General features: G+C 43.4%; 2 protein-coding genes and 1 pseudogene across 2 annotated transcripts; 2 read left to right on the top strand and 1 right to left on the bottom strand.

Annotated features, from left to right (window-relative positions):
* Positions 1-24,343: 24,343 nt before the first annotated feature.
* LOC115845682 (centrin-2 pseudogene) lies at positions 24,344-24,916 on the top strand (annotated as a pseudogene).
* Positions 24,917-36,952: 12,036 nt separating this feature from the next.
* LOC132594477 (centrosomal protein of 78 kDa-like) lies at positions 36,953-41,565 on the bottom strand. Its single transcript, XM_060292075.1, is given in 5 exon segments — positions 36,953-37,100; positions 37,102-37,218; positions 37,304-37,608; positions 37,866-38,074; positions 41,520-41,565. Coding segments are annotated over 5 exon segments (825 nt in total).
* Positions 41,566-41,572: 7 nt separating this feature from the next.
* Positions 41,573-92,793, top strand: SMS (spermine synthase). Its single transcript, XM_030843821.3, has 11 exons — positions 41,573-41,903; positions 59,059-59,179; positions 61,194-61,284; positions 61,837-61,901; positions 67,471-67,646; positions 69,188-69,342; positions 70,013-70,102; positions 83,235-83,349; positions 84,189-84,268; positions 90,712-90,827; positions 92,280-92,793. The coding sequence occupies exons 1-11, from the start codon at positions 41,855-41,857 to the stop codon at positions 92,317-92,319; spliced, it is 1,098 nt and encodes a 365-aa protein (XP_030699681.1). The 5' UTR covers positions 41,573-41,854; the 3' UTR covers positions 92,320-92,793.
* The last annotated feature ends 23,849 nt before the right edge of the window (positions 92,794-116,642 follow it).

The following is a 116,642-nucleotide window of genomic DNA, read 5'->3' as shown; positions in this document are numbered from 1 at the left end:
TGTTTGGCTGTGTTTTTTTATTTTTGTTTGTTTGTTTTCCTGCAAGGAAGCAAAAACAAGCATTTGAGAAAGAAGTATGACCAAAACTAAGAAATTTAAGTAACTGTCACAGAAACATGGGAACATAGATTCTGCTGGCTAACCCAAACAGATAATCAATCATGTTCCTGACAGTGTGGAATGCAGATTCGCCTGCTGTTTGCAGAGACTTTAGCATTCAGGCTGAGAGCTTTCTTGAATACTGGAGCCTGGAGTGGTTTGAGAAATTCTAAGTCAGTGATTCCAAAATCTACAGATTTCTTAGACCAGTAAACTTTCAAAATAATATTGAAAGCTAACATGGTGTTAACTTCTTATTTTGCCAAATAATAATACTGGGAGAAAAAACCTTACTATTTATCATTGCCATCATTTCATAAAAGATGGGGCTTCACAGACAATTTTTTTTTCACAGACTTTTTTTTTTTAACATCTTTATTGGGGTATAATTGCTTTACAATGGTGTGTTAGTTTCTGCTTTATAACAAAGTGAATCAGTTATACATATACATATGTTCCCATATGTCTTCCTTCTTGCGTCTCCCTCCCTCCCACCCTCCCTATCCCACCCCTCCAGGCTGTCACAAAGCACCTAGCCAATATCCCTGCGCCATGCGGCTGCTTCCCACTAGCTGTCTACCTTACTACGTTTGTTAGTGTGTATATGTCCATGACTCTCTCTCGCCCTGTCACAGCTCACCCTTCCCCCTCCCCATATCCTCAAGTCCGTTCTCCAGTAGGTCTGCATCTTTATTCCTTTCACAGACTTTTTTTGAAGCTAGTTCATAATTGGATTTACCAGTGGATTTGGGGTCAAGATATCTTTAGGTAAATTCTTTCTCATACCTTTCATTAGTGACTAAGAGACACATTGAAGTACCTGTCATCCATGAATGATCAAAATGAATCCTACTCAAAATGATCAAAATGAGACAGGTGAATGTGACAGGATTAGACTTTAGCTCCAGATAGGGGCTTGGTTCTTGAGAATTTTTCTTTAGGATCCTCTTGTCTTAAGGAGGATTTTTTCAAAAGGTGAGTAGATAGGAGATTTGAACATTGACCAAATTCTGACTGGGACATGTATTCAGCTTTCTTCTGCCTTACCTGACATTCATTCATTTGTTCATTTAAGAAATGGGAAATTTTATTCGAGCCAAATTTGTTTGATGATTATAACCTAGGAAGAGCATCTCAGAAAGCTCTGAGAACTGTTCTCCCTAACTGACCTTTAAACAAGAATCAAATCAATTCATTGAATGCCTATTACTAAGTGTTGGGCTAAGCTCTGGGGCAAAACTTCTTAAACTTAAGTCTTCATAATTATAGCCTGAGAACCTATCAAAAGAGCAGATATCTAGGTTTTTGTGTCATAGGTTCTGAATGACGTCAGAGATGGCAGCGTTGGAATCTCAGTTTTTAACAAACACAATGTAATTCTGATGCACATAGTCCATGGACCCCCATCTTGAGAAACATTGTTCTAGGAGCTGTAGAGAAGCAACACATCCAGTTTCAGTAATGGCACACTAGCTAATTCAGATCAGCCTTCTTGCTGAACATAATTTATTAAACATATTTTTTTAAGCATCAGAAAGCTAAGAAAATACTGATAAATTACTGGGATGAGATCCAGAAGGGAATAGAAATTCAGAGGGATGAGGCTGCCTAATTTTAAACTTCTTTCCCTTAGGGTCATGAACTGATTTTGAAGAGACAATTGAGAGGGTGAGCTGTCTTTGTAACAATCTCATGGGACTAGGGGGACAAAAGTTGGATCAGGACCTGCCAAGGTGGAGATCTGGTAAAACGTTCCCCATCATACACACACACCCCTAGAAGTAAGGGTGAATTGGAAGTGGCTTGCTTACAGAATCTCAAATCTTGAATTAAGGCAAACCTGGAAAAAGCAAATGAACATCCTCTCTAGAGGAAGACACATCAACCTGGGTATCAAATTATTTCTACAACTAATTTGTACACAATCAAAGATAACTAAGCCTTAATAGGAGACAGAAAACCATGAGCAAGAACCACTAGGAAAAATAAACAACAAAACAGACACAAAGGGATTACACTGGGTAAATCGAAATGAACATTGACTATGTGGAACAATTATTATAATGTCCTGTGGGGATAGATAGATGGATACATATTTAAAATGCTTGACAATAATACCATAAAGGTTTGGGAGGGGGTTAAGTGGAGGTAAATGTTCTAAATTTCTTACATTTAGAGGAGAGGAAAGATACCAATTAACATTAGATAAGTAAAGGTACATGCTGCAATTCTAGGATAACTACCAAAAGAATAGAAGAAGAGTACATGATTTCTAAACTAAAAGATTTTTTGAAATGAATGATAAAAATGATTAATCCAAAAGAAGGCAAGGGAAAAATGAAAAAGGAACACAGAGCAGAAGGGAAAAGAGACGTATGTAATAAGACAGTAGATTTAAACAAAAATATATCAGTAATTACATTGAATATAAGTGAACTCAACTTTCTTTTTTTTTTTTTTACTTATATCTATTCATTTTCAGATTCCTTTCCCGTATCAGTTATTACAGAGTATTGAGTAGAGTTCCCTGTGCTATACAGCAGGTCCTTGTTGATTATGTATCTTATGTATAGTAATGTGTATATGTTAATCCCAACCCCCTAATTTATCCCTCTCCCCACCTTTCCCCCTTGTTAGTCATAAGTTTGTTTTCTAAGTTTGTGAGTCTGATTCTGTTTTGTAAATAAGTTCATTTGTATCACTTTTTTAGATTCCACATATAAGTGATATCATATGATATTTGTCTGTGTCTGATTTATTCAATTTTCCAGTGAAAAAACAAAGATCATGAGATGGAAAACAAACAAAACCCAACTATCTGTTGTTTAAAGAGATACATTTAAAACATAAGAGTAGGACTTCCCTGGTGGTCCAGTGGTTAAGAATCCGCCTTCCAAGGCAGGGGATGCAGGTTCGATTCCTGGTTGGGGAACTAAGAGAGCCTCTAGTAGAGAGCCCACGTGCTGCAACTACTGAGCCTGCACGCTCTGGAGCCTGCGCACCACAAGGAAGAGCCCGCTATGCCGCAACGAAGATCCCGCGTGCTGCAACTAAGACCTGACACAGCCAAATAAATAAATAAATACATGAGAATTAAAAAAGATAGAAAGAAAAGAAATGACATTTACCCCACAATTGTTAACTAAAAGAAAGCTGATATAGCTATATTAATCTCTCTACATCCCATTTCAGGTATGATCATGGAGAATAATGGACAAAGACAAAGTCCAGAGAGGACCAGGTACAGAGCATTCCTCCCAGAGAGCAGATCCAAGTCCTGACACGAGAACTTCCTTCACTCTGGGGGAGGGAATCTGCACTTCTTGTCCAACATGGTTCATTTTTGCTATGCACCAGTGACTGCTAAGTGCTTTCCTTTCTTCTCTTTTCCAAATGGGAGTTTTCACTGTAGATATCCTGTTTCTGCTTCACATTACATACTGAAAGTTGAGTAGTGTAGTGGTGGGGGAGTAACGTTCTGTTATTATACAGATAGCTGGAGCTAGACTTGATGGAGAGGATTGCCCATTACCCAGAGATATTAGACTTTATTTTGTACTCAGTAAATGGATCGTACTGTGGATTATCTCCTGAGGGGAGGGATGAATGTAGTTTAGTCTTGGAAATAAGGGTGCGCGTGGATATTTAGACAGCCAGGGGTTTAGAAATGTCAGTTTGCTAATTGTTCCTGGTGTCCATTTTCCCTTTCTGCACTTCAGTAAAGGAGCCTCTCTGAGTGTGAGCTTACCACACAACTGCCCAGCAAGATGCTACATTTCCGATCTCCCTCAAAGGTAGGTGTGGTTGTGTGACCAAGTTTGGGCCAATGCAATATGAGCAGAAGCTATGTGTATTACCTCCATAAAGATGAAGCTGCTTGCCATGAATTTTTTTCCCCACCAATTGGGAAATGGCGATGATTGGAACAATCGTTTCAGTGCTAAGAGGGATGCTGAGAGTGGCAGAGCTGCCCACCAGCTTAGATTCCTGTATGTCATGGAACAGAGCTGCCCTGCAGGCCCTGGACTGGTATATAAGAAAGAAACTCCTATCATATATAAGCTATTGCACTTTGGGGTTTCTTTGCTACAGCAACTTTGCCTGTACTCTAACTAATACAGAGATGTGTTATAGAGTAAGAAAGGTGAGTTGGAAAGGTAGGAGTGAGGAGGAAGCAATTGTTTTAAGCCTTAATAGCAAGCTCAGGGGCTTCCCTGGTGGCGCAGTAGTTAAGAGTCCGCCTGCCGATGCAGGGGACATGGGTTCGTGTCCCGGTCCGGGAAGATCCCACATGCCGTGGAGCAGCTGGGCCCGTGAGCCATGGCCGCTGAGCCTGCGCGTCCAGAGCCTGTGCTCCGCAACGGGAGAGGCCACAACGGTGAGAGGCCCGCTTACCACAAAAAAAAAATTAGCAAGCTCAGGCGTCAGGATTGGAGGGGCTTGGAAAGGTCTCTCTCCCTGCAGAAAGACCAGGCAGATGGTGGTGCTGCTGCTGGTGATGGGGAAGCTGAAGAAAGGACTTCAGCTACCTCATGTGATGTTTATAATTCTATATCTCCAGGTGGACCTTTCCCAAGAATTCCATGCCCATGCTTCCAAGGGCTGGCCAGAATTTCTCTCTGGAGGTCAAACAGCCTCCTCAAACTCAACATTTCAAAGCTAAGCCTTCTTCCCCAGAGAGCCTTTTCTTCCTCTTGTGTTTCCTATTCTAGTTAAGAACTGCACCTTTTGTGGGGGAGGAATAAAGTGGGAGATTGAGATTGACATATACACACTACTATATATAAAATAGATAACTAATAAAGACTTACTGTATAGCACAGGGAACTCTACTCAATACTCTGTAATGGCCTATATGGGAAAAGAATCTAAAAAAGAGTGGATATATGTATATGTGTAACAGATTCACTTTGCCGTACACCTGAAACTAACACAACATTTTAAATCAACTATACTCCAATAAAAATTTTTAAAAATACATCCTGTGATAAACCATAATGGAAAAGAATATGAAGAAGAATGTACATATATGTATAATTGAATCACTTTGCTGTACAGCAGAAATTAACACAAAATTGTAAATCAACTATACTTAAATCAAATAAATTTTAAAAAAAAGAACTGCACCTTTCAACATCACCCTTCACATGGCTGTCCTCACTAGAAACTAGGGTTACCCTTGATTCTTTCGTCACCACACCCAGTTTCTCATAAAGATCTGCTACTTCCTTCTTTGCATTCGTTTCTCTGTGCCAGTGCCTTGTTTCGGGTCTCCATGATCTCTTACCTCAAATGTTGCAGTATCCTTTCTAACTGACCGCTGTGATTTCAATTTCTCCCACGCTTCACATTCCTCTCAGGGCTGTTTTCCAAAACACATACCTGGCCATGTCACTTCACCTAATGTTTATATACTTTCTTCCCATTTCTTATAAGGCAAGGAGCCCAGACTCAGTACAAATCTGGTCTCCTTTGGGCTTCCCTGGTGGCGCAGTGGTTGGGAGTCCGCCTGCTGACGCAGGGGACATGGGTTCGTGCACCGGTCCGGGAAGATCCCACATGCCATGGAGCGGCTGGGCCCGTGAGCCATGGCCGCTGAGCCTGCGTGTCCGGAGCCTGTGCTCCGCAACGGGAGAGGCCACAACAGTGAGAGGCCCGCGTACCGCAAAACAAACAAACAAAAAAAATCTGGTCTCCTTTGAACTCCTATCAAGCCCCTCCGTGTGCTCTGTGCCCTGAGCACACTGGGCATTAGCAATGTCCTCTGTGCCTGGAATGTCCTAGTCCTCTCTTCACAGACTCCTACTCAGCCTTTGAAGCCCAGCTTAAATATGACTTATTAGAAAATTTTCCCAGAATTCTCTAGCTTAGTTGCTTAGTTATTCCCACCTCAATATTTGATAAGTGAATGAACTAATTAAAGATAGAATACTAAGAACTAAATCCCAAAGAACACACCCAGCAAAAAGGCAGAAAATTTCAGAAGTATAGAATTTTACTAATTCTATACATATAGTAAAGGGAACTTATAGATTTTATTTTATTTTTTTAATTAATTTTTATTGTAGTATACTTGATTTACAATGTTGTGTTAGTTTCTGATGTACAGCAAAGTGAATCAGTTATACATATACATATATCCACTCTTTTTTTAGATTCTTTTCCCATATGGGTCATTACAGTGTATTGAGAAGAGTTCCCTGTGCTATACAGTAGGTTCTTATTAGTTATCTATTTTATATATAGTAGTGTATATATGTCAGTTCCAATCTCCCAATTCATCCCTCCACCCCTCCCCACCCCCCGCTGGGAACTTACAGATTTTAAAGCTCATCTAAATGTGTTTATAGATGAGGTTCAGAGAAGTTAAATGACTTTCTCAGGATCAGATAGCAGAAGTGGGAGTAAGACGTGTGTTTTCTGGTTCAGTTTCTGGTGCTGTTTTCCTACATTTTGCCGTGAAAATCCTAGAGAATAATTTTAATAGAAGGGTTTGTCTGGAAGGTTAAGTTTAAAAGTTTCAGCCTGCAGATGTTTCGGCCTGAGGTTGTACTTCAAGTCATATATGGAATGATCAAAATATCACTGTAACCTTGTCACAGAGCTGATTATCTAAGTTGTGAGTCACTTTCCAAGAGGAACAGGTAGAGATATTGGGTATGTACCAATGTGCCCGTTGAAAGCCAGAGAGCATTCAGTCCAGGGGCTCTACATGGTTTTTTTGATCCAGGGGCCCTTTCAATCTGCCTTCTCAGAATAATGTTTCTGAATGCATAAAACTTCATACATAGGAATACAAAGGAAGCCAACTACATTGAAAATGTGATTATCAAAGTATTAAATATTATAAATGTGTGATAGATGTACTTCTTTATTTAATCTATTAAATAACGAGATCTAGCAGCAGTCTAATAACTACCCATGATTTTGAAGTGGCAATGAGTGTAAATGATATTTCAAGGCATCTGGGACAACTGTCATGTGATAGGAAAATATTTGTGATTTCCATCGGTGACAAGTCACAGGTCCTTCTAACACAACTGTGCTTTGATACTTATATTTGCAGTTGAAGGAAACATTTAACTTTTGTTAGAGATCACTGAAAGTGAAAAGGAAATGTTTTTTTCTTTGAAGTTCACTGATCTACTAAACCCCAGGTTGAGAATGCCTAGGTTAATACACTCTCTTCATTTTAAAGGTGAGGAATCTTTTATGTGAAATATGTATGATGAGTTCAAATAAAGTTAATTAAAAAAAAACATTGATGGAGTCTATGCAGTTGGCCTCTCTCTACTCAGCACATATCCCTCAGGGAGCTTGGGCTTTTAAAAGCAGACTTGGAAAAGGAAGGTTGCTTTTAAACCATCTCTGCCTTCTGCTGGGTGTTCCTGGCATCTTAGTTCCCCGATCAGGGCCCTCAGCAGTGAAAGCGCAGAGTCCTAACCACTGGACCGCCAGGGAATCCCCTAATTTGACTTTTAAAATAATAGGCATTCTGGAGTAAGGCTCTAAAATATTTTTAAACCTAATAATTAACTAAATATGGCAAAAATTTTACTGAATTCATGTCTCTACCATTGATTTATGGTGCCTCCTTTATCATGTATTAGATTATCAAATGTATTGTACTAGTATCTACTTTTGTTTTTTTAATAAATGTATTTATTTTATTTTACTTATTTTTGGCTGCGTTGGGTCTTCGTTTCTGAGCGCCGGCTTTCTCTAGTTGCGGTGAGCAGGGGCTACTCTTCGTTGCGGTGCGCGGGTTTCTCATTGCGGTGGCTTCTCTTGTTGCGGAGCACGGGCTTTAGGCGCGCGGGCTTCAGTAGTTGTGGCTCGCGGGCTCTAGAGCGCAGGTTCAGTAATTGTGGCGCACGGGCTTAGTTGCTCCGCGGCATGTGGGATCTTCCCGGACCAGGGCTCGAACCCGTGTCCCCTGCACTGGCAGGCGGATTCTTAACCACTGCGCCACCAGGGAAGCCCTCAATGACTTGTTTTTATAGCAAAAAACAGAAAAACAAAAAACCCCAGAAAATTCCAAGATAACATGTTGTTTTCACTTATCATGTCTGTTTAGTCTCCTTTAATCTGGAAGATTTCGTGAGTCTTCTCTTTATTTCGTAACACTGAGATTTTTAAAAGAGTGCAGGTCAGTTGTTTTGTAGATTGTCCCTCACTTGCAGTTTGTCTGCTGTTCCTCATGATTAGGTTCAGATCATGCATTTGGGGCAAGAATCCCGCAGAAGTGATGCTGAGTTCTTCTCAGGGCATCCTACCAAGAGGCACTTCCTGTCAATTAGACCTGTTACTGAGAATGTTAATTTTGATTGTTGGGTTAAGCTAGCATCTGCCAGTAACTATAAAGTTACTGCTTTCCTCTTTGTAGTTAACAAATTTCTTCTGGAGAGATGCTTTGAAACTGTAACTATCCTGTTACTACTTCAAATTTCACCTACTGGCTTTAGCACACATTGATGATTCTTGTCTGAAGCGACTATTATTACTATAGTGGCCAAATGGTGATTTTTATATTGATATTTCCATCATTCCTTCTACATTTATTATTTGACTTTCTACTGTAAGAAAAATCTTTCTCTTCTTATTTATTTACTTGTTTGTTTGTTCATTCAGTTAAGTGTGGACTCATGGATTCTTACTTTATTCAATAAATTATAACCCTTAATGTTATTATTTACTTTTATGCTCAAATTTTTCCGGAGTTAGCCAGAAGGAGTTCTTCAAGCTGGCTTCTGTGAACTTTTAACATGCCCCCATCATTTCTTGAGCTCTTCTTTATTTTTTAGCACAAGATAATCTAGGTTCAGTTTGTATTTTCCTTGCTCCACTCATTTCTCCAAGGATCCCTGGTTCCTTTTAGTGGAGAATGTTATTTGGGAACTATCATCTGGGTCCTGGGTATGTTCATTGTTCCTGGGGTGTCATTACTTCTAGACCCTCTCATCAGACAGAGCTGGGAAATAGATGTATATATGTAGTGAATACATATACATAGTCACACATATCTATATCCATTTCCATATCAAGCTATCTATGTATCTATCTATGTACCTATCTATCTATCCATCTGACTGATACCTCTAGTTCCATTCCAACACAGCCGTGTTCAATCTACTCCTTCCTTTTTCCATAATTGTGACTACCTTCTCCAAAACAGGAAAACCTGGATCCCATTATACAGAATATATTTACTTATTGGCCTAATCCTAGAATGTGTAGAAAGTAGTTTCAGAATTGTGAACTTTTGCCTATCCAAAAAAAAGCTTTCTTACTAGAGAGTTCAATATTTGTTTAGAGTTCTTTTTCTCTTTAGCCTGAGGGCATGTGGTACAAATTTTGTGTATCAAAGTTACTTGGATTAATACTCCCTCCCCAATGTTATGTTATTTATTTGAAAAAAGCCGTAGTTCATTTGTTTCTGTTTGTATTCAATTTTTTATATAAATTTATTTATTTATTTAATTTATTTTTGGCTGCATTGGGTCTTCCTTGCTGTGTGCCGGCTTTCTCTAGTTGCAGCGAGCCGGGACTACTCTTCGTTGTGGTGCGCAGGCTTCTCATTGCGGTGGCTTCTCTTGTTGCAGAGCATGGGCTCTAGGCATGCGGGCTTCAGTAGCTGTGGCTCATGGGCTTAGTTGCTCAGCGGCACATGGGATCTTCCCGGACCAGGGCTTGAACCCGTGTCCCCTGCATTGACAGGCGGATTCTTAACCACTGCGCAACCAGGGAAGTCCCCTGTATTCAATTTTAAGGTGCCCTTCAATTGTTACTTTAAGCAACTAACTTCTGAGGTAGTTTATCAGACAGCAATGGATAGCCCAGACACCATGGCATTATATCACAAGGCACATGATGTCAGTTTGTCCCATTAACAGTGATGAAAAGTTGTATCATTTGGTTAAAGTCTTGTCTACCAGATTGTTTCATTAATAAGTAATCTGTGGGGTGTCTCATCTTCTTTCTTTAGTAACTGTTGCTACATGGATTTAAGACCACCGTAACAATAGCAGTCAAGGGACCCTACTTCAGAGTTACATTTTTCTCTGTGGAAATACCTGCCTTAATGCCATTGGAATACAGACAGAAGGTGAGCTCCAGTGACTGATTACCCAGCGAGTGGGCGCCACAGCTGGCATAAAAAGGTGGAAATCCAGCTGTGATGAAAACATTCAATTCTATTTGTAGTTCAACAGAGTCTGTGCTTAAAACAGAATGCTACAAACTGTGTGTAGGTTTGCCAACTGGTGATTCTGATCCCAAATTATGAGATTTGGAGAAAGAAAAAAAGCAAAGAGCAGTCTTTTTATTTTAAGCTTTTCACATGGAGTTAGGATCGGGTGTCTGCTGAGAAAGAAGTCTATTAAGGACACTGCTTCTCTCTTTGACAGCAATGCAATTGTTTCCTAGTTAGGATGAACATCCCACTATATAAAACTAGTCAGGTCTATGTTGCCTTCTTGGTTCCATATCTCTTAATTTCTGCTTTTAAATATACTATTTAATCATATTCAAGCAATTAAGTCATGGTCCTCTTATATTCCAAACTTACAGATGTTCATGGCTATATCCCTCATGCCTAGGTTAGCAAATAGGGCCTGAGTGTGTACACACATGAATAGATGAATACATGAGGATTCCCATTCTTTCATTCATTCCTCACAGATTTATATCATACCCACTCTCCTGTTATGTGCCAGGAATTCTCCTAGGCATTGAGCCACTGAGATTAATAAACCACAGCCCCTGCTTCAAGGGCTCACAGGCTAGATGGAAAGAGAGAAACATAAACAACGAATTATAAATCCTGGGGGGAGAGGCAGGCACTGATATAAATGTGCACTGGGTTTGTTGTTGTTGTTGTATTTATAAGGCAGTGTCAAATTATTCACAATTTAGGCACATCAGAATAGTATTCATAGGGAAGGGCAAAAAAAGCACAGCATCTCAGTTAGCAGCCGAAAGAACCTAGCATAGTTAGAACTGTACAGTCTCAGTGTCATCACCATCATCATGTTTTTTTTTTTTTTTTTTTTTTTGTGGTACGCGGGCCTCTCACTGTTGTGGCCTCTCCCACTGCGGAGCGCAGGCTCCAGACGCACAGGCTCAGCGGCCATGGCTCACGGGCCCAGCCGCTTCGCGGCATGTGGGATCTTCCCGGACCGGTGCATGAACCCGCGTCCCCTGCTTCAGCAGGCGGACTCTCAACCACTGCGCCACCAGGGAAGCCCCATCATCATTTTTTAAAAGTAGTACTTGAATTAGCTGACAAGTACCTAGGATTACCAGTGTTGCTAAACTGGGGTGAAAAAAAGCCTCCTGCAGTTAACCTGAGTTAAAATTATAAAATACTTTAATGAGATTTTTGTTAGTATAAACTGTAGTTTTAACAATGAAGACAATCAAAGAAAGAAAAATATTTTTATTATTATTATTTTGGCCACACCACGTGGCATGTGAGATCTTAGTTCCCTACCAGGGATCCAACCGCACCCCCTGCAGTGGAAGTGCACAGTCTTAACCACTGGACCGCCAGGGGAGTCCAAGAAAAATATTTTTAAATCATGTATAATTCCACCCATAGGTAAGCATCTTTGTTTATATCCTTCCTATTTTTCTAGAACATATATACTTAAAAATATATGAAAATAGGACTGATCTATATTTTCTTTTGTGACCTACTTTTTTCTCATTTAACAATACTTTGTGATTATCTTTCTACATCATCAAATATTCTCCTAGGATATCAAATTAAAGGGTAGCACTATATGGAAAGAGAGAATGTTGAAATAAAATTACTGACTAAGCTACAAAGCTAGGTACAGATGCAACCGTTAGTATTATCATTTTTACCAGGCAATTCTACTGGACCAAAAATATATATAATTCATTCCCAACTTATCCATCTCTTCTGCAAGTTAACATTGTAAATATGTAACTTCATAGAGTCTGGACCCTAATCAATAGTAATTAATAAGTTAAAGTTTCATTTCTCTAGAGCTACACTATCCAATACGGTAGCCACTAACCACACATGTCTACTGAGCACCTGACAGGCTAGTGTGATAGACTAAGGAACTGAAGTTTTAGTTTTTTTAAATTTTACTCAATTTTAATTTAAATGTAAAACTGAAGCAGTGTAAAATATTTTTCCATTAAATTCAACTTTATTGTTTCCATAGGACTACATTTCACTTTAACTGTTGCATCTCATGGATATTGCTGTACTGTATTTCAAGAGTTGTCTCCAGTATTACACGTAAACTCATCTCTCTAGTAAGTGTCAATGGGTTGAATCAATTCAAATTATTTTTTATATGCATTAATATAACACTGAAATGTGTTTATTTGAACATCTTATGCAATCAGCACCGTTTACAGTGATACCTTTGTCAATCATAATTGGTAACTAAATTGAAATACTTCTTATGCTTTAAATGATAATATAATTAATCTATTTTTTTAATAAAAAATAAGTATGGGCTAATTTTTAAACTTAAAACAAAGGCATAGGGCTTCCCTGGTGGTGCAGTGGTTGAGAGTCCGCCTGCCTATGCAGGGGACACGGGTTCGTGCCCCGGTCCGGGAAGATCCCACATGCCGCGGAGCGGCTAGGCCCGTGAGCTATGGCCGCTGAGTCTGCGCGTCTGGAGCCTGTGCTCTGCAACGGGAGAGGCCCGCGTACTGCTAAAAAACAAAAACAAACAAACAAAAACAAAGGCATACTACTGAGGCAGAATTGAGTGGAGATGTGGATATTAGCACTATATCAGAAGAGGCAAAAAAACAGGTTGGAAGAAAGCATGTTGTAAATTTCATGTAATTTGAAAAATTTAAAAGCTGTTGTGTAAAAATTGTTTAAAGATAGTAAAGTGGATAATATTAAGGGACATTTTCAGTAAGTACAGAGTGAGTTTAATTAAAACAGTCCAAAAAAAGAAGTCAATATAATTAGTTGCCAGCATTCAAAATGAATGTCCAGTGAAAATTGCTTAAAAAAATGATAACAGCCTCTGAACTTGTAACTTTGGTCAGCTTTTTTTGTTTTTAATGTTGGCCATCTTTATAATGAGTTACATTCTTGCACATAATAGAAAACTGTTTTAGATGGTGATAGTAAAAGAAATTATTTCTGTTATGGAAATTCTGTTTTAAAAATGTAAAAGAGCAAGAGGGAGGAGATATGGGGATATATGTATATGTATAACTGATTCACTTTGTTATAAAGCAGAAACTAACACACCATTGTAAAGCAATTATACTCCAATAAAGATGTAAAAATAAATAAATAAATAAAAAATAAAAAAAATAAAAATGTAAAGGAAAGACTAAAAATGATATTTTAGAAAAAAAAAGATCTTCAATTAAACTGCAAAATAATTGCCTGTAGATTACAAGACCTTTCTAACAGTAACCAAGATTAATTGATTCAAAAATTGGAAAAATTGCAAGTACTTTTCTTTAGTTGTAGATGATTCATGTGATACAAGACACTGTCTAATTAATACTTTTGGTATGTTTTGTCTCAAAGTACTCCCATATTTGCAAAAAAAAAAAAAAAGCCAATTCATAGCCTAAAAAACTATGGCATAGATATTTTTGAATCTTTTATATCTGTCAAAGAAGAAATTCAGTTAGATATGAAAAAAATATATCATAACGGATGGTGCTCCAGCTGTTAGGTCAAAATTCTGGATCTGTTGGAATTTTAAAAACAAGAGACTGATGTTTTTCTGGTGACTTCATATCACTGTATGATACACACTGAAAATATTTGTGCCCAGTTCTCTGAAACAGACTCTATGAAAAGCGTCACGGATACAGTTGTTAAAACTGTTCAGCATATACATGCAAATGCTATGACTCATCACCAGTTTATGGAAATGTTGAAAGAAGTAGAAAATAAAGTTAATGATCTTGTATTCATTGCCAATGCTCCTTGGTTGAGCCACAAAGAGTTTTACTGTGCTGTTAACTCCAAATCAAGATTTTCTTGAAACAGAAGTAATGCTTGGGCTTACCTGGTGGCGCAGTGGTTGAGAGTCTGCCTGCCGATGCAGGGGACACTGGTTCGTGCCCCGGTCCGGGAAGATCCCACATGCTGCAGAGCGGCTGGGCCCGTGAGCCATGGCCGCTGGGCCTGCGTGTCCGGAGTCTGTGCTCCGCAACGGGCGAGGCCACAACAGTGAGAGGCCCGCGTATCGCAAAAAAAAAACCAAAAAACAAAACAAAACAAAACAAAAAAGTAATGCTTGCCAAATATTCACTAATTAAAAAAAAAAGTCAATGCGTCTTACATGTTTTCTCACGGATTTCACACTACATATGAACAAGATAAATTTGAAAGTCCAAGAAGAAGCTTGTGATTTAGCTAGACAGGTCTAAGAATTTATGTTAAAGTTGAAATTTTTCAGTGATTCAAAGCAATAATAGTGATTTTATACATTTTTCTATCATGAATCAATGTATAGAAGATTTTAATTTTAATAGTATTATGTAAATTGACTGTAAATACTGGAAGAAAAATTTGAAGAATGCCTCATTTACATTTTGAAGTACATTTCTACATTGAGAAGTAGAATTGCTTCTCAAATCGCACAGTACCCCTGTGGATTTAACGTCAAGAATACTAAGTTGACACAAATAAGTGCATTTGCTTAACTTGGACAGATGTGGTTTTGAAATTGACATGCTTTAACTTTAAGGTCAAATCAATTCTTCGAAAAAAATAAACTAGTTTTATCAGTGTGGATGCAAATATTAAAGGAAAATGATTTTTGGTACTCTTTTTTCTTACATATTGAAAGGATAATATTTTAGATATACTGAGTAAAATAATATGCATTATTAACATCAATTTCTCTAGTTTCTTTTTAACTTCTTTTTTTAATATGGCTACTAGAAAATTTAAAACTGCATATGTGGCTCCGTTGGACAGCACTGCTTTGCATCAGGTAACATAGTCATACTTATTTGACATCCTCCAGTACGACGCTGAAAGAGTACAGAATAGTCTTTTTATTATTTGATAAGTAAATTTATTCCCAAATTTTGGATAATTTTTCTTAATATTATTGGCTCATGAAAGACCATGATATGTCTGAGACTTGTAGTAACTCAGCAGGTTTTGAGCCTGTGTCTTTGGAAGAATAATAGCAGTTGAGTCAGAAAAGGAAGTCTAAGGCCAAGCTATGAGAAGTCTTTAAGCATTTGATCTTTATTCTGCTGGCAATTGACAGCCATTGAAGAGTTTTAGAAAGGGTTTTTTTTTCATCATTAGATTCATATTCTGGAAAGGTAACTATTGAAGCCTGTGGGACATGAATCGCAGGAAGCCAGTTATTACTATACAGAAGAGAAAGAATAAAGACCCAAGTTTAGGTAATTGGAAATAAGGGGTGGGGGAAATGATGAGATGGATTTAAGAAAGATTTGGAGATTGGTGGAGTGTGGGAAGTGAAGGTAAAGAGTAAAGGATGAGTCCGAAGTTTTTGATGTGGTCAGCTCAGTGAACAGTGATGCTACAGACTATCACTATGTACTAACATGTAAATATCTCAAGATTGAGATTACTTGAGAAAGATCAAGCTGGGGAGGAAGGTCAAGTGTTCAGTTTGGTCATTTGACTTTGACTCTCTAGGGGGTGAACATAACCAATAGACAGGTCCAAAGCTCAGGGGAAAAGGTGGGAGCTAGGAGTGGAGATTTAGGAATCTTCTGCATATAGGTGGCTAGAATTGTGGGAGTAGAGAAGATCACCTGGATGAAGAAATTCTCTACCTTGGCTGCACCTTATGATCACTTGGAGGGATTGAAAAACCCCAATGCCCAGGCCATCCTACCAACAAATCAAATCAGGGGTGGGACCCAGGCATGATGTTTTTTTAAAGTTCCCAGGTGATTCTGTTCCCAGTGAAAGGTTGTTGTCTCATCACAGAAAGAATTCAGAAACGAGACAGGGAGGTCAGTAAAATAAGTAAAGTGAGGATTCATTTAAGCGACTGTATGCTCCGGAGATGAGAGCGGGCAGTTTCAGGTGAATAGCTGCCTTGAGTTTCTTTGGCAAGCTGGTTATGTGGGGTGTACAAATGAAGGGGCAGAATATTCATTGGGGAGGGAGGGGTTGGAAGTCGTATTCTCTGATTTTCACCCCACCACCACCTTCCCGAGAGGAGGAGGGATTTTGTCCTTATTTAGCTTTTTTTTTTTTTTAAACAAGAGGTTCATAGGGTGTTTTATTTTTGTGTTTCAATTTTTTTTTAACATCTTTATTAGGGTATAATTGCTTTACAATGATGTGTTAGTTTCTGCTTTATAACAAAGTGAATCAGTTATACATATACATATGTTCCCATATCTCTTCCCTCTTGCGTCTCCCTCCCTCCCACCCTCCCTATCCCACCCCTCCAGGCGGTCACAAAGCACCCAGCCGATATCCCTATCGGCTCGGTGCTTATTTAGCTTTGATTGGAAGTGTCATGGCTTTGGTGCATGATGGGTACTTATCTGCAAGGCTAATTTTTTTTTTTTTTTTTTTTTTTTGTGGTACGCGGGCCTCTCACTGCTGTGGCCTCTCCCGTTGCGGAGCACAGGCTCCAGATGCGCAGGCTCACTGGCCATGGCTCACGGGCCCAGCCGCTCCGTGGTATGTGGGATCCTCCCGGACCGGGGCTCGAACCCGTGCCCTCTGTATTGGCAGGCAGACTCCCAACCACTGCGCCACCAGGGAAGCCCTGCAAGGCTAATTTTATTGTAATGAGAGCATAATGAGCAAAAGGTTACATCCAGATACTGGAGGTTCCCGCCTTTTCCCACCTTTCTTTCTCTGCCTTCAGAACAATTATCACCCCAAAATGTGTGGTTTCCTGTCAGTCTGGAGGTCCTGCTTTTCTTTGTCTGTCCATGGGCCACCCGCTATTTACAAGATGCGTGGTTTCCTGCCATCTGGCCATGCCCCCCTTTTTCTGCTCATATCTAGCTACCTGCCTGCTGTAACAATTCTAATATGCAGCCAGGTTTGAGAACCACTGGTACAGGGTAAGAAAAAAAGACATGCCAATGATAGAATCCTGCAGAAACTCAACATTTAGAGAGATAACAGAGAGCAGGGCAAAGAAGCAGTGGGAACCCAAAGATAGTGATGTCATGGAAGCCACGGGAAAAGGAGGTTTCAACCATATGAAATAAGTTCAAAGAATAAAAGAACCGAGAAAAGGTGAAAAAAGATTGCCAAGGGCTTCCCTGGTGGTGCAGTGGTTGAGAGTCCGCCTGTCGATGCAGGGGACGCAGGTTCGTGCCCCGGTCCGGGAAGATCCCACATGCTGCGGAGCGGTTGGGCCCGTGAGCCATGGCCGCTGAGCCTGTGCGTCCGGAGCCTGAGCGTCTGGAGCCTGTGCTCCGCAGCGGGAGAGGAGGCCCGTGTACCGCAAAAAAAAAAAAAAAAAAAAAAAAATTGCCAAATAAGGTGAAAGCCCAATCATGTTGGGGGAAACACACACATACATACACACGTGTGTGTGTGTGTGTGTGTACATGCACATACCAGTCAGCACCAACATGAGGTTTTTCCCATTATCCTGAACAACAAGTGGGCAGGACCAGAAGAGGCAAAAGGCTGGATTGATCCAGGGTTGGGAGTTTGCAGGGACAAAGGACAGGGGCTTGAGAGGTTGAGGATGCGATGATTAACCATGGGGAGAGAATGGAAACAAGGTGAGGGATAATGTGAAGGGAAATAAGGTGGTTTGGGACTGAAGGTCTTGATATGATCAAGGAATGGGCACAGCATACATATTCTGAGTGGCCTATGGCCTTTACATGAAACTGCTTCCTCCTCCCGCTCTGCCCCAAGTATCCAGAAGTACTGGAGTTGAGGAGATTAAGGAACTGAGACAGGGCCTTGGCTGAATCTTCCACAGAGAAGCAGAAACTCCACCCAGAATGAGGCAGGCATTGAATTGAGGTCACACAGGTGTCAAAGTTGTCAGTGGGGCTTCCCTGGTGGCACAGTGGTTAAGAATCCACCTGCCAATGCAGGGGACACGGGTTCGAGCCCTGGTCCGGGAAGATCCCACATGCCACGGAGCAACTAAGCCCGTGACACAAGTACTGAGCCTGCGCTCTAGAGCCCATGCTCCGCAACAAGAGAAGCCACTGCAGTGAGAAGCCCGCGCACCGCAACGAAGAGTAGCCCCCACTTGACGCAACTAAAGAAAGCCCGCGTGCAGCAACAGAGACCCAATGCAGCCATAAATAAATAAGTAAATTTGTTTAAAAAAAAAAGTTGTCAGTGAAAGTGAGCTGAGACCTGGAGGCCTGGTAGAGAGTGACTGGGCTGGATGAGGCATGTACCTCCTGGGGTTATTTTATTAACTCTGTGAACAATGGGCTGAAAGTATCAAAAAGGCCACCTTCCTGTTTTCTTCAACCCTGCACTTTAAAAGGCAGACCGTTTGTTTCCCTTAAGTCAAGCTTGCCTGTTATCGAGAGCTTTAAACATGTCTTAGATGGTGCTGTGTCATATATAATTCAGGAGCATTGTTTTTCTTTTTTTCCTTTTTCTTATATTCTTACATTTTCTATACATTCACTGTTTTCGATAACTTTTCATTTTGATATAATTTTAAATGCATGCACAGAAAAGCTGTAAAAAGAGTACAAGGAATTCTTTTATACTCTTTATCCAGATACAACTAGTGTTGATATTTTGCTCCGTTTATTTATCAGTCTCTCTCTCTTTATGTTTACATGCATTTTTTTCCCCCCAAACCACTAGTTAGTTGGAGATGTTATAGTCCTTTACCCAAAATGCTTCAGGCTGTAATTCCTAAGAACAAGGACTTTATCTTATGCAACCCCAGTACACTGATCAAAGTCAGGAAATTTAACATTATGATAAAGCTATTGTTCGATCCACGGTTCTTGTTCTACTTTTGTCAATTGTCCCAGTAATGTCTCCTATGGCTATTTTTCTTTCCTGGTCTAGGATCCAGTCCAGACTCACAAATTGTGATTTAGTTGTCTTGTCTTCTTAGTTTCTTTTCATGTGGAACTGTTCCTCAACTTTACTTTGTATTTCTTGATCTTGACATTTTTTGAAGAATATAGGTCATTCATCTTGTGGAAGGTCCTTTAGTTTGAGTTTATCTGATGTTTCTTCATGATTAGATTCAGGTTGTGCATTTTTGGCAAAAAGACCACAGAAGGGATGTTTGTTCCTTCTCAGTACATCCCAGCAGGAGGCACATGATGTCAGTTTGGCCCAATTGGAGATCTTACCATTGCTTTATAACAGCAATAGAACGTTCTTTGAGCTTTATTTTTCCCATTTGGCAGGCATCTTGCATTGCAGTATAACTTTCTTTTTTGCACAACCATGATAATGTGAAGTTTCTAAATTAGTTTTGATTACTTGCAAATAACCAAAGTACAATAACCTGGTGTTTTTTAAGGAAGCAAGTTAGAAATAATATCCATTTTTTTTCTGGCCATGTCTCACGGCTTGTGGGATTTTTATAATTCCTAGACCAGGGTTTGGCAGTGAGAGTGCAGAGTCCTAACCACTGGACCACCATGGAATTCCCTATCCATTCATTTTTACTTGTGGAGTTTTAACGTCAACAGGTATACTTAGATTTTTTTTTTAATTAATTAATTAATTTATTTATTTATTTATGGCTGTGTTGGGTCTTCGTTGCTGTGCGCAGGCCTTCTCTAGTTGTGACGAGCGGGGGCTACTCTTCGTTGCGGTGCGTGGGCTTCTCATTGTGGTGGCTTCTCTTGTTGTGGAGCACAGGCTCTAGGCGCACAGGCTTCAGTCGTTGTGGCTCGTGGGCTCTAGAGCGCAGGCTCAGTAGTTGTGGCTCTCAGGCTTAGTTGCTCCGCAGCATGTGGGATCTTCCCGGACCAGGGCTCGAACCCGTGTCCCCTGCATTGGCAGGCAGATTCTTAACCCCTGCACCACCAGGCAAGTCTCGGTATACTTAGGTTAAAGCAAAATGTACTTAGACTTGGCAGGCATGGGCAGGGGTGGGGGCAGGGGCAAAAAAATGTACTATTTCAGACAAAAATGAGAAAACTATATACTTGTAAATAAGAATGAACCTATTTTTTAAATATTAATATTAAAGTATACTGAAAGTGCAAGACCTTTATGATTAACATGGCACCATGCCAGGTAATATACTCTAAAACCAGAAGAAGTGGAGAGAAGTGAATTATTTTTGCAGAGTGGATCTTAACAGTAACTGCTGCATAATGATTTTAGGCAGATTCTCAGAGCCCGACAGAGGGGAGTCATGGGACTGGTTGAAAGAAGAAGCTGAAAACTGAGCCAAAGAAGATTTTAAAATAAGAGCTGTGTCAACATGCATACAATCACTTGCTTTGAAGAAGCTGCAGTAGGATCCAGGAACAGGAAAAAAGAATATTTACTGTTTTGCGTTTGCATGCCAAAATGTAATCTCTTCTTTTCTTCTACCCTTCCCTTAAAGCAACAACTGTCTGCATGTAGAATGAATGTGTTTTAAATGAACCATTCAGTGCTCTTTTCTGCTCTCATTTCCAGTACTGAGCGACAACATGATAGACTAGAAGTCTCCTGACTTTGGAGTCAGACTGACGCCCGCAATTGGCCTCAGTGTCTATGTCTTTATACAAGGAATGAACCTTGCTGGATTGGGAGGATTAGAAAGGACATATGTAAAGAACTCACAGTACTTTACAAATACTGTGGCCCATAGTGGACATTCAATAATGGAAGCTGCACATAAGGACGATGTAGTTTAAAGAAAAGAGCCCTGGCCTGGGAACTGGGGTACCAGGGTTCTGTTACCCAAACACTGGGTTCATCTCTTGGTGGGTGTCAAGTCAAAAGACACAACCAAGCCAAAGATCTATTAGGGGAACCACTGACTGAAGCCACCCGCCCTAGCCAGGCCCGATAGTAACCACTTGCATGAGTTCTCTTACAACAAGATGTCCTGGTAAGGAATGTGGAACTGACAAGCTACCAGCAACCGGGAGAATTTGGGAAAGGTCAAAAGGAGAGAGGAGAAACCAGTCCATATGTCCTACCAACCTCCCAGAATCCTTCTCGCTGGAATCCATCTTGGCTGAGTGATGCACACGCCACCAGGAAGGACCCTGAGTCAGAGTGATTGGCCAGAGACAATCAGGAAACTAACGCCATTACCATAAAACCGGAGACTGCGAGCCACGAAGCAGAGCAGTTCTCCTGGGTTCCCTTACCCTGTTGCTCTCTGCCCCGGCGCCCCTTCCCAATAAAGTCTCTTGCTTTGTCAGCACGTATGTCTCCTTGGACAATTCATTTCCAAGTGTTAGACAAGAGCCCACTCTCGGGCCCTGGAAGGGGGTCCCCCTTCCTGCAACAAATGGTGACTCTGGTGGGCCTCTTCTTTGCTACGACTGACATCCTGGCCACTCGGGGTACTCAGGGACCAGCTCGCCTGCCGACAGACCAGACCCAGAGGCCACAACCGGGACCCTTTTGTCCCTCATGTCCTTCTGACACACATGACTGGCCAGAGTGCCCTGACCAGGTAAGGAACAAGAGACTTAATTGATCTCTTTCCCCTTCCCTCTTCCCTTCCTCTTTTCAACCCCTCCTATCCTACCCTTTTTTCTTCTGTCCTGGTCGTGGATGCAGGAGTATAGTTGAAGGGCCTCAGCCTAATCTGAGGGTCGGAGCCTGATCACCTCCAGTGGGCAGATAACTCAAATTCTGGTCTGGTATGTGGTATGTGGTATCTGGTTTCTGGTTTCTGGTAGGGCCAAGTTCCCATCCTCCCTTCCTGGAAGCCCAAGGGAAAAGTCCCGTAACACCTGGGCATCTGCAGGTGGCAGGAGATATCTGTAAGGCCATCCCTTTTATCCCCCTCCTTCCCCTCTTCTTTCAACCTCTTTTCCTCCCTTTGAAATCTCTGAAGACACGAGATATTTCCGTTTACTCTGTCAGTACTCAGATCTGAAGTTCTGTGTCTCTGCAGGAAGTTTTCTGAGAGACTGCAATCTTGTATTTAAGGGAGTGACTGATTAGGATGGCCGAGCCTGTGTGTGTTTTATGCTTTGTGTTCTGTGTTGTGATTTGTGATGGCCATTCTGCCTTGTGAAATGGGAAATTCTAGTTTTGTTCCACTGTGAAGCCCTCTTGGGCAAATTCTGTCTGACTGGAAAGATTTTAGCTATGAACCTATAACTAAGAAAAAGATATTTTACTACAACATTGTGTGGCCACCATATTATTTAGACTCCAGAGAAAGTTGGTCTAGGTAAAACTCTTGAAAATTCCAAAACTGGTTCTTTTTGCATATACAGTTAGGAAAAGCAAGCTTGATAAAATGTCTTTTCAGAATTCTGACCCTGAGGGAACAAGTCCTACTAGGAGAACTTGACTTTCTCTCCCTGTGCCTTGAGACCAGCGCTCTCAGGATCACTTATCTTATCTAGACCATCTCTAATTCCTGAGACTGAGGGGAAAAAAAAGGTAAGAAGACTTAAATTTTACCTATTCCAACTGTTACTTATAAGCTAGTGAGTTTTATATTGTAATACCTGATTCATGACTAAGTTTAGAAATGAGGCTATGAGACCTCTGGTTGTATCTGTCTATATGTTTATGTGTGCATTATCTTTGTTTTTACCTTTGGATGGTATTAACAAAATTAATTTGTAAGTGGGCTCTACTTAATTGGATTAAAGGAAATTAAGCACTTATATAAATTCTCAAAAACACACAGAAGGTAACTGGCCAGAATTAATTTTAGGTTCACGTGAACTGGGAAATATTCAGTATTAAATTAATACCTGGTATTAATGTTTAAGTTTGTTGATCTAATTAATATAGACATGTCTTTAGAGTCATCAACATCAAATATAATACCTTTATTGTACTTGGGTTTAATAGAAGTCAAATAAGACCTTATTATATCTGCTGCAAATTTTTCAGCAAGAAAAATAACTTGGTATGATGAAATTTTTATAAGTGTATTAAATGCAAGTGAGATAAGAGCTTTTGGATGAACTTTTTAGGAATAATTATGTTTTAGAAATGTCTACTTGAGGATGATCTCTCCAGATATTTGGTAATGTGAAATTTTACAGTTGTGTTAAGTTAAATGATGGAAGTTTGTTGAATAGCTGGGTCATTCCCAAATAAAATAAGATGCTGAGACATCAGTTACTAAACAGAGAAACTAAAGATATTTAGGACTATTAATGAATAGGTTTAGTGCCACCCTGAGATGTTCTCTATTTGAAAGCAAATGTGGTACTTCCATGGTGGCACAGTGGTTAAGAATCTGCCTGCCAGTGCAGGGGACACAGGTTCGATCCCTGGTCTGGGAAGATCCTACATGCCACAGAGCAACCGAGCCTGTGTGCCACAACTACTGAGCCTGCACTCTAGAGCCCATGAGCCACAACTACTGAGGCCTGTGTGCCTAGATCCCATGCTCTGCAACAAGAGAAGCCACTGCAATGAGACACCCATGAACTGCAATGAAGAGTAGCCCCCGCTTGCTGCAACTAAAGAAAGCCTGCACACAGCAATGAAGACCCAACACAACCAAAAATAAATAAATAAAATAAAATAAAATAAAACTCCCTCTGCTTAAAAAAAAAAAAAGAAGCTATGAGGAATAGAATTGCATTTTATTAGTGAAAAGAAAGTAAGTCTGACTGAGAGCTGGTTGTTTCTAGATAGAAGAAAAAGTGATGGATACAGAAAGTGATGGAAGATTTGTGGGGAGTGGACCCTGAAGAAAGAGTTTTGTGCATGGTCAGGACTGGCTAAGTTTAGAATAAATTTAATTGATTAAATGAATTTTAAAAGTAAGCTGGTACAAAACTTGAATTTGGCTTTTCTCTCTGTTAAGAGAACAAGTTTTCTTAAAATGTTGAACTGCCTTTGATAACAGATTTTAAGTTTCTTTACCTTTTAAGCGATATATTCTGTATTTGCCTTTGAAATCTTTTATTGTTACTTTGGCTAAGTGAATAACTATTGTTTCACAGTGACCTGTGATCCTATCTGACTGAGTGTTCTAAACGCTTTTGATATTTTTCTGACAAACTTTCCAAATATCAAATTTTAATTACAGTTCTTTTGACCTCCAGCTAAGTTCGAGATGCTTTAGAAGACCCATGAAGCATCTCACAGAGAAATATTTCATCAGTATGTTAAATTACAGTACATGGAGAGCATTATTACATGAGTGATAAACTTTTTAAAAAATATACTGTATGGAACGGGAAGTGGAGTCCATCTGCGATGACCTCTAACTTTAAGAAGGCAAACATGGCATCAACTGCTCAGTGAAAAAGGATGAGTCCTAAACCAGAGCTTACTGAAGAGCAGAAACAGGAAATTCGAGAAGCTTTTGATCTCTTTGATGCTGACGGAACTGGGACAACTGATGTTAAGGAACTTAAGGTGGCAGTGAGGGCACTGGGCTTTGAACCCAAGAAAGAAGAGATAAGAAAATGATAAGCGAAATTGATAAGGAAGGGACTGGAAAAATGAACTGTAGCTACTTTTTTATGGTGATGAGTCAGGAAATGTCTGAGAAAGATACCAAAGAAGAAATCCTGAAAGCTTTGAAGCTCTTCAATGATGATGAAACGGGGAAGATATCGTTCAAAAATCTAAAATATGTGGCCAAGGAGTTGGGTGAAAACCTCACCGATGAGGAGGGGCAGGAAATGATTGATGAATATAAATGGAGATTGAGAAGTCAATGAGCAAGAGTTCCTGTGTATCATGAAGAAGACCAGCCTTTATTAAGATCAGTGTCATCTTTTTTTTTTAATTAATTAATTTTTATTTTTGGTTGTGTTGGGTCTTCGTTGCTGTGCGCAGGCTTTCTCTAGTTGTGGTGAGCGGGGGCTACTATTTGTTGCGGCTTCTCACTGTTGTGGCTTCTCTTGTTGCAGATCATGGGCTCTAGGTGTGCAGGCTTCAGTAGTTGTGGCACATGGGCTCAGTAGTTGTGGCTTGCGGGCTCTAGAGCTCAGGCTCAGTAGTTGTGGCCCACGGGCTTAGTTGCTCCACGGCACGCGGGATCCTCCCAGACCAGGGCACAAACCTGTGTCCCCTGCATCGGCAAGCGGACTCTCAACCACTGCGCCACCAAGGAAGCCCGAAATTGAGGTTCTTTGTAAGGTGACCTGCTGAGTGCTTTAATTCCCCAGGGCAGAACGAGAGCACGTTAGAGTGGAGAAAAGGGTCTTCAAGCTTTTGCCCACCTGCTGCTCTGCCTTGTATCGCTTTGTCCTGCATTCCCACATTTATGCTACGGCAGAACAACTTCTTCACAAGCACATGTTGTACCTGTGTCACCACAAGCAGGGGGCATCTCTTCAATGGTTCCAATGTTAATTGGCGCCTGAGTGCAGCTTTCTCTTCTATAAAACCCAGTGAACTCTCTTACTTGCATTTGGATGTGTGTGTGTGTGTGTGCTATTGTTTTGTCTTCAAATAACCCTTTCTTATTTTGAAAAAAAAAAATATATATATATATACCGTATGGATGTTATTATTCTAGAAATTACATGGAATTCCTAAAAACCTAGTATGTCCTGGTAAAATGTTGCCAGTCATAATTCTAGTTATTTTAAAATGTTGCATGTCACAGCAGTAAGTTTCTTTTGTCAGTTACATTGTGATCAGATGGTTAACTGTGACTTTTTAAGTCTTTCTGTCATTTATAGACAGTTGTACTCTGATAAATCTCCAATTATCCTGGGGAACTGGGTAAGAAAGTAAAGAATCTTAAGGAAACCTGATGCTTCATCAAAAGTTTAACAAGAGGATTAGTTACTGAATGGGCTGGTGAATATAGTTGTAATGTTTATGTTTCTATCTGAAACATTACAAGCTGTTAATTTGTGTTTTCCAGATACAAAGAAACCCTTCCCCTCAAGCTAATTATGACTTACAGCAATTTGGTAAATTACACCTTTGTAAGCAGAATTGAAAGATTTCTCTTTTCTCTCTACCTGACCCCTCCAGAGATTGGAAACTCTTGGGTTCCCAGCAGCTTTATCAGATAAATTAGAAAGGCCACCTCCTAATAGGTGCAGGAATCTGAAGGTATTTTTGTGGACCTTAAAAAGGGAGGAATTCACCTAAATCTGAGGCAGAATCTGTGACAAGCCCTTGGCTTTGCTTTCCTGGTCTGGGGAAGCCTTTAATCAATTAATCAGACTTAATGTGCAGACAAATTAATCTTGCTTTGACTATATTGGTAAAAATGAGGGTAACTTTAGACAGAAAGTGATGCTTCAATGGACATCAAAATCTAATTCTGTTTATTGAGGTCTATATTCACTAAGACTCACTTCTTAGATAGTTTTTGCTGTTATGTTATATTGTTGTAAAGTTTTAATTGAATTATTAAAAGGACACTTTAAATTTGTTTCTGAAGCTTAACTCAGTAATCTGTCTTTGGACGAAGCTCAGATGCTCCATGATCTGCAACTGGGAGGTTAACACCAGGTTATGGTCATTTAAATTTAAAGGCAACTTTATTTGGGGACAATTAAACCATACTAGAGATAACCAGCCTAGTAACAATAGGAAACTGGGCTGGGTGCCTTATGGATAGTGCCAATATATTATTTCCCTTAAAGATAAAGATTGGTACAGAACAGACTAAGAAAACCTGGGATATACTGGGCTGCACCTAATGGAAATTCTTGACTTAAATTCTTACTTGTGAGCTTACTAATACTGCTAGCTATATTATTTTTTTAATAAATAAATTTATTTATTTATGTCTGCATTGGGTCTTCGTTGCTGCACACGGGCTTTCTCCAGTTGCAGCAAGCGGGGGCTACTCTTCGTTGTGGTGCACTGGCTTCTCATTGCGGTGGCTTCTCTTGTTGTGGAGCATGGGCTCTGAGCTCACAGGCTGCAGTAGTTGTGGCATGCAGGCTCAGTAGTTGTGGCTCTAGAGTGCAGGCTCATTAGTTGTGGTGCACGGGCTTAGCTGCTCCACGGTATGTGGGATCTTCCTGGACCAGGGCTCAAACCCGTGTCCCCTGCATTGGCAGGCAGATTCTTAACTACTGCACTGCCATGGAAGTCCCTATATTATTTTTTATATTGAGTGTTTTACAGAATTGTTGTTCTTTGTATTCCAAATGTGTGATTGAGCCTCTGATAAAATGATGACATATAGTTCCATATAAGATCAGTGATGGTAATAGTAACTCTAGATATGGGAAGAAGCAACAAGAGGGAATATTTTCGTGGACCATAAAAGACTAGTAAGACAGGTGGTCCAGAGATTTTTGGCTACTGTGAATAAGGCCTAGTCTAGTAATAGCACATTGAGTGGCCTATCAGTGAAATCTTTGCCCGACCTGGGAATGATCATTCCTAGCACCATGGGACGAAGTGGTCATGAAGTGCCCCCGAAACCATGGTTGAATTTATGACTCTGAAGGGGCCCTGCCAAATGAAGACTGTCACTTGCCGTATGCTTATGCAAGGATTAGGTCAATGGCCACTGCAGCCACTGACCTTAACATACCCTGAAAGGAGTTCAGGGTGGAGATCAGGAATGAGGCACTCTGTGCTCTGGGAAAAACTGGTAGAACAGGCCTGCAGATCGTTAGATACTTTCAAGAGAAGACTTTATGAGCCCAAATTCTTCCATCTTCTCATATCTAGAAAAGCTCTAAAATCATTAACAGTGACATCTGCTTTGGCCATTAAAGAGAGAAGTGCAACTGAAAGTCAAAATGGAGTAGCTGTGATTCAGACATCCAGGGTAATACTAGGTGGCATTATGGGCATGATTTCAGACAAGTCCTTGTATTGCTAAGAACTTGAGTTTTCTGAGCTGTGTCAGACTTGGGATGCCACCAGCCATTCGCAAAAAAATGTCTGCTGGCAGCTGGTAGCTGCAACCTTATGGTTTCAAGGTATCCTCTTGTAACTACTAAATTTTTAGAAAATGAAATTGTTTTAGATCAGATAGTAGTAGAAAAAAGAGATGTGTAGTGGCCAATAGCTCCTGTTATGTACATATTAATACCATATCTGAAGTTAAAACCTACTTAGATTAGATAAGAATAAACAACTGGCTACCTGGTTACAAGTCTCTCCAAAGTGCGAGGTCCAGACTGGGTTTCCGGCTTACTCTTCTGAATTCCTCAGGGAATGAGATTTATTTTGTCTCTTAAAATTCCAGTTGTCACTCGTCCAAATACTTCTTTTTTTAATTAATTAATTAATTAACTTATTTATTTTTGGCTGCGTTGGGTCTTGGTTGCTGCGTGCGGGCTTTCTCTAGTTGCAGCGAGTGGGAGCTACTCTTTGTTGTGGCGTGCAGGCTTCTCATTGCAGTGGCTTCTCTTGTTGTGGAGCACAGGCTCTAGGTGCATGGGCTTCAATAGTTGTGGCACGTGGGCTCAGTAGTTGTGGCTCATGGGCTCTAGAGCACAGGCTCATTAGTTGTGACGCACGGGCTTAGTTGCTCTGCGGCATGTGGGACCTTCCTGAACCAGGGCTTGAACCCACATCCCCTGCGTTGGCAGGCAGATTCTTAACCACTGCACCACCAGGGAAGTCCCCAACTACTTCTAATTGGGTCTATTACACCAAAATGGCGGACCAAGGGATTGAGATTTTAATTTTTTTTTAAATTTATTTTTGGCTGTTTTGGGTCTTTGTTGCTGCGCGTGGGCTTTCTCTAGTTGTGACGAGCAGGGGCTACTTTTCGTTGCGGTGCGCAGGCTTCTTAGTGCGGTGGCTTCTCTTGTTGCGGAGCACGGGCTCTAGGTGCGTGGGCTTCAGTAGTTGCAGCACTCAGGCTCAGTAGTTGTGGCATGCAGGCCCCAGGGGATTGAGATTTTAATCATACAAGACTCAGATCCAGGACTTGGAACTCAGGAATATTTCCAACTCGGTGTCTATTTTCCAAATTGAGGCGGGACTAGTCCCCCTTTTAGCAGGGAGTGGCCAGAGTTGTTGTACCCCAGTTCCCTGAATTGAAACTGAGCAGGACTCTGTTGGCTCTGGAGTACAAATCCTTTCTGTGTCCCCTATTTCTTGTTTGTAGGAATAGGCTTCATTCAGCCTCCTTGATCTTCCCTGAGTTCCAAAGAGCAGATTCAAACAGTTGCTAATCAGGGAATGGTGGGGATATATAGAAACAGGGGAGGAAGAGTCAGTGATGGTATGGCCTTGGGGTGGAGTCCTGGTTCCTCCTCATGGAGTATGCATAACAATCTCTCTGAGTTCTTCTGCAGGAACTAAGGCCCCCACCCAGGTGAAGCATGGTAACTTCAGGCTGAGCACAAGACTCTTGGAGCACCGCCCTGTTACCTCACTACCAACTGATCAGAAAAAAGTCACAGACACTGCAGCTCTCACCCCAAATTTTGCCTTCCTTTTCTGGGCCCAGCAATGACCATCCTGTTCAGCCTCCTGTTTGGCCCTTGTCTATTTCAGCTGCTAACAAGGTTCATCTCTGATAGGGTCCAACAGTTTCAGGCTAAACTGTTGTTACTATGAGGGTGAATGCTGATTTGGGGCACAGAATACCTCGATTTAAATCAGGTGGAGAGAGTGGGACTTCCCTGGTGGCACAGTGCTTAAGAATCCACCTGCCAATGCAGGAGACACGGGTTTGATCCCTGGTCCAGGAAGATCCCACATGCCGTGGATCAGCTAAGCCTGTGTGCCACAACTACTGAGCCTGTGCTCTAGAGCCTGCGAGCCACAACTACTGAAGTATGTGCACCCTAGAGCCTGCACGCCATAACTACTGAGCCTGTGTCCTGAAACTACTGAAGCCCATACATCTAGAGCCCGTGTTCTACAACAAGAGAAGCCACGGCAATGAGAAACCTGTGCACCGCAACAAACAGTAGCCCCCACTTGCCGCAACTAGAGAAAGCCCGCATGCAGCAACGAAGACCCAATGCGGATCAATCAATCAATCAATCAATCAGGTGGAGAAAGACTTCTATTCCACTAGGCAGGACTACACCCACTCTCATCAGGAAGTAGTTACAGAAGAAAGAGACCTCTGCCCCAATTCCCAAGAAGTATCTTGAGTATGAAGTCTCTCTGGGGGAGTTGTTAGGGGAACCACTGACTGAAACCACCCGCCCTAGCCAGGCACCATAGTAACCACTTACATGAGTTCTTTTACAACAGGAGGTCCTGGTAAGGAATGCGGAACTAACAAGCTACCACCAACCAGAAGAATTTGGGAAAGGTCAAAAGGAGAGAGGAGACACCAGTCCATATGTCCTACCAACCTCCCAGAATCCTTCTCGCTGGAATCCATCCTGGCTGAGTGATGCACACGCCACCAGGAAGGACCCTGAGTCAGAGTGATTGGCCAGAGACAACCAGGAAACTAACCCTATTACCATAAAACCCGAGGCTGCGAGCCACATAGCAGAGCAGTTCTCCTGGGTTCCCTTACCCTGCTGCTCTCCGCCCGGGCGCCCCTTCCCAATAAAGTCTCTTGCTTTGTCAGCACATGTGTCTCCTTGGACAGTTCATTTCCAAGTGTTAGACAAGAGCCTACTCTCAGACCCTGGAAGGGACCCCTTTCCTACAACAGGTTGATTGGGAGAAGGAAGGATTAACTACTTGCATCAAGTAAGGAGAACACTGAGGATCTTTCCCAAAGCAGTGTCTCCCCAAACACCAAAACTGGGTAAGTTTTAAGCTAAGGGTACATGCATATATTTGAAGGGGTTTGGGCAGAGGAGACTATAGCATAGAATTGGGGTAAAGGTTGACAGAGTCCAAGCTGTAGTTGATCGAAGTCTTAAGGGTCAGAAAAGGTCAACATCCTCATTCCATTCTCCATCTGGGTGGGGGGTCTTAGTTCCCACAGAACTCAAAGATATGTATCAGATTGTTATGTATATCCCTTAAGGAGGAACTAGGACTGTTTTATCTCTGAACTATTGTTTCTTGACTGTTTTTCCTTTGTTCCTGCATTCCCTCACTTCCCTTAAAATCATTAATTACTGAGACCTGTTCAAGGGCAAGCACTGTGGCCAGGCTTAGATCACAAAATGGCTTAGGCCAAAGATGGTTTCTCTTATGTCAAGAAAGCTGTGCCTGGTTCTCTTTCTCTGGGGACTCCCTATCCTACCTGCTTACAGTCCTGGTCCCTGAGCCTTCATTTCACTAAGAAGCATGTAAACTTGAGCTGGTTCCTCAAACTTTCTGGATTTTTGTCCCATTAGGGAAGAAGTGTTGGCTGGAGAGAAACTAGGTCCAGTTGGAGGGGCGCTAGCATGCTGCCACTAATGCGAGGTGGAAAGTTCCTCACTGGGGAGCTGACTGCTGTGCTGTGGAAACACAGGTGAGCAAGGAAACGAGCAATCAGCTCTGGCTGGATCAGGTGTGGCACCTGAGCTGGACCTTCAGTGCTCATGCGTGGGCTTTTCCACTGGAGAAAGGAGGTGTTTCAGGTGAGGACAAAGACCCAAGTGTCCGGCAGGTGAAAGAGCATGGTGCTGTCCAATGGCGGCTCATATCCAACCCAACTGCAATCAGCTTCTGGGACTACCTCTGACTGTTGAGTTGTATCAAATACATTTAAAACAAGTGGACCCTCTGTGGGCTTTGGAAATCTTTTAGCTCTACTCTAGGGAAATGTTAACTGAAATGGGAGTTGCCCTGTAAACCCCAGGTACTCACCATTTGGACTGGGGCAAAGGAAACTACCAGTTAAACATAAGTCTTAACTCACTAATAATAATAACTAATCGTTCCATGGTGTGTTCTATGAGCCAGGCACTGTTGAAGTGCTATACTTCTATTAATTTATTTAATTCTCAGAACAATCGTGTGAAAGACGTGCTGTTGTGTTACTTCCTTCACAGATAAAGAAAGTTAGAAAAATTAGATCATTTGCCAAAGGTCACCTGCAAGGAAATGGGAGAATTAGAATTAGGATCCAGGCCCCCCGATCCTAACCATTCTGCAGGCTGCCTCTCTAGAGACTGAGGAAGTAAAGAATCAATGTTACAGAAAAAAAATAAAATAAAAAACATATATATTTATATATATATCATAATTTTTTAATCGAAGTATAGTTGTTTTACAACAGAAAAGTATATATTTAACTAGCACTAACAGTTGAGAATTTAGTCACATCTTTGCGTATAGCTGTAGGAAATGCTGCCTTCAGATGAGAAGCCAGGGCATTACTTTTGGGACCAAAACATGCTCTATTATTTGCTTTGGTAACAATTTTGATTGTGTCATTATTTGAACATAGGCGGTTAAGTAATGCCTTACAACACTTCAGTCTCCCCTCCCCCTAATGCGCCATTCTTTGTTGGAAATGAGAGGAAAGAAGGAAGTGGAATGGGTTGGACAGCATTTTACTTGGAGCAATGTGGGCTTTGTAAAGAGTGTCAAGTGGAGATTCTCTTAAGAAAGCCTGGACCAGTGTGTCTTCTCTGGGCTGAGTGATGGAGCCTCAGGCTGCCAATCTTCCCTCTAAGTCAGGCTTTCTCAAACTGGAGGAACCCTTTGGTGGGGCGGGCGGTGTGTGGACATATCTCAGGGCACTGCGATTCTGCAAGGGTGAGGAAAGTGGCTGCAGGTAATAATAGGAATCTGCTTCTCATCCTTTTGTGTTCTACATGCTAATTCTAAAAGGGTCAGCGGGGACACAAATGAGGATTATGACTGGCACTCGGGGTGCTGGCTTGAAATGTCTTGCAGAAAACCTATTTTGTCATTTATTTTTCTTAAATAATCATCCAGAGGGTTCTACCAACAAACTCTTAAGGAGGTTCTGAATGGGCTGTGAACTGCCTGGCACCCTGGGGGTCAGGAATACAGTTTGCCCCGGTATCTGTAGAGGATTGGTTCCAGGACCCCCCCCCCTCAGCAAAATCTGAGGATGCTCAATTCCCTCGTATAAAATGGCCTAGTGTTTCCATTTAACCAACCTGGGCATACCCTCTAGTATACTTAAAACCGTCTCTCGGTTACTTTTTGTTTTTTGGGGGGGGCGTGCCCCAAGGCTTGTAGGATCTTATTTCCCCAACTAGGGATCGAACCTGGGCCATTGGCAGTGAAAGTGCGGAGTCTTAACCACCAGGGAATTCCCTCGGTTATTACTTGGTTACTTATAATACCTAATATAATGTAAATACTATGTAAATAATTATAAATACAATGTATATGCTATGTAAATAGTTGCCAGACAGAGGGAAATTTGAGTTTTGTTTTTAGGGACTTTATGGATTTTTTTTTTTTTTTCGGTATGCGGGCCTCTCACTGTTGTGGCCTCTCCTGTTGCGGAGCACAGGCTCCGGACGCGCAGGCTCAGCGGCCATGGCTCACGAACCCAGCCGCTCCGCGGCATGTGGGTTTCCCCTGGACCGGGGCACGAACCCATGTCCCCCGCATCGGCAGGCGGACTCTCAACCACTGCGCCACCAGGGAAGCCCTGGAATTTGTTTTTTTAATATTTTCAATCTGAGGTTGGTTGAATCTACAGATGCGGAACGCACGGATTTGGAGGGCCAACTGTAGAGTTGAATGACTGGGAAGAGAGTGGGGAAGTCCAGAGTGGGGAACAGAGTGGGTTGGCTGTCACCATCATCTTCCTTTCCCGACATAGGACTCCTGAGAACTGGGTCTCTGCTTGGGGTCCTTTGGGGTGTTGAGCATGATGCTCTATTCCTCAGTTCATTTCAAAGGACACAGATATGGAGCACCTGCTGTGTGCCAGGCACAGTGCTAAGAACTGGGAACCCAAGGATGAAAAGTCAAGAGTCCTGAAGGAGCTCAGTGCCCAGAGTAGGGTGTGCCTTAGTAATAATATCAAACATCCTCATCAGCATAGCCATTTATTGAATACTTGTCAGGTGTCAGATACTGCCCTCTACGCTTGTCATATAGTTATTCATTTAATCCTCACAACAGCTCTACTGTTATTAGCTCCATTTTACAGAGAGGGGAAACAGGCACAGAGAGGTTGGTGAACCTATTCACTGTCACACAGCTAGTAAGAGATTGGGTAGGGGTTCAGCCCAGAAATTGGTGGAGATAGGCAATGGCTCCAGAGAGGAGGGGAGCAGGACACCCTCTCCAATCACACACTCCGTGACGGGGAGGGGGCGCCTGCTGGTGGGAAGCGGGCAGACTCACACACCTCCGGTTTGGGGAGTTATAAGAAAAGTGGGGGGGCTTCCCTGGTGGCGCAGTGGTTGAGAGTCCGCCTGCCGATGCAGGGGACACGGGTTCGTGCCTCGGTCCGGGAAGATCCCATATGCCGCGGAGCGGCTGGGCCCGTGAGCCATGGCCGCTGAGCCTGCGCGTCCGGAGCCTATGCTCCGCAGCGGGAGAGGCCACGGCAGTGAGAGGCCCGCGTACTGCAAAAAAAAAAAGAAAGAAAGAAAAGTGGGGACACTTTGAGACAACAGGCAGGGCAATCAGAGGCAGCACCATGAAGGGTTGACTAGCCAGACACTGGAACCACCTGCCTGGGTTTGAGTCCTGGCTCCAGCACTTTATAGCTACCTAACCTCTTTGTGCCTCAGTTAATCCATTTGTAAAATGGGGATAATTGCACCTACCTCTTAGGGCTATTGTAAGGATTAAATAAGTTAGCATTCGAGGCTGAGAGGCTGAAGAATGCTTCTCTCTGGGAAAACCACAACCATGAGGCTGGTTTCGCAGCTGCCTTCAATTTGCTCCTTTTTGCAAACATCTCACTTCAAGTCCACCCCATCAGGCATTTACTTGGAATTTGCTATAGGTGATGAAGTTCACTTAATAAAAATTTCTATACAGCTTTACCTTACAAACTTGGTTTGGCTACATGTCTTTTTTTTTTTAATTGAGGTAAGATGTACATAACATGGAAGTAGCCATTTTACAGTGAAAAATTCACCGGCATTTAGTACATTTACAATTTGGGGTAACTGTATGTAATTCCAAGACATTTTCATCCCCCCCAATAGGAAACCCTATACCCATTAAGCAGTCACTTCACTTCCTTCCTTCTCCCAGCCCCTGGCAAGCACTAACCCAATTTCTGTCTCTATGGATTTACCTATTCTGGACATTTCTAGTGGAATCATACAGTATTTGTCCTTTTGTGACTAGCTTCTTCCACTTAGCATGTTTTTGAGGTTCACCTATGTTGTGCCATGTATCAGTACTTCATTCCTTTTTGTGGCTGAAAATAGTTTGTTTATCCATTCATCTGTTGATGGAAATTTGGTTGTTTCCACCTTTTTGCCATTGTAAATAGTGCTGCCATAAACATTTGTGTACAAGTTTTTGTTTGAACACCTGTTTTCCATTCTCTTGGGTATACACCCAAGAGGGGAATTGCTGGGTTGCATGGTAACTGTTTAACGTTTTGAGGAACTACCAAACTGTTTTCCACAGTGGCTGTGCTATTTGACATTCCCACCAGAAATTCCTCCACATCCTCCCCAACACTTGTTATTTTCTCGCTTTTATTTTATTTTATTTTATTTTATTATTATTATTTTTTTTTGCAGTACGCGGGCCTCTCACTGTTGCGACCTCTCCCGTTGCGAAGCACAGGCTCCGGATGCACAGGTTCAGCGGCCATGGCTCACGGGCCCAGCCGCTGTGCGGTATGTGGGATCTTCCAGGACCGGGGCATGAACCCGTGTCCCCTGCATCGGCAGGCAGACTCTCAACCACTGTGCCACCAGGGAAGCCCTTTCTTGCTTTTAAAATGTATTTATTTACTTGTATCAGAGCCAGCCTCATGGCTTTATCTATTGGGGTTCACACTGCTTTGGGGTTTGGCAGAGGCACTCTTCACTTTGCACTGGAATCTCCCGGGTTTTTTTTTTTTGTTTTTGTTTTTTTCTTTAAGATGTTTTAGGACTTTAATGTCCTTCACACGGTCAACATAAAACACTGACAATGGATGAACAATAGGGGAAAAGACTCTTCAGCAAAAATCTTCCCGAACTCACGGCATCACTGGTCAAACACCAGAAAGAGAACAGTCACGTGAAGAAACAGTAAGGGAATTTAACACAGATTTTTAGTTTAACAGCATAACTGAAAAACAAAACCAACCAACCAACCAACCAACCAACCGTTCTTCTACCCACTGAAAGGAAAGTAAAAGTGAATCAGGGAGCTTCCAAATCTTGTGAAGCAGCTTAAAAAGGGAGAGGGGAGGGGGAAGGGGAGGCACACAACTGTTGAGAACATAACACTCTAATGCACAAGGTCAAGGATCCTAACAAATTCTCAAAGTCTCAACATATACCAACAAGAACCGTATTATTAGAAATATAAAGGCACAGAGATATAAATGCATAGAGATATAAACTATTTGGTATTAAAAACAGACCTTGCTATATAAACATATAGTAAGTCACTTTTATCGCTTTATGAGAATAACCGTATAAAGAAAGTCCAGAAGACCCCACTGCTGTCATCTTGCAAAGGATCAAAATTCAGCACCTAGAGGGCCCCACCCACCCTCCATGCTGTGTGTCTGTGTGTCTCTAAAAACAACAACCTGCAATTTGCATATAATTAAACCCATAGGCAGCTTTGAATATGAGATCTAGGCAGAAAAAGTAGCAGCAAAGACAACAGTAGCTGGAATTTGGTAGAAAAGCAAGAGAAGACTTTTTAAAAGCTTCCAGTTCAAGTCAGAATTAAGGTTAAGTTTCAACAGCTTGGGATAGCTGTGGATGTTTTGCTGTTCTCTATGCCCTTTCAGGGAGATCATATTGAGTTCAAGAGCTTTGTCGACAAATCTTTTTTCTAAAGCATCATCTCCTTTGGTGTTGCCAATGTGAAATGGAATATTCATCTTGCTTCTATTCTGGGGCTCCACTGGACATCAATTCTAATAGTAGCTTTTCCTTTTCGACCACTTTCCAAAATTAGAGTTCTCTTCTTCTGTCTAGCAGCTTTGGATGGTTCCTTCACCGATGGAGAAGTTATCCACTGGTACAACAAGTGGATTTTTTCTTACATCCAGAACGAGCAGAGTTCCATTGGTTTCAAGGGCCTTTAGTAAAGCCTTTGCTCCTTCACTGGTGAGGCCACACTGCTGCAGGTCCAGTGCTTTTGATGAAAGACAAAAGGTCACTTGCTAACTCTACAGATTTAACATATAGACAACTCTCATTTTCTCACGTGTGGAAGAGTCCTCCAAGCCACAAATCCTCACTAAGAGATTCTGCAGAAGCACTTGCACCCAGGTCACCCATGAGCATGTCGCAGTTCGGAGCGATGCGCCTCAAACCAGCCATACAGTCAAGATCAGGTCTCCTGGAATGGAGATTCTCAGCCCAGGTTTCTTCATGCCTTCTGGTAGTCAGATACTTTAAGGTCTTGGCCATGTGATCTGCTCCCTGCCATGTCAGATTACACCCCGTGAAGTTTACTGTCTTAAAAGTGATAGAGTTCTTTACACCTTGACAAATAACTGTCTCGCCCAGCCGTGGCTGGAAGAAGCTCTGGATACAGATCAGGGGCAGAGGGTGCTCAGGAGCGGCGCCCAGTCTACCCCGCGGAGGCGGTCGCCGTTAACTCCAGCAGGCCCTCCCGCAGAGAAGCTCGCAAGGCGGGCAGAGGCACTGAGTCCTGTAGCACGCACAGGTCCTCACAGCGCGGGAAGAAGTCGGCCGCGGTGTCGCAGCGCAGCTTCACCGAGTGATCATGGCCCGAGCGCGGCTTCGGGGACGCTGGCTGTGGACACGATGCCCACACCCACCTGGGGTCCCCGGATCGCCTCCCGGCCCCTTGGGTGCTCACCGCCCGGGGGCTGCAGCCCCGCAGCGTGCGCAGGACCCGCGTCGCAGCCAGATGACGCAGGGCCACGAGCCCCAGCTAGGCCAGGCCCTCCATGCCGCGCTCCCGCGCCGTCTCCCACGGCGAATCGCCGGCCCTTGGCGCCAGCCTCATCGACCTCCGCGTGCGGGGCTGCGGTTCAAACCGGCAGGCCTCCCGGGTTTTTATATATTTATTTTAACAATCCAATGCCTGAGCTGCACCTGAGTCCGGGCCCAGGTAGCAGCAATAGCTTTTAAAGCTCCCTAGGTGATTCCAGTCTGCAGCCAAAGTTGAGAATCGTTGTATCAAAGATTCCAGGCCCCTCTTGGTTATACGCTCTTTTTAATCAGAAATTTAAACCGTGTTTAACTAGCTAGGCCAGGCCCACATTCATCTGAGAAATGGTGGGGGAGTGATCCAGATATCTGTCAGACATTGTAACCCTAACAAACAGCTAAGGCCAGTTCTTTTTTTTTTTTTTTTTTAAGAGAGGAAGTGATTTCACCACAGCTGCACACAGGGGGCAGGGAGGCAGAATGTCTCCTAGGGTCCCAAGTGAACTGGTGAAAAAGCAAAAAACAAAACAGTAGAACAAACGGCTACTGGGTAGCGCTCGCCCCTGCCTCCCCCCCACCTCTCTTCACAAGAGAGGTTTGGACTGCAGCCCCATAGAATGGCCTGTGCATTCTTTCAGCTGGGGAAGTTTCCAGATAGCACCCCAACTTCCCTGCCATGGCCACTGTCTTCTCCTTTTTAACAGAAATCTCTTCTGTTTTCCATTCTCTTCTTACCAGGAGGTAGTTATTGTTGCTAACTGTGCAGGACAGTGTGGCTCTTTATCTGAGGTTTTTGTTTGTTTTTTGCGATATGCAGGCCTCTCACTGTTGTGGCCTCTCCCGTTGCGGAGCACAGGCTCCGGAAGCGCAGGCTCAGCGGCCATGGCTCACGGCCCCAGCCGCTCTGCAGCATGTGGGATCTTCCCGGACCGGGGCACGAACCCGTGTCCCCTGCATCGGCAGGCGGACTCTCAACCACTGTGCCACCAGGGAAGCCCCTCTCTGAGTTTTTAAAAACTGTTGCAGACGTGCAAGTTGGCCTGACTGCCAATAAGCAGATGGGTCCATGTGAATGTGAGTTTTGGATAAGTGTAATATCTAACATCAAGTAGGATTTTGCTAAGAGGTCACTTTTCCGCTCTAAGTATTGACTTCAGCTTATTTTCACCACCCTCCAGCCACTCCCCCCGTCCTCAGGAGCACCTGCAATGGAACAGCCGTATGCCACGGGGACCCGCGGGGCATCACAGCGAGAGGGGGTCACGAAGGACCACACGTAGCAGTGGGGCCTGTGTCTGGTGATTTGGGGAGCGTTTAAGGAAGCCGGGTGTCGCTCTGGATTGGATGTTGTCAGGAAGCGGGGGTGAGTCCTGATCAGGCGTCTTAGTCTTCTTGCCCGAGAAGCGGGGAAGACCAGACAAAGGCTGGGATTGGTGAAGAAGCAGCAGTCTCTTCTAGGAGCCAGGACCCAGGGACGTTGGGGTGACTTTGGTGGTTTGGACAAGTTCCTGCTTTGTCCGTGTTTTGACATGATTATGGAGTGGTCTTGTTTTTGTTCCGTCCTATCCTGGTCACAGAGTGGCCTTGTCTGATGTCAGGGTTGTGGGGAATTGTTTATGTTCAACAGGAGGGCACCTGGCCAGCTCCTGCTGTATGCCAGGTACTGCTTTTCTCTGTCTCAGGCCTCCTTTGGGCCAAGAGCAGACGAGGGCAGGTAAGAGGACATTAATCCATGATATCTACATTTTCACCATTGCCAAGATTTTGTTGATGAGGAAATGCAGGCTGGCGTTGGGTAAGTCTCTTCTGCTTTTTTGTTGCAGGATAAGTTACTGAATTCTCTGATGTGATAACAGTTGCAGAGGATACACTGGTCAACTGTAACACAAGCAATTCCCACAAACAAAGTGATTATTTGTCTTCTAAGAGGCCTTGAAGCCAGGGGCCTAGATTATAAAACCCAGGCAAAGAGAACACGTTCCAGAATCCAAATAGGTACTCACAGCCCAGTTGGAGGTATTTACAAAGGCCTCAAGCCCTTGATTCCTGTCCATGTCCTACCTGTAACAGTCTCACCAGGATTGTGTCATTGATAGGTAATACAGGCACTGTGAACATGCTTAAAATTACCCAACAATGCTGGCTCCATTTCAAGGCCCATTTATCTCTGATGCTGTGCTAACATTATGAAGCGTTAGAGTTTTGTTGTGGCTTTCTGATTAGTTAATGGCAGAGTATCTCAGGGACTTTTATCTCTGTCTATTTTGCACCTGCAGAAGCAAGGCGGGGCACTATCGCTGGCCACTGCCACCTGCCCTGGAGGACACAAGCTGTTGAGCAGGACCGGCTACATAATTTGCAGGCCCAGTACAAAATGGAAACACGGGGCCCCTTGTTCAAAAATCATTCACAATTTCAAGACAGCGAGAGCAGAAAGTTAAAGCAAGTGCAGGGCTGTTCTGAGCCTGAGGAGGCCTGTGGAGCCTTGCCGCTCCTGCAGTGTGGCAGACAAGGACAACTGGGTTCCCGGGGACCTGACTCCGGAGGAATGACAAGAACTGGAGAGCATCCCAGGAAGCAAGCAAGAGCTGCAGTCTGAAGAATAGAGACTGAAGGCTGAGATAGCAGAAGAGCTATGGAAATTGAGGACCCTGGGATCCACAGAAGAAAGGAAAACATGCAGGGCAACAAACAGGTGGCCTGGGCTGGAGAAAATTAATGTGGGGGCTGAAAGGGGGCCCCGGTTCTTAACAGGATGGTCTATTAAAGGACACTTGTGAAGACACTGCCCAGTTCCTGTGGAAAGGTGAAGGACTCAGCAAAACAGCCACTAGGGACTGTTTGCAGGAGAGATTAAGCTTCATATCTAGGTTCCTCCTGCGCTTGTGGAGGTACAAGAGTTCACTGATCTAGACTTTGTCCAGCCATTACAGCAATTCCTGAGGAGCCTGGGAGCGCCTATAGAGGCACAGAGGACTGATGGGATGATGGAGGCATTTGCCCAGTGATACTGTCAGTGTCATAAAGAGGGCTTTAGTGGCCAGACACTGATGTTCTCTCCTTTGTCGCATCTTGTTGATCACTAGCTACAACCCCGAAGTCAAAGACAAGCTCACAGCGAAAAGGTTCACTGCCACGAATGTAGACATCAGTGGTGGACGAGCAACTCTAGAAGCTGTAATTTCTCAAGTCAACATTAACAACGTTTTCCTCTCACTTCTTCCCCATTCCCATTTTTCGCAAAAACGTAGGCAACTAAGTTGAATACCCAAGAGCTTTCTGTTCTGTGCGGAAACGCAGAGCCGGCCCTGGCTATAGATAATGTAAATGACAATTCTAATAGATTAAATTGTAGCATTTGAAGAGTTAAGGAAAAGGCGGCAGTACTTTTAGACTCCAGGGTGGTTCCCAGCATTTTATTTTCTTGGCTTGGCCAGGAAATCAGAGGGGCCTGGGCTCGGGGGGCCGGTCTGGGGGAAGCGCAGGGGGTGGGCCCCCCGGAAGTCGTGCTGCGTGGTTTAAACCTAAGGTGACCTAACGGATGGCGGGAGCGCCCGCCAGATCCTCGGCGCGGGGCGCGGCCATTGGTGACGCACGCCGGGGAGCACGGCGCCCACGTTTCCACAGTTGCCTTAGCGCGGCCTCACACGCTGCGCTCGGAGTTCGGGGCTGCGAGCGTCCTCGCTTCCTCCCTCCCGGAGGCGGGCCCGACCCCGCCCCCGCTCCCCGGGTGGCTCCCCGCGGTCCCTCCTACCTCCTACCCTCAGCCTCCCCGGCGCGGCGCACTCCCCGCCGGCCGCAGCCTGACACGCCGCGCGGCCCCCCAGTCTCCCCGGCCGCCTCCCCCAGGCATGGCCCAGGGCCTCGCCTCACTATGGCAGCAGCACGGCACAGCACCCTTGACTTCATGCTCGGCACCAAAGGTGAGGGCGCGCGCCCGCCACCTGCCCCGTCGCTCCCGCCGCCGGGCGGGTTGGGGCCGGCGGGGCCGGGCGGGGCGCGCGCCGCGGGCCGAACAATGCGGACGGTCGCGCGGCCCCAGCCCCGGCGCTGTCGTCTCCCGGGCTGTCGCTTGCACCGGCGCCCGCGTGGAGGCCGCGCTCTTGCTCCCGCCGCACTCTGTCCCGGCGGCAGCGCGGGGCCCGGGGGGGGGCCGCGCTGGCTCCCTCTTCGACCCCGACCGGGCCGCCCTCCGGGGCCCGGGTCGCCCACCCGCGCCCTTCGCGGGCTCGGCCGCCCCCGCCGGGGGTCCCCTCGCGCCCTGGGCGCGGGAGGAAGAGTCCGGGTGGGGCGGGGGGCGTGCGAGGGGCCCGCCCGCGGGACCTTTCCCCGTTCCCCGAGGCGGGTAAATTCCCCCGGGGGTGGGGGCTCCCCTCGTGTGAGCCGGGCCTGGGGCAGGACCGCGCCGCGCTCGCAGAATTCTCAGGCGACCGCGTAGGAGAGATTCCCCCGGAAAGGGACTGGGCACGGGAAAAGGAAACGATGATTATATTATTATTGGGTGGGGGGTGAAGTCCCAGCGCGGGAACTATAAGTCTCCGAATCGGGGAGGCTCGGAAGACTGCGAGCCGGCCAGAACAGGGGGCTGGGAAAGTCCGGACTGACTGCGGAAATTGTGGAGAGGAAGGGTATTTTGCATCCTTTTTTCCTGGGTGCGTCTAAGGGGGGGGGAGGGGTAGGGGGAGGGGTAGGACTGCTGGTCTTTTTTCTGGTGGATTTTTTTTTTTTTTTGCCGGGCCCAGCGGCATGCGGGATCTTAGTTTCCCGACCAGGGATCGAACCCGTGCCCCCTGCATTGGGAGTGCGGAGTCTTAACCCCTGGACCGCCAGGGAAGTCCCTCTGGTGGCTTTTAAACCTGTGAGTGCCGCAGACTTGAATCTGCGCTTCCGGTTTGTCCCACTTGGAGCGTCTCACCCAGGTCTTGCTTTTTCACCGTCTTCCTCCAATTGACTGGAGCCACCTTTTCTGTTACCATTGAAAACATTACTTTTACACTTTCTTTCTCCCCTGCCCCTTTTTTTAAACTTCTAAGTACTCACTTTGCATGTTCTTCCCCAGTTTAAAGGATTTCCGAAGGCATAAGATGAGGGGGAAAAAAAAGACCTTAGGGATTTGGACAAGACCTAGTTTTCTGTCCTGTGTTGATTGGCTCTGCTTGTGACTTTGGCTTTATTTCTCAACCTGTCTGAGCTGCTTCTTCCCTGTGGTAAAAAGGGGGAAGGATAGGGCGCACTTCGTTGGGCACCCCCATCCCCCAGGGCTTTTAATGTTAATGGAGTTGCTGGAAAACGTTACAGGGTTGTGAAGTAATATCAGCGTATTTGGGTGGTGGGGAAGTGACTAGGAGAAAAAGCATTTCTTAGTTCCCTCCTTTCTTAGGTGAGGCTGGAGGGAAGGGAGGCGGCTGGGGAGAATCAGGAGATGAAATGGTGATTGGAGCTGTAAAAGGTTTTCTTGAGTAATTAGCCTGCCAGTTTCACTGGGAGGGTGAGGCTTGAGGAAGAAATAGGGGTTCAAAGCCACTAAGCTGCTGAGTTGAGTTTCTGGTGGCAGTCTTGTGTGAGCGCTCACCTGTACTTATTGAGTGTGAGTTTTCCAGGCTCTAAGCAGGGTAACGATGAGGCCGGAAGATTCCTGCCCTTCCCTCAGCCTGAGTGTCCTTGCCTGAAGCCTTAAACAGCTTGCAGCTAAATTCAGGTGTTGTCTGTTGAAATGGGTGCTCCCAATGGACTTCTGTGTTCTATTGTAGAAGTGGGGAAAACCTTCCCTTAATTGTATGAAGAAAAAATGAGAGAACTTGAACATTTTGGGCAGGCACCGTCTAGAGAGGGAGAGAGAACCATGGACGTGCAGTTTTGGAAGGGAGCGGGAGAAGCTGGCGGGTTCGAAGTTGCCGAGGTATGGAAGTGGCATCCAAATAATTTAGTCGTGTGAAGAGAAAGTAAAAAATAATTGAGAATTCCCAGTCACTCTTTTTTTTTGTCTGCGTTGGGTTTTCGTTGCTGCGCGCAGGCTTTCTCTAGTTGCGGTGAGCGGACTTCTCATTGCGGTGGCTTCTCTTGTTGCGGAGCACGGGCTCTAGGCGCGCGGGCTTCAGTAGTTGTGGCGCACGGTGGCATGTGGGATCCTCCCGGACCAGGGATCGAACGCATGTCCCCTGCATTGGCAGGCGGATCCTTTTTTTTCTTTTTAAATAAATTTATTTATTTTATTTTTGGCTGTGTTGGGTCTTCATTGCTGCGAGCAGGCTTTCTCTCGTTGCGGTGCGCGGGCTTCTCATTGCGGTGGCTTCTCGTGTTGCGGAGCACGGGCTCTAGGCGTGCAGGCTTCAGATGTGGGTCACAGGCTCTAGAGCGCAGGCTCAGCAGTTGTAGCGCACCGGCTCTGTTGCTCTGCAGCATGTGGGATCTTCCCAGACCCGGGCTCGAACCCGTGTCCCCTGAATTGGTAGGCGGATTCTTAACCACTGCACCACCAGGGAAGCCTTTTTTTTTTTTTTTTTTTTGGCGGTACGCGGGCCTCTCACTGTTGAGGCCTCTCCCGTTGCGGAGCACAGGCTCCGGACGCGCAGGCTCACCGGCCATGGCTCACGGGCCCAGCCGCTCCGCGGCATGTGGGATCTTCCCAGACCGGGGCACAAACCCGTGTCCCCTGCATCGGCAGGCGGACTCTCAACCACTGCGCCACCAGGGAAGCCCATTGGCAGGCGGATTCTTAACCACTGCGCCACCAGGGATGTCCCCCAGCCAGTTACTCTTAATTCCCAGATTGTTTGATCTTCAAGATGAGAAAGTTTTTTGTTTTCAAAGATGAGAAAGTTTTGATGACAAGGTGAATATTCTAGAAAGAGATCCTAAGGGGACATGTATGTATGCATCTGTGTTAGATCTTGAGTCCCTACAAAACTGTTTTGGGAGTAAGAGGACCCTGATTCTTATTGTATTCCCCCCATCACTTGATTTTGGGGGGAGGCATGTCGCCCTTGCTGTCTGTAGGTATCCACCCTTGTAGAATAAGGGGATCGGCTAAACTAGGATCTGTTTTCGGTTTTCATTAAGGGGCACTTGATGAGAAGTCTACCACCTGTGAGGTCTTCAAAAACATTTATTTTAATTGATAATAATGAGTCAAAAGGCATTAATCTTGGCGTGTGAGTATTGGATGTGACTCAAGGGTGAGTCAAATGCCTGTGGAGCCTGGAATCATGTTCTTTTTCTCATTTGTCAGTAATCCTTCCTCATGCCCCAGTTCCACGATGTGATTTTAATGGAATTAAACTTGAACCACTTAGTTATGTTATGTTACGATTCTGTATAACTTGGTTACCAGTGCAAGCCAGCTAGTACCCAGCAGCCACTGGGCCACTGAGGGCAATTATAGGTTGGGCCTGGCGGTGCCTGTTTAGTTCTGGCTGATGAGGTAACTCAGGAAATTTTAACTTCTGCTGAAAAAAAATCTCACCTTTGATCCTCTCGTAAGTGAAGTATTGGACTGTGAAGACTCTTGAGCCCAGAAAACATTTTGTGACTTCTTAGCCTGAGGCTAACAAGAATAAACATGTCCCACACTAGTATAGCTTAAGCATCTTTGGGCAGGTGGAGGACACGTGGTTTGTTTATGCTAGGCAGCCAGCAAGTGTTCTGCGTAGACCGAGTGAGGTACGCACGACCTCTGCCCGCCCTGGAAGGGTAGGGTTGCAGTCTTCCTTTCCATGTCCATTTCTTCCCGGGCTGGGAGTGTCTTTGAAGGGTGACCTCCAGAGTTTTTATCCTGGACACAGTTCTGATACATCATAGATGTTTGAGAAGTACTGGTTAGATGGACCTGACTGATGTTATGGTAAAGGTGGAAAGCTAGTTCAAGTCCACTAGGGGAAAACGAGGCACACATTTACTGTTAGAATTAAGAGGATGGGTCCTGAGTGAGGAAATGTGACTGATGCTGTTGTGTCTGTCCTTTGGATCACTATAGTTTATGTAGGGAAACAAAGTGACTTACGTCATTCAAATTAACAAATTAGTTTTATAACAGAAGTTTATTTAGTAAATTAAGGACATGGGAGTTCCCTGGTGGCCTAGTGGTTAGGATTCTGGGCTTTCACTGCCATGGCCCAGGTTCAGTCCCTGGTCGGGGAACTGAGATCCCACAAGTGCGCAGCGCGGCCCAAAAAAAAAAACAAACAAACCCAAAACAAAACAACAACAAGAAAAACCATAAGCCTGCTTGGGAATTATGGGCTTAGCCGAAAAATGTTGAGGGTAGGGATTCTTAAGTTGTGTGCCTTTGGCCCTCATTGGGGAAGCCTGTGGAGCGCTTCTCAGAATAAGAATTTTAAATGCATAAAATAACCCATCTATTTAAAATAACATTCTCAAAATAAAACCCCTAATATGTGACATAGTAAATAGTAATATGTGCTTCTTTCATAACACAAAATACAGTCTAGCTGCAGGCCTCATAATTTCCAAATTTCCATAATTTCGGAGTAGAGCCAAGGAAATCCGTATTTCAGCTGTCATTTGATCAGGAAAAGCTGTGCTTCTGTTGTGACAATGGCCAGGTAGTTGATAATGTGTGGTTTTACAAGCATAATTGAAAAAAATGCTAAGTTTCAATTAGTGAAAATAAGGATGTATGCTTTTTGCCATCCATGTTCACAGAGCCCCTGAATTGTGTCCCCTGGCCCTTGGGAGTCCATAGACCCCAGGTTCAGGGCCCCCAGGAGCTGGAGAGAGAACTGAGACTGTCATTTCTCTATATTGTTCCTTTTGGGAGGAGGTTTCCACTCAGGCCAAAGCTGTAAGCAAGTGTCCCCGCTTCTTCAAAACATCTTTTTGAAAACAAAAAAGCCAGTGTTTACTAATTGCCTCCTGGGCTAGGCATTGCCCTAAGTGCATAACACATTATTTTATGTAATCTTCTCAACAGCCATATGGTGGGTTTTATCCCCATTTTAAAGATGAGTAAATAGGCCCATTGAAGTTTTTCTCCTTTTAAGTGGGCTACCTGTGATTCAAAACCCTGTATATTTGATTCCAAGTCCTTTGTTAATTTCCACAACCAGGAAGCCTCTAAGTTAAGGCAATGGCTGCGTGTTCCCCCCCTCCCCCCCAATTTATCACTATATGGAGACTTTTTTTGTCTCTTCACCTTGGGAGGTGCTACCAGCATCTAGTAGGCCAGGGGTGATTTTAAACATCCTACAGTGCACAGCATTGACAAGCCAACATATCTGTGGTGCTGGAGTAGAGAATCCCCGGTGTAAATTCTAACCAGGTTGTTGCAGTGATCTGGATGACAAATCATCAGCAAAATTTCCCTGGTTCTTTTTGCAAGTGTCCGTGGTGCAGGGAAGGAGGATGGGCCTTACCTTCCCCTGAGGTTTGCACTGGGGTCAGTTAGCACTTCCTACCGAGCAAAGCCTGTGGCTTCAGGTGACCCCCCACCCCCCATTTCCTGAACCATCTTGGACCCTCTCCACCAAGCTCCCGCTCTTCCATGTATTTATTGAGCTCCTTTCTGGCGGAAGCAGATCATCTTCATGTACTTACTTAATTAATTTAACATCTTTATTGGAGTATAATTGCTTTACAATGGTGTGTTAGTTTCTGCTGTATAACAAAGTGAATCAGCTGTATGTATACATATATTCCCATATCCCCTCCCTCTTCTGTCTCCCTCCCACTGTCTTCATGTATTTTAAGTTTATTTAATTTATTTATTTTGGCTGTGTTAGGTCTTCGTTGCTGCGCGCAGGCCCTTTCCAGCCGTGGCGAGCAGGGGCCACTCTTCGTTGAGGTGCGCAGGCCTCTCATTGAGGTGGCCTATTTTGCTGTGGAGCATGGGCTCCAGGCATGCCGGCTTCAGTAGTTGTGGCTTGTGGGCTCAGTAGTTGTGGCTTGTGGGCTCCAGAGCGCAGGCTCAGTAGTTGTGGCGCACAGGCCCAGCTGCTCCGCGGGATGTGGGATCTTCCTGGACCAGGGTTTGAACCTGTGTCCCCTGCATTGGCAGGCAGATTCCCAACCACTGAGCCACCAGGGAAGCCCATCTTCATGTATTTTAAATAGCTATAAGCATAAAACCTAAACCAGTTTTGATTGCATCTAGCTTTTTGGTTCTTTTGTTCAAGAGTAGAAAAAGCTTTCTCCCTACCCCCTCAGCATTATCATTGTCCCATCACACTTTATCCACCACTGTGATAGAGAACATCCACACCCGCTTTAACGATGAAACCTTGGGCGGCTGATGAATGGGAAAATGCATGCGTGGGCCCCACTCTAGACTGACGTGAATCACAGTCTTTGACGGGAGGGTAGTACCTGGAATTTACATTTTTAACCAGCTTTCCTCCTAGCAATTCTGATGCTGATTATATGAGAACCACTATAATAGGATCCTCATTAAAAACAAAAAAACCCCGTGTATCAGAAACCTTCGAGGTACCCATCCACGTCAGTAAGTCCTATGGATTCTACCTGCTACCCTCTCAGATTCCTTGCTCACCCTTTTCCTGGCTACAGTCCTTGGCCACAGTCTCCCTACTTGTCTCCCTCCCTTGTTTGGGAAGGGCTCAGTCAACAGGAACGCAACAGATCCCTGTCCCCTTTCCCATTTAAAAGCCCTCCTGTGAGTCCTCATTACTCTACAGATGAAGTTGAAACTCCTTATCAGCACTTCCAAGGTACATGAAGGTCCATTTCTACCCGATTCTCCATCCTCACCCAACACACACTTGAGTCTCACACTCCTTGTGCTTCCAGGTAGAACCTGGACTCAGAATTTTCTAACAGCTCTGGGGAAGGTATATTTTTGTGTGACATAGGTATTCTCTCATACCTTCATTGTCTTTGAAAATGTTTTCTGGACTGCTTGGGGGGAGGTTCCTTGTTAGAGTCTGACTACGTTTGGCATGCTCCTTTGCTTTGTTGGGATTTAAAAAAAAAAACCTCCCCTTTCCCCAACTTTGCAAGATTCTTAATTGCACTGATCATGCTGTATTTGACCCCAGGCTGAATAATTGCACACTGCTGGGAATTCATTTTGTGAGCTTGCCATTAAAAAATTGTGTAAACCTTAATGGTTTTTTAGAGTATAGTTCCGCAGTTATACCTATGTCTTTAAACCTGTAGAGGTGGTATAGGGTAAAGTTAGTTTGTGCTTTGAATCAAAAAGCCTCATCTATTTCCTACTTGATAGTTCTCTATTGTTTTAAATGCTTTGGAAGGGATAACAGCTGTTTAAGAAATTGATTCCATAATCCAGGCATTTAGGAACAATCACCCCAGCTAACAAGTGAGGTATTTTTTCAAGTAACCTGAAGCTTTGCAGGTGATGTTTCTTAAAAAGAGTGTTTTCCAATTTAATAAGCAACTGGTGGATGATTTGTGGATTTTTTGTCTGTTTTGTTTTTGTGGGGCAAAGCTAGTTTTGTCTTGCAGTGGAGGAGTTACCAATTTGGAATCTTTGTATCCTCCTTTTTTTTTTTTTTTTTTTTTTTGCGGTATGCGGGCCTCTCACTGTTGTGGCCTCTCCCGTTGCGGAGCACAGGCTCCGGATGCGCAGGCTCAGCGGCCATGGCTCACGGGCCCAGCCGCCCTGCGGTACGTGGGATCCTCCCGGACCGGGGCACGAACCCGTGTCCCCTGCATCGGCAGGCAGACTCTCAACCACTGTGCCACCAGGGAAGCCCCTCTTCTTTTTTTCTTTTTTAGGCCTCCCTGCCCGGTATGTGGGATCTTAGTTTCCCCACCAGGGAATCAAACCTGTGCCCCCTGCAGTGGAAGCGCTGAGTCTTAACCACTGGACCAACAGGGAAGTCCTGGATTCTTTGAATCCTCTTAATTGTATAATGAAATTGGCCGTATTTGAATCAGCATTCACAGACCTTCCCTACCTTCTTGGGAGGTAGACTGAAGTGCTGTGGTCTCTCATAGCTTTGAAAAGTTAGAGCTTTTGGTGTTGGATTTGGGACCCTGGGTAAGATTTGGAATTACGGGCTTTATAATTTGAATTGAGACCACCGTGGTTATACTAACCCTTGGCACGTAAGGATTAGCTCAAAAGTTACTGGATTGTGGTTGGGCCTCTGTTTAAAAACGTGTTCAAGAAAGCTATTATGAGTTTAGTTTTTGGAGTCACGCATGCTCTGCGCATTTTAATCCACCATTTCACTGCAGTTGTAACCTAAGCCTGCTGGTGTGTGCTGCGGCTCCAACCACCATTTCATGGTAGTTTAAATACAGGCTCAGTTCTTTTGAAAAGTCAGGAAACCTCCTCAGTTGAATTCTGCCAGCCAAGTATGTAAACCATTGCACAAATGCTCTTTTAAACCTTTACGACTGGGCATTTTTCCAGACCCCAGGAAAAAGGCAACTCTGGAGCCCAAAGTTGTGGTGGGCCTGCAGTTCGTTAAACTGATGATGTCACCTGTGTTCTGGAGTGAGCTCCTGAGCTAGTGGCCGCACTTGTGATCAAAGGCATTCATGGCTAAGCGGCAAAGTCAAAAGGAACTGGTAAGAGCCAGGAGCGTGTTCTGGGTTCCTGAGCTGACTTGACCCTCTGGGTAGTTTCTCATGTACCTTAATTTCGCCCTTTGCGTGAAGGCACCAGTGATACCAATATCCCACACACTGTGTTGTTGGGTGGGATGTCCAATAAAATGTTTGGAAGAGTGTCAAATGATACATAAAACACTTAACACTAATTGCAGTACTTAGCGCTGAGTACTTTGAAATTGTGCCAGTGGGTAAAGATGATCTGTTATAAAGAGGTGTGAATTTCACTTACTGAAAGATAAGGAAAGTACTGCTGGCAAAAGAAGAGGCAGAAAATAAAGGGTTGGCATGTGATTTGAAGGTTGGTCTACTTTACTTGACCTCTCTAAGTTACTAAAGCAGAATTTTATGAAGACGTTTTGATTTTTAAGATAACACTTCCATGGGTTTGTGTGGCATGACTGTTTTCTCTGGAATGGAAATTTCTCCTGTGAGAATCCTGAGCAATTTCTAGGATACTGTTACATTTAGCACCAAATTGTCTCTTCTGAAGGACTGCAGATCACAGTGGTCAAGCAAGACCGATAGGATAATGGGCATTCTGAATTTCTAGAAAATATTAGAAGATTTCTCAAACTGGGTTCAACATGGGGTCCTTTCTCTTTTTTTTATTGAGGTGTTACTGACACATAACATTGTATTAGCTGCAGGTTACAACTAATTACAACATCGTAATTTGATACTTGTATATGTTGTGAAATGATCACAATAAGTCTAGTTAACATCTGTCACCATACATAGGTTGAAAATTATTTTTTCCTGTGATGAGAACTTTTAACACCTACTCTTAGTAACTTTCACATATGCAGTACGGTATTAACTATAGTCACCCATGCTGTACATTACATCCTATGACTTACTTATGGGACCCTTTTTCTTAGAACCGGTGCCATGGATCACACTTGGGGAAACAGTAGTGGTGTAGGTTTTATAAATGGTTTAACACTGAATTTTTGAACTGTTTAATGTTGCAGCTAAGTGGCCCAGTTGGTCTGGGGTTGTGAGGAAGGGGATCATGGGCCTGTCAGTCCAAGTGTTCCTAAGTGGGGTTTGTCTAGGTTGGAGAGAAAAAGAGCTTACTATCACTTTATTCCCTTTGGAATATGATAGGTCTTAAAAAAAACATTTTGTGAATGTTTTTTGTTTGTTAAGAGTTCCCATGCATATTTTTTTCTTTTAGTGAAGGATATGGCTTTGCTTGAAGAAACTCCAGAAGCTGTTCAAATAATGGTTTATGCATTTGTCTTTTTACATATTTTTGTTTAAGTTATGTGCTCATTTTAGACTACCTGCAGGGTGTAGGGAAATAGAAAGGGGGAAACCCAGATCTCTCACCTTATCACAAGTAGATAACCTGTTGATGTTTTGGTGTCTGGGACAAATGGCTTATTGTCCCGTATTTAACTAAGCAGGGGGCAACACAGTGTCATGATTAAAAGCACTGGATCTTTGGAGCCCGGCTGCTTGAGTTTGGATCCTAGCTCTTAGCTCTACCACTTACAAGCCTTAAATGTGTAACCTTGGGCACATCTTGACCTCTAGGCCTTATTGAGACATCCTTGCCTCCTTACTGATAGCATTCAGTCTATTACCATTAAGTAGGATGCTGGTTGTACATTTTTTTTTCACATATTTATTTATTTATTTATTTTGGGCTGTGTTGGGTCTTTGTTGCTGTGCGCAGGCTTTCTCTAGTTGCAGAGAGTGGGGGCTACTCTTTGTTGCGGTGCGCAGGATTCTCATTGCGGTGGCTTTCCCTGTTGCGGAGCACAGGCTCTAGGTGAGCGTGCTTCAGTAGTTGTGGCTTGCGGGCTCTAGAGCGCAGGCTCAGTAGTTGTGGCGCACGGGCTTGGTTGCTCTGAGGCATGTGGGATCTTCCCGGACCAGGGCTCGAACCCGTGTCCCCTGCACTGGCAGGCGGATTCTTAACCACTGCGCCACCAGGGAAGTGCCTAGTGTACAGTTGTGAGCTTTGACCAATGCATACTGTCCTGTGAATACACCACTGTGAAGATGAGAATATCTGAGAGGATTTTTAAAGCAGATACTTGAATGATTTCAAACTGTATTTGGAGTCCATTTTCCTTATCTTCCTCTTTTAGGTTTAGGGGTCTGTCGAGAAGACCAGAAAGCTGGTAAACTGTACAAACCCAAGCCTGGCTCATAGGTTCTCTGACATGAGAGTCTGGGGTTTTGGGGAAAGGATACCTGCATTTATGTTTCCCCTTGCAGGGAGCTGCAAACGGATCTGCCAACAGCTTCGAGCCATCTTCCCACTGAGAGAGTGCAGATCTCTGAGAGGGGGAGGTGGGAGGGGGGGTGGGGCGTCTGACCTTGATGGTAAATGGGAAGTGTGCATGGAGGAGGCACATCAGGGGGCTCTGGAAATTCCAGGGTCTGGGGAGTGGGAGGTGGGATGGAAGGAGGCTGGGTTTTGGGCCTCACTACTTGGGCATGGTGCAACCACGGGAATAATTAACCACCTGTTGGAGCTTAAATTGCCCGAGCTTTGTGGGAGAGAGAGACCTTGGGAGAGAGAGACCTAGGAGACAGTAAAATTCGGGGGGGGGGGGTGGTCCTTGATGGTGAAGTGTGGCATTTCCAGCGCATATAAAGATACGTTTAGCAAGAATAGAAATTCATCTTCTAATTTTATAAGCCAGGTGCTGCTTAAATGTGAGAGCAGAGAGGAATGCAGCCACCTAATTTTGCAGGGGGGGGGGACTAGTGTGGCTCTGGCCCACAGCTGGTGCAGGGTGATGACCCTGCAGCGGCAGAGACTTGGCATTGTGTAGCTTAAAGCCCTCATAATTTATGTCCAGAGTTTTCTTAGTTGAAGTGTTTGAAGTTGGAAAAGACTTAAAGGCACAAGTCACGGTCATGGGGTGGAGAGTCCAAGAGTTTTTCTGGAAGTGTGAGAATTGCTTATTTCCTGAGGGCAGCCTCTCTAATGGAATTCACTTAGTTAAGGAGGTTACAGTATTTTAGCCTCTTGAAGCTGGAGAAGAGGGAATCTAACTGAAGCAGGGCACCTGGTGTCATAGGTTTTTATTGGGGAGGACTCTCTTTTCTACTTGGGCTAGTAATGTTGGGGGGTGCAGCTAATCTACTTATGTCCACAGGGTTGCCCACCTTATGGATAATGATTAAATGGCAGTGCCTGACTGTGAGGGATGGAGGGCTCGAACATTGGTGCTGGCTTCCTTATAGGAACCCTGTGAAGTGGTGCCTCCATTTGATGTTTGATGAAATGAGGTCTGTGAGGCCAGTGAGTTTGAGTGGTGCAGAGAGGCTGTGGTGGGGGACTTGTGGGAGAAGCTTCAGGGGACCGTTAAGGGGGATCTTAAGTGGCAGGGGTATTAACCATTGGTGGGAAGGAGTGGGGAAGTCTGGGTTTTATTCCAGACTTGAGATTGGGACAGTGTGGTGAGCATTTGGGTGAGAGGCAGGTTGTAGCTGGATGTACAGATTTGGGATTCGGCCGTCTGGAGCTGATGGCCAGGGTCAGAGGAATGAGGTTCATTCTCCAAGAGAGGCCTATGAATGGATCCCTGGGACAAAATGAGGCAGGGAGATGAAACCTTGTCTTCCCTTGTCTTCTTTTTTTTTTGTTTTGTTTTTTTGTTGTTTTTTTTTTACGGGCCTCTCACTGTTGTGGCTCAGTGGCCATGGCTCACGGGCCCAGCCGCTGCGCAGCATGTGGGATCTTCCCGGACCGGGGCACGAACCCGCGTCCCCTGCATCGGCAGGCGGACTCTCAACCACTGCGCCACCAGGGAAGCCCCCTTGTCTTCTTTTGATAGCGGTATATTTGGACTAGACCTCCAGCAGACCTCCAAGTGGATTCTTCTTAAGTTATTGTTGAATAAACACACACAAAGTGGGCAGTGGTCTGGAAACGAGGACACTGAGTTGCCCATTGGACAAAGGACACATTTGCCCTGGGACAGGTCTCTGTGTTTCTGAGCACTTTGGAAGGCTCTGAGTGCTTTACTAGTTGCACATCATTCTTGCCTGGGCAGAGTTTTCTAAGAACTTGTGCCAAGCAACATTTTATTAGCCTAGTTTGGATTACCATGTCTACTTGAAAGCAGTGTACTTATATCTCTTTTAGCATTGAATCTATTTTCATATTTTCTGATTCATAGGCACTTATGACGTTGCTGTTTTGTGTTCCCAAATTTGGGTGCGCTTTGACCCCAGGCTCCTGCTCGCTTACGTGTAGAGCATCTAGTAGTTCTCAAGGGATTGCATTACCCACCTCCCTTCTGCCCCTGGGAAATTGGGGTGTGGGGTCTTTTTTTTTAACAAAGGGGGGCTCTTCTTGTATTTAGTGGGTATGGCTAGGATTATCAAAAGTCCTGTGAGGGACAGGAAAGTCACTTACACTGTATTTTCAGCCCAAGTTGAGGAACCCTGATAGAGCAAGCACATTTTGTTTGGTCATGTTACGTGCTCCTTACTAGACAGGCATAAAGGTTGAAATTGGATAATTGATTGCAGAGCATTTTCTGGGGGCCCGTCACGGGTTACCTGTGGCTATAGCTAGCAGGGAGTTCGGACTTTCTTCAGGCCTCCTGTCGTGTTGAATATTTTCTGTAACCTTCTGGTGACTGTAGTGTAGTTAGCTTGGAGTTAGTGGGGGTTTATTTTTCTTTTTTTATCTAGTGGTTTAGATCAGTGGTTCTCACACGTGGCTGCACATTGAATTTCCCAGGGAGCTTTAAAAAAGTGTTGCCTGGATTCCACCCCCAGATTTTTCTTTAATTGGTCTAGGATGTGGTATCAGAAGTTTTGTAACTCCCCAGGTGGTTATAATGCACAGCTAGGATTGAAATCCACTGGTCTAGGTGTTCCAGAAGCTCTGCAGAGATACAGGAATAAGGATGATTAATTTAGCTAGATGAAATTTTCATTTAGCCACAAAACATTTATTGAGCACTTGAGATCAAGATGACCAAGGAAGCTACCTTGTTAAGGCTAGTGGATCTCATTTCTTTGGTTTCCAGTTTTCATCTTAAAACCTTGGTTCTGGAAAAGAGATGCTAGGTAGTTGTTTCAGCTCCAGCTCTGCTTTCTGGAGTCCTCTCCCAGGGCTGGGAGCAGCTTGGGTGACAGGGGAGCCCCCAGGTCAGGAGGAAGGTGAATATGAAGTGAGGTGAACAGTGGGCAAAACGGCATGGTCCCCATGTCCCTGGCCACAGGGACTGGGCGGTGGCAACAGCCAGAAGGATCATTCAGACCCGGGCTATTTCTACTGAGCTGCGGGGGTAAGCCCACAGTATAGAAATAAGGGAACACTAAACTGGATCTCTTTTGTAATCTGTTTTCCTTCAGTTTGAAACCTGGCTGGAGGGCCTCCATTAGCCCACTCAGTGCCTTTATGCTAATCGTGCCAGTTAGAAAAAGGGGATGGTTGCCACGCTGGGCTTGGCCAGCAGTCAAGGGCTTTGCGTGTATCAGACAAAGACACCCCCTTTTCCTGCCCAGGGGACAGAGTTTGCTCCAGCTCAGCCCCAGGGCCCTCAGTCGGTGCACAGCCTGGCCAATGATCCGCAGGATGACCCTGCCTGCACAGCCCTCTTCACCAGCATGGGGAGTTGGTGTCCTGTTTTGTGATGTGCCAGCTGAACACGGTCTTGAGGCCGTTTACCAGGAGTGATGATTTGTTTTATACACTTTCAAAACAGAAAACATCTGTTCTGGCCAGGGAGGGATTGAATAATTGCATAGTGGCTTTCCTAGTCACAATTCAAGTACTGCTGGGCGCACTTGTCTCCACCGCCCCGCAGCTCAGTCACTTCCACGGTGGCCCGACCCCACCAGGCTTCGTTGACAAACACAAATGGAACGAGGTCAGTTCTTTGTATCAAGTTTGAAATTGAAATTTTTTTCAGGGGCTGAATTCAGTCTTAAAACCACAGTTCTGGGGGATATAATTCAGGCCTCCCCGTTTTAATTTCCTGAAACCAGTTCCAGAATAGCAAAGCCAGCTAGATTAGTCTTTGCCAAATGAGTTTCCCAAAGGCACAGTTTTGCTGGGAACGAGGGAGACTCGAATGAGACTGGAGGCCACTGCTCATGCTGGGCGGTGCTTGTGCTCGGGTGGGGCCGTGGTGTGGCCGCTGCTCCAGTGGTCCCTTCCCGATGCGGGGCTTTTTCCTGAAGGGGCCTCAGTTCATTTTGGCCGGGCACAGGTCGTGGCTCTTCCACCCTGCCCAGGTCCCCGCGACCTGCTGGGCGCTCACTGCCTTCTGAAAGGAGGAGCCCCCCTCCTTTGTGGGTGAACCGCTGTTGGTATTTTTATGGGGGTTTGCAGTCCCTTCGCTCTGCTCACTTCTCTCACACTTGCTGGTACCCCACCAGGTCTGTGGGCCAGGGCTGCTTGTCTCTACCTACTCCTGGTGTGCTGTTTGGGGATGCAGTCTGTCATTTAGTTTTGTTCTAAATGTTGTCTGTGAGGTTTGGTTGTGCTAGCCTAATTGCTCTGTGTTTGGAGATTGAGAAGATTAAAAAAATCACTCCTTCACTGCCATTTTTGCTACTCCATTTGCTTTTGTTTGTTAAGCAGAGTTAAAATAGGACTTTTGGTGGGTATATTAGTTGGCCAGGGCTGTTGTAACAAAGTACTACAAACTGGGTGACTTAAAGCTACAGAAACGCGTTCTCTTCCAGTTTTGGAGGCTAGAGTCTGAAAACAGAGTATCATCAGGGCCACACTCACTCCCTCTAAGGGCTCTAGGGGAGAGTCCTTGCTTGCCTCTTCCAGCTTCTGGTGGCTCCACGTGTTCTTGGCTTGTAGCCATTATCACACCAGTCTTTGTCTTCCTCCCTCCCCTCCCCTCCCCCTCCCCTCCCCTCCCCTCCCCCTCCCCTCCCCCCTTCCCTCCCCTCCCCCCTTCCCTCCCCTCCCCCTCCCCTCCCCTCTCCCCTCCCTCCCCTCCCCTTCCCTCCCCTCCCCTCCCCTCTCCCCTCCCCTCTCCCCTCCCTTCCCCTCCCCTCCCCTCCCCTCCCCTCCCCTTCCCTCCCCTCCCCTCCCCTTCCCTCCCCTCCCCTCCCCTTCCCTCCCCTCCCCTCTCCCCTCCCCTCCCCCTCCTCCTCCTCCCTGGGTCTTCCAGGCTTCAGTCTCTAATAAGGACTTAACTGGAATTAGGACCCACCTGGAGGCTCCAGGATGATCCATCGCTAGATCCTTAAATTAACTACATCTGCAAAAACCCTTTTCCAAATCAGGTCGCACTCCCCAGTTCTGGGGATTAGGGTGTGGACATATCTTTTGGGGGTCACTATTCCACCCACGACAGTTGGAGTGGATGAAATCATCTGCTATGTAAGTGGCAATTTACATTTTTTAAAATGTCTGCATAGGCCAGAATAAGACACATGTGCTGCCCAGTTTGGCCTCTGAACCCAGTTTGTGGCCTTCGTTCTTATTGTGCACTGGAAGGTGTTGGGAGCATAGTTCCAAATGTCATTGGAGATAGACTCTTGCGTAGATTGTGGAAATCCTTCCAGTCTGTTTTGGCACTCCTTAGTTTCTGGAAGGAATTCTAGTGTAATTTTCTTGTGAAACCACACTGTGGTCAGCTGTGGATCTTGTTTTTTTTTTCTTTTGCCCTCGGTTCAGGTCACAGGGATGCTTTGTTTTGACGCTTTGCAGCCCCTGCTCTTTTCCTTTGTGTGGAAAAAGCACCAGCCTGTGGTGGGCTCCTGAGAATACAGAGTAATTCCTTTTGTCTTATCTTGCTTCTTTATCTTACCCTTCTCAAGGAGTGAGTACTTTTGCAGGTACAACTAGATAAGAATAAATTGCATTTTGTTTTTATCTAAATATCATAATGATGGATGTTCTTGAAGATTGTGGCTTCAAGTGAACCTACAGAGGTTAACGCAATTTCTATAACCTTGACCTCAGTCCTTGACCTGAGCTCCACTTGGGTAGCAGGTAGTGGGATGGGAGATGGGGTCACAGTGCCTAGCAGCTTGTACCATATTGAATTGTTGTTCAGTTTCTACCAGTTAGAGATAGGTTACTGAGTGGCGCCATTTATTTTTTCCAATAATAAAAACAAGCCATCCTTATTGTAGAAAACCTGGAACACAAAGCCAAAAGTTTTGAAGTTTTTTATGATACCCATCAACAGTGGATGGAATTCTTTTTCTAGTACTCTGTATTCTCATTAACTTACTTAAGCTAAAGTGGAATGTCTTTTATTGTGTTTGTATTTCTGGTTTCTGGCTAGCCTGAATATTTTGTTAGACTATTTCTAGTTTCCTGAATATCTGTCTGCATTTTTGGCACAGCTGTTTTGTGGTTGGTGTTGCCATTCTTATTTTGTTCCCTGGTAATCTGAAGCCTCTCCTTATAGGGTTCAGAACGTTGTAGCTCATGACAAAGGGGATAAGCGACGCTGGCAGCTCTGTTCAGGTTTTCTTAAAAGTTCATTCATCAAACTGTGCCTCGCTGGCTTTGCTTCTGAATGTTTCATTCTGACCATCTTGCCTTCTCCCCCTGTTCTCCAGCTGATGGTGAGACCATTCTGAAAGGCCTCCAGTCCATTTTCCAGGAGCAGGGGATGATGGAGTCGGTGCACACCTGGCAGGACCATGGCTATTTAGCGACCTACGTAAACAAAAACGGCAGGTGAGGCGGCCTTGAGTGCTCCTATTCAGGTCTGAGCACTTCAGCAGTGTGTGTGTGTGTGTGTGTGTGTGTGTGTGTGTGTGTGTGTGTGTGTGTGTGTGTGTGTGTGTGTAGGGGTGGGGATGTGTGTTTGTATGTGTGGGTGGATGTGTGTGTAAAGGGTGGCCTCACTTCTGGTTAATGACCCCTTTGTGTGTGGTCCTGGTCCTCAGTCACCTTTTTTCTTGGTCTCCATTTTCTCCCCCTTGCAACTTTTCCTCTTTCTTTATTTCCGGTTTTAATCCGGTGAGGTTTGACTCTACCTTTCGGCATTCTCTGTGTTCCTAGGTTCTCTGGTGGGGGATTCTTTGCTAGAACCACCTAGCTGGTTAAGAGGTGGCATTTCTCTCTCCTTCCTTTACCCCTGGCCCCTCTCCTTTATGTGACTGGTGGTGGTGGTGGGTGGGGATGGTCAGCTCGTGCAGGTGCAGATGAGTTTGTGGTGTCCTGGGCCTGAACTTGATTTTGAGGCCATTTAAGGGCTGAAGGTGAAAATTAACTAGTTGTATTTTTTTTTAATATTTATTTTATTTATTTGGCTGCATCGGGTCTTAGTTGTGGCACGCAGGATCTTCGTTGCGGCACGCGGGATCTTCTGTTGCAGCACAGGCTCTCTAGTTGTGCTGCGCAGGCTCTAGAGCGCAAGTGCTTAGTTGCTTCGCAGCGTGTGGGATCTTAGTTCCCCGAACAGGGATTGAACCTATGTCCCCTGCATTGGAAGGCGGATTCTTAACCACTGACCACCAGGGAACTCCCACAGTTGTATTTATTTTTTTAATCTAAGCACACTGCCCGTATTCTCCAAACAGAATTCTTCATGTTATTTAGTGTCATTCAAACGTTTCTTTAACCACACCTTATAGTAAGAAGTGATTTTATATCAGATGTGCACATACACATCTGCATGTATACAAATATACATATCTAATTGAAAGAAAAGTTTCTTCAGATAATTCTTACACATGTGTAATACACTCTTTATTTTTATTCCATAAAAAAGCTGGTCAGATACACTAAATTAGAGGTTAAAGCTTTTCCTGTAAGGAGCTACATAAGGTCCCTGTCACATACTCCCTCTTTTTTCTTAAGCAACTCTTTAAAAATGTAAAAAAACATACTTAATCTGCAGGCTTTACAAAACATGCCGCGGGCTGGATCTGGCTTGCAGGCCCCGAGCTCAGTGAATTTAGCCACCACCTGCTTGCAGTCAGAAAAACACGGCTCTGGGGACTTCCCTGGTGGCGCAGTGGTGAAGAATCTGCCTGCCAGTGCAGGGGACACGGGTTCGAGCCCTGGTCCGGAAAGGTCCCACATGCCGCAGAGCAACTAAGCCCGTGTGCCACAGCTACTGAGCCTGCGCTCTAGAGCCCACGAGCCACAACTACTGAGCCCGTGTGCCACAGCTACTGAAGCCCGCACGCCTAGAGCCCGTGCTCCACAACAAGAGAAGCCACTGTAATGAGAAGCCTGCGCACCGCAACGAAGAGTAGCCCCTGCTCGCCACAACTAGAGAAAGCAGGTGCACAGCAACGAAGACCCAACGCAGCCAAAAATAAATAAATAAATAAATTTATTCAAACAAACAAAAGAAATACCACGGCTCTGTTTTGAACTCTGAGGGTAATTGGGAGAACCCAGTTTGCTCTTCACCACCCTCGCTTCCTTTTAAGGAGGAGTCAATCACTGCTGGGGAACCTTCTTAAAAATCAGATGCGTAGGACTTGCTGCTGAATCACTTTCTGGACCCAAGAACCTGTTTTGAAAACCTTAGCACTTGATGGCTCTCTCTAAAATCTTCCCTAAATGATTGGCTTCCCTGCCCCCATGAAGAGGCTCTAATGAGAAAGCAACAGGGACAATTATGTAATATAGGGAAAAAAGAGCGGTGGTTTTGCCTTTTAACTGGGTTGGTGTCTTTTTTCTTTTGAGTGCCGTGATACAATTCCTAACCTTAAAATTATGCTTTCCTCTGTAGCTTTGCCAATTTGAGAATTTACCCGCATGGATTGGTGTTGCTGGACCTTCAGAGTTACGACGGTGATGCACAAGGCAAAGAAGTTGACAGTGTCAGTTTTCCACTTTTATTTACTCAAGTATTTGAGGATCACAAAAACTGCTCAGTTTAATGATAAAATTATTTTCACCTATTTGCTGAGTTTCACTTATTTTTTTTCAATAAAATTTCTATTTTATCTTAAATATTCACTTAATTTTAAACTTGCCTCCCTTCAAGTAAGTGATTTTAGAAGAAAAATAGTTGTTCCTCAGTAGTTTTTAGGAACCTGGCTGTCATCTTTCCCTTGACTGCTTGAGTACTGAGTTATGATTTTACTTTTGCACTGGAGGGAATGTAAACCTTTATCCAGGATGTTACAGCTGCAATATTCTTGAGGCTTTCCCTTTGCCATTATTTTGTTGGTACTTTAGGCTGAAGCGAGGTTGACACTGTGTTGCGCTAGTGGCGTGTGGAATTGTGCCAGGCCTGCAGGCTGCTGTAGGGGTTTGGGAGGACAGGTGTATCTGGGCATCTGCCAGTATCACAGCTCTGCCAACACAGTCTCAACCTCCTGTTCCACTCAGCTTATTCGATAAGCCCATTTCTTTTCTTTTGATTGCAGCTTTTGAACAAAGTAGAAGAAAGAATGAAAGAATTGAGTCAGGACAGTACTGAGCGGGTGAAGCGGTAAGTCCACTCCTGAATGTTCTTTTATATTTGGTTCATCGATAAAATAATCAGAATGGTGGTGTTATCCCTGAGCAGTGTCTAAGATGTAGAAGAGATCAAAGTCGACTTCTGCTTCTGGCCACTTGGTAGACTGAGGTAGTGGGCCCTAACAACAGAAGACTAACTGTATATGAGAGAAAGAGATGCTAGACAAAGTGGAACAAAGGCAGAAGGGAGTGTACAGTGATTCCAAGGGGCTGGAACTGTGTAACGCAGAGAATCAGGTGGGGCTGGCACCTCGAAGGGGAGCTAGAAAACGCCTCGACCCTGTCCAGTAAAGAGAAAAGATTGTCTTGTCTTTCCTCAGAGTTCTGGGCCCCAGAGTAGAATTAAGCAGTTTTAAGAGATTTATGACAGCATGGGATGATAGAAAATTTGCCTCAGTGCTTTCAGGTAAGATGACATTGATACTGCAAGGTACTAAGAGTTTCAGAGGCCACCCACCTTGAGCAGCCCCTGGTGGGTTCTTTTCAGATGAAAACGAAGACCATTAACCTTTCTTGAGGAGTGCAGCCACTATATGCCACATGTGACTATTTAAAACTAAGTTAATAAAAAAACAGTTCAGTTCCTCAGTCTCGCCTCATGTCTCTAGCTAATGGCTAGTGACTGCCATATTGGACAACGCAGATAAAGAACATTTCTGTGGTGCCAGAAATGTTCTGTTGGACAGAACAGAAGTATTTGTCAGTGGTGTCAGATGTTAAAAGAGCTTTGATAGAAGTAATAGTTTTGACATTTGTTGCGAGGGATAGAGTCTGGTAGGTCCTGGGAATTAATCATGGCTGCACAGCAGGTAATTCTGAGCGGTTCTGCCTTGCCCTGCCTGGGTGGCTCCTTATCAGGCCCTCAAAAGTGGGCTTGTCCCTTGCTCATAAAGGCAAACCCGTAGATGCAGAAACACAGAGAGACTTCGGTAAGGTCGGGGCATCACTGATGGAAGTGACCATCCAGAATACAGACTTCTCCATTTCAGGGCACTTTCCACAAGAGGGAGTCCTTATTGGCTGTTTAAGAACAGTTAAGTACATAATGGCTTATCCTGCTAAATTTGATCAGCCTAGAGGAAAGCCCCAGGGCAGATGTAAGATAACTGGAAAATTGTTTAACCTCCAACATGGACACAAAGCAGGAAACTGCATGTGAAGAGAGCAGGACACAGTGTAGAACTCGGCCACTTGATTGAAATCTGTTGGAGCACCCAGACTTGTTTACCCCACCCAAGTTCAGCTTACGTGTCCTCGGGCCCTTCCCCATCCTTAAAGAACTTGTCCACACCTACAATCTTTTCTGGAATTTCCCTCTTTTCCTGCTTGCAGAATTTTCCTAATCTTTCCTGGTCCATCTGAATTGAACGGGTTCCCACTGTGTCTGTAACTCGGTGATAATGAATTGGCCAACATCAAAATGCCTGATTTTTTTTTTTAATTGGTCTGGTTTTTATTGGGATTACTTCTAGGAGTGAGCAAATAGATGGAATGCATTTATGGGCTTCCCCACTCATGAGAAGTCTGGTTCCTTTGTGGTTTTGATATGGGAGTTTTTGAAGTGAGAATGCAGTTATACTTCCGATCTTCAGTTCAAAACAGCACAGGCCTTGTTTTTCCTTGTCACTGTTTTTACATCTTTTCATAAAATCAGGGTGGAGGGGGCAGGAAGTTGTTGGGAATACTTTGTTGTAGGCCCTTTGTTTTTGGCCTCAAAAGGACAAGAATGGTGCCACTTTTCTGTCTGGGGAATGACATTGTTAGAGACTGAATCATTAACAAATGACTCAGTAACATCTGAAATGATTACTCCCCTGTGGCCAGTGATTTAAATCTGAATTAAGAAGCCATGGGATTCATTAGAAACTTTATTTTCATATCCTGCTATTCAAAAGAAAAGAAACAGGAAAAACAAGCTTACATCAGTAATGTTTTGTTGAAAAGAAAAATTCTTGCAATTTACAAGGTGTACCTGAGGCCCGGGACATATTCTGTCTTTCTCTCTACCATCTATTTTCAACTTTCTGTAGTGAAGGTTGAAAAGAGAGTTATGTAGGGCTCCAGAATATCTCCCAAAGCCCATTTCAGGGAGATGTGCTTCATGTTAGTGAAGCCAAATCCGGCCTCTGTACCCCAACACTGAATTAAATCTTGGAGACAGAGTTTTGGGTGAAGTAGAAAAGAATAGGTTTATTGCTTTGCCAGGCAAAGGGGGCCACAGTGGACTAATGCCGTCAGAACTGCGTGTCCCGACCTGGAGGGGGTAGTGAGGAGTTTTATAGTAATGGTTCAAGGAGAGCGTGATCCACTCGTGGACATTCTTCTGATTGGCTGGTGGGGAGGTAAGTGGGCGTCAGCATCATCAGCCTTCTGGTTGCAACTGGTCTGGGGTCTACGTGCTGGTGGGCAGCATGCAGTTAACTTCTGCCACCTGGTGGGGGCTTCAGTATCTGCAAAACAGCTCAAAGATACTGTTCTGTGTGTCCCTTGAGGGGAACCAGGACCGTGCCCCAAGGCTGCACTATTGTTTCCTTTGACTGTTCCTCCCTCTTCTGCACATCCCCTCCCTTCCCTAATTAGCATCTGTTTGAAGTGCCCATCGGCACTCAGGGAAGGTCTTGAAGGCTGAATGAAGCCCCGTTTCTTGTAATCAAGAAATGGGGGACACAGAAAGGCTTTTGTGCCCAGGAGCCCCACAGGGTCCTGCTCGGTATGATCAAGGTGATGGCTTCCCCATCCTTAAAGATCCTTGCATCACCTCGGTGCTTTGTGACCACCTAGAGGGGTGGGAGGGAGGGAGATGCAAGAGGGAAGAGCTATTGGAACATGTGTATATGTATAACTGATTCACTTTGTTATAAAGCAGAAACTAACACATCATTGTAAAGCAATTATACTCCAATAAAGATGTTAAAAAGAAAAAGATCCTTGCTTCTTTGCATCTCTTTAAAAACCACTGTGTTGCTGTGGAGGAAAGAGCTCTTACCTGCACCCAAGGCACCACTGACTCAATTGAGAATGGACATTGTTTTCATTGGGTTTGTGCATAGTTCAGTAATTGCCGATAGCTGGCCAGCTGTCCGACCCGAGGGATGGGTTTCCTCCCCTGAAAGCCCTTGAGTTGCTATTTGTTACTTTCATCCAGTGTCACAGGTAGCTCATGCTCCCACCTCATGCCACCCACCACCGATCAGCCAGAGGTGGAAGAGGCTTCCCCCAAGTCCTGTTTGCCTACTCTCGGGGTTTGTCCTGTTTGGGGTGCCACATTTTACAAGAAAAACCTCTGATCTGCCTAATTCCAACAGCTGAGTTTGTTCTCCTGGAAGATGAAGAAGTGGTTAAATTAGGAGGAGTTAGGATTAAATGACAGTTTATGGGAATTTGCTTTGTAAATTCAGTGCTTTTTGCAGATGTTAGTATTTCCTCATAGAAAGCCTTATTAACCTGTAACAGGTTCAGACTGTATTCTTGGAAACAGGTGAGCGGAAGAGCAAAGACTTTATCAAAGCGAGTCAGAGGTAGCCCAGCCCAGCATTTTAGGTACCTGTGGCTTGTTTACTGTAAACCCCACTGTACTTGAGAACACAGGACTTGCCCATGGTTGTGTTATGTATGCAGTGAGTTCTCATCTTGTTTGTGTTCCACTTAATTTGCCAAGCCCCGTTTCCAGGTCTGGTTTTCCTTTTCATGTAGTGTCCTCTGCTGTTAGTTTCTAGTACATTCACCCTATCTAAAATACTCAGTATTAACAGAAAGAACTGAATGAGAAAATCATCAGTTTGCAGCTCTTCTCGTAATAATTGGTTCAGGCAAGAATGTTCTACATGCCAAAGCCACTGGTGAAGGTTTGTTGAAAGATCAGGACCTTGACTCAGTTTCACAGGACCGCTCCACACCCTGCTTAGTAATTTCAAAAGGAAAAACGGTACCTTTGCAAGTGTAGGGATCTCGTGGGCATCTGCTTTAACCATGTGGTCACTCTTTGCATCACCAATAATAGGACAGGAACACATCTCGTGCCCCTGATGTGATGCTTGCATGATATGCCAACTTGACTCTATTGAAGAGATCTTCAGGCAAACCCACTTGAGGGATTTCCTGCAGAACACCTGGTCTGGACTTTGCTGTGATGTCAATGTCATGAAACACGGGGAAGAGGTGACGACGCCAACAGACTATTTTCTTTTCTTTTTTTTTTCTCTTTTCTTTTTTAACATCTTTATTGGAGTATAATTGCTTTACAGTGCTGTGTTAGTTCTGCTTTATAACAAAGTGAATCAGTTATACATATACATATATCCCCATATCTCTTCCCTCTTGCGTCTCCCTCCCACCCTCCCTATCCCACCCCTCTCGGTGGTCACAAAGCACCAAGCTGATCTCCCTGTGCTATGAGGCTGCTTCCCACTAGCTATCTATTTTACGTTGGGTAGTGTATATATGTCCATGCCAATCTCTCACTTCATCCGTGTCCTCAAGTCCATTCTCTGTCTGTGTCTATTCCTGCAACGGACTATTTTCGATTAAATGAGGGTAAAAAAGGGAAACAGCAAAATACAGTATATGATTCTGTTAGACCTGCGCGGTCTCCTAGGAGTTTCGACTCGCCCAGGAAACAACAAGAGTCGGAAGTCGATGCAAAACGCAAGAGGTTTATTGAAGGCCGGTGCACCGGGGTTCCTTGGTCCTCACGCAGGAGGTCGAAGAAGGAACCCTTTTGGGCGCGAATATGTCAGTTTTATAGGTTCCCACTTCCCCGTATGTAAATTATAGATTTGGTTGTGTTCTCCTGCTGATTGGTCCCGGCTTAGGCTCGGACCAGAGAGGGAACTTGTCCCCAGCTGCCTGATTGGTCTTTGACAGACACCTTTTTTACATTTTGTTATCTCCCTCCTTCTCCCCAGCTGTCTGATTGGTCTTTGACAGACACCTTTTTTACATTTTGTTATCTCCCCTCCTTCTCGGAAGGGGGCCGGACATCCTGGAAATTCACCCATTGTCTAAGAAGCCCCTATTGTCTGGAGAGTTCTTAATCATTAGCTGGAACAATGTCCCTCGAGTCCCACAATTCTTCATTCAAAAGTAGAATAGCTCTGAAGGAGATAATTGGCAGTTGGGGATACTTGAACATGGATTCCTTACTAGGTGCTGGTATTCCATCCATGTGGACTTCAATGGATGTGGTAGTGACAAAGTAGCTATGTAGGCAGTCTTAACAGATTCCTGCTGGAGTATTTGGGGGTGAAGGATGATGTTTGTAATGGCCATTTTCTCCTTCAACATTTTTTAGGGAAAATTTAAAGTATGCCAGAAAGGTTTTTTAAAAAGTAAATTCTTAATGTACAACAGTGTTGAAATTTGGTAGTGGCCATGTTTGTATAAACCTCAAAGCGCAAGTTTTAGATTGGTTGTGTACTATTTAGGAGTCTGCCTGGGGTCATGTGGCTCCTGCACATGCTTGTTCCCAGGTCCTCTTTTAAGGCAGCCTCACCTAAGCAGCCTTTCTTTTAAGACTCATTCCTGTTTTCCTTTTTTTCCAGATTACCACCCATAGTTCGAGGAGGGGCCATTGACAGATACTGGCCCACTGCAGATGGCCGCCTGGTTGAGTACGACATAGATGAAGTGGTGTATGATGAAGACTCACCTTACCAGAACATTAAAATTTTACACTCAAAACAATTTGGAAATATTCTCATCCTCAGTGGGGATGTTAGTAAGTATTCCATCCCTACCCCAATCGCATGACAAAGTGACAATGTATTAGATTGTGTTTTCCTGACACATACCACCGTTGTGGATTTGTCCAGATTTGTCCATGGCCCTGCTGGGTTGTTTTTTTTTTTTTGATATGAGTATTTGCATTGGATTAACCTGTGGCTTGTCTGGGCTTTCATGTTTTATAGTAGAGCCATGAAAATTTTGTCTTGTTACTCTTTTTTCCTTAGTTTTCTTAGTGATTAGTATTTAGATTGTATTTCAAAAGAAAATGTAATTGCCTTTTTAAAAAAAATTTTTTATTGAAGTATAGTTGATTTACAGTGTTGTTAGTTTCAGGTGTACAGTAGAGTGATTCAGTTATACATATGTATATGAATATATATTATTGTTATTTATATTCTCTCCCATTATAGGTTATTACAAGATATTGAGTAGAGTTCCCTGTGCTATACAGTAGGTCCTTGGCTATACAGTAGGTCCTTGTTGGTTATCTATTTTATGTTGCTTATTTTTAAAGAAGTCTTTTAGATGGGAAATTCCAAACCAAAGTAGACAAAACAGTAAGATGAACCGACATATACTCACCCTTGAGTGCCAACGATTATAAACTCCTGGCCAATCTTGTTTCCCCTGAACTCCGGTCTACTTTTCTCCCTCTCATATTCTTTTTTTTTTTTTTACATCTTTATTGGAGTATAATTGCTTTACAATGGTGTGTTAGTTTCTGCTTTATAACAAAGGGAATCAGTTATAAATATACATATGTTCCCATATCTCTTCCCTCTTGCGTCTCCCTCCCTCCCTCCCACCCTCCCTATCCCACCCCTCCAGGCGGTCACAAAGCACCGAGAGCTGATCTCCCTGAGCTGATCTCCCTGTGCTATGCGGCTGCTTCCCACTAGCTATCTACCTTACGTTTGGTAGTGTATATATATGTCTGTGACAAAGTGAGAGAGAGGCATGGACATACATACCTCTCATTCTTTTTTTTTTTGCGGTACGCGGGCCTCTCACTCTTGTGGCCTCTCCCGTTGCGGAGCACAGGCTCCGGACGCGCAGGCTCAGCGGCCATGGCTCACGGGCCCAGCCGCTGTGCGGCATGTGGGATCTTCCCGGACCGGGGCACGAACCCGTGTCCCCTGCATCGGCAGGCGGACTCTCAACCACTGCGCCACCAGGGAAGGCCTCTCTCATATTCTTTTGAAGCAACTCTGCTTCATATTTCATCTGGACACATGCAATTGCTTTTTAATTATCATATCAGAACAGTCTAAAGACTGAATTTTCTTCCTACTGACTAAAGTATATATGTATATAATCTATGTAGGTAACATTTTATGTTGGGTGTTAAGATGAGTAGGGTTGATGAAAGTCCACAATCCAAAAAACCAGAAAAACAACACCTCTGTATACTGCTGTTTTTAAAGATTGAAAATGAAAATTTCTGAATTTTCTAGATTCTAGCACTTTCTGGTATAAGTCAGGTGGTGTATGGCTTTGGTTATAGTCACCATTTTGGATGTTTCTTCTCCCTAGATTTGGCGGAAAGTGATCTGGCGTATACCCGGGCCATCATGGGCAGCGGCAAAGAAGATTACACTGGCAAAGATGTACTGATTCTAGGAGGCGGAGATGGGGGCATATTATGTGAAATAGTCAAACTGAAACCAAAGATGGTCACTATGGTAGAGATATCCTTTGTGGTATAAGAGATCAAGTTAAGTGGGCTTTGTTTGTTTTCTTCCTCGTTTTTTGTCTTAAGACTCAAGTTAATGTTACGAGGTAAATGTGTTATAAAGACTACCTTGAACAAACATTTCGACTTAGTACCAGTACCTTTTTTTTTTTTTTTTTTCCCCTGTACGCGGGCCTCTCACTGTTGTGGCCTCTCCTGTTGCCGAGTACAGGCTCTGGACGCACAGGCTCAGCGGCCGTGGCTCACGGGCCCAGCTGCTCCGCAGCATGTGGGATCTTCCCAGACCGGGGCAAGAACCCGTGTCCCCTGCATCGGCAGGCGGACTCTCGACCACTGCGCCACCAGGGAAGCCCACCAGTACCTTTTTATATGGCTACCAACAAAGAAGCAGAGTTGAGAATTAAAGAGCAAGTAACCTTTGTACTGTGTCTACTGTTCAGCAATTGCTGAAATGGCTTCTTCATTAGAAGAAAATTGAGTTCCTTTTGAGTGTCCTTGGTGCACAACAAATGAAGTCATTGTCTCATTTATCATTTTTTAAACTTACGATACGCAAATTAGTGTTAAAAAATGTTATGTTCATCTTAACCTTTTTAAAAAGTATATCTCAGAATTCTTTGATACATCCAAATCCAGGGGAAATTTCTCCTTAACCTATTTTGAACATTGACCAAATGGTGATTGACGGATGTAAGAAATACATGCGAAAAACATGTGGTGATGTCCTAGACAATCTTAAAGGAGACTGCTATCAGGTAATTATATTTATCAGATAATGTTTTTTTATTATGTCAACTGATAATATGTTGATCAGAACTGTGCCTTCTGAAAACAGCTTTAAGTATAATTGGTTAAGAAGATAAATAATCAAGATGATAGGTCATCTTGTAGGGGAGGAAAAATTTTCCCTCTACCCTTCTAGTAGTACTTGCCTGAGACCCCCGTAATAAAAGACTAACAAGAGGAAAAACAAGTTATTAAATGTTTTAAACTCATGTATTTATGGGAGATGCACAGAAAAATGAGCAACTCAGAGGTAGCTTTAGAATTTAGGCTTAAATATGATCCTAATAGGGTCAGAGGGATGTAGGAGTCTTAAGGGAGAATAAATGACTTAGGAAAAATGAACAGGGCCCTTAGAAGAGTAGAAAAAGAAGTATGATAGTTTGTGACAGAGTTTGTCTGGGTGTGGTGTCAGCCTTATCTGCTGTGATAAGAGGCCATCCTCCCTGGTTGAATTCCTCGGGGAGGGGATCTATGGCAGTTGAATTCCTTTTGGAGGATGTGTCTTTAGGCAGATAAAGGGGAGTTCAGAGAAAGCCTCTCCCTACATTTGCTGTTTTTCAAGTGCCTACAGCTCAAAATGTTCAATATGCCAAAGCACCGTATTTTGAGGTAGCCTGTTCTGCTATCCTTTATTCTCTTTATGTGAGTTCTATATACATTTGTATTCAGGGAAGGTGTGTACATATAGTTTAAAAGAAAGAAAGAAAGAAAGAAATGGCTAACTCCAGATTCTTTGAATTTAATAACATTAAGTCATTCTTGTATAAAAGATGCCATGTACCTTTTTTATGACCTGGCAACCACCACTTTTGACTTTTGTCTCTTTAGCCTGAGTCTTTCTGTGTCTGGGTCTTTGAGAAGGAATTCAGGTACTTATTAGAGGGTGTAGATGATGTTTGATGTAGGAATAATTGATTCTTGCTAAGCAAATAAGTTCCTAAATTCTACTGTGCTTGTAAGTTGACTGATCATTATAGTTTATAGGATACATTTTTTTTTTTTTTTTTTTTTGCGGTACGCGGGCCTCTCACTGTTGCGGCCTCTCCTGTTGCGGAGCACAGGCTCCGGACGCACAGGCTCAGCGGCCATGGCTCACGGGCCCAGCCGCTCCGCGGCATGTGGGATCTTCCCGGACCGGGGCACGAACCCGTGTCCCCTGCATCGGCAGGCGGACTCTCAACCACTGCGCCACCAGGGAAGCCCTATAGGATACATTTTGTATTGTATTTTGAGGATTCATATGTTAGGTGCCCATACCTACATTATTAGGTAGAACAAGATAACTAAGCAAATGCATATTTTTATTTGACCAGAATCTTAAATGTGTACCTCTAGTTTTATAAACATATAGATGAATGCTTTCATTTGTTATGTAAATTACCTACACCTACCCATGTTCTCTAATACGTGTGTATCCAAATTCGATTTCATGGTACATGTGTTAATTTTTTCTTTTCTTTTCTTTCTTTTTTTTTTTTTTTTGCGGTACACGGGCCTCTCACTGTTGTGGCCTCTCCCATTGCGGAGCACAGGCTCCAGACGCGCAGGCTCAGTGGCCATGGCTCACAGGGCCAGCCGCTGTGCGGCATGTGGGATCTTCCCGGACCGGGGCACAAACCCGCGTCCCCTGCATCGGCAGGCGGACTCTCAACCACTGCGCCACCAGGGAAGCCCACGTGTGTTAATTTTTTAAACAGAGAGAAATTATATCAATGTTAAAATGCAGTTGTGATAGTTTTATGGGCAAAAGGAAAAGAAAGTACGTATTTCACTTACACTGTTGGAAAGTTTAAAAAGGGAGGGAGGATGCAGCAGTTCCAATCCTGGGTGTTTATTTGAAGAAAAGGGTAACACTAATTCGAAAAGATACGTGCACCTCCATGTTTATTGCAGCATTATTTACAATAGCCAAGATATGGAAGCACCCTAACTGTCCATCAACAGATGAACGGATAAAGAAGATGTGGTGTATACATACACAATAGAATCCTACTCAGTCATAAAAAAAGAAAGAAATCTTGACATTTGTGACAACGTGGATGAACCTTGAGGGTATTATTTCCACTTAGCATAAAGTCAGATGGAGAAAGAAAAATACTGTAAAAATACTGATTTCACTCATGTGGAATGTAAAAAAAAATTTAAATAAAGGAAAAAACAAACCAAATAAAAATACATAGATACAGAGAACAGAGTAGTGCTTCTCAGAGGGGAAGGGGTAGGGGAGGGTGAAATGGCTAAAGGGGATCAAACTGTATGGTAATGGATGGAAACTATGCTTTTGGCAGTGAGCATACTATAGTATACACGGAAGTCAAAATATAATGCTATACACATGAAAAAGAAGAGGGGGAATTTAGGTTCTTCAGAGCATGACAGACTTTTCACAATGAGCTAAAAGTTACCATTGTTTGCAAATGTTTGCATTGTTAGCCAGACCCTCTGCCTAAAGTGTTAATCCTCACATGTGTATCAAGTGGCAACTGTTTCTATTTTGTAGATGAAGACAGTAAGTTTAGGGAGTTTAAAGGGCAATTTATAGGGTAACTTTAGAGGAATGTTTCAAATTCATGTCTCCCTGGCGGCTCCTTAGGTTGACTTATGGATTAAGAAAAAAATGTAACAAGAACCGCAAACCTAAACCTTCAGTACTGTGGAGTTCCCTTTCAGGAACAGAAAAGCCACCAGGGGGAGTCTGAAAAATTCTTCTGAGGCTGAGAGTTTTCCTGGAGCTCTAAAGGGGCGGGGGTTCCTGGTCTGTGGGACAGCAGTAGGCAAGCCCCTTAGCCATTAAAATACTACCATTAAAAAAATACCAGGTCCTTGCAACTGTTTATCATTTATAAAACATAATTAATGTTATCCTTTTTTAGAAAATAGATTTATAAGCAGTAAATCTAGCAGTTTAAAGAATTTTCAGTTATGTCCAAAAAAAATTTAGTTAAGTATAAAGATATGAATCTTTTTTTTTTTTTGCGGTACGCGGGCCTCTCACTGTTGTGGCCTCTCCCGTTGCGGAGCGCAGGCTCAGCGGCCATGGCTCACGGGACTAGCCGCTCTGCGGCACGTGGGATCCTCCTGGACTGGGGCACGAACCCGCGTCCCCTGCATCGGCAGAACCACTGCGCCACCAGGGAAGCCCGAAGAGATATGAATCTTAAATCTCTTAACACAATCCATAAATCTATTGTCAACACAATCCATTATAAAAATAATAAAATAATTTGGTATTAACAGGTGACAAACCATTTGAGAATATTTAGCAGTCTTAATAAAAACTTGGTAAGAAAATTACAAGAGAAGGGAAACTACCTAAACATAATAGAAACGATCAGAAATGTAAAGATACTGTATTAAATGGCAAAATACATAAGCGTTTTCCACTAAAACTAGGAAGTAGAAGAGGATGCTCTGTTTAACCTTGTTTTTGACTCCTTAATGCAGTAAGGTAGGAAAATGAAAACAGTAGAAACATAGACAGAACCACATTACTTGCAGAGGACACGAATGCTCACAAAATATAGAAAACTCATCTAGAAAACAAGCTGAACTCATGAGAATTTGGTGTAGCGATAGGATAAAGGCAGACTAAAACTTTTTTCCTTATTGTAAATGCAAAAGTTTGAATGGAAATTGAGTGTGGGCCAGAAATCGTTTTCAAAATAATAACCAGTTGATACTAGGAATAAATTTAACAGGAATGATTTTGAGACTGATAGAATTATGTTAAGATCTTATTGATAGACAAGCAACTGAAGTGTGAATATGTGGAGAGACAAGTTATTTCTTAGATGAAAAAGTACCATAATCCCCAAGGGGGTTTTTAGAATTAGACCAAATGATTTTGAAGTTCTCTTGAAACCGTAATTATCTAAGACTCGCCAAGAAAAAATTAAAAAAAGATCACAGTGAAGGGAGATTTGTCCTCTTATTAATTTACTGTGAAGTACAGTAAGCAAATAGAGGAAGTATGATGATGACAAATATAGAAGTATGGCACAGAGACTTGACCACACCTTGGTGTTTGTGTAGACACAAAGCTAATATATGGACCTAAGTGTTTTCAGTTTGGGAAAAGGTTTAGTTGATTTAGTAAATGTCGACATAATGGGCTGTCCATCTGCATGAGAACAAAATTAACCCTAGAAGCCATAGAAAAAATAATTTCAGATGACTTAAGCTCTAGATACTAAAACTAATACATTTAGAGAAATTTAGAGTATCTAACCTTGGAGTTGGGAAACCTCATAATGAAAGACAAGAAACCAGTAAGTAGTAACATCATACTATATAAACCAAGCCAAAAGTCTGAAAATAATGGCAACAAACATGATAGGGAATTAATCCCTTTAATAATACAAAGAGCCCCTACTAATATTTTAAAATATTAACTAAAGGTGTAAAGGATATAAACTGGTGTTGTAGACCCCAAGTTCGTGTGCCCAGTGCACAGTGAGGCCAAACAAACTGAAATGGAATTTGGAGCAAAGTTTATTGCAAAGGGCAAGCAAAGAACAGGCAGCTCATGTGATAAAGACCCGAACTCCCTGGTGGTGTCTAGGGAAGTGGTTTTACAGGCAAAATTTGGGGGAAGGTGCAGGGTGTGTGACCTTCCTCTGGTTGATGGTAACAGGGTGGTGTTAAAGAAATCTCAAATCATCAGCCATCTTGTTTCAGCCAGGCTGGGTCCATGTGCTTGTGCACAGCCTGAAGTTACTGTCCTCTGCCTGGGTGGGGGCTTTAGTTCCTGGTTAAGAACTCTGTTATGTATCAGATTGTTATCTATAGGGACACAGAAAGACTTGTACCTGGGAGGGGCCTGCGGCGCCCCACTCACTTTAAATTCCCCTTTTCTTTGATACTCCTCAGTCTTGATGGGAACAGGTGTGGGATAAGAAAGGGAATAAACTTTTGGATAAAGAGGTTAATCATAAACTCCGCCGAGGGAGTCCACTTTTGGGGGCTGGGGAGATGGATGACTCAGTTTTAATACCCCACCCCTGTTTCAACCTTCTCCAAATCTTTGAGGGAATGGGGTGATGACCTGTCTGTCTGCTTCCTGCTAAAATGGGGCATAGTCCTGCCTCACCTTGGGGAGTGGACACTGAGTTGGAAATACTCCCAAGTTCCAAGTCTTGAATCAGAGTCTTGTATGATTAAGATCTCAGTTCCTGGGACTTCCCTGGTGGTCCAGTGGTTAAGACTTCGCCTTCCAATGCAGGGGGTACAGGTTTGATCCCTGGTCTGGGAGCTAGGATCCCACATGCCTCATGGCCAAAAAACCAAAACATAAAACAGAAGCAATATTGTAACAAATTCAATAAAGACTTTAAAAATGGTCCACATCAAAACAATTCTTTTAAAAAAAAAGATCTCAGTTCTTTAGTCCACTGTTTTGGTGTGCCAGATCTAGGAGTAGGAGTAGTAGTGACAACCCACACAGACCTTGGAAAGTAGATATCATTCCCTGAGAAATTCAGGAGAATGAGCCTGAAAACCAATCTGGACCTGGCACTTAGATAAAATTACATTAACTGGTTACAAGTCTCCCCCTAAGTAGGTTATAACTTTTGATGTGATATTAACATGAAAGGAGCTATTGGCCATTACATGTCTCCTTTTTCTGCTAATGTATGATCTAAAGCAGTTTTGTTGTCTAAAAAATTTAATAGTTACAAGAGGAGACCTTGAGATAAGGTTGCAGCTGCCAGCCAGCACTACTTTGAGAATGGCTGGTGGTATCCCAGAGTCTGATACAGTTCAGAAAATTCAAGTTCTCAACAAGACAGATGTGTCTAAAATCACGTCCTCAAAGGCCACCTAGTTCTACCTTGGATGTCTGAACCACATGTCTTCCATTTTGACTTGACAAATTCATTCCCCTCCTCAATGGCCAAAGCATATGTACCATATGACCAGGCCGCTCTGGTCAGTAAAGTTTAAGTTAAACCGTGTATAAGCCAGAATGACTCCCCCATACTTCCATATGTGAAGATTTTTCTATCATTTCCCCTTTTGATTGCAAATCTTTCAGTAGACCAAAGTACTTGTCCCTCGATGTCAGGGTGGTTGCTGCCTCCCCCTGGGTCCCTCATGTTCCTCTGTGCTAGGCCTCCTTTTTGTTTATATAAATTTGCCTAGGTATCTACTTTGGGGGAAAACTAATCAGATGCTGTCAACAGGCTCAGAGGTATATGCTAATGGGGAAACATTTCATAGGCTACACATTTAGTTAATTATACCGAATTGTAACACGAGCAGTGTGTATGTGCTTTTAGCAGTAGACTTAAAGCTAGCAATTACATATGTCATGTATGAGTAGTTATACCCTGACAACTTCACTAGAAAATTTTCTTTCTATCCTGAACATTGGGGGCAACAATATGGTTAACACAGTAGCTTTCAATTTTGATAGGGCCTTGTCACACACAGGTCATGGGACATCTGATCTTCATCTCAAGATAGGTTGCTGTTATAAGCTTCAGAAACAAGCTCAGTGTCTTTAATAATTCGGTTAAACTTTACAACTATATAACAAGGAGCTATCTGGGAAGTAAGTCTTAGGCAATAAATACAGACCCCAACAGAACTAGAATTTAATATCTATTGAAACAATCTTTCTCCAAAATTACCCTCATTTTTTACCAAATATTTTAGCCAAATTATGGAAATCAGACTTTCACAAACTTGGTCTGATTTATTTACATACGTGTAATTGATCCTTTAAATTGGCTGTGCTGGAACTTTTCATAAGGAATCCCAGACTGAATTTTTAAAAGGCCCCTCAGGGCCAGGAAAGCTATGCCAAGGGCTTGCCACAGATTCTGCCTGCCATGTCTGTAGATCTGGGTGAATTCCTCTCTTCTAGAGGTCTCCAAAACATCTTGAGACTCCTGCGCTTGTCAGGTAGTGACCTTTCTTGTTCACCTTGATAAGGTTGCTGGGAAATCTGAGTTGCCAATTTTTGGAGGGCTCAGGTAGAAAAAAAAAATCATTGTTTCATTGCTGTAAGTCATAATTAGCTTGAGGGGAAGTGTTTCCTTATATCTGGAAAACACAGATCAAAACCAGTAGTATTTTAGACAAAAACCATAAAAATTATAACCATATTCACCAGTTCACTCAGTAATCCTTTTTGTTAACAGTGTTTATGAAGACGCCAGGTTTTTCTGTTAGGATTCTGTAATTGCTTACCCAGTTCATCGATATGATCTGAAATTTATGAGACTTGGACATGTCAAAAAGTCCTTTTTATGAATCTTCTTGAAGATGAAGCACTTTTGGAAAAACAGTAAAACAGTAACTGAGTGACAAGACTTAAAAGGTACAGTTAAACACCTGATCCCAATGTAATTGACCAAAAACTTGGTTATAATAACTAGAATTATGAGTAACATTTTATCAGGACACACCAGACTTTGAGAAATTCCATATAATTAAAAAAAATTTACTGGAGTATAGTTGATTTATAATGTTGTGTTTCATATAATTTTAAGAATATAAAAACATTTGCCCATACCGTATGACCTGATAAGGCTTAACATTCATTTGACAATGCTTCCCATGTAATTTAACATACTGAAGTATCCTAGTGCATTTAATCTCTGAGATGCCTTAGGGTTCTTCTGAAGCATCCTAAAGTTAGCTGGAGGTCAAAAGAACGTCAGTTAGAATTTGATATTTGGGACGTTTGTCAAAAATATTAAAAAGTTTCAAAACACCTGGTCAAATAAGATCATAGGTCATTGTGAAACAATACCCATTCACCTAACCAAAGTGACAATAAAAGATCTCAAAGGCAAATATAGAAAGTTACAGTCAGATCCCTCAGAAAGGCAAAAAAACTCACAATCTGTTATTGAAAGCAGCTTAGCATTGTAAGAAAACTTTGTTTTGCCAGCAGAGAGAGAAAACCAAAAAACCAAACTCCAGTCTTGCATCAGCCTATTCTTTTTTTTTTTTAAGAATCTTAAAAAAACGTTTATTGATATCTCTTTGTAAGTGAATCAAGTGGGTGTAAAGCGGCATAAACACAGCAGTGAAAATCAGATACCCCATTATAAAAATAAATTACAAAAAAAAAGACAGTGAAAGAGAAATTTTTACAAAATTCGTTCAGGGGCTGTGATGCAACCTGGATTGACCACGTCTAGACGCACAGCTGGATGAGACATAAGGCTGGGCAATCTTGGGGCTGAGAGGATTGGTGAGGTTGGGTGAGCAAATGCAGACCCTTTAAAGTAACACTGCGTGGTACCCATTCCAAGGGTCCCAAATCTCCAGGTTCAAGGAAATCTTCCTATAGCTACAACCTGCATGGGAAACCCAGACGATGGTACACCGTGTGATCGGGAAAGGTTTCTAAAACGCACCTCATTTTTCATCTCCTGGTGCGCGGGTTTGCCATTCCAGCCGCTTTACTAACAATCTCCCCACTTGGAGAATCAGCACCTTTAACCTCCTGTTTCATACAGTGTGCAATTTGGCCGGAGGATGAACGGGAAGTAGGGGAACCAATGAGAGACTAGCTCTAGGTGTTTGGACAGGCACATGTCACTCTAATTTCCAATCAGGAAGAAGAATTAACCAAAGGATCAGCCTGCCCCCCGGAACCAGAATAGGGCCTGAAGCAATCCTGGGGTTTTGCGGCCAGCTCCTGAATAAGCGAGTTGAAAAATGGAGCTCAGGGGCACTGCAATTCACAAACCTGCAGAGTTATAAATGATAACTATCGTCCAAAAATATATTGAGGTAAGGCAACGAAGAGGATTTGAAAGCAATGCAGAATTGCAGGAAACAGTTTTCAAGAGGTAGATTGGACTCGCCTTTAAAGCACATGAAAAGCGGCAGAACTTCGACAATGATGCAGTTGGCCAAAAAGGGCGCATGCGTCATCAGCCTTTTGTTTTTGTTTTTTTTTTTTTTTGAGGAACGCGGGCCTCTCACTGTTGTGGCCTCTCCCGTTGCGGAGCACAGGCTCCGGACGCGCAGGCTCAGCGGCCATGGCTCACGGGCCCAGCTGCTCCGTGGCATGTGGGATCTTCCCGGACTGGGGCACGAACCTGTGTTCCCTGCATCGGCAGGCGGGCTCCCAACCACTGCGCTACCAGGGAAGCCCTTCCCTTATTTTTTAAACATTTGAAAAGAAGGTTTCTCCTAGAAAACTTACCTAATTTACATTTAATTTACTCAAATGTCTCATCAAGTTGTTTTTTTTGTTGACAAATTTTATAACAATATGAACTTTCAGTAACCCTAGATGCAATAAAAGTATTATACTTAATACTGATGACTCTAAAGACATGTGTATATTAAACCAACATGCTTAAGTTAGATTTAATACCAAATATCAATTTAATAATGTTTCCCAGATCACATGACCCTGAAATTTAACTAGTTTTTTATATTTCTGAGAATTTAAATAAGCACATAATTTTGTTTAGGTCAGTTAAATGGAACTCATCCACAAACCGATCTTGTCAATGCCATTTGGAGATAGACACATTTATAATGTACACATAGACATACATATGTCTATATAGACACAGATGTAAAAGTTTTCCTGTTTGTGTTTAAAAAGCCCCCTTCCCTGTCCCCGTCCCCCCCACTCCCACCCCGGTGTCAGGGATCACAGACGATTAAAGTTTCTGAGAGCCCAGGTAGATCATTTTCATCTCCAAGGTATTAGCTAACCTCTACTAACTGTGCACACACAAACTAGTTTTGGAATGTCAGAGGAGCCCCATCTTAGCCATTTTCAGGGTGAGATTTCCTTCAGTTTGTAAGTAGCCAATTCGGTTTAAATCAATAACAGTAATAGACAGTAATACATATCACTCACGCACATTCACATGCTTCCCTTCCAGATGAACTTGAATCAGCGTTCAGGTTACCAAGACTCCCTTAAAGAGGGTTAAAACCAGGAAGAGAGAACAGGATTGGGACTCCTGTACCAAGACACTCATGCTCACACCCAAAATAAAAGCCAAATCAGTTCCAAAAGGCTCAGTTAGATATGACATAGCATAAAAGCCTATACATAAGGAATTTCACCCCATTTCACTTCCCTTTTATAAAACAGTTCTAGTTGAAAGATGCTGTTATAATTTAGAGGGCCATTGTTGTCCAGATCCCAAGGCGTACTGAGGCCAGGCAGTGTTACGATGAATATTTTCTTTCATTCATGGGAGCAAAGCTGATCTCCCAGTTCTGAAAAATGTACTCTAGGGGACTACAAGATGGACCAGAGCTGTGCTCATCCATAGTTATTCATGGCTGGTGGTGTCAAATACCAAGCAAAGAGCAAACCAATGCAATGCAGAACAATCTCAGGGTCACAGTTCCCTAGCCCCAGAAAGGGAGAGAGCCAACCAATGCCCTATCAGAGGTGAAGCCAAATGACCAAGCCTAGTCCCCTAGTCCCTTTATCTTAGGGAATTGTGTCAAGCTCGATTTCTGATTTGTTACATGTGATTTTTTTTTTTTTACATGAACATGTTTTTTGTAACTAGAAGGGAAGATTTCTTTGCTGTAGGTGAAGCCAGTGCAATAGGGAAGAATAACCATGGTGTCAGTATGAGCTCCATTACCAGAGATATCTTAACCAGCCAATGCAAGTACTGACTGATACACAGATATAAAAAACAAATACGGTCGAATAGACAAGAGATCAGATAAGGTATATTTCAAAATTGCTTTCCCACTCCCAGATGGAGACCTCCAAACAGATTCGTCTGACTCCCAAAAGAGAATCAGATTGACTCTCAGTGAACCCAGAGTGGCTCACTTCCTGAAAGGGAATGAACCTAGACGGAGCCGGTAGAATTCCTAGCTCACGCATGCTGGGGAGACTCAGCCCAAACCGATACCTAAGGTGGGCCGTAGGTCAGAATGTTTCTTGGTTCTAAACAGTCCTGTGCTGAAAGGGCTGGCATCCGGCATCGCCAGGGAGCGTCCCTCCAAGTTCCTCTGAGTGAAGTGAGCTCTGGTGGCTGTTGGGGACTCAGGGAAGAAGGCTGCCCTCGGCCAGGGTCGACCTGTCTCGGGCACAGTCTCTTGGTTGGCTCATCAAAACTGGTGAAACCTAATTCGTGTGCCTGATACACAGTGAGGCCGAACAAACAAACTTCAGCGTTTGGAGCAAAGAAAGGTTTATTGCAAGGGCCAAGCAGGAACAGGCAGGTCAAGCTCTAATGGGTTTTCAGGGAAGAGTTTTTTAAGGCAAATTTGAGGGGAGAGCTGCAGGGTGTGTAGTTTTCTTCTGATTGGTTGGTGGTGAGGTACCCCGGTGGTGTTAACTGGATTCTCAGTCATCAGTCTAATGGTTGTAAGTACTTGTGCTCAGCCTGAAGTTACCAGCCTCCACGTGGGTGGGGGCCTTAGTTCCTGTCGAAGATCCCAGAGTTATGTATCAGATTGTTAGGTGTAGGGATACAGAAAGGTTTTGTACCCGGGAGGGCCCGCAGGGCCCTGCTCAGTTTCAACACCCCCCGCCCCCAACTTCTTTGATACTCCTCAGGCTTGAGGGGAACAGGTGTGGGACAAGAAAGGGAATAAAGTTTTGGATAGAGAGGTTAATCATAAAGTTGGCAGAGGAATTCGGCTTTAGGGGTACTCGCTTTCATTGGTACTTTTCAGAAGACGAAAGTCAAATAGCCTGCAAACTTATGACAAGCTGCTTGCCCCTATTGGTGGCGTGAAGTTCTTGTGAAAAGTTAGCAAGGGACTCGACAAAATAAAACAACGGGGACAACATCCAGTACTGGGAAGGCTGCAAGGACACAGGTGCTTTATGGAGCAAGAATTGCCTTCAGAATTAAAAAGTAAAGTACACATGCCTTTTGTTCTGGCAACCCAATGTTTGGGCATCCAGGCAACCGTCATCTATACAAGGAGGTTTGTTATGGCTGTGTTTGTAGAGACCAAGACTTGACGATGGTAAGAATATATAGCACTTTTAGTGGTATGTTAATATTTTTTAAAAAACATCATTACCTGGAATGGTGTTAGGTGAAAGTTGCCAAGTTCAGAACGATGTGTGTGATCCTAGTTATACAAACGAGAACAAGCATTTGTGTTTATGTGCGGGTGAATGTGCACAAGACTTTGAGCACAAGGGAAAACTGAACATATCAAACAAGACTGATACGTAGTTGGAGGCGGCTGAGGTGTTAGTGCCTTCTAGATCTTTGCATGGTTGCACTTGATGCATTAAATGAAACGAGTTATGTAACAACCGGACAGGAAGATCCAGTTTCTTCAAGAATTGTGGTTTTGAGGATATGTGTAAGAGCATTTATAGGAAAAGATCTGGAATAGTTTATCTTAGGGAATTGTGGCAAGCTCGATTTCTGACTTGTTACATGTGATTTTTTTTTTTATACACGAACATGTTTTTTGTTAAGTAGAAAAATGAAAAGACAAGGAGAATAACTCCTTTCTTGTTCAGGAATTTGCCTACAGCTAGGTGGGTCCCTAGCTCATAGCTTCAGTACTCCAAAGATAAGGCAAACCCCAAACTTATTTCCTGTATTTACTGTAAAGGGTCTGTATGAGAATTCCAGCTTCTACCTGCTATACTCTGCTTGTTAATAACTCTGTGATTGTGAGAGCTGGCATTTATCACATGGCTTTATTACCATCAGTACTTGAGGTATTAGAGGTAAGGTGCAAAAAATAAATCAATAGACAACAAAGTCATTCAGTGCTTAGTATAAAAGAAAAACTAAAAGTAGAAGAAAATACATGCAGTAGGATAGGCAGTATAGATTAGAGTTAAAAGTGTGAACTTGGTTTTCAGATCTAGGTGTGCTTCTTGGCTCCGTTTCTTATTGGGTGCCTTTGAGCAGGCTTTGTGACCTCTCTCGTTTGTGTCTCTATTTGTAAAATGGGGATGATAATAGTACCTGCGAGGAGTTGTAAAGCATGCAGTAGGTCCTGAATTTTAGCTCTTAGCAGGTATGGGTGGAAGTCATTTTTGCTTGTGCGGCAGGGTGCTGTGGCCCTCAACCCCCACATGCCGTCTCCCCTTTCCTTTTACAAGTGTTTAACTACTTCCATATGTGTTGGCTCACCCGCATCTGTTCCTGTTCTCTCTGGAAGGTTCTAATAGAAGACTGTATTCCAGTACTGAAGAGGTACGCCAAAGAAGGGAGAGAGTTTGATTATGTGATTAATGATTTGACAGCTGTTCCAATCTCCACATCTCCGGAAGAAGGTAGATTCTGTTTTTTCTTTTTAACCAAGATAATGTTCATGGAAACGTTTTTCTTGGCACCATGTGAGAATGAAAGGATCTTAAGAGATTGTCTAGAAAAGTTCCTTCATTTATTAAAGGTAGTTAAACTGAGGCCAGAGGTGGAAAGATGGCTATATTTGGCTTTGGTCAAATCCTGTTTTGCCATTAAATGAGAAAAATTAATTCAGTTGTTTGAAGTAAGCATGAAATAAAATGACTCATACCATTGAGACACTAGCTTGTTGGATAACTTATTTTTACATACTGTGATTTTTTTAACCTGTACTGGGACAATATGGTGACCTTTCTAAGCCACACCAGAGACAGTTCCCCTTCTCAGACCACCACTCGAAATTACTGCTAGCTTAGGATTTCAGTGTTCATGTTTTTTCTATTACCTTGTCTTCCTGCTGAGTTTCCAGACTCGGGTCACCACCTGATGACCCTCACCCTTGCAGTTTCTCTCTTGAGATGTTGCTGCTTTCCCCGTTACTTAAAGCTGTTGTCTTTCAGATTTCAACCACTGCCTTTGTGTCAAATCTTTATGGGTATGGTGAGGACACTGCTACGTACATGCACATTTGCTTTTGATCTTGCTTGTGTATGCGTGTATGTGCACGTGTGTTCAAGACACAAAATATGTGACAGTATGCTGTCATTCACGAATAAGCCCTCGAATATTGGGTCTTAAAGAAGCTCATGGCTATTTCTTATTTTTTGTATTGTTGAATATTAATGTGAATGTTTGACTTTAGATGTTGTTTCTCATGCACGTAAACTCATATTTATAAAACTTAATTTTTTTTTTTTACATCCAGATTCCACATGGGAGTTTCTCAGACTGATTCTTGACCTCTCAATGAAAGTATTGAAACAGGATGGGAAATATTTTACACAGGTATAGACTTACTTAAGTGTTTTTTTCCCAAAACTCTCAAATTTTATGTTTTGTGCTTCACACAGCCAAAATACTTAAGGAGACATTAACATAAAGACTAATGGTAGCACTAACTATTTAGTTACTTGTAAAATTAAGACTAAATGAAGGTTAAAAGGGAGTGCGTATAGTATGTAATGGCTGTATGCTCTGACAATGTAGGGATAGTACAACTATTAAAAATAGTGGTGAGTGGGGGAGACTGGGACAAGTATATGCAAAAATCCTTTGTATATTTTCAGTAATCATGTTGGTGGTGATGGTATTAGTATTGTTATTGAGGTTGTTATATTTGTAATGTGGCATAAAGCAATTGAGCAATTATGCAATATATTAATTCTATCATCCCCAACATTGTCAATATGGAAGGAAGTAGTTAAAGATGTAATAGAGAAGTGGATAAATAAAACCGTATTGTACTGAAAAAAATTTCAAGGACAGACCAGTATAATTGGATTATGTTCTCAAGCAGTAAGTTTGTAAATAGCTGACCTGTCATTTTTAGGGAATTAATGAGTTCTGTTGTGTCCTGTTACCACAACCTTCTGATTTATTAAACTTGGGCTTTGGATGTAGTATAAGCAGTTGTCACCAGATGGAGACACAGACTGTGATTCCACCCCCAAACTCTAGGGCAGGGGTCCCCAACTCCCGGGCCATGGGCCAGTACCGGCCTGTGGCCTGTGAGGAATCGGGCCGCACAGCAGGAGGGGAGCGGCGAGTGAACCAGCGAAGCTTCATCTGCCGCTCCCCATGGCTCACATTACCGCCTGAACCATCCCCCCACCTTCCGTGGAAAAACTGTCTTCCACAAAACTGGTCCCTGGTGCCAAAAAGGTTGGGGACCGCTGCTCTAGGAAATTCTTAGTGGAAAAGCCATCCGCATAATTTCATAAACTGCTTTGGCTGTAGTATGAGTTACTGCCACTAGATGGAGACACAGACCGTGGTTTTTCCCCTCATCCTCTAGGAGATTCTTAGTGGAAAAGCCATCTACATAATTTCATAAACTGCTCTGGCTGTAGTATGAGCTGCTGCCACCAGGTGGAAGCAAATTGTATTTTCCTCATTTTCTAGGGGATTCTTAATTTTAAAAGGTTTGAAGTTAGTATTTCTTGATATGTAAAAAATACATATATATATAACCTACTAAAGTCCTTAACTTTTCGAAAATGACAGCAAAAGCAGCTAATTGATGATCCGTCTTTTTACTTGGTACAAAAATCCCTTGATTCATAAGCAGAAGATAAACAGTATTGTACTCTGGTCCCTGTAATTAATTCTTCAGCATTTTCAGGAGAATTCCACCTCCCCCCCAACTTTTTTAAAGCATTGTTATAGTTAAATGTCAAGAGCTACTAGAAAGGTCCTAACTTTATTCTCCCAAGGAGACTTTTTTAAGCAGACCCCAGACAGTTTACGGGATCTGAGATTCATAGTGCCGAAAACAGCTGGGCAACTTAAGAGACACCTTGAATTAGTTTCCATCCCATCCTGTTTTCTTCCTCCTCCCCCTGCACGGGCAATTAATCCTGGACCTTGCACTTGGTGAAAGTGTTGGCAAGCTTCAAGGGAACAGACAACTGTCGACGAATGGACTTTTTCTTACCCTGATCCTTAAGAATGATTTTTAAAACACATTGTAGAATTGACTTTTTAAAAGCCATGGGTCCAGGGGTCTGTAAACCACGGGCCAGATCTCATCTACTGCTAGTTTTTGCAGTTTTCTTGGCACACAGTCATGCCCATTCATTACAGAGCGTCCATGGCTGCTTTTGCTACAGCGGCAGCTTTGGAGCACTTTTGGTGAAAACTATATGATCTGCAAAGCCTAAAATATTTTCTGTCTGGCCCTTTACAGGAACCCTGTAAAGGGTTCTGACCCCTGCTTTACAGGAACTCTACAATGAAACCTGCTCAAACCAAGTGGTCTTATTCTTATAAAAACAACCCGAATTCAGTGAGTTGGGCTTTTCATAAGTGGATATTTCTCAAGCAGAGCATATATTGATAGAATTTGGTTCTTTATATGTTTCTGCAAATAGAAGTCTCATGGAGCTTAAGTTGGGGAGACTGTGAGGCTCTGACATCTTTAATCAAAAGTGACTGAAAACAATTTGGATCTACTGCAAACCAGTCAGTTTATAGTAGAGAATAGGTACCGTTAGGAAGAAAGCACGAGTGTTTTCTTTTGTTGTATTTACCTGGTACACTGCTTCCTTGGGGAACTGCTTTCTCAGTATGGACAACTAATAGAAAGGCTTACTTGACAGATCATCCCCGCCCATTCCTAAATACTAATGATTCAGGCTTTGATAACCTGGCCTTTGCCAGCCAACTTTTACTAAAAATCACCTTAAATACTCAAGGCTGTGCTGGTTTCTAAGAATTGTCCAAAAGATGTATTAGGACATCCTTCCCACCCCCGCATTCATTATAGTTGGAAACTCAAGGCGATCTCTTTTTATGATACCCAGGAATCCCACAGTATGTTGGGTGGTTGAATGTGTCATATGAACCAAGGGGGCGTAGGCCTTTGAAGAAGCAGGAGTCAAGAGCTGCAGTGTGGTTTGACTCAGTATGTACTGATGTCATTCCCACAGTGTAATACTTTCAAAAACTACCACGTGGTATGCTCAGGAGATACCTTTAATTCACACCCACCCCCCCTTCCCTGAGCCTGTAGCTTAGAAATGGAGTAAGGTTAAAGATGGGACAAAAATGTTGTTTGGCTTGTTAACTTGGTGACTGACAAAAGCTAAATGTTCCTGCCTAAAACTGCTTGCATCACAATGGCAAGTTCATGATGTCACTAGTGTCACTGTGGCTGGTTGAAGACAGCCTTGTCTGTGGGCCACAGAGCTGGGGAAGGCGTCCTGGAATGTGTGGGGATTCATCGATCCACTGCTGGCAGGCTAGGGGAATTTGAATCCAGGGAAGAATTGCTTTTGTGGGACTAGGAGGCAGGTTCCCCCCACCCCTCATTATAAAAAAAAACTGTAGGTTATTTCAAAGTACAAAAATATGTGTGTGGTATTCATATTAGTTATGATACAAAGATATTAACTTCCCCGTCCCCCCGCAGTCATGGATGTTACCAGTACGCTTGACTCGTCTGCATTCCTCCCTAATCCCCTCCCGCCTTCTGGAAGTAACCCATTTTTAGTGTGATTTTTTTGTTTCAGTTACTCTTGTGCTTTCTTTATAGATGTTTTACACACGTGTGATCTGCTAAATCATCATATTGTTTTTGCTTGCTTTTGAACTAGATAAAAATGGTGTCCTTAAGGAGGTATTCTTCCAGACTTTTTTTTAGTTGCGGCATGTGGGATCTTTTCAGTTGCGGCATGCGAACTCTTAGTTGCAGCACGCATGTGGGATCAAGTTCCCTGACCAGGGATCGAACCCGGGCACCCTGCTTTGCGAGTGCAGAGTCTTAGCCACTGGACCACCAGAGAAGTCCAGACTTTTTTATATTACAGAAATCACACAAGCTGTGTAAAAGATACAAACAGAACTAAAATCTATAAAGTAATAAAGCAAGTGTCACCCACAGCTAACATGAGGCAAGGAGAAACTTCTTAATTCTTTGCTATTAGATTGTTATTATGCATCCTTCATGTGTCGTAAGAAAAGAACAGTGTAGTTCCATTTAAATACATAGAAAAGTGAAATGTATCACATTACTTTTTTTGGGTAGGTATCTGTGGGTTTTTTTTTTCTTTTTGAAACTGCTTTTTGACAATTTTGGGGAAGCATAAATTGAAACTATCCTATTTCTTTACCACATTCTTTGTAAGGAGGACTTCCCATATACCCTCTGTAAAGAGAGAGCATGGTGTCATTTTTAAGATGGCAAGGAAAACCTTGAACTGTGAACCTTGGTGGCATTTCCATTCTATAGCTTCCCCGGTAGTGAGGTGTTCTAAAAACAACCGGGCAGTGTTTTCTATTTGTGAATCTTAAATTACACATGTGGTGTTTATGTACTCTCATGGTGAACTTGATGTTGAAACCAAATTATATGCTGGCCAAGGGCACTTTGGCCAGTTCCCACTGCAGGACCCTAGATGATGGGTTACTAAACAGGCTGGCACTGAAGGATGACGATGTGCTGAGCGAATGTGCTACGTTAAAACCGCCCAGGCCAGCCCTTGGAATAGTTCTCTCTACCCACTTGCCCATGACTGACTGGTTCTTTGGTTTTGAAAGCCATCCTCAGGAACGCTTATATCACAGGCTGCTTTATTATATGTGAATAATTTTCATCTTACATTATACTTGGCTATTTTGAGGCAAATTGATAGCAAAGTTCTTATGAGGGAATGTGATCAGCACATATATTCAGTTGTCTTCCAAATGTTAAGAACTTCAGAGGTTGGGACTTCCCTGGTGGCACAGTGGTTAAAACTCCATGCTCCCAATGCAGGGGGCCCGGGTTTGATCCTTGGTCAGGGAACTAGATCCCACATGCATGCCGCAACTAAGAGTTCGCATGCTGCAACTAAGGAGCCAGCAAACTGCAACTAAGGAGCCCTCAAGCCGCAACTAAGGAGCCCACCAGCCACAACTGAGGAGTACATGTGCTGCAACTAAGGTGCTGGTGAGCTGCAACTAAGGAGCCTGCTGGCCACAACTAAGGAGTACATGTGCCACAACTAAGGAGCACGCCTGCCGCAACCAAGACCTGCGCAACCAAATTAAATAAATAAATATATAAGAATTTTAGAGGTTAAGAGGAAATCGTTGGTATTAAATATCCATCTTGTTTTCTAAATCCATTATGAAAAGCCCTTGGGGGAAAATTGTGCTCAAATGATAAACCCTACCCCAGATCTACTGAATGAAAATCTTCATTTTAATAAGGCCCCCTATGATTCATACATACATTAAAGATTGAGAATCACTGCTGTAGAATTATGCAGGTACTGTATGCATTCAGCAGCTCTCCTGTGTCTTGGCCAGCATTTCTGATTCTCTTCACCTTTTTTTTTTTAATGGTCCTAGAGTGGCTGCTGCAGCTCCACATATCCTATCTAAGTTGGAGGCTGGAAGAAAGTTGAAGGAGCTGGGTCACTGTATTTATCCTTGATTGTCCAGAATCAAGTATCAGTTATATGTGGAATCTAAAAATTAATACAGGGCTTCCCTGGTGGCGCAGTGGTTGAGAGTCCGCCTGCCAATGCAGGGGACGCGGGTTCGTGCCCCCATCTGGGAGGATCCCGCATGCCACGGAGCGGCTGGGCCCGTGAACCATGGCCACTGAGCCTGCGCGTCTGGAGCCTGTGCTCCGCAATGGGAGAGGCCGCAACAGTGAGAGGCCTGCGTACCACAAAAAAAACATACAAATGAATCTATATACAAAACAGAAACAGACCCACAGACATAGAAAACAAACTTATAGTTACCAAAGGGGAAAAGGGAGGAGGAGGGATAAATTAGGAGTTTGGGATTAATAGATACAAACTACTATATATAAAATAGATAAACAAGGACCTACTGTATAGCAGAGGGAACTATGTGCAATATCTTGTAATAACCTGTAATGGAAAATAACCTGAAAAGATATATAGATATAGATATATCTATCTATCTATCTATCTATCTATATATAATATATAATAATATATATAGTATATATAACTGAATCACTTTGCTGTACAGCTGAAACTAACACAATATTGTAAATCAGCTATACTTCAAGAGTTTAAAAAAAGAACACATTTCAAAAAATAAATCTTTCCCAGCAGACTTCCACTATATTTCATGGAGCACTCCTACCTGCTGGGGAGACAGAAAAGGGGTGGCAAAAAAGGGAGAAAAATTAGAACAATGAAGTCAAGAGAAAATGTTTGATAAAGAGTAGAACTGGGGAATATCCTTAGTGTATACATCCTGAATAGACTTTTGTTCTCTTATTGAAATAAATAAAATAAATCACAGATTTTGGGGGAAAGCACAGAGGTGTGAATATAGTTCTGTGTCAACATCTTAGACTCTTAAGAGGGTTGTAGTTTCTGGAAGCCAAGAACATTATCTTTTTGATACTTCATTCTCAACACAGTGGTGACTATTTTGAATGGGTTATGTGTATGAATCTTTGCTAATTGCATGGTGTTGATACAATGACTGTGTCACTAATGAGAAATTGGTCTCACTGGTTTCTGTTGCTTCATACTCGAATAATTTGAAATGGCTTGTTAAATGAGGTAGAAGGATAATGAGCTAATGGATCTATAAATAGAACTCAGTGCAATTTGTGAAAGTACAGAAACCTTATCTCATTTTCAGAGCTGAACTTTTATCTAAAGCTAGAATTGCTCATTTATTAGAGACCTTCAAATGAGTGGGACGTTCAGTAGGACTTAAGAATCCTATTGTTTGCTTTTCTCTCTTTGATTTAGGGAAACTGTGTCAATTTGACTGAAGCCCTGTCACTCTATGAAGAACAGCTGGGGCACCTGTATTGTCCTGTGGAATTCTCGAAGGAGATCGTCTGTGTCCCTTCATACTTGGAATTGTATCCTTTGACCACATTGTGTTGCCAAATCAGAACCTCCATGTAAATATCATGCCTGTTTAACATTTTAAAGAAACAGAATTAGTTGTATAGTACATGTAAGGCCCTGGTCCCCACCCCCCCACCCCCCGCCCCTCAGATGCTGGGGTGTGGCCTGACACAGCTTCTCAGGTGGTTTTAATGGTCTGGCACCACTGGTTCTCACAGGCAGTCCCCAGACCTGTGGCATCCCCTGGGAACTAGTTTCTCGAGCCCTGCCCCAGCCTGCTGCCCAGTCAGAAACACTGGAGGGTGGGGCCTGGTGACCTGTCTTGACCAGCCTGCCAGGAGATTGATGTGCACTTTAAAGCTTCAGAAGCCCCAAGCTAGACACCGTCCCAGCTGGAGCAGGCTGACTGAAGAAGCTCATTGTCCTTTTATGTTAAAATTACCCTACTTTAATATTAGTTTCTACACTTCACTTGATTCTGATTTGCAGTAGAGATAGAGCTAAAAATAATGGTGGGCATCATAAAGTTAATGTTGATGTTCTCCATTAGTTCCACTTAGTAAAGTTAGTCCAGGGAAATAAGAAAAGAACCCAGAGAAATGCCAAATGAAAGCATTGTCATTGGAAATTTATAGTGCATTTCTTCCTCCTAAAAACCGGACTGTGGTCTGTAGACCAAAGCTACCATACCGGAGGTGGCAGGGTCTAGCTTCCTGTGAGAGCAGGTTTCATGGCTGCCTGCTAGCCTGAGCTCTGTGACCATGACAGTCTCCCAGGGAGGAGGGGCCGCCAGGTTCCTCCTGGCCTGTGGAGAGCTTTGACACCTCTCCCTGGCGAACAGGCGAGCATGTTCATCAGGGTTCCTCTCCAGAGCATTTGTTATAGCCAGAGCATTTGTTATAGCCAGCTCTTCTTCTTCTTTTTTTTTTTTTTTCCAGCTCTTCTTTATACATTGAAAGACTTTAGAAAGCAGTTGATGACACCGGGAGAAAAGGCTTTCGCCCTCTGGCTCCCCTCTGGTTCCTCTTTCCTCTCCATCCTTCCACCTTTCTCCCCCTTCTCTTCCTAGCTCCCTCTTCTCCCACCTCCCTCCTTTCTCTCTTCCTCCCATCCCCCCCACCCCACTTCTCACCTCCCTCTTGTCTTTGTCTCTCCTCTCTTGTTAATTCCCCAAAACATTTTAGAGTCCTTGGAAGCAGAAGTGTTACCTGAGAGGATATTTGTGTCCCTTTAATCTTTTCTTTGCTCACCTGCTGCCCTCCCTCCCCACCCCGCGACGTCACAGGTGGTGGGCATCCTGGCTGCAAAGTGCCCTTGTTTAAGAGGTCTTCATTCTCATTACCACAGTGCTGTAAGCTCTGAAGCTTTCATCCATCTTCCAGTTTGTAGGCCAGTAAACAAATTTGAAGTGATGCCTGCTTTTCCTTGAATTACCTGTTCTTATTCCTTGACTCCTTGTGCAGGTGGGTATTTTACACTGTTTGGAAGAAAGCTAAACCTTGAAAATCAATTTCCCCTAATCATGTGTGCTGCAAATAGCCTTCCTGACCTTCATATGCTGTACATGACATCGAAAGGAGTCAGGCAATTAGTTGTGAATTCCTTCAAGTTTCCTTTTTTTAATTATTTTTTAATTTAAAAATCAAATGGAAAATGTATATTTTGGTGAACTAGGGTGTTATTTTTTTGAAGGATGATTAGACAGCACAGTGAAGGCTGCTAAATGCACTGAACCTCTAGAATGTGATTTTTGTTTTTGTTTTTGTTTTTCTGTGTGGGCTTCTTTTGTTTCTGTTTTGGTAGACTTCGAATTTGATTGTTTGGAAGAATGAACATCATTGTTTTCTTCTGGAGGGAAGCTCTTGACGGGAGTTTCTTTTCCCCCCAAATTGATATAGGTATTAAAATTTGGTGCTTATAAGGAAAGACTTTAAAAAATGAATAGCAATGCTTTCGATTAAAATTACAAATGAGAAATTTCATGTGTCTGTTGTTTTATTTCAGCCAGGTCGTCTCTTTCTCGCTTCTGATCTCACAGAACAAAGATGTCTCCTTGGTCTTTTTTTAGTTCTGTTATATCATTCGGTGCCATTTATCTCTTTCTAATAGGATGGCCTTAGGGCCTTTTTTGAACAGCAGTAATGACTTCATTTACCACCGTGGTAAATGACACACAACCTATTACATTCACCAGTTATTCATTATAAAATTGACCTAAGGATAGGAAAAGATTTGGCCTTACTGTAAAGTTGAAAGTCAGAAGCTTCTTTCTATTCCAACTCTTATTGGTGTATTAGATGTGAAAATAAAGACCATTCTGGAATGCTGCTGTGAAGTTTTCTGAGTTTTTTGATGCATAGATAGATGACAGTTGTGGAGAGGCCCACAGCCGCAAGAGCAGCTTAAACTCACCTAAGGAAGTACGTGTAACAGCTTGGTAGTGTACTTGTGGGTCACAATCCACATCAAAGGTGAGGTTATATTGACCTGGACTGTTGGACATCACTGGGTTATCCTGTTTTGCTTTTTTTTTTTCAAACTTTTATTTTTTAATTTTTTAATTTTTAAAATTTATTTTTGGCTGTGTTGGCTCTCTGTTGCTGCCTGCGGGCTTTCTCTAGTTGCGGCAAGCGGGGGTACTCTTCGTTGCGGCACACGGGCTTCTCATTGCAGTGGCTTCTGTTGTTGCAGAGCACGGCCTCTAGGCGTGCGGGCTTCAGTAGTTGTGGCACACGGGCTCGGTAGTTGTGGCACGCGGGCCCTAGAGCACGTGGGCTTCAGTAGTGCAGTGTGTGGGCTCAGTAGTTGAGGTGCATGGGCTCTAGGGCACATGGGCTTCAGTAGTTGTGGCTCGCGGGCTCTAGAGCACAGGCTCAGAAGTTGTGCACGGCCTTAGTTACTCCGCGGCATGTGGGGTCTTCCTGGACCGGGGATCGAACCCGTGTCCCATGCATTGGCAGGCGGATTCTTAACCACTGCACCACCAGGGAAGTCCCCCTGTTTTTTTTTTTTGCGGTACGCGAGCCTCTCACTGTTGTGGCCTCTCCCATTGCGGAGCACAGGCTCCAGACATGCAGGCCCAGTGGCCATGGCTCACGGGCCCAGCTGTTCCGTGGCATGTGGGATCTTCCCGGACCGGGGCATGAACCCATGTCCCCTGCATCGGCAGGTGGAATCTCAACCACTGTGCCACCAGGGAAGCCCCCCCCTGTTGTTTTTTTAAAAGGTTTTATGCTTTATCAGTGGAGTGAGTTCATTTACAATGAATTTGCAGTAGGCAAAGCATTAAAAATGAAATATCCAGTGTGTGTTTTGAGACAGAGTAAGTGTCAACCGAGAACATTCTTCCTCCTGAGATAGGTTCATGGTATGAAACAGATATTCTTTAAAAATGAATATATGTCCACTTTTTCTTTTTTGTTCGATTGGCATGGGGGAAAAATAATAAAGGAGTTAGACTCACGTGGGAACTAGATTGGCTTTCAGCAAATATTTTTCTTGTGGTAGAGGTTAAAAACAGCATTGGTAGATAGACACTAAGAATCCTACTCAAGCCCCGCCCTCCGGCTCTATGCTTTCAAAGTCTCTGTGTACTGTGTAAGATTAAAAATGATGATACTACTACTGTTAGAACACAGTTTGGGGTAAATAGAATTAGAGGGTTTTCTTTTTTAAATTAATTTTTATTTATGGCTACGTTGGGTCTTTGTTGCTGCGCATGGGCTTTCTCGAGTTGCGGCGAGCAGGGGCTACTCTTCGTTGCGGTGCACGGGCTTCTCATTGCGGTGGCTTCTGTTGTAGAGCACGGGCTCTAGGCGCACAGGCTTCAGTAGTTGTGGCACGCGGTCTCTAGAGGACAGGGTTAGTAGTTGTAGCACACGGGCTTTGTTGCTCCGAGGCATGTGGGATCTTCCCGGACCAGGGATCGAACATGTGTCGCCTGCATTGGAAGGCGGATTCTTTACCACTGCACCACGAGGGAAGTCCCAGGGTTTTCTTTTTTTTTCCATTTTAGAAAAGAAAGCAAGTGTATCTGCTGTCTAGCTATGGTGTTGTTAATATGTGGCATCACTTTGTACTTGAAGACTAGCTTGAGGCTGAGGCTAAATCTGCTGATGAATTTCGTGACATACAGGTAGGTCCTGCCAAGAGCTGAGAGTTAGGAATGAGATGGATCAGGTTGGGCCAGGCCACAGAAGACACATTCAGGAGAGACTAAGGGATGTGGTATGGGAGGAAGAAGGGAATGGAAAGAAATTTTTGATTCTGGGTGATAATGGTGAACTCCGAGCACAATCATTCCTTTCTAGTAGAGAAAGGATGCCTGGTTTTTTTGAACATCTTTGTAACTGTTAAAAGAAAAGCGTGCAAACTGAACTCGATAGCTAAAAACAACCTCTACTTTTGCTGCATTTTAAGGAAATGTTATAAGATCCAAGCACTGTTACATTACTTTAATGGGTGTAGTGTTATTTACTGTTGTAGTCTCCTTTATATTCTAAAGTAGAATATACTGTAATATATAGTTGCTTTTGAATTAAAGACAAGACAAATGTGGCTGTAGTTTAAATTCTAGTCAACACATCAACAGATGTCAAGAACGTGTTTATTAAAAAAGTAATGCTGCCCTCTCCTGAAAATGTGATTGGATATTTTCAAAATTTGATTAATGGTGATCCACCTGGGCTGGAGGAAGGCTGGGTTGACAGTGTTGCTACTAAGCAAAGGGAAATTGTGCCGCTCCTTCCTGTGCAATTGACTAGACACCTTCTTGCTTAACTACTGCTGACATAAGAGTTTACATTTGTCTCAGTAGATTGATCAGTTTTATTCTGTTCCCATGACTTCTGGGATAGGGTGGAGGGTGAAGGGTGTGGGGGGGGTGGGGTGGGGGAGTGGGGTGTGGGTGTGTGTGGGTGAGGGTGAGAGTGAAGGTTGTGTGTGTGTGATGTATCGTTGGCCTGTACCCAAGACTCTAGAGCAGTATTATTCAGTGTGGTGCTTCAACCAGCTCTTTGTGTTCTAAGCACATTGTTTTGTTTGCTTCAGCTGAAGTTTTTTGTTCCCAGCAAGACTTCGTCAGTGAACGAAGCATTATGTTGGTCTCCACCGCAGGGCACGCTCCTTACCCAGTCTTGGAACAGCACTGTGAGTAGCACTGTTCTCGAGGCCAGCTTGGCAGCATTATTTGATTTGAGCTGTACGTGGCCTTGAAATAACACTTAACAACCTTCTGTATCACCCTGTTGCTGAGTGTCTTTGTACCACATAATCTTTTATGGTGCTGCGCTTTGGGTTAATACACAACTTTCCTTTACATTCTCTTGCTTTATTTATTTATTTATTTATTTGGCTGCGTTGGGTCTTCGTTTCTGCGCGAGGGCTTTCTCTGGTTGCGGCAAGCCGGGGCCACTCTTCATTGCGGTGCGCGGGCCTCTCACTGTCGCGGCCTCTCCTGTTGCGGAGCACAGGCTCCAGATGCGCAGGCTCAGTAGTTGTGGCTCATGGGCCCAGTTGCTCCGCGGCATGTGGGATCTTTCCGGACCAGGGCTCGAACCCGTGTCCCCTGCATCGGCAGGCGGACTCTCAACCACTGCGCCACCAGGGAAGCCCTCTCTTGCTTTTAAAATACCTTTGTGGGGGCTTCCCTGGTGGCGCAGTGGTTGAGAGTCCGCCTGCCGATGCAGGGGACACGGGTTCGTGCCCCGGTCCGGGAAGATCCCACATGCCGCGGAGTCGCTGGTCCCGTGAGCCATGGCCGCTGAGCCTGCGCGTCCGGAGCCTGTGCTCTGCAGCGGGAGAGGCCACAGCAGTGAGAGGCCCGCGTACCACAAAAACAACAAAATAAAATAGCTTTGTGAATGATGATTATCACTGAGTAGGCCAACAGTCAAAATTTGAAATATGCCCAAGGGTCCTGTGGCTAGTAGCAGTCTGAATTTAGGTTCCAGCCTTCTGAATTTGCTGTCGGAAAGCTCACATCAGGGGTTCTTTCTCAACCTTTTTGGTACCGTGAACTCTGGGTACCTGGTGAAACCTGTGAGCCCCTCCTCAGAAGCATGTTTTCTAATACATAAAGTAGATATGATTACAAGGAGACAGGTTACAATGTTTTTCAAAGACGTCTGATTTAATATTTGTGCTTTAATAACTTGTTACATAGCTGGATCTAGTTGTGGGTCAAATATTGTAATTTTGAAGCATAATGAGCATAAGTAGAAAATCTGCAGCAACTGAAAGGTGCTAAGAATGCATCTGACTTCTGTTGTTGACAAAGTCATAGGTACTGTCCATGCTAACATGGATTGTGACCTATGCTCATGCTTAAAGGACATGCTAGATTTCAGTTAGACGTTAGTGAAAATAAAGATAGAAAGGTTTTCCCATCCAAGTTCAGAGCCACAAAGAATTCCGTCCATAGATGCCAGGTTAAGAACCCCTGACCCACAGTTTTTGCTTCCACTGTTTCATTGTATTTAGGTGGTGGGGAAGGGTAGCTGGGTCCCTTCACCCTGCTGTCACAACGTCAAATCAATACTGGCAGATCAGTTCTCCTCGGCCAGAACCATTTAAAATCTCAATTACCTAGTGCAGTCATTCCACTGATTTCTGCTTTACTCATTATTTCAAAAATGAGAAGTAGGACATGGGAAGAAACAGCCCAGTGCTTTTGGAAGGCTATTTGAATACCCTTGGATGTGATTTCCCTGGGAAATCAGGTGATAAATGTGACTGGACAGGTATGCTTACCTCCTGTATCTAGGGGTCCCAGTGACGGTTCATTAACTCAGACCACATCTCGCGGCAATGACCAGTCAAATGGTGGTCATTTCAATGAGTGATTCCTTTCAGATGAATGGGTCCCTCTTTGGGCAACTTTGCAGGGAACGTAACGGAATAAATGAGTCAGGGGTTCTCCCGGGTAAAGTAAGCTTAACAAGCCAGATCTGTTTTGATAGCCCTCCAATATCCAGAGAGAGGACTGGGGGGGTTTCCCCACCCCATGGGGCCTAGAGATGGAAGCCCAAGATTGTAAAGATGGGCAAGGGGCAGTTCTCTGTAAATACGGGCTTTGACACTGGAGTTGACTTGTTAGAGATCATTCCTGGTTCTGCCTATTAGGTAATCCTTTTTTCTTGTTTTAGGGCTAAAATAGTCTTACGTATCGGTTGATGATTATGTTGGTGACTTAGGTTCTCAGTAAGTGATTCTGACAGCTCTAAGTTCGTTTCAGAGAGATGGAAATGCTCCTTGGACGACATTCCGTGTCCTCTACTTTCTAGACAACTCTGCCTTTGCCTGCTTTCAGTTGTCTGAGTTAAATTTGATGCATGAAATTACCCCTCTGTCCTTCCTCCCAGGGCTAAGGGGGAGCTTCTGTCAACATATCCTTTGCGTTCATTGCGTGGTCCCTTCACGCTCAGTGATTCCGTTTTTTCTCCTCAGTCTTATTCAACAGTCTTCATCCCTTATCTATTGTCCGCATACATTTAAATGTTTAATGTCTGAACAGGAGGTGAGTCCTGGTGGGAAAGAACACGCCTGAGTGTGGTTTCTGACTCTGCCAGGTAAGGGCTGGAGGCATTTAACTGAAGCATGGTGGGGGCAGTTGACAGACGGCTAGAATATAAACTCCAGTGCCATCACCGGCTACCTCTTGCTCAGCTTGTCTAATGTTTTGTGCGTGAAGTTAAGGTGCAGAGTAAAAGGGAACTCTTAGAATTGCATTTTCCAAGTGGAATGTACAAGAAAAGGCTGGTGTGAAGAAGTTGACACAGGGTTGGGCATGTTCAAGAAGAAAAGCAGCCCGTGATGATAAAGGTGCAGTCTCAGTGCGGGTGAAAGCGCTGTGTTGGTGAAGGGTCCTTTCACCAGGGCTTGTGTCTTTTGGGTTCCTTCTTGGTGCCCCCAAAGACTGAAGAGGAGTGGAAACTCAGAAAGGTGTAGAGCAAGCACTCAGACTAGAAAACCAGAACGGCGTGTAGGATCTGTGGCCGTTTGGGTGTCAGCCATTGCTGTGAGTCTTCCTTTCCTGTTTGTTTGAGCTCCACCATTTATCACCCTTGAATGTCTCTGCCCTTGGTGGCTCCCTACCCATTGGATGAAATTCTTACTCCAGGCCTCCACTTTGGTCTGGGTCAGCCTACAGTGGACTGTTGCTCGGGTTTCGGTGGAAACCAGGCAGCAAGGCCACGAGACCCTGATCCTGGCCACTTGCGCTTAGTTTGAGCCTGACCCTTGGCTCCCACTGCATAAATCCAGAAGTGTTTGTGCCTTAAAATAATTAAGCAGAATGATAAATTATAAACCATCAGAAAAAAACTGGAAGTCATTAGGGTATATGGAAAATATACAAGTAAGTGGAGGACACAAATATAGATGAGACACTATAGAAAGCTGGGTGTCAGCTAGTTAAGGGGGAGGGAGTGCTGGAGTTGAAACAGCATTGTGTAATCATCATAATGAAGACTGAATTAGGCAAGAATCATCCCCTGATGTCAAATCTGCGGGAGAATTTTGACAAGGAGCATATTTATGTGGCTTTAAGGTGTCTCCCACAGATTGCTTATGCGTTGTGTATCAGTTTCCTATTACCACTTGAACAAACTACTGAGAACTTAGTTCCTTGAAATAACACAAATGTTTCAGGTCAGAAGTCTGAAATGAGTCTTATAGGGCTCAGATCTGGGCACTGGCAGGGCTGGTTCCCTCTGGAGGCTCTAGGGGAGAATCCGTTTCCTGCCTTTTCTAGTTTCTAGAGGCCACCTGCGTTCTCTGGCTTTTGGGTCCTTCAGTCTCAAAGTCAGCAGCACAGCACCTTCAAATCTCTGCTTCCGTAGTCACATTACCTCCTCTTTCCGACTCCTGCTTCATGCCTGTCGTAAGGCCCTACTGGGATTACATTGGGCCCATCCGCATGATCCACGATACTCTTCCCCAGTTGAAGCTCAACTACAGCTGCAAAGTCCCTTTTGCGATATAAGGTAACATATAAGTTTCTTGGTTTAGGATGTTGACATCCACAGGGGGTGATTATTCAGCTTACCACGCATTGCTAGAGAAAATAACTTCCTCGTGGAGAAACTGAACAACACCTTGGCTGGGTGATCAAAATCAACAAGGGTCAGGTGGACATCCTATGCTTCCAGTGTTGTGAGAAGGGTCTGTCATCACCTATGCAGCATTAGGCTAAGAATGCATTACCTGAAGCTGATCTTTTTTTTTTTTTCAATTCACGAATCACTTGGTTTATTGTACACAATTAGCACACAGCACAGGTTAGTCAAATTAGGGAAAAGAGGGTAACGAACCAACCCAAGGAGAGTCCACAAGGAGGCTTCTCAGCACAAGCATCGGTCTCTGGTCTGGCAACAGGTACCTGAGTCTAGCCTCTAGGAAACATTAGATCCCAAATGAGAAATGTTCTATTTTCAAAAGGCCTGTATTCTTTAAAAGTATCAATGTCAAAAAAGAGAAAAGGGGGCTTCCCTGGTGGCACAGTGGTTGAGAGTCCGCCTGCCTATGCAGGGGACACGGGTTCGTGCCCCGGTCCGGGAAGATCCCACATGCCGCGGAGCGGCTGGGCCCGTGAGCCATGGCCGCTGAGCCTGTGCGTCCGGAGCCTGTGCTCTGCAACGGGAGAGGCCACAACAGTGAGAGGCCCGCGTACCGCAAAAAAAAAAAAAAAAGAGAAAAGGTTTCCAGATTAAAGGAGGCTAAAGAGACAAGGCAAATAAATGCATTATTTGACCCGACACTGGATCCCGTATTGGAGGAAAAATCCTGTAAAATTGCATCAATTGACAAATTGGTATACGAATGGTAGTTTTGATAAAGTATTGTATCTGTATTAACTCGATGAGTTCTAATTGTAACTTTCCTCTAAGTTTGAAATTATTTCCAAGTAAAATGTTAAACATTAAGAAAAAAAAAGGAATTCTGTTGACACAGTTGGTCTCCTGTCTGCCTGAGGGATGTGACAGTAAAATTTTTGGACGCAGAATCAGAAACCTAAGAGGAACCAGGCTTAAGGGGCCTGTCTAGCACCCAAATAAGTATGTGCTGCTTTTAAGATGTAGCACAGGAGACGGTAAAATGTGATGTTCGTGAGGCAGCAGAAGTTCTAGTGGCTAAATTATGTCTTTCAGGCTTTCTGACTGCTACACAAAAAAGAAAATGTACCTGTGAGGGCTCCCGCAGGAGATCACAAAGACCTAGGGGAGCGGTTCTCTGCCCAGGATGTCTGCTGCGGTGGAGCTAAATGCAGATACCAGCAAGACTCAGAGGAGGGCGCACCACTGGGCTCTGGGTCCGCACTCGGGTTCTTGGGGCTCCCATTTGGCTTAGGGACAGAAGGCCCCCGGCAAAGATCTTGCTTCAAATACCCCACTGTTTCTTTGCCGTTAGATGTTTCTTCCTGAGCTGCTAATACACTGCAGGGCGTGAGGGCTTTGATTTGTTTTTTTCTTTCCCTACGTATGTGGCAGAAGAGAAGAATGGAGAGCGAGAGTAGGACTGAACTCTTCTTTTTACTTTGAAAATAGGGTCACATTAAAAAGCTATTCAGGGACTTCCCAGGTGGCCCAGTGGTTAAGAATCCGCCTGCCAATGCAGGAGACACGGGTTTGAGCCCTGGTCCGGGAAGCTCCCACGTGCCGTGGAGCAGCTAAACCCGTGCATCACAACTACAGAGCCTGCGCTCTAGAGCCCGTGAGCCACAACTACTGTGGCCTGAGTGCCACAACTACTGAAGCCCACGTGCCTAGAGCCCATGCTCCACAACAAGAGAAGCCACCGTGTTGAGAAGCCCGCGCACCGCAGCGAAGAGGGGCCCCTTCTCAACGCAACTAGAGAAAGCCCGTGCGCAGCAACAAAGACCCAACGCGGCCAAAAATAAATAAATAAATTTATTATTTTTTTTAAAAAGCTATTCAGGGAAATCCCTGGAGGTCCTGTGGTTAGGACTCCGTGCTTCCATTACAGGGGGTACGGGTTTGATCCCTGGTCAGGGAACTAAGATCCCGCAAGCTGCACGGCCAAAAAAAAAAAAAAACCTATTCAATTAGTTTTACAAGAAAACTGATTGAGGACTTAAAAAGTTTCAGCTGGAACTGTAGTTGCCCTGCTATTTAGAAACAGGAATAGAAAAATGAGGGCAGTACTTCACAAACTTGACTGCAAATGAATACCCGAGGATCTCCTTAAAACACAGTCTGGTTCTGGAGGTCTGGGGCAGGGCCTGGGAGCCTGCATTTCTCACAGTCATCAGCTGATGCTGCTGGTCTGTGGACCACACTCTGAGTGGTACTGACCTGGTGCACCGGTAAGTGGAAAATCAGGTGGGTGGCCTTGCAGAAAAACTCACAGAAAGCTGTTGCATGAATCACTGCTGAATCAAAATATTTTAAATACCAGCATTGTTACAGGTGGCCTCCAAAGCAATAGATGTTGCCACGGTAATTGCTAAAATGAGTTCCTGTTTGACTTCCAAGGGTTAGGAATGTTCTCATGGACAGTGTTAAAAAGGCAATTGGATAAACCATTAATCTGGGGCTCAAGTTTAACCTCCCAGTACTCACCAAAGGGCATCTACACCCTCAGCATTTGAAAAATTACAAAACTGGTGGTGGATGGAGGCCAATTAGTGGAGACTTTGAAGCAATGATCAGTGCAGATATTTTCAAGTTCTCCCTGCAGTTTGAAAGGATGTGGAGACCCTGTTCAGTGTGCAGACATTGCCCTGACAGCTAGAAGTTTCTAAACACAAGGATGAGGGATTATACTTTTTATTCAGCTAAACATACAAGTTACTGAAGCCTGGATTATGCTTTGATTTCATGGGTTTAGGTAAATTTGTTTATTTCTGTGGAGGGCAAAACCAGAACAAATTTTAATTCGTTCTTGGGTCTTTTCCAAGTTTATTCAAAATACAACGAAGAATAAGGGGAAGGATTAGAGGTTACACGATTCAGTCCTGACGTTGTACTAGAACAGCTTTCAGGAGCACTTATTGGCCACTTTTGCCGCAGCCTCCGTGGAGGGAGTCCTAGAACACAATGTTTGGGATATATTCAGGGCAATGTGTAGAGGAAAGAACATGTGGGCACCCTCTTAAGCAGCAAAGAAAAATGAGCAGAAAACACCAGCTGAAAAGCAACAGGGCGCTGTGAAGGCTGCTGGAAATAGAAGCATGAAGGAGTAAGTGTAGACTAACTAAGGTGAAGGCTATAAGGAAAGCACACGTGTTTCAGGTAAGGGATGACTATGGATGGAGGTGATTTACTGCAAGTGCTTTATAAAGCACCAAACATTTACAAGAAGACAGCAAAACCTAATACAGTTGACCCTTGATAAAGCGGGGGCTAGGGGCGCTGACCCCGCACACAGTTGAAAATCCAAGTATGACTTACAGTCAGCCCTCAGTATCTGCAGTTCTGCATCCTCAGATACAACCAACTCTGGTGTAGTATTGTATTTACCACTGAAAAACTCTACATACAAGTGGGCCCGTGCAGTTGAAAGGTATTGTTCAAGGGTCAGCTGTACCCTTTTTCTCTTCTACAGCTCTATAAAAAGATAAACTCTTAGATTTTCCATTAACCAAAAGGCCATCAGGCCCTTCCAGTCTTATTTCTCCCCCACCAGAAAGTTATCTGGGATGGTGTTATGGGCAGAGTTGTGTCCCCCCAAAAGATGTTGAAGTCCTAACCTCCAGTACCTGTGAATGTGACCTTATTTGGAAATAAATAGGGTCTTTGAAGATGATCGAGTTAAGATGAGGTCATTAGGGTGGCCCCTTATCCAATGACTGGTATCCTTATAAAAAGGGGAAATTTGGACCAAGAAACACGTATGATGTGAAAACACAGGCAGAATACCATTCTACAAGCCAAGGAATGCCTAAGGAGAAAAGCATGGAACCGATTCCTTCTGAGGGCTGCCAACACCTTGATTTCTTTTCTTTCTTCTTTTTTTATTGAAGTATGGTTGCTGTACAATCTTATATGTTACAGGTGTACAATATAGTGATTCACAATTTTTAAAGGTTGTACTCCATTTATAGTTATTATATTGGCTATATTCACCATGTTGTACAATATATCCTTATATCTTATTTTATACCTAACAGTTTGTACCTCTTACTCCCCTCCCCCTATCTTGCCCCTCCCTCTTCCCTCTCCCCACTGGTAACCACTAGTTTGTTCTCCATATCTATGACTCAGTTTCTGTCTTGTTATATACATTCATTTGTTGTTTGTTTCTTTTTTATTATATCCACTAGTTTGTTTTATTTTTTAGATTCCAGATATAAGTGATATCATACAGTATTTGTCTCTCTGACTTATTTCACTTAGCATAAAGCCCTCCCAAGTCCATCCATGTTGCTGCAAATGGCAAAATTTCCTTCTTATGGCTCAGTAATATTCCATTGTGTACATATATACACCACATCTTCTTTTTGATTTATCTGTTTATGGACACAGGTTGCTTCCATATCTTGGCAATTGTAAATAATGCTGCTATGAATATTGGGGTACATGTATCTTTTTGAATTAGTGTTTTTATTTTTTTCGGATATATACCCAGGAGTGGAATTGCTGGGTCATATGGTAATTCTATTTTCAGTTTTTTGAGGAACCTGTATACTGTTTTCCACAGTGGCTGCACAAATTTACATTCCCACCAACACTGTACAAGGGTTCCCTTTTCTCCGCATCCTCACCAACATTTGTTATTTCCGACACCGTGATTTCTATTTTTGTAAATTTCATTGAAATATAGTTGATTTACAATGTTGTGCTAATTTCTGCTGTACAGCAGTGACTCAGTTATACATAAATATATTCTTTTTTTTAATATTCTTTCCATTATGGTTTACCATAGGGTACTAAAGATCGTCTTTGCTATATAGTAGGACCTTGTTGTTTATCCATCCTATATATAACAGTTTGCATTTGCTAACCCAAAATTCCCGTTCCTTCCCTCCCCCATCCTCCTCCCCCTTGGCAACCACAAATCTGATCTTTATGTCTGTGAGTCTGTTTCTGTTTTGTAGATATGTTGATTTGTGTCGTATTTTAGATTCCACATATAAGTGATATCATATGGTATTTTTCTCTTTCTGACTTACTTCACTTAGTATGATAATCTCTAGGTCCATCTACATTGCTGCAAATGGCATTTTTTATGGATGAGTAGTATTCCATATGTATATATTCCACATATTTTTATCCATTCATCTGTCGATGGACATTTAGGTTGTTTCCATGTCTTAGCTATTATAAATAGTGCTGCTATGAACATAGGGGTGCGTGTATCTTTTCGAATTATAGTTTTGTCTGGATATATGCCCAGGAGTGGGAATGCTGGATCATATGGCAGCTCTATTTTTAGTTTTTTGAGGAACCTCCATACCATTTTCTATAGTGGCTGCACCAATGAGACACCTTGATTTCTGACTTCTGGCCTCTAGAACTGTGAGACAATACATTTCTGTTGTTTATGTCACCCAGTTTGTGGTACTTTGTTACATTAGCCCCGGGAAAGTAATACAGATGGTCTTCAAAATAGATGGCAGAAGGAGGAGGGTTTATGTACTAGTCAGCTATTATTGCAGTAATACTGCATAACAAGCAAACTTGAGATTTCAACAGCTTATAGCAGCAAGTGTTGATTTCTCTCTCACCCATCTGTGGTTGGCTGGGGTTCATCTGATCCAGGCTGGGCTCTGTTGGGCTCTGCTCTCAGCTGTTAAGTTGGGTCGAGGTCTGCTCCACATGTCTCTCCTCCTTGGACCAGTGGCTACCTGAGACATGTTCTTCTGGTGAAAGATGGGAGTGCAGGAGGGCAAGCACCATGATGCAGGCATATTTTCAGCCTCTCTCTGTGCCGTGTCTGTCACTGTCCCATTGGTCAAAGCACATTGCATGGCCAAGCCCAAGGCTGAGAGGCAAGGAAGTATGCTCTGTCAACCAAGAAGCTGTGGCCAGGATATAGATGACAGGAGAGTGAGGAATTGAGAACAATAATTTAATCTACCACATTTGACTTCAGAATTTAATGTAAAACCCAAGGAGTGCTTTACGTCTCCTGTTCAGAATTCATGGTGTTTAAGGAAAGAAGAAAATGTCTCATTGAGAGATAGCACAGATTATCCACCTTGACCCTGACAAATGTGTGGAGATGAATCTTATAGCCCTGTATGGCACTTTGAGTGAAGCAGTCAAGAGAAGACCTCCTATTAGCAAAGAGATACTAAAGCCTTTGAAGCAAATAACCAAAAGCACTAACAGGTACCTCATAAATAAAATAATACTGTGAATTTCACAGACATCCTACACTGGTATGAGATGTCAAAGTCTGTGCCTTCCTGGAAGGAACGTTGTTCTGGAAACTTAGGAAGGGTGCCATTTGGAGAACATATTTTCCTGGTAATCCGGAAGCCTGAAACAGAAGACTGAATTGTATTTGCTTCTTGGACATGGAAGTCAAGAGTTACAAGCATTCTTCCTTCTCTCCACTCCTTGCTTTTGTAGTAGTATCAAGACTGACTTGAGAAATCATCCTAATTTTCCAGACGTAAAGTCAGTAGTGCTTTACACATACTTAGTGATGTTACAATTTACTCATCACATTCAGGACAAGCCATGTCGACTCCTGAAAATACTATTTACTCATGGGATCCAGGATGTCAAAGTGGGCCCAGACCACTGGATTCATATCCTGGCTCTCCCACATCCTGGCTCTGGGGCCTTGGCCCTCTGTGCATCTGTAAAATAGGGATAATAATGGCTCCTTTGTCTTATTCCGTTTGTGCTGCTATAATAATACCATAGACTGGGTGGCTTGTAAATAACAGAAATTTATTTCTCACACTTCTAGAATGTGGGAAATCCAAGATGTTGTGCTAGCAGATTTGGCATCTCGTGAAGACCCTCTTCCGTATTGACGGCTGTCTTTGTTCTGTGCCCTCACATGGCAGATGGGGCAAGGGAGTTGTCTGGAGTCTCTTTTATAAGGGCACTAATCCTATTCATGAGGGCTTTACCCTCGTGACCTAGTCACCTCCCAAGGGCCTCGCCTCCTAATACCATCTCATTGGGGGTTAGGATTCCGACATACGAACTTGGGGGACACGTAAATATTCAATCTATAGCAACCTTCTTCTGGATCATTATGAGGATCAAATGAAAGAATCCATGCTTAGAGTGGTGCCTGGCACAGACTAAGTGCTCAAATGTTAGTTTTTATTAATTACCAGCAAGTATCAGCTTTCAAAAATGAAATTTTTGAAAATTTCATTTGTAAATTCAAAATCAGAGTTTATACTAATGCAACCAAACTGCCTGCTATGTTAAGCTACTGCTGCTTTTAAAAGAAATCAGGTGATGGAACGTTCCCACGTTTGCTTCTCCAGGCTTCAACTTTATTAGATGTTGCCAAATTGCTTTCCAAACTGGGGTAACAATTTACACACTTACGATCAGGGCATGAGAATTGAAGTTGCTCCATTGCCAACACTTGGCATTGTTAGACTTTAAGTTTTTGCCAGTCTGGAGGTGTGAAATGGTAACTTATTGTGGTTTAAATTTTCATCACCTGATTTTGAGTGGGGTTGGGCACATTTTTATAAGTTAATTGGCCAGCCAATATTCTTCTTTGGAAAAATGCCTATCTTCTGCCCATTGGCTATTGGGTTTTTACTTTCTTATTGATCTATTGTGTTTACATCTTCAGGATGATAATCCTGTGTTGCTTATATTGTTACAAGTATCTACTCCCAATCTTCCCTTGTCAAATCTTTTTAAGATGCCCTTTGTTTTAATTACATTTTATAATCATCAGGAGACTAGCTTTGGCTATGCTTGGTCTTTTCATTTCTTAATGGTATTTTCTGATGCACATGAGTTTTTTATTTGAATGTGGTCAAAATTTGTCAGTCTGTTTCCTTTATGGTTTCTGTTTATTGTGTTTTTTTAAGAAACCTTTCCCTACCTAGTCTGATTTTATCATATATATATATATATATATATATATTTCTTTTTTTCCCAGTATTTTAATCTTTTGCTTTTCATAATTAGGTCTTTCATTTAGCTGGCATTCCCCACCCCATTTTTTGGTAGCATGTGAGGAAGGTTTTTTGTTTTTGTTTTGTGGTTTTGGTATGCTATGAATTGTGCGGATATTTTTTTCCATTGTGATCACTACTTATCCCAATACCCTTGATTAAATTGTCCATTCATTCCCCAGTGATTTGAAATGCATTTGTTGTCCTACATTAAGTTACTCATTTATTCATGGGCCTGTTCCTGTGTCCAACACTTCTGAGAAAGTGATAGTTGGTGGGCTATGCCAGAAATGTACTTTTAAAAGATATGCAGATGGCCACAGAATGCCAATGGATTGTATTTCTTTCTAGAATATTACAAAAAGAAAAATATGTTGAGCACAGTCTAGATGAAACTTTTTTACCATGGCCCACTATACAATTTATTTTTAAACATTAAACATTTAAATGAACAGCTAAGTTACGTGGGATCGGTTATAGGCTAAATAATTGCATTATAACAGATTACCGAAGGTGCTCTGAATAAAACATTTGATCAAATGTCGTAGTTATGCCTGAGATTATTAAGTTGGTGGACAGAACACTTCAGCATATGAAATCTACCAAAAAGAAGCTGTATCTTGGGAACAATTCAAATGCTAGTAAATGTGTTAAGCCGGGCCCCATGCACCACTTTAAAAAAGAAACATGACTTGGTTGGTGATGATCACAAAATTGTGCTTAGCTAAGCAACAAAATCCACGTGGTTATCTGTCTTTTTTTTTTTTAAATTTTATTTATTTATGGCTGCCTTTGGTCTTCGTTCCTGCACGCGGGCTTTCTCAAGTTGCAGCGAGCGGGGGCTACTCTTCATTGCAGTGCGCGGGCTTCTCACTGCGGTGGCTTCTCTTGTTGTGGAGCACAGCCTCTAAGCGCACAGGCTTCAGTAGTTGTGGCTCACGGGCTCTAGAGCACAGGCTCAGTAGTTGTGGTGCACGGGCTTAGTTGCTCCGCGGCATGTGGGATCTTCCCGGACCAGGGCTCGAACCCATGTCCCCTGCAATGGCAGGCGGATTCTTAACCACTGCACCACCAGGGAAGTCCTTATCTGTCTTTATTCATACTTTATAACCCGTCTATTCCCAAAAGTGATCGGAGGCCGCTCACAGTGTTGAAACACATTTAAAAGAGGAGATGAAAGGCATCAGCTGCCATATTGTGTTGACCACTTATAGCAATGCCCTTCAGAATGATTCCCTCCTAAGCATTTCCAGGATCTGGTGTCTTTTCAATTTCGCCTCTGAAAAATAACCTTGGATTAAATGCAGTGTTGTACAGTTTCTCAAAGCATAGCCAAAGCTAGTCTCCTGATGATTATAAAATGTAACTAAAACAAAGTGCATCTTAAAAAAGATTTCACAGGGGCATGCCTCGTCAGTCTTGTCTTTGCCACTAAGTTCTGGGAGTTCTCTGTATGTCGTTCCTTACCTGGTGGGATTTGAATAAAATCATCCAGGATCCTCTTATATCTAGACTTTCTAATTTTTAGATTCGAAACTCTATAGTGGTAATGCACTGGGTTAATTCACTTCTGTGGGGAACTGATTGTGATATTCTTTATGCCAGAATAACACTCCATACTGTGTAGTACATGAGGGCAACAAGGTGATCATTTGTTTATTCAGTAACATGGGTACTTCCATGGGTCAGGCCCTGGTGGGGTACCGAGCAAACCGAGATGATTGAAGGCCCTCAAAAATGTTCCCCAATCTACTTGGGGAGACTGACTCACAGACATAAAATAACGGGCTGGTGTTTCATGATCCTGCATTGTGTGCCCCGTGGACATTTGAAACAACGCAAGTAACAATCTAAAATGGCCAGAACGGGACAGAGGAAGGAGGGAGGGAGTGCTTTTCAGCACTGGAACGGAAACTCTGATGGTTAGGTGGATGATACAGTGAAGGGATAGCTGTATATTTCCCAGGTTTCTTTTTTTTTTCTTTTTTTATTCATCATCATTTCAGATAGAAATGTTTAAGGGAAACAGGAGGGAAGGGCTGCCAGGAACATAGCAATTTGGTTTACCGAGATCATTATATTTAGTACTTTAATGTCTAGCTTTTGAGGTGGGGGTGAGGGGTGTTGAATTTAAGAAAAAGTAAACAGTTGTTCTTAATTATACCATACCACGGGACTTGGTGTGCTAGCTTCAAACAAAAATAATGCAGCCTTTTCACCATTACAGTAACATCAGTGATTAAACAGAATCGATCGTCTGAGTGGTTATGACTGGGAGTTATTACAGTTAAATAATGCTAAGCCTTTGAGATGAGCAGTAAATTCCAAATGGAATTCATGGCTAATAATATCAACGAGGCAGTCTATTGTGTAATGTCGTATTTATCACCTCCTTAGGAAGACAAATTATCTTTCCTGTTGGTATAATGTATTACATTTTTGAAATTCATGTATCACCTGATGAATTTTATACAATACTGACACAATAAAATGTTCCTGGAATTCGACACGTTGGAAAACATCGTCTCCTTAAACAAATAAACTTGCATAAATTATTTAAGAACGCCTAACTGGGGTCTTTTCCTTTTGGCTTTCACTGTCGAGGCCCTCAGTTGCAGTTGGTAGATCATTCCCAATACCTGAGGTCTATATTTCTCTTCTTTAAAAAAAATTCTTGTAGTTTAAATCTATTTGGGTAGGTTGGATGTGAAAGGGTTTAAATTGTAAGCTGTGTGATAAGGGCTACACTTTTGCCCTGAGAACTGGTCAAGAGGGGACGTGTCCTGGGTGCTGGTTTCAAGAGGGCTTCACTCTGGCTCTCCTCCAGCTGTGCCCCTCACCACCAGGGATGGGTCCGAAGTGCCAAGGGGCTGTGCCTCTGTCCCCTTCTAGAACACAGTTTGTATCCCCGAGACATGAAATGTCCTGTCCAAACTGCTTAGTGCCCATTTCCGGGGCCCGTGGGGGTCTCCTCAGTTTATCATCCCACAGCCTGATGGATGATGGAAGATTCTGCCTGCGCCCGGGGGGCTGCTGGTGGTGGTGGTGGGGGGGGCGTGAGCAGAGAAAAGGGGATGCCAACATGTTTTTGCATGGAACTTCACAGAGTCTGTGAATTTTGAATTGGATCGTGGCTTTCCAGGTGGGTAAGAGGTATATTTACAAGTTAGGAGGACAGAATGTACTTGATTTAACAGTTTGTAGCTGATTTCCAGCTTTAAATGCTATGTGGATGGACCTGCATTTGTACTCTTGTCTCACAATGTAGAAATGAGCTTGAGGAACTGTATTATAATTTTTTAAAAATACAGATAGTGAGTACTCATTATGTTTGGAAGAATAATGGCAAGTATTATATTGTGTCAAACGAGCTCTTTTTAGAGTAAAAAACTTTCAAATGCATTACAGAACTGACAATAATCAGTTGAAATGTCAAAATCTTACCTTAGTTCCCTTCCTCCATTTGTAGAAGATACCCTGTTTAATGTGCACCCATCTTTTTTTTTTTTTCCTTTCCATTGAGAATTCTATTGGCAGAAGATTCTAAAGAACAGGGATATGTCTTCATTTGATAAAAACCAGGCTCGCTGCACCCAGAGAGCACTTGACATTAAGGAATCTGACGGTGAGTTATGGCAGAGGAGATGTGAACAAGACGCGTCAGCCAGTGTCTTGGAAGAAATGATTTCCCTCTTTGTCCTTGATTAGGTCTAGTAACTTCAGAGAAAGACTCTGTTCTTTCTCCTCTCTAGTCCTTTCTCTTCATCTGGCTGCAGAATCACATTCTGAATCTCGAGCTTCTGCCATTTCATTGGGATTTTTTTTTTAACATCTTTATTGGAGTATAATTGCTTCACATTGTTTTTTTTTTTTACATCTTTATTGGAGTATAATTGCTTTACAATGGTGTGTTACTTTCTGCTGTATAACAAAGTGAATCAGTTATACATATCATTGGGATTTCAGTTGCATTCAACCTACAATGTTAAATGCCTTCTCCCTCCGGTTCCAGAGGTGAAAAGCTGTCCAGACCATGATCCCAGCCCTCAAGCAGCTCAGAGATGAGAGGAAGCAGACAGGTGTATGTTCTCACCTGGCTGTTCTTACTACCAATGGGAACACAACCAACTAGGATTGGAGAACCGCGAGGGTCTGTGGTGAAGAGAAGAGACCAGAAAAGAGGGACATTGTTGTGGTTTTCATTTGCATTTCCTTAATGACTAATGAAGTTGAGCCCCTTTTCATATGTTTATTGGTCCCTTGGATAAGCTCCTTTTGAAGTGTCTGTTCAAGTCTTTGGTCCACTTTTTTTCTTGGGTGATTTTTTTTTTATAAATTTATTTTATTTTTATTTATTTTTGGCTGCGTTGGTCTTCGTTGCTGTGCACGGGCTTTCTCTAGTTGCGGCGAGTGGGGGCTACTCTTCATTGCGTTGCGTGGGCTTCTCATTGCGGTGGCTTCTCTTGTTGCAGAGCACGGGCTCTAGGCGTGCAGGCTTCAGTAGTTGTGGCACATGGGCTCAGAAGTTGTGGTGCACGGGCTTAGTTCCTCCGTGGCATGTGGGATCTTCCCGGACCAGGGCTCGAACCTGTGTCCCCTGCATTGAAGGGAAGTTCCTGATATGACTTCCCCAGCAGCCCTTGTGATTAACAGTCTCCGTGCCTCCCAGGGCCGGCCCCCTTGTGTGCTTCTTAGATAAGACCCCTGTGGAGCTCACCACAACCCTGCTCTTTTTGGTTTGAATTGATCAATCTGGCCTTACTCAGGAACCCCAAAGCACTCTACCCGAGGACCCTAAGAGAGGCGCACACCCCAGTGCGGCCCCTCGAGGTGTGCTGTGTACTTCCTCTTGTGGTCTTTTGTTGAACCAGGATCACCCTCCGGCACGCTGTGCTGCACCTCACAATTGTTAACAGAGTCATAACAGCCTGCCACAGCAGGGGCTGCTGAGACTGGCCCCAGCCCCCTGGTCAGCGCCATGCCATACTGGTTGTTAAATATTTTGAATGTCATCCTTGGTTTCAATACCTAAGTTTAATGTTTAGTTTTGTTAGTTCTTGAGTTTACCTTACTATTGATACATTGTAAAGAGATTCAGTGGTTTCTCTAAGCCAGTGGTTCTCAAAACGTGGTCCTCCGACCAATGGTATTAGCATCTCCTGGGAACTTGTTAGAAATGCCCATTTCCAACCATCCTAGACCTACTGGATCAGACACCCTAGGGACAGAGCCCAGCAGTCTGCATTTTAACCAGCCCTCTAGAAGATTCTGGTGCCTGAGCATTCACATTTGAGAATCGCTTCTCTATATGCCTCTTGCCTTCATAAACATCTGAGTAAGCCGTGCTTGAGCAGTTGGCTGTAATTAATCAAAGACACGTTCAAACTTCCATAGGTTAGTAGTCTAACTGAGGGGTCAGAGTGGGTCTGGTCAATTTGAGGATGTAGTATGTAAGCACTAGTTGGATGAATAGTTATTACATTTTAATAGAAGTGTTATGCAGTAGAGTGCTTTGGGAAAAATCTCATGGGTTTTGTAGCTGTTGATCATTTTTTTATTTTCTATATTTTATGGTTTTTTGACATCGTGACTCCTTTCAGACCCAGGGAGGGACTGCCCCTCCAAGGGTTAGCTAATTCCTAAACATAGTGAATGACTTGCCTTCTACCATGCCTCTGAAATGCAAACCAACCAATCCCAAGTTCATGCCCCCACCTGCCTCCTTTCATCAGGCTTGTGCAGTATCCAGGACACTGTCCCCCTGCCCTAATCACCCCAGGGCCGGGTACTGGACAACTAGAGCCCAGTCCTATAGACCCGAGCCTGCTGAAATTATTCCAGTTCTAAACCTGCTCAGTTGCTTACCCTGCCTCGCCCATTTCTTCCCTTGAAAACCACAATAAAGGCTTTTGCTCAGACTTTCCCCTCACCCCTTCTGCCATCTGACCAACCCTGGTGCTTCCTCTTGCAGCCGTCTGTGACATGGCATGCCACTTCCTCTTGAAAACTGTGAATAACACTCTTCTTTTGAAGCCTGTCTCCATGTCCGTCATCTTATCATACGTGTTTAGAAAAAATCCCGGGTACCTCTCAAAACAGGAGCCAGATAGGTTTGAGTTCCAGCTGGGCTCTGTCATTTACCCATCAGGTGACCCTGGGAATATTACTTATCCTCTGCCCGCTTCAGTGTCCTTATCTTTTGTTTTTGCGGTACGCGGGCCACTCACCGCTGTGGCCTCTCCCGTTGCGGAGCAGAGGCTCCGGACACGCAGGCTCCGGACGCGCAGGCTCAGCGGCCATGGCTCACGGGCCCAGCCGCTGCGCGGCATGTGGGATCCTCCCGGACCGGGGCACGAACCCGTGTCCCCTGCATCGGCAGGCGGACTCTCAACCACTGCGCTACCAGGGAAGCCCCAGTGTCCTTATCTTTAAAACCCGTGAAAAGATTCCTATATCATAGAACTGCCATAAGGACTGATGATAATATGCATAAAAGGAGGGCATACTGAAGAAATAGTAGCTGTATGGTCCAGGAGGTGAGAAAATCAGGGAATAAAAGTCCCCTTTAGGCTCAGAAGTAAACAAGTACAATTCATGGATAGATACCTTTCAAGTTTATATATCTTTCCTAATGTTCAGTTACTAGCAGCAGGAAATCGGGAGATATTTTATGTATTGCTATTTTTGTTCCCCAGTTCAAAAAAAAATTTTTCCCCCATGTTAAGTTATGGCTGCTGTTCCTGTTAAGGAAATAAAATGTGATAATTAATCTTTTTAACAAGAGAATTAGAGGAAGCATAATTTATCATTGCTTTTCCTCAGCTCAAGTGTCTTTTTGTTATGCTATACCTACCTCTGCTAATTACCTGAGATAGATAAACAAATTTATCAAGAAACAAGGCACAGAGAAAAGAGGTTGGAATTTGAAACCCCTCAGGCCTTAAGACAAATACCTGCTATGTGACCTTGGGCAAATCACTTACTAGCTCCAAACTTGAGTTTCCTCATCTGCAAAAGGACACAGAACACCTAGCTAAGAAAGATGTTTAAAAATATCAGATTAAAAAAAAATCAGATATAATGTAAGTAATGAGTCCCTTTAGTGCAAGGCCTGGGACTTGAACCTTCCCTAATCTGATGGACCTGCCAACGAATAACAGAGCCCTGCCACAGCTCCCAGCTCTGAGTTTTCAGCATTTAGCTTCTCTCTCCCTCTTTTCCCTTCACTCCCTCCCTCCTCCTTCCAGGGGATGGATGAGTACATTTTTCAGGATTTGAATCATTTCCTTCCTTCTCACTGAAATTGTGGCCCACATGGGATTTTACTGACAGAAACAGAAGACCCCAAACATCCAAGTAATGACCAGATGCACTCATGTTTAGCATAGACTCGTTTTCAGTTGTCCTCCCGGCCACTGGAGTTGGGCTGAGATTGCAGGAATCACTTATCTATGGATAAACAATCTCACCTGCGAGTGCTGCAGGGAAGAGACGTAAATGCCCAAGCAAGTCCCCTCTTGGGGTGGGGTTTGGCCTATCTGGAAGTGTTCCTTTTATTCCTCAAGCTGTCCATTCTTGCTGGTCCTCCTTCTGGAAGTCTTCCTAACAAGTCTACCACCCAGAGATTTCTATTTCTTTGGACATTTAGTGACCTTTAGTGTTCTGTAACTAAGTTGCCAAGGCTTTTGGATGTTTTCCTGCCCAAGCCCCGTTTCCCAGTCTGGAATCTCTGGCATGGCTTCTTCATCTTCCCTCACAGGCCTTGCACAGGACCATGCGCCTGAGAAAAGCTCAAGAAACTTCTGTTGATTCATTCATTGATTTCAGTTAAGGCTCCTGATAGCCCTGGAGCTTCTTAATTGAAACGGGTGGATGCAGACCAGACTATTAACAGACTTACCTGCATAGTGACTTTAAATTTAACTCATTTTTACAGCTATTGAGAAATTATAAAAGTTTTTTGACAATGCCCACCCCTTTTTGTACCAGAACAATGACTTTTCACTTCAAAACACACTAAGTAATATGCTGTAGTTTCAGTAGCACAGTTTCAGGCAAAGACACATCGACCAATTTCCTTGACGCAATAGCTTGTATTTAGAGAATATCAAATGGAACGATTTTCAGAAGCAGGTCAAGTGTGGATGACCATTTTGCTTTGTGTATGTGTGCCGTGGGGGTGGTCTGAAGAGGCAGCATCTTTTGTTGCTCATTAGTCCAGGGATTGGTAAACTTTTCTGGAAAGGGCCAGAGAGTAAATATTCTAAGCTTCACATACTATCTGTGTCATAAAACTACTCAACTTTGACTTTGTAGCATGGAAGCAATCATAGATGATACATTAACAAATGGGCATGACTTTGTTCCAATAAAACTTTATTTACAAAAACAGCCAGTGGGCCACGTGCCCTAGTTTGCAGATCCCTGCTTTTGTCTCTTGTGAGCACTCTAATTCTCTGTGCTTTGAACTTCTGTATTTTGCTCTAAAGGCTTTTTTCTGTGTTGCAACTTTAAGTGCAGTTTGAGCACAAAATAATCGTCATCTCTGAAAAGGTTGAAAAATTAATGCAGAAAATGGCACAGGATGAGGAATGCACTTGATGGTGAATGATTCACCTGCACCCTTTCTTCTACCAATCCCCACCCACTCTCAAGTCTTCCTCAGTCCTTTGGTGAGTTAAAACAAACCTTCATTACATTAGGTGAACATACTGTATTTTTGACATTTTGAAATAGACTTATTTTCATTGTTCAAGTA

This window comes from Globicephala melas, chromosome X, assembly GCF_963455315.2.
Source record: "Globicephala melas chromosome X, mGloMel1.2, whole genome shotgun sequence".
Taxonomy (NCBI): domain Eukaryota; kingdom Metazoa; phylum Chordata; class Mammalia; order Artiodactyla; family Delphinidae; genus Globicephala; species Globicephala melas.
Note: the sequence above shows the minus strand (reverse complement) of the source record. Positions and strands in the feature narration are given on the sequence as shown.

Excerpts from the sequence above, each read along its gene's own strand:
- SMS (XM_030843821.3), top strand. The coding sequence starts at position 41,855 with ATGGCAGCAGCACGGCACAGCACCCTTGACTTCATGCTCGGCACCAAA. Across the intron at positions 59,180-61,193 it reads TACGTAAACAAAAACGGCAG|CTTTGCCAATTTGAGAATTT; the intron begins GTGAGGCGGCCT and ends TTTCCTCTGTAG. Across the intron at positions 83,350-84,188 it reads CTCCACATCTCCGGAAGAAG|ATTCCACATGGGAGTTTCTC; the intron begins GTAGATTCTGTT and ends TTTTACATCCAG.